Source organism: Octopus sinensis, linkage group LG9 (assembly GCF_006345805.1).
Source record: "Octopus sinensis linkage group LG9, ASM634580v1, whole genome shotgun sequence".
Lineage (NCBI taxonomy): Eukaryota > Metazoa > Mollusca > Cephalopoda > Octopoda > Octopodidae > Octopus > Octopus sinensis.
The window spans coordinates 74594575-74738753 of record NC_043005.1 but is presented as its reverse complement, the minus strand read 5'-3'; the positions used below and the strand labels follow the sequence as shown (position 1 = coordinate 74738753).

Genomic DNA, 144179 nt, shown 5'->3' with positions numbered 1-144179 from the left:
AATTAGGAATGACTTCAGGTTAAGTAATAACAACCAAAAATTATGTATTCATAAATTCACGTCTGTGATATGGCTATAGTATGACCAAACTCTTTCTCTTTACTCCTTTACTTGTTTCAGTCATTTGACCGTGGCCATGCTGGAGCACCGCCTTTAGTTGAGCAAATCAACCCCAGGACTTATTCTTTGTAAGCCTAGTACTTATTCTATCGGTCACTTTTGCCGAACCGCTAAGTTACGGGGACGTAAACACACCAGCATCGGTTGTCAAGCGAAGTTGGGGGGACAAACACAGACACACACACACAGACACTTGCCCAAGGTGCCAAGCAGTGGGAATGAACCTGGAACCATGTGGTTGGTAAGCAAGCTACTTACCACACAGCCACTCCTACGCTTATTGTATACAATAAGTTCGTTATTATTTTTACCTCATCTTCACACAACATTTAGGTTTCCAACAGAGATATAAAGCAAAACATCTGATTTAAACTTAAATCAATATCATTCAAACCTATTTAATTGAACCATAGACCTACAATTCGGCCAAAACTTTTCAACATCTTGTCAGTATAACTACAGTTTGGTGTCTGCCCAACTATAGTTCTTCATAACTTCCTTTAAAAATACGTATTTTTTAATAAGATTTTCTAGATATATTTTAGATGGTGCATATTGGCTCAGTGTTTAGAGCATTGGGTTCATGATCATGAGGTAGTGAGTTCAATTCTCAGACTGAGTTGTGTGTTGTGTTCTTGAGCTACACACTTTATTTCACGTTGCTCCAGTTCGTTCAGCTGTAGAAATGAGTTGCGACATCACTGGTGCCAAGCTGTATCGGCCTTTGCCTTTCTCTTGGATAACATCAGTGACGTGGAGAGGCAAGGCTGGTATTCCATAAACAACCTTGCCCAGACTTGAGCTTTGGAGGGTAACTTTCAAGGTGCAATCCCATGATCAATCATGACTGAAGGGGGTCTTTACCCTTTTACCCTTTATTTCGCTTATGTTGAGAAAAAGGGAAAAATTATTTCGGGATGAGGAGGGGGATTTTAAAAATTTCTTTAACATGAAAAATCTCCGCTGGGCTTTTTCAAATGCATATTTTTTAATAAAGTTTTCCAGAAATTTGTTTTGGGGTTGTAGATTACGATTATTTTGATAAAAATAACAAAAAAGTTTTCTTGGAAAATGAAACATGTGGAGCATATTTCTGTTCAGATGAGCAACACTGTTTCTACATAACTTTCTTCAAAATGAATATTTATAAAGGAAATTTTGCAAAAATACACTTGAGATTATGAATATTAGGATTAAGAGAAGAAAATGGGGCAAAAATTGTTTTTGGACGATCACTCTCTCGTTACTGGACTTATTAAATATATATATACGTATATTTTTCGATGAAATTTTCCAGTGATGTATTTTTCAGAGTGTATATTACGATAATTTTGATTAAATCTCAAAAAATGTTGGCAAAAAACAGAGTTAAAGGGGTACACTCCTGAAAAATTCTGGAAATTTTCATTGAAAAATTAGCATTTTTAAGAAATGAAGGTTAATTATCCGAAACTCTCCCTCCTTTAAAATTTTACACCAAATTTTATAGACATAATTGTATTCTATGCCATCAAAGATGTATCCTTGGAAATGTATCTCAGGAAAATTTCGTTAAAAAACAGGCATTTTTAAGAAACGAAGGTTAATTAGCCGAAACTCTTTTCCTTAAAATTTTCAACAAATTTTATAGACATAATTGTATTCTATGCCATCAAAAATGTATCTTCTGTACTTGGAAACATATCAATGGAAAATTTCATTCAAAATATATGCATTTTGAGAGGAAGTTATGAGGAAACGAAGTCGGTGGAGAGGGACATGACATAACAGCAACATTACGACTTCGTCAAAATCTTCATTCTTTAATTATTCTCAGAACATATATTCTCAGAACGACAAGTGTCTGAATAAGTTGAGTAGTGTAAAACTCATGTTTTGTTAACCAGTCGTAATTATTTCGCTTCATTTGGTATTATTAAAACTCGCGTGGAAAGGTATGAGTGTCTCCCCATCCTAATTAGTATACTTCTAAAAAGTTAACTCCTAAAATCTGTCACAAATTGCTGCATTATAAAAGTTAATAAGCTGAAGTTGATGACCATTTTGAATAAGTCCAACAAAATTCCAACACAACCATATACCATTTGAATTTAATTACGGATATAGAAAACCAAGGTCTTCTAATAATAATATAATAATAATAAAATTATTGTATACAATGCTCAGGTGCACCACAACTTGTCAAAAGTGCGTATAAAGTACATGCAGTAATGTACAAATGTCTGGAAAGTGAACAGTGTATGAGTCAGATACATGCTTGTGTGTGTATGGAGGGGAGAAAACCGGGTGTAGTGTTGGCGAATCTCGGGAAGCATGGAAGTTTTGAAGGATGCCGTGCTCCGACAACTAACAACTGATGCCAGCAGTTTGTTACATGCTTCAGCAACTCTCAGCGTGAAAAAAATATTTCCTAAAGTCATGGGAGCTGTGCTGTTTTCTGACTTTGTAAACATGTCCACGGGTGTTAGACAGGTGGAGTTTGAAAAGGTGCTGAGAGTTATTGTTTGTAAGATGGTTAATAATTTTACGGGTGTCTGCCAAGTCAGGTGCCAGACGTCGGAGTTTCAATGTGTCCATTATATTTATATAATTCATTAAAAACATATCGAAAATTAAACTTCTGATAGAGAGATGAACTATATATTTTCAGAACAGGATTTAAGAATACTTTCAGTGAAATATATACCGCCTATTATCTTTGTTACAAATATATTTTAATATATATTTAAACTGATATTCGATTTAAGTTGTATATTCATTTCTACAATGAGTGAGCATTAAATAAAACTACAAACTATTACAGTAAATATCTCTTACATATATATATCTATAAACATAAAGAAGTGTTTCATTTATAATTTTTGTTGAAATTATTCTTTGAGACTTACCAAAATATTTCTAAATCCCTTATTTTTTGCATATAAATTAAAAACGTAAAACTTTAAAATACAAGATGCATGGGAGATAACTGTGATTAACATCTGGTTGGTATAATCAGTTGTACTCTCTGCCTATGGAAGATTTCTCAAAAGCCAAGAAAATATATCTATTCTTTTATTCTTTTATTTGTTCCGGTCATTTGACTGCGGCTATGCTGGAGCACCGCCTTTAGTCGAGTAAATCGACCCCAGGACTTATTCTTTGTAAGCCTAGTACTTATTCTGTCGGTCTCTCTTGTGATGGGGACGTAAACACACGAGCATCGGTTGTCAAGCGATGTTGGGGGCACAAACACAGACACACAAACATATATATATATATATGACGGGCTTCTTTCAGTTTCCGTCTACCAAATCCACTCACAAGGTTTTAGTCGGCCCGAGGCTATAGTAGAAGACACTTACCCAAGGTGCCAATGGGACTGAACCCAGAACCATGTGGTTCGTAAGCAAGCTACTTACTACACACCCACTTCTGCGCCTGATAATTTTTTTTTTTTCTTTTTCTGTCATTGAATTTCGACCATACCAGAGCACCACCTTAAAGGGTTTTAGTCGAGCAAATCGATCCCTGCATTTGTTTATAAGTCTCGTACTTACTCTATCAATTACTTTTATCGAACCACTAAGTTATGGCGACGGAAACAAGCCAACGCTGGTTGCCAAGCGGCGAGGGGACCTTGGGCAAGTGTCTTCCACTATACTTTCGTACCGACCAAAGCCTTGTGAGTGAATTTGGTAGGTGGAAACTGGAAGAAGCCCGTCACCCCCTCTCTCTCTCTCTCTCTCTCTCTCACTCTCTCTCTCTATTTATATATATATATATATTGCGAAATTTGATTTAGTATTTCTAAATTGAATTTTTCCCTGTGAGTGGATTTGGTAGAGGGAAACTGAAAGACCGTCATGTAAATGTGTGTTTGTGTTTGTCCCCCCACCATCGCTTGACAACCAATTTTGATGCGTTTACATCCCCGTAACTTAGCGGTTCGGCAAAAGAGACAATAGAATAAGTACTAGGCTTACAAAGAATAAGTCCTTGTAACTTAGAGTTCGGCAAAAAGAGACAGATAGAATAAGTAGTAGGCTTTTAAAAAAATAAGCGGTCTTTGTCCCTGTAGTGGGAGAAGTCCCAAACGTGGTCTTTTGCTATTCGTAAGACCCGCAGAAGAGAAAGCAGGTCAATCCCCGACACCGAAAGCATCGATGGATGGATGAATGCGCATCCAGGCTCAGCGGTTGCGTAGGAAGTCGGGGACAAGAAAGAGGAAGAAAGAGTGAGAGAAAGTTGGAGCGAAAGATTACAACAGGGGTCACCACCACCCCCTGTCGTAGCCTCGTGGAGCTTTAGGTGTTTTCGCTCAATAAACAACACACACAACGCCCGGTCTGGGAATCGAAACCGCGATCCTCCGACCGCGATCTGCTGCTCTAACTACTGGGCCATTGCACCTCCACTGCTGTAGCTGCCTTTGAGGAGGATAGACGGCAATGCCTCGCATCCTCAGTCCTGATCACAGACTACCAGTGTCCGGCCCACGGGCGCCTGTGTGCTTCCGGCTTTAGGTTGCAGATCTACATGCGTTCCCAATGCTGACTGCTGAGACCACAGATTACGTCTTCATCAGAGATCGATAGACTACCAAGAAGAAGAAAAAAAATATATGTATGTATGTAAAATATATAAGTTTGACGCTCAAGAAAAATGAAAAAGTCTTTGACGTTTCAAGCCTACGCTCTTCTACAGAAAGGGATGAGAGGAAAAAAGGGAGAGAGAGGAGAGTAAGAGAGAGAGAGAAGGGAGAGAAAGAGAGAGAGGAGAAAGAGAGAGAGGAGAGAAAGAGAGAGAGGAGAGAGAGAGAGAGAGAGGAGAGAAAGAAAGAGAGAGGAGAGAGAGAGAGGAGAGAAAGAGAGAGGTGCCAGGATTAACAGTTTCACCAGCTGACAACGAGTTTCCACACAGCTTCTTCCTACCAGATTCACTCGCAAAGCTTTGGTCGACCTAAGGCTATAGTAGGACACTTGTCCAAGGTGCTGTGCAGTGGCAGTTGGATTGAACATGGAACCACGAGCTTCTTAATCACACACCCATACCTGCACACTAATTTATTTATTTAACTGTAATTACTTATAAAACTGCTAAAGAATATAATTTACAAAAAGCTAAGACACAGGCGCAGGTACGGTTGTGTAGTACGAAGTTTACTTCTCAAACACGTGGTTTGGGGTTCAGTCCCACTGCGTGGCACCTTGGGCAAGTATCTTTCTATTTTAGTCTCGGGCCAACTAAAGACTTGTGAATGAATTTAGTAGACGGAAACTAAAAGGAAAGGCCTATTGACCGGTTGAGAAAAATTGAACGACTAACAAAATTAATGCTACTTTCGTCAGAGTAATTTCTGGTTATAACAAAGGAGAGCTCCGAAAGAATGGTACAAGCAGGGGGTGGGGAGCGAAGAAAGGCAATAAGTATAAATACAAGGTAAGTGGAAGAGAGGTAACGAGGAGAGGGGAAGAGAAGTGGGGGTTATTTTGGAAAAGAAAGACTAAAGGGAAGAGAAGAAAAGTGCTTTTTACGTGGTGTCGCGGGTGCATTTTATGTGATGCCGGCACAGATGCTTTTTACGTGGCCCCGGCACAGGGCTCTTACATGCCAATCCTCGGATTTTTTCGGTTTGAACGCAGTTTTTAACATAATTTCTAGGTAACTAAAAAATTTTAAACTTCGTATACTGGTTGAATGTGTTTATAAAACATCTTTTTCTCTTAGCTTTATTGAGAAAATTCTATAGTTTGTAAGATATTTCTTGTTGTTTTTTCTTTAATTTCTGCAATTTCAACCAATCAATGACGTCCATTGAGGTAAAAAACATTCTGTGCCGTATGAATATGTCCCTCGTTTAAGAAACAGATTGGGTTTATTTACATTTGTGAAGAAAAAAAGATACCCTTCCCCCACCCCTAATCCTAACCCTAAAACAGATTGAAATGCAATAGATCGATACTACGGTCATAATTATGGGTGACAATTTCATATGACACAGCTAGAAAAAACTGCCGTTCAAACCGAAAAGATCCCAATCCTCTTCAGCAGGAAGAGCAACATCAACATTTTTGCTGTGAAAGTAGGGTCCTCTTTAGTGCAGCAAGGCGCCAAATATCTCGGTCCTTTGTCATCTCATCAATAAAGTTCAGTGCTCTAAGATCGTCCTTCAGTACCATGTCTTTCTGGATCTCCGTCTTCCACGAGTTCCATCCAGTTTGAATGATCGGTACTTCTTTATGGAGCTGTCTACATCCATCTACATCATCATTACTTTGGAAGAACACTATCGGTTGTCTAACATTCAAATATATTAACGGTTCGTGGTATATCAACCGGGAAAGATACAAGGCAAAGTTGGTTTCAATTCGTTACTTTGAGAGATTAGATGAATACTATAAGGTGTTCCATCCATAGTATTCACTCTCTTATTATCTTTTTTTTTTTATTAACTGTCTTTTCTTGACTCTGAAACGAAAAAGTCGTGAAAGAGTGTAAGATGATCCAATTTTATCTCAGCATATAGATGGTACTTAGTGTATCCAAAGCATAATAAAACCTTGCGAAAGCTGAAACCAGATAATAAACACGGAAAAACACGACCAAATGATACAGTATACAGTCCGACACTCTACCATTCCACGGCATTTATTATTTTGGCTAATACAGTTAGAAAGAAAGAAAGAAAGAAAGAAAGAAGGGAAAGAAGAACCTAGCTAAATTCATTAAGTGCTTGAGGCTGAGCAAGTAATGTAAGGGAGGCTACTTGGGCATGGGAGATAACTTTATTTTTCCAAATTGTAAAGTCAAATTGTTGGGGAGAAAAATCGAGAAGTTCAGCGATAACCTATGGAAATATTACTTAATTATTACAAATGAACGAAGAATTATCTGTGGTCGCCTAACTGTTAAAACGCTAAATCTTCCTTATGTCGTATTCTATTTCCTTGCATTTTACATTATAGCTGCAAAACAACAAAATAATTAATAAATAGAACATCAGACGTGATCGTCCAGCAAGTGTTTTTGATCAGGCGGCGGGCTGTCAGAAATGTTAGCACGCCAGGCGAAATGCTTAGCGGTATTTCGTCTGCCGTTACGTTAAGGCGGCGAGCTGGCAGAAACGTTAGCACGCCGGGCGAAATGCGTAGCTGTATTTCGTCTGCCGTTACGTTCTGAGTTCAAACTCCGCCGAGGTTGACTTTGCCTTTCATCCTTTCGGGGTCGATTAAATAAGTACCAGTTATGCACTGGGGTCGATATAATCGACTTAATCCGTCTGTCTGTCCTTGTTTGTCCTCTCTGTGTTTAGCCCCTTGTGGGTAGTAAAGAAATAGGTATTTCGTCTGCCGTTACGTTGTGAGTTCAAATTCCGCCGAGGTCGACTTTGCCTTTCATCCTTTCGGGGTCGATAAATTAAGCACCAGTTACGCACTGGAGTCGCTGTAATCGACTTAATCCGTGTGTCTGTCCTTGTTTGTCCCCTCTATGTTTATCCCCTTGTGGGGAATAAAGAAATAAAGAATGTTTTTGATCATATTGGTCTGCTCGACAAGGGTTAGACTACACCAGCAACGACACGTTACTACATTGTCTTACAAAGTTTCATGTAAAGGAGGATAATGTGTTGAAATATAATCCATTGCCAATTGTTTTTTAACAGTCGTTTTCCATGCTGGCAGGGTTTGGACAGATTGACGGGAACTAGCAAGCCGGAGGGCTACACCAGGTCCCATCTGTTTTGGCATAGTTTCTACAGTTGGATGCCCTGCCTAATGTCAACCACTTTACATAATGCAGTGGGTACTTTTACGTGGCGCCAACACATGTGCTTTATATGTACTAGTACGGGTGCTTTTTTTTACATCACGCCAGCAACATTATATGTTACATAATATATGAGAAGAAGCCTAGGCCGTGTGATAAAGAGAATACGTTTGAGAGTGATATATAAGTTAATAGAGCTGTTTGTTGAAGCCAAAGATGATATTAAGAACCAAATTATGTTGTCAGTATCTATTGATTTCAATTTTTGGCACAAGGACAGCAATTTGGTACTCACTTTATTGACCACTAAAGAATGAAAAGCAAAGAGTACCTTGGTGGAGTTTGAACTCAAAACATTAAGACAGACAAAATGCCACTCAGCATTTTGCCCATCATGCTAACAATTCTGCCAGCTTGCTGCTTTATATAGTAGTCAGTATATATTGAAATCAGAAATAAATTTAAAGAGTAGTTTATTAAATGGAAAGCTTACTTTGTGTTGAGAACAATTTTGAGATTTGAATACAATAATAAAAAGCCAAATTCACTCTCTTCAATTTTGTTTCCATGCCTGTCTTCACTTAGTCATGAGTGTTGGATAACGACTGAAAGAGTATTACTGTGAATCAGCAGCTGAAATCGAGTTCCTCTGAAGAATCTTGGGAGTAACATTACTCAACAGGGTAAGTAGCTCAAAGATCAGGAAGTCTCTTCAAACTGAGCTACTGCATCTTCACATGGAGAGGTCTTGGCTCCAGTGCTATGGACATGTAGTAATAATGTCACAGGGAAGAACCCCAGGAAAGATAAATTCTTCAAATCAAACCAACCAGCAGGAGATTCAGAGGGTAAGCTAAGAAAGGAATGGTTGGATAATATCCACAGCCTCAGTTGTTCACACCAGGGAATCCAGCCAGAGAGTGCAATGATGTTTGTTTCTGATAGGACCCTATGAAGGAAGTGCCTGTGGACTTTTCCTGATGATCCTCCCAGGAATAGTGAGTGGAGAAAATGGATGGATGGAGAAAAGACTCCTATTGAAAATTGCTTATTTGAATGTTTAGTGACCAACGTAGAACTCACTGGCAATGAAATTGTGCGAGCTGAAATAACCTTAAGCTGTATAAAAGTAAAAATGGATTTGATAAGGGAAGGTAAACTCGTAGGTATGTTGAAGCCATTTTGTTAAAGGTAGAGGCTGCAAGTAAACTACAAAGTGGAACATATTGACATTGAACTATGTGGAGGTGCATGGCTTAGTGGTTAGGGGTCTTGGACTCATGATTGTAAGATTGTGGTTTTGATTCCTGGACTAGGTGACATATTGTGTTCTTGAGCTAAACACTTCATCTCATATTGTTCTAGTCCACTCATCTGGCAAAAATGAATAATCCTGTGATGGATCTGTGTCCTATCCAGGTGGGGAATTTATATCATGAAACCAGGAACCCAGCCCTTATTAGACAGTATGACTCGAGAAAGTAACTACTTTTTTTTAATTTTTACACTTTATATTGACATATGTGGCCTGATCAATAAGTATCCGGACTGTTGCCATAATAACAAACCTAAAGCACACAGAGTGAAGCTGTTTTGCACAGATTGACCTTGAACTCTGCTGTACATGCGCACAAAGTTTTATCATTCTAGCTCACTTCTGCTGTTTACAGCAGTGCTAGGAAGGAACGTGTGTAGTGTGAGATTGTCACATTGACCATGACAGATAAATTTGAGCAGAGAATCTGCATCAAATTTTGCCAAAAGCTTGATGATACCTGCTCAGAGGCCTATACAAAGTTTTCATCGTTCTTGACACAATTGTGCAACTGCAACCCATGTGTCTTTTTTCGATCAGCTGAAAGCACTAACTTGGCAGACACACATCTCATATTCAAATCTTCAGTGATAATGGTCTGAATTGAACCATAACTAATCTGCAGATCCTCTGATAATTCATGGATGGAGATTCGACAATTTCCCCTCACAGCTGCATGCACATCTGTAATGTCTTTCTCAGTTCTGCTGGTTGTGGGTCATCTAGAACATTCATCACTATCAACATTTTTTTTACCATCTTCGAAACATCTGTACCACTTGTACACTTGTGTGCAGCTCATACACTCCTCTCCATACACTTTTTGCAACTTTGCGTAGGTCTCTGAGCAGTTATCACCATGACAACTTTCTCTGTCATGATTAATGTAACAATCACCTGCTACACATGTTCCTTCCAAGCACTACTGTAAACAGCAGAAGTGAGCTAAAATGTTAGAACTCAGTGTGCATGCACAGCCGAGTCCATAGTCAATCTGTGCTAAGTGGCTCCCCTCTGTGCTGTAGCTTTGTTACTATGGCAACGGTCTGGATACTTATTGATCAGACCTCGTATGTCAAAGCATGGAATGAACTACCCACATCAGTTAGTTGTTGGACATTGCATTTGTAAAAAATCTCCCTGCTTCCCAAAATTCACCAACTCTACACTTGACATGCTTATACACCCTTTTCTCTTTTACTTTCCATTTTCCTGTCATTTTTGTGTTTTATTCTATGTATGGTGCTACATTGCATGCAGTTTGGGATTTCATTTCCATGATTCTGTTCTCAACTTATTGATACTTTCTGTTCTTGCTTTTGCATTTTTGTGATGAGTTTTTTGTGCACATAAGTTCGGTATACATGAAGCTCATTATATTATATTATTAACATCATAAATAATTAAACAGAATTCTTGATTATTAAATTTAGCAACAATTTGGTGGATCCAAATAAGCAAAACAAGACTGTGTAACTATTGTTAATGTAGAAGTACCTTCATTGCCTGAAGTGATGAGTTATGCTCTCTCTCATTGTATCAATTGACATTGAACTAAAATGAAACAATGAGAATTTTCATATATCAGATGATGATGATGGTGGTGGTGGTGGCTGTGGTAATGGTGGTGGTAGTGGAGGCAGTGGCAGCAGAGAAGGAGTAGGAGGTTTGATTTTAACACTGAAAGGTTCTACTTTGGGATTTGGTAGACAGAAATTAAAAAGAATGGCTCATTGATTGGTTGAGAAAAAATGAATAACTTAGAAAATGAATGCTACAGTGAACCCTTGTTTATCGTGGTAGATTGAATTTCTGCAAAGTAGGGACACCATATTTACAGTATTTATTTAATGCGTATTTGGACTTTTAAAACCCTCCCTGTACTGTTAACAACCCACCCATTACAATAGTCTATTAATAACAAGGACGACTGTTAAGCAATAACACTTTAGATTTAAAAAAAAAAAGATTGTTACTGTTACACAGGCCAGATTACAAAATAGAAAGCTGAGATTTGTCGTCTCTCACCATTGCACCAATCACAGCCTGTCTTAACTTCAAATACCCCTGTATATGCTTTTTTGCTATTTTACACTTGTTTTGTTGTTCCTAGACTAGGAAATAATATTTATTATTAATATTTTAATGGATTTAATGAAAAATTTTAGGCGTTCATATATATATATATTTTTAAAATCCGCGAAGTCATGAATCTGCGAGTTGAATCGCGAAGTAGCGAGGGATCACTGTACTTTCATCAATGCAGCTTATCAAAGAGGAAAGGAATATTCAAGTATCGATTGGATCATCTTCAAATGAATAAACTATTTTTGTTTATCAGTCATTTTTGAAAGCTCATTTAATGTTTAAATAGTAAATCTAATCTATTCACAGACATTCATAGATAAGGTGTTACAAGGAAGGAAAACTTCAAATCTCAACAGATGTTCACCAGTTTTCTTCCTTATTGTGTCTTTTATATTTATAACTATGCTTAGATTTAGCATTTTGATATATCAGAAATATATATTTCCCAACCACGTGGTTTGGGGTTCAGTCTCACTGCTTGGCACCTCAGGCAAGTGTCTTCTATTCTAGCCCTAAGCTTACCAATGCCTCTGGAGTGAATTTGAAAGACAGAAACTGAAAGACCATCATTCATGCATGGATATCAATAGTTCGCTGTACACAATGCTGATGGGCCAAAATAATAGCAAAATATTGATATGCATCATTCTCATTCGTCTATGGAGTGGGTTGTTTTACCTGACTTGAGATATTCCGTCTTTTTTAACATTCATTGTCTTAGAGGTACTTTCCTCCTGATGTGATCTCACAGCTAATAAATGCATGAACAAAACATACATTTAGTATATGACACCATTAATGATTACTTTATTAGAGCTGCTGCTAATGATTCAAAAGTTAACATGTGTGTGTATTATATAATATATCTATAGTTATATGTGTGGAGGTGCAATGGCCCAGTGGTTAGGGCAGCCGACTCGCAGTTGTAGGATCACGGTTTCGATACCCAGACCGGGCATTTTGAGTGTTTATTGAGCAAAAACACCTAAAGTTCCATGAGGCTCCGGCAGGGGATGGTGGCGAACCCTGCTGTAGTCTTTCACCACAACTTACTCCCTTTCTTCCTGTTTCTGTTGTACCTGTATTTCAAAGGGCCAGCCTTGTCCCACTCTGTGTCACGCTACTTTAAGGGTACACGTGTCTGTGGAGTGCTCAGCCACTTGCACGTTAATTTCACGAGCAGGCTGTTCCGTTGATCGGAGCAACTGGAACCCTCATCGTCATAACTGACGGAGCGCCACTATATACAGATATATTCATACAAATGTGTAAACATACATATAAATGTATTTGTGTGTATACACACACACATACATACCCCACCACATACATACATGCCTGCATACATACATACATATCTACAAATACATATGTACACATACATACATGCATGTATACACACATATGTACATACATAGTAGCTGCTTTCTTGTAGAAAGTCATTGCTAGAAAGAATTATTGAAACAAGCCATTGATGAAGACAATGTGAGGCCCTTGTATGACTCTTGAGCTCGGCTAAAGATTTGCACACTCTATTGTATAATGCATGACTGCACTGGTTGGCAGAGGGAACAGGTGCCATAGTATGAAGTCTTTTGACATGCCTTTTCACATACATACATGCATGCACATACACATACACACATACATATATACATGCATACATGTATGTATTCAAATGTGTAATAACAACACAGACAGAAAATAACATGACAGAAATGTTGTATTTGTTTGACAGTGAATGGGAGGAGAAAAGAAATGTTTGACATTTCAGGCTTATTTGTTCTTTAGCAAAAAGAAAAGAAAAAACGAACAGTGAGTGAAGAGAGAAAACAAAAACAAAAAAAAGGAGACAAGTTAATCCATGTGTGTTTAGGAAAAGGCCATATTTTCAAGCAAGGTAGGAGAAGGGGAATGATGTGGTATTCAATGTTGAACAATTAACAGAACTAATGTTCATTGTGTGTGAGAGAGAGAGAGAGAGAAAGAGAGAGAGAGAGAGAGAGAGAGAGAGAGAGAGAGAGAGAGAGAAAGTGAGTGAGTGAAAGAGAGAGAAAGCTATTGTATATATGCATGTGTGTGATTTCAGAAGTGAGTGTGCATCTTTTGAATGCAGGCATGTGCATTAGTATGTATTTGTGTGACTGTTTTTAATTTGTGTATATTTGGTGTATGTGTCTATGTGTGGCTGTGTCAAGAGTAGATGCAAGTGTATGTATGTGTCCATTGAGTCACAGAAATCAACAGGCATGTGCGTGTGTGTGCATATATGACATTTGACATACATGTATGTGTGTGTGTGCACGTGTGTAAATGATAATCGCATACATAAATGATGACTCCTGTTGTGTGTCTAAGCCTGAAGCTTTCTCCAAAAACATCATCGTCTTTTCTTCTTCATTAGTCTTCTAAAAAAATGTTAATGTGGAAATTCTCCCAACCATATCTTCCAACTTGTAGAGGGCTGTGAGCACTTGACAACATTCCAGATGCCTAATTCCCAGGCCTGGTTTTCATTCAATGCAGGACTGTAGCCCAGTCAAATACACTGGTTGTAAGAAACAAAACTAGACAAAGGATGACCACACCTGTTAGCAGCATAGGAATCTCTGACAGTCTCTTAGTCTCAGTGCATGTAAATACATCATCAGTGGTGGCACACTGAGCCTTCTACACGGTGGACATAAATAGCTGATGGACTGCCTAAGTAGAAATGAAAGAGCAGGTACTCTAGTTTGGTCAGAAGAAAACCAAAGCAAGACACAGTGGTCAGCTAGTGATATATAACAGAGGGGATGTAAATATTCAGTACCAGTGCTCAAACTTTCAGCAATAGCTTCCTCTCAGTGCATTTCTGAGTGAAACTGGCTCCTCTGTTTACATACTGGTTCAAATTTAGAACCCATATAAATTGTAATGCAGTTAAGTATTAGTTGAACCCTTCTGATATTAACCCACACCTGAGACTGCTCTTGGTTCTATGATACAAACTTCTTCTTCAGCTCTTTAGCACCGAGATTATTCTGTCAAAAGTAATGCTTTTTTGTTCACATTGTTTTAAATTAATCATGTAAATTAATCTTGTAGCTAGGAGGTTTTGATGAAGCAACTGTTAAATTTTACAAAGATATTGTAAGGTTGATGTGAGAGGCCACATCTGACCAGTTTGAACATAAAACAGGTAGAGTATTTTGGCTGGATATGGTTCATTTGAATGCTGAAGGGTTCAAGTAATTTCAAATAAAACATTCCATTTTAATAATGGCAAAGTCATTTTATTAAATTCTTCATTATTTTCCAAAATTATTTAAAATTAAGGCAGTGCATTGAATCTGTGCATGTGTTATTATTACTATTGGTGTAATGACTTTCCTAAGACAGAATCATGCTCCTGAATTATTCCTCCAACACTAAGAGACACAAAGTTCACTCACACATACACATAAACAGACAGCACATACACATGCTATTACACCCATTTCCTTCTGGTCATTTCAAAATCTTTTTCCTCCATCTTCGTTTTCTCTTGGACTTTCTTGTCTCCTGTTTCTGAAGAAGAGCTTTGCTCGAAACGTAAAACCACCTTTCTTTCCTTCCCTGAGTATCTGCTAATACTTTGCATGTACCACATCCTCGCATTGTTTTTTCATGTATTTGTTCTTGTTTTTGGGGGGATTTACATATATATATATATAATTAAGTATATGCGAGTTAGAGGTTAGATAACCATCTAAGGGATAATAAATATCTAATATACTACGGGAGAGATACCTATTTATATTCAAAAGCTTACTGTTGCAAGGCAATAGTACAATTGAATAATATGTACAAGTGGAGGTAAACAAATTGCAATATGTGATCTCACAACTTCTGAATATGGCTTTGGACTTCACTTTTTACCTTGTATCCTTACCATTATGGACTTACCGACTCTCTGATGAAGCGTTGGAGTTCAGTTTTTGTATGACATGTCAACTTTAGCTGTAAGAGTGGAGTTGTAGTTATTTATTCCTATGATTATAATAAATAAATCTTACTGATGTTTGTCAATTGAATCTCTTCTCCATTTTTCTTTCATGCCTTATATATATATTATAGTTTCAGGTCAACCAAAGCCTTGTGAGTGGATTTCGTACATGGAAACTGAAGACTGTCATATATGTGTATATTTGTGTGCGTGTGTATGTTTGTACCCCCACCATCACCTGACAACCAATATTGCTATGTTTGCATCCCTGTGACTTAGTGGTTTGGCAAAAGACCCTGATAGAATAAGTACTAAGCTTACAAAGAATAAATCCTGGGGTCGATTTGTTTGACTAAAAGCGATGCTCCAGCATGGCCACAGTCACATCACTGAAACAAATAAAACAATAAAAAAAACTATGCCATTTTAATCCTGAGCAACACTGTGTATCTGCTAGTCATGATAGATCATTAGCCATTACACATTTTTTTCTCTCCTTGTTTTCTGTGTTCCTTTCTGTAGAAGAGCGTAGGCTCAAAATGTAAAAGACTTTTTCTATTCCTGAGTGTTATACTAATACATCTGTTTGTTATGTACACCACCTGTCTTCATCTTTTTTTTTTCGTAAACTCTCCCTATATATATATATATATATATATATATATATATACACATAAAATTCATTTTGGAACAGTGGATCTCAAAGTGGATAAAGCTATAAACAATAGTGTGTAAAAGAGAAAGAGAGAAAAAGTTGACATTATGTATATGCAGACAGACAGGCAGATACATATTTTTGTGTGTGTATCTTTCTCTGATGCATTATAGTGAAGATTATGAACAATGATGAAAAACCAAGAAACCGGTGACAACTCCTAGTTAGCTTGTGCAATTAACTTTGTATAATACATAATGATAATTATTAAATATCTTACAGATTTAAGGTGTTGAATTCCTTTAATTAAACTATGAACAAATGATAATTAGCTGCTGCTAAGAGGAAATATTTTTCTACTTCATGTTTGAAAATTGCTTCTTAAAAAACAAATCAAAGCCATCAAAAATAAACAAAATATATTGTTGATATTTGTATACACAAACACACATACATGTCTATTGACATTTATAATCTATTAAATATGCAACAAAATATTTACAAATAAATAAATCTTTTTCAGTATCTTCTAAAATACAGGATGAATCAATTCTTGAAGATTTTTCCATTTTTCTCCGTCAATTATATAATAGATTAAAAACATGAAATATCTCAATAGCTAATTAAAAGTAAACATAATCACTTATAAAACAAATGTAATTGTTTTCCTTCGGCTTAAACCAGATGAGAAATGTCCTTTTAATAATATTTCATCAGCAGATGAAAATGATAACAGGAGATTAATTATATTTATTCCAACTCAAAAATATTACAAAATAATTCTTTCTACTATAGTCACAAGACCTGAAATTTTGGGGAAGGGGATAGTCAATCACATCAACCCCAGTACTCACCTGCTACTTATTTTATTGACCCCAAAAGAAAGAAAGGCAAAGCAAACTTCAGTTTAGTTTGAACTCAGAACATAAGTCAAAAGTGTTACGAAGCATTTTGTCTGACATGCTAACAATTCAGCCAGCTCACTGTCTTAAAAATATTACTTAATAATATAAGAAATTAGAGATTTTTTTAGTGAATTTTACATTTAAAAAATTTTTTTGAAAAAATTCTATCAAATTTGGTTTAGAATTTGTAATTTGTAATATAAATTTATTTGATGAAAGCTGCAAAAACTGCTAATGTTAAATGTTTCTTTGTGAATATACCAAATACATACATACATGTGTGGGTGTTATATTGTCTCATTTTTGTATCACCTAACTGGGGCTGGCCAGATTGGAGCAATCTCAATTATAATCAGCCAAAATCGCAAAGGTAATCTGGTACTTGACTGAGGAAAGAAAACTTCAAATGACCCGTCCTTGGTTTCTTTGTATTGTCTGTCTGGATGTTTTGCATTCGTCCATGTTATATTTTATATATATATATGTATATAGAGAGAGATAAATATATAAATAAATTCTTTTCCTTGTTTGTCATTCTTTATAAGCCTAGTATTTATTCTATCAGTCTCTTTTGCTGAACTGCTAAGTTACGGGGACATAAACACACCAACATCAGTTGTCAACATGACGGTGGGGAAGTGGGGCAAACACAAATATATACGACAGTCTTCTTTCAGTTTCTATCTACCAAATCCACTCACAAAACTTTGGTCAGCCCAAGGCTATAGTAGAAGGCACTTGCAGAAGGTGCCACGCAGTTGAATGTATTGACCCCAGTGCATAACTGGTACCATGACAAAGTTGCCATGGTGATATCTGCTCAGAGGCCTGTGCAAAGTTGCAGAAAGTGTACGGAGAGGAGTGTATGAGCCACAAACAAGTGTATGAGTGGTTCAGATGTTTCCAAGATGGTCGAAAAAATGTCAATATTGACAAATGTTCTGGGAGACCTACAACCAGCAGAACTGAGAAAAACTGTGCAAATGTGTGTGCAGCTGTGAAGGAAAATTGCTGAATCACCATCTGTGAGGGGAAATCGTCAAATCACCATCTGTGAGTTATCAGAGAATGTGCAGATTAGATATGGTTCAGTTTAGTCCATTATCACTGAAGATTTGGGTATGAGATGTGTGTCTGCCAAAACTGCTTTCAGCTGACCAAAGAGGGATTTTAATAGCACAGGATCTCCTTGATTGTGACCAGAATGATGAAAACTCTTTGAAAACTTTGCATAAGCCTCTGAGCAGTATTGCCAAGCTTTTGGCAAAATTTGATGCAGATTCTCTGCTCAACTTTCTCCATCATGGTCAATGCGACGATCACATACTACACACCTTCCTTTCAAGCACTGCTGTAAACAGTGGAAGTGAGCTAGGATGAGACCATGTATATACATATATGAAGGCACAAGGCTCAATGGTTAGAGCATTGAGCTCACAATCAATTCCCAGACCAAGATGTATGTTGTGTTCTTGAGCAAGACACTTTATATCACGTTGCTCCAGTTCACTCAGCTGTAGAAATTAATTGTGTATCGGCCTTTGTCTTTCCCTTGGACAACATCAGTAGTATGGAGAAGGGAGGCTGGTATGCATGGGCAACTGCTGGTCTTTCATAAACAACCTTGCCCAGACTTGTGTCTTGGAGGGGAACTTTCTAGGTACATCCCATGATCATTCAACAAAGGGGCCTTTACCCTTTATATACACACACACATATATATAGATATACACACACACACACACACACATTAACATCATCATCATCATCATCATCATCGTTTAACGTCCGTTCTCCATGCTAGCATGGGTTGGACGGTTCGACCGGGGTTCTGGGAAGCCAGAAGGCTGCACCAGGCTCCAGTCTAATCTGGCAATATTTCTACAGCTGGATGCCCTTCCTAACGCCAACCACTCCGTGAGTGTAGTGGGTGCTTTTTACGTGCCACCTGCATATATTTTAATCTCTGTTAAATCACCAGAAATGATAAATTACAGGACTCAATACAAATGTAAGGTATTCTTTAATACATAATAACTGTGTTGCTCGTTTCTGATCCTCAGCTGGTAAATCGAGCCTGGTCTTCTCTTGAATATCCACTGTCTGAATAATTTTTGAAATTGGAAATGATTGTTTGAAGGAAAAGCTTATCCTTATCTTCTTTGGCGACATATGTGAAAATGGCTACTTCAAGCTCAGGCTTTCGATTTCATTTTTGCTTCTCATGTTTCTCAAACTCCACCCGTCTAACACCCGTGGACATGTTTACAAAGTCAGGAAACAGCACAGCTCCCATGACTTTCGGAAACATTTTTTCACGCTAAGAGTTGCTGAAGCATGGAACAAACTGCCAGCATCAGTTGTTAGTTGTCAGAGCACTGCATCCTTCAAAACTTCCATGCTTCCTGAAATTCACCAACACTACACCTGATTTTCTCCTCTCCATACACACGCAAGCATGTATCTGACTCATACACTGTTCACTTTCCAGACATTTGTACATTACTGCATATGCTTTATACGCACTTTTGACAAGTTGTGGTGCACCAGAGCACTTTATACAATAATTTTATTATTATTATATTATTGTGATAATATTATATACACATATGTAAACTTATACATAGGGTGCAGGCATATTTGTGTGGTTAAGAAGCTCACTTTTCAACCATGTGGCACTTTGAGCAAGTGTCTTCTGCTATAGCCTGAGGCCAAACAACTCTTTGTGAATGAATTTGGTAGATGAAGACCAGTGTGGAAGCTTACAATATGTGTGTATTGAGATACACACACACACATATATATATAATAACAACAATTCTAGGATGGAATTTATAAATGTTTATTACATCACTACAAGCATTTCCACAAATCACATGACTTTAACATCAGAGTCTTTATCCTTGGAGTGAGTACAGTAAAGTCCGTGTTATCTGTTGTCATCCAGTTGATTATCATCATTGATTCATTTCATCAGGCGATACTGCATAAGTGGATGAATCACAGAGGGATGTTTTATGGACTATACTGTACTCACTCCAAGGATAAAGACTCTGATATTAGTCATGTGATTTGTGGAAATGCTTGTAGTGGTGTAATAAACATTTATAAATTCCATCTTAGAATTATTGTTATTATCTTATTTATCCTACATTATATCAGTATAACCATGATGCAACCCTGAAAACTGATTCACTAGTCAGCATCATTAGAAAGTAGCCAGCATAATGAAATAGGAGCTTTATTTGCATTCTCTTAATGTTACCATAAATTAATTTAACCCTTTCATTACCAACCCGGCTGAAACCGGCTCTGGCTCTCAGTATAAATGTCTTGTTTTCATAAGGTTTGAATTAAAATCTTCCACCAAACCTTAGTCACAATTTATGTTCCTAACACTAGCTCAATGATAACTAAGTTATTTTACTAAATATTTTGTTATATTTAGAGTAATTAAAAGAAACACAGAGCATCTCATAAGAAATACAGTAACGAAAGGGTTAAAAGATATATATATATTAGATAGACGTAGGAGTGGCTGTGTGGTAAGTAGCTTGCTTATGAACCACATGGTTCCGCGTTCAGTCCTACTGTGTGGCACCTTGGGCAAGGGTCTTCTACTATAGCCTCGGGTCGACCAAAGCCTTGTGAGTAGATTTGGTAGACGGAAACTGAAAGAAGCCTGTCATATATACGTATATGTATATATATATGCATGTGTGTGTGTATATATTTGTGTGTCTGTGTCTGTCCACCAACATCGCTTGACAACCATAACTTAGCAGTTCGGCACAAGAGAATGAGAGAATAAGTACTAGGCTTACAAAGAATAAGTCCTGGGGTTGATTTGCTCAACTACAGGCAGTGCTCCAGCATGGCCACAGTCAAATGACTGAAACAAGTAAAAGAATATATATATATATATATATATATATATATATACATGCCTTTTGCAGGTGCCGGCATTGCATAAAACGTACTTGTGCCAGTTCCATGTAAGTTGCACTCATACTGGAACTGTGTAACCACACTTGTGCCGGTGGCACGTAAATGCACTCATGCCAGCTCCCCGACAGGCAAACTCCTGTCAAACTGTCCAACCCATGCTAGCAGTGAAAATGGATATTAAATAACAAAGATGATGATGATGATTTATATGTACGTATGCATATATATATATATTTTTCCCTGCATGTTGAATTAACACACCTGCTTTTGTTCCTACATCTGTCTTCGTCTTTTGTTTTTTTATAAATTTGAACTACATATATATATGTGTGTGTATGTTCTTGTCTGACTCTCTGTCCATCTATGTATGTATCTATTTTCTATGTATATACATGTGTGAGTGAGTGAGTGAGTGTATGCATGCGTGTATTAGATTTCAAGTAAAATGTATAATTTGGGCAACTTTTTAACGCAAATCTAGTACTTTTTAAACATTTTGTGCTACCTTTCTTTGAAATTCACCCTACAACTTTGTGTAGATTAACATGCAACAGATCAAAGCCTCAGCCACACAATAACTTACTGCTTCTTATTCAGACTGTCCTACCATTGTTACGAACATAAGCAATAACTGTCAGAATTTCTACATGCCCCTGCCTTACCTTGAGCTCCTTAACTTTTGCTTCAATCAGTCTGTAGCAGTAATTAGGTCACCTAGGTAATAGAAACTATCAACTATTGTAAAACACCACCTGCCAATGGCATCGACTTCACTTCAAGGGAACCTCTATTGTTTGCTACCCTTGGTTCTGTCAGCAAGTCATATATCTTCATACAGCTTTTGGTTGTGTGCATGTATTCCCTACACTTAGCATAGCTAAGCTGTTAAATGAGGCAACATGGTTCATTGATATACTAGAAATAGCAGCTATACCTCCTTTAGCTCATATAGTTTCCTTAAAAAAAGGGAACGATAGTGTGGATAATGTGTGTGTGTATGAATTAAAGATGCTATGGGCTTCCAGCCAGTATGTCTGATGGGTCATCTATTGCCAAACGAATTCAACAGTAGCCTTCTGACCAGTTATAAGCCATAACCAGAAATATACTACATACATATATTTATATTTACAAATGTATGTATGTATGTATGTATGTATGTATGTATGTATGTATGTATGATGTATGTATGTATGTATGTATGTATGTATGTATGTATATATATATATATATAGAGAGAGAGAGACAGAGAGAGAGAGATAGGAATATACAAATATACACATGTATATTGATATGTTGTGTGGTTAAGAATCTTGCTTCCCGACCATGTAGTCTTGGGTTCAATCTCACAGCATAGCACTTTCACTAAGTGTCTTCTACTATACCCCTCGGACCAAAGTCTTGTGAGCAGATTTGATAGATGGAAACTGAAAGAATCCCAGTATCTATGTATGTGTGTATGTGTGTGTGTGAGTGTGTGTGTGTGTGTGTGTGTGTGTTTATGTATGTATGTATGTATACCATCTTTGTTCATACATTTTGAGTAGGACTACTTTGAAAAAGACTATGAAATTTTTTCCTGTCTGTTGTTAAATAAAATGTTGGTCTTTGTCATATTAACCTTTAATGTTTGAGACATTGCATAATGCTTCTAGGTTTACAACATTTTCAAAAAATGTTCAAAATATTATGCTTCAAGAACCAGGCAATACAATCACAAATTTCAGCAAGAGAATGTAAATGAAACTAAACCAGCTCATAGGTTATTCAATCGTTTTCTTACTGGTTCACGGATCGTGTCTTGATAGAGACTATGTATTATATATTGAAAAGGGATGCATATAGGATTTGACTATTTAAAGATTTTGGATTCTCCAGAACTGTAACAGTTATTTTTGGCTGATTTAAGTAGTTACATGCGATCTTTGAACAAGAGTCATATTTTCTTTTAAAAACATCAAAAATGAAACTAAACAACCTGCTAGGATTTTTGTCCTTGGCTAGTAACTGTTATTTCCTATTTGCTTACCCCTAGAAAGTATGAAAAATGACTAATATTTCCTTCAAACTTTGTTACATTTATTCAAACCTCAAAGAATCCCTGTTAACACATGGCTATGATGCTCCCCCACCATTCCTGTTCATGATCAGAGATGCACATATTGTGTCAGCCACTAGGTGTGGTTATGGTCAAGCAACTGACCAGCAAATCTGTGGTACTGAGGAAAATATTTGTTATAACGATATTTCTGCTCCAGCAACTCAGCACTGAATCTGTCTGAAATGTAATGGAAAATAGATCAGTTTCAAAACATTGATGTCCGGGTCAGAAAAGCAAAGTTTGAAGGGAATAGTAGTCATTTCCTTTGATTTCTAGATAGAAGCAAATTGGAAATAACACTTACTGACAGCAAAGACAAAAAAAAAATTGTTACACATTGTTATTTGAATTGTTACTTTTAGCTAATTTACATTGCAGTTTTTAATGAAATCCTTATGGCGAGTATCATTAAATAAGTATATTGAATTCTAACACCAGGCTATAAATATTACTATGCCTAATCTGCTTGGGATTGTGCATGTTTGCATACCACCAATCAGTTCCTTGACAACAAGCACCAACCTCTTTGTTAATGCCTTGGCCAAAATTTTGAAGTCTATGTTCAGCAGCATTATGAGCCTAAAATTTTCTATTTGATCCCCTTTGTTAGAAGTGCCACCACTCCTCAACTTACAGAATTGGAAATTCTCCCATTCTGCTACCAATTGTGGTAGACATTTGCCAAACAAGTCTGGCATACAGCAGTAAAGCTCATAAGGCAGACCATCCAAGCAAGGCAATTAGCCCCCTATGCAACTCATCATTGTGTCTTGTATTTACTAAGCTGTTATTGGCTTTTTACAACACTCCAAGAGCACTTTCCAAGAGATGTGGTATGCTGTTGAGGTAGACACTGAAGTCCATCCTACGTCCCAGACTTTTGGGTGAAGTGCTGCTGAAATGCCGCACACACCTGCTTGGGCTCAAGTATCATGCACCCATTTTGGTCCACCAAAGACCAAATTGTGGTTTTGTTGCCATGATGCACCTGTCACCTGGGCCCTAATAAGTGGCTTACACTCCCTATTGTGTTAGAGCATACACTTTAGCTCTGACAATGCAACCTTTTTGAAGAATTGATCCAGGACCAATCTCACAGCCAGCATGTTGGTTGCAATGCATTTCTTAAGCACCTCTTCTGCTAAGTCTTTAACTAAATTCCCTTCTATTTTATTCCTTTCTATCGCTAATGCCTTACTAAATCTGATTCTACTCTAATTGCCCTTTTCAGGGTAAACCACCATTTGTTGTTAGCGATTGGCCCTGTCAACACCCTCTTAACTAATTCTCTAATCTGGTCTCAGTAAGCTTGGCACATTCAGAGTGACATGTTTAGCTTCTAGTAACAGGGTCCCTGCCTTCTAAACCTATGTAGGTCAACCGTACAGATCACAGATTTGTGGACTGAGTAGCCGACCAGTTTGAAAAGTGGGCAACTTATAGTTTCTTGGTCTACTGGCCTACAGAATACCCTATCTATATATGACCTGGATGACCCAGTGTGATTCATCCATATTCACATTGGCACATCCAGGAAATCCAGTTGATACCCATCAGACTGTTGGAAATGTCAGAGCAAGTTTGTTGGGCTTTTACCTCTCCATCATTGATTGGTTGAAATTGCCAAAATGCAAGAAATTAAACAACAAATAGCTTATAAACTACAGCATTTTCCGAAGAAAGCCACCAGAAAAAGATATTTTATGTAACACATTTTACCAGTATACGAAGTTTAAACGTGTTTAGTGACAAAGAAATTATTTTAAAAATCTGCCGGTCAAAGCGAGGAAACTTTTTTGTTGTTATTCAACAGCAGAAGGTGTGATACACAAAGCACAGAAGAGCTTATACTCTTCTGCAAAGACATTTTTGCACAAAATTTAAATCAAAAAGAGAAATTGAAAATTTTTAAATGAAAAATTTGCCCATAAAGGAACAAAGTCTTGCCTAACCACTAGGCTCAGCAAGAGCCCAGACGGCTTTGCCACTGAAATATCAAAAAAATTAACAGGTATAACAATATTATCTGTGAAAATGAAACAAAAACTCACAGCTCATGAAGACATGTCCTTCCACTTTAAAATGATAATAATAATTCTGGTTTTATTCGCCACAAGGGCTAATATACATCAAAAACATGTAAGGACAAAAAGTACAAAGGGTTTTGCGAAAAAGAAAGGTCCCTGTAAACATTCAAATAACAACGAAAAATATAACAATTACAAAGAATTCCCAATAGGGGGAGGCACTTTGAAAGGTTACAGAGTTGCAACCATGGATCAAACATCGTCCAGAAATTTGTCTTTTATTTTGATATCGTTGTCTCGTGAAATTTTCAGTGAGAGTATGTGTGCTGGTGGTGTGCTTTGTGTGGGTATGACGAAATTTGAAATGTTTGTGTCTGTATTGTTTTTCAAATGTCACTAGTTGTTCATTTTTTGTGTTAATTGCTGTAATGTTTGTATTGGTGGTGGTGTCTCTGTGTGTTGGTGTGTGCGGCGGTAGTGGTGGAGAAGGTGTTGTTAATTGTTGTGAGTGCATGTTGTTGTTGTTGATGTTGCAAAGCTCTATTTTCTCATGCCTCCCCAGTTTTCAGGTGTTTCTCCCTTTTCTCACTACCAGTACTCGCACTATCCGAGCTGATTTGGTCGGGAAAGGAGGTGTCTTTGGGGTCCGTTTCAAGTCTTTCAAAATGGTGTAATTTCTGTTGAAACTGGTGCTGCTATTGTTGGTGTTGGTGATGGTATTATTGTCCCTTTTGGTGTGATTGCCTTTGGTGTTGGTGTTGGCCTGGTAATGGATGGAGGTGGTGTTGCTTTTCGTGGTGGTGGTGATGGTGTTGGTGGTGCAGAAGCCTTTGGTGTTTACTTCTGCTGCATCACCTGTTATTGTTGTTGCTGCTGTAACTTCTTTTTCTCTGCCTTCATTCTTTCTTTGTAAATGGGGCAGTCGACTTTCAAATGTTTGTTGCTGCTGCAGAGGTAGCATTTTGGCTTTCGCCTCTCTACAGCAACATGCAGCCTTGTGCCGTCCGGCAAATTTATAGAGTTGGGTATGGAATTTATTGTTTCTTGGTCAATTTGTGCAAGAAGCTGCATTCCCATACCTGACCAGTTCTGGCGGTGCAACTTATGCACTTCCAAAATAGTGGCAGTGTCTTCTATGTTGTAGAGGACAGCTGCCACTAGCCAGTATATAAGCTCAGGCAGCACTTGGTCTATTCTGATTTTGGTTACACGCAGACCAAGATATGTCGGCACGAGTAGCAAATTTTCAGTTTGCAAGGTCGATGTTGAATGTTTCCTTGCTTTTTCTTCCGTTGGGAACCAAACTTCTACAGTTCCAAACCGCTTCCCTTTTGTTACAAAGGATTTTTTGCCCCATATGGGCTTGAGTGCTATCTCCAACTGCACTTTCCAATTTTTTGTATTTGGTGTTTAAAATTTTATATATTAATGTTCGTTTGTTTGTTTCTTGTATTAGTGACTGTGGAGTGTTAAGGAAGACATTGTTACCTTCTTTCCTTAACAACTCTTTTGCTGTTTTAATGTTGTCCATTGTAACATTGATTTCTTCCGAGCTTTGCTTTGCTGTGGAGGCAAAATTGTTACAATGGATTGTTGTTGGTCTTGGTGGTGTCATTGGTGTTGGATTCTTTGTTCATCTTGTCTATGTTCTTCTCTACTTCCTTCTCCAGTGTGGGAGCAATAGTGGTGGTGAGAGCTGGGAAATGCAGGTCAGAAAGGTGGTTGAAGGAACAACCTTCATTTACTTGAGTAGCGCTGCACATGGTGGAATGCTCTTCTATATTCTTTTCTTTGCCTTTTAAGGTGCGAAATGGGCAGTTTGAATCAACATTTGATGTTTGACTTGTCAAGTTGTCCGTCTGCAGCGGGTGTGGTGCACAAAGAAGGGAACAGCTTACTGCTCTCTTCAAAGACATTTTTACAAAATTTACAAATATTAAATTGAAAATTTGAAGTATTCAAATGAAAATTTCGCCCCTAAAAGGGCAAAATTCTGCCTAACCGACTAGCTCCACAATAACCTAGTTGGCTTGGCAACACAAATATACAAAGATATTTACACTTGAAACAAATTTTCCAATGAAATTGGCCAACAACTTACGGAGCTTCTGGAGACATGTCTGTCAGCTTTGAAAACAACAATAACAATAATAATAATAATTAATTCTTGTTTATTGGCCAGAAGTGCTAACAAAAATCAAAGAAAACATGTAAGGACTAATACAGGATGAAAATTACAAAGGGTTTTATCCAACAGAAAGGTCCGTGTAAAAATCAAGATAACAACGAAAATATATATAACAAAGTAAAACTCCCAATAGGGGGAGGTGCTTTGAAAGGTTATTCATGGAAAAACCCATAAAAACCACGGGAGCCTTGTCAAAAAGTGGGTAGAGAGCCCCTTTCTCCTTTTATATTTACCTTTTTTTTCACAGGTGTAACCTCAGAATTGGTCCGTTCATACTGGCCATTTTACCGACATTCACCCACTTTTCAATAAATTTGCTACGAGACAGCACTTCCCTCTCTACTCTCATCTTCTTTTACAAGTGGAACTTGAAAAAGTTGATGAGTCCTTGGCCAACGAGGAAAGTGTCTGACTTAAGCCCTTTCAAACGGGTCCACCATATCACCTCTTTCGCTACCCGAGGCCTCTCACATTTATGCTACTGATTCTGAGTTTTGCCATGTTTTAAAAGGTTAAGAAGGAGAAAAAGGCTCTACTTACTATTGTTGTTGTTGTTTGGTGGGGTGGCTCCCTTGTGCTTTTGCACGGGTGTTTCCACCAGGTTTTGTATAGTTTTTTTGAGAAATTTCTCCCTAGCGACCCAACATCGTTTCTGAATTTCTCTTTGATAATGTATTTATTTTCATTAATTTTTATTGTGAGAATGTATGCTGGTGGTGTGTTGTGTGTTGGTATAATAAAATCTGTAATTTTCATGTCTGTTTTCTTCCAGGTATGTAACAAGTTGTTCATTTTTTGTGTTTATTGCTGTAACGGTGTCTGTGCATGTGTTGATGTGTGTAGCAGTAGTGGAGAAAGTGTTGTTGATTGTTGTTGTGAGTGCTTGTTGTTGATGTTGGGAAGCTCTATTTGTTTGCGCCTCCCCAGTGTGTCATGTGATTCTTTGTGTTTTTTCTTTTCTTTTTCTTTGGTGGCACTGTCTCACTATCAGTGCTCGCACAATCTGAGCTGATTTGGTCTGGAAAGGGGACGTTTGTCGGGTCTGTTTCAACAGTTTGGTGAAATGCTGTTAATTCTGTTATAAACGGCGGTTATTATTGTTGGTGTTGGTGACGATGCCGGTGTTTCTTTCTGCATGCTCTTTCTTGGTGTTAGTTTGGTGGTGCCGCTCTTCGTGGTGGTGGTGCAGAAACCCTTGGTGTCACATGCTGTTGTTGCTGTTGCTTCTTTTTTTCTGCCTCCATTCTTTGCTTATAAATGGGGCAATCTTTTTTTAGGTGTTTTTCGCTGCTGCAGAGGCAGCATTTTGGTTTTCGCCCCTCTACAGCAACGTGTATTCTGGTGCTGTCCGGCAAATTTACCGAGTCAGGTATGGCATTTATATTTTCTTGCTGAATTTGTACATCAGCTGCACCCCCATACCTGACCAGTTCCTCTCTCGCAACCTGTGCACTTTTAGAATAATGGCAGTGTATTCTATGTCATAGAAGACAGCTTCCACTAGCCAAGATATACTTAGCTCGGGTGGCACCTGGTCAATTTTAATTTTTGTCACTCGCTAACCAAGGTATGTTGGTATGAGCAACAAATTTTCTGTCTGCAAGGGCGAAATGGCATGCTTCCTTGCCGCTTCCTCCATTGGGAATTGAACCTCCATGGCTCCAAACCGTTTTCCCTTGGTTACATAGCTCTTTTGACCCCATATGGGCTTTAGAGCTATCTCTAGTTGTTGTGGTGTGGCATTGCTCAACTTTTTATATTTTCTTTCGAAAACTCTGTATATTATTGTTTTTCTGCTTGTTTCATTAATTAGTTGTTGTGGTGTGTTGAGGAAAACAGTTTCCTTCTTTCCTCAACAAACTCTTTGCACTTTTAATTTCTTCCATCGTAACGTTTATTTCCTCCGAGCTCTGTTTTGCAGCGGAGGTGAAACCGTTACGATGGCTTTCACTTTTTGTGTCGTTGCTGGTGGTGGTGTCGGTGTCGTTGCTGGTCTTCTTTCCCCCATTCTCTGGTACTGGAGCAATGGTGGAGGGAAGAGCAGGGAAATCTTCGATGACTTCAAAAGTGACGCCTTCGTTACCATTTTCATTTGGAACGTTGCACGTGCCGGCACGTTCTTATGAATTTTCTTGTTTGCTTTTTAAGGCATGAAATGGGCGGTTTGGAGCCGTTTTCGAAATTGCTTGTTTGTGTGGAGGGTGTGATGTTTAAAGAAGGGAACAGCTAACTGCTCTCTTCAACGACATTTTTTGTAAAATGAAATGGAAATGTATGCAAAAATTTAAAAGTTCAAACGAAAATTTTACCCCTAATAGGGGTAAAATTCGTCTAACCAACTAGCTCTGCAAGAAGTTAGTCAGCTTGGCCACACAAATATCCAAAAATATTTACAAAATTTCAGGCAGAAATGGTCAACAACTTACGCAGCTTCAGGAAGTACGTCTGTCCGCTTCAAAAGCAATAATAATAATTAATAATAATAATAATTAATTCTTTTTATTGGCCACAAGGGCTGACACACATGATTAGAAAACATAAAGGGACAAAACAGGACGAAAGGTTACAAAGGGTTTTGTCCGTTTGTGAAAAAAATCGAGTAAAAACTGTATAACAATCAAATAATATGACAACGAAAAACTCCCAAAAGGGGGAGGCGTTACGAAAGGTTCCTGGTGGAAGAAACCCATAAAAGCCAACGGGAGCCTAGTCAAAAAAGGGGGGTAGAGGGCCCCTTTTCTCCTTTTATAGTACCTTGGAGAAACTTTTCCCTAGCGATCCCACATTGTTAGGGAAATTTTTGTTTGATTTCATTATATGTTGTTTTGCTTACTTTTATTGTGAGAATGTGTGCTGGTGGTGTGTTTTGTGTTGGTATAACGAAATCTGTTATACTTGTACTAGTTTTGTCTTTTAAGTACTCAACTAGTTTTTGGTTCTTTGTATTTATTGATGTAATTGTGTCTGTGTGTGTGGCAGTGGCAGTAGTGGTGTCGAAAGTGTTGTTGTTGTTTGTTGTTGTGAGTGTGTGTTGTTGTTGTTGATGTTGGGAAGCACTATTTGTTCGTGCTTCCCCTGTATGTCCTTTTGTTTTTTCCTCCTTTTCTTTTTTGGAGGTATTGTGTGCCATTCTCCTTTTTCGGTATCAGTGCTCGCACAATCCGAGCTATCGTGATCCGGCAAAGGAATTGTTGATGGGTCTGCTTCAGCAGCAGGACGAAAGATTTCTGTTGGTTCTTTTGGTAGCGGTGGTGTTGCTGTATCTGTTGTTGATGCTGACGATGTTGGTGTTTCTACTGGTTTTTTAGTTGTTTTTCTTGGTGCTGGGGTTGGTGTTGGTTTGCTGGTTGTTGTTGGAGGTGGTGTCGTTCGTCTTGGTGCTGGTGTTGGTGGTGTGGCAGCCTTTGGTGTTTCGTGCTGTTGTTGTTGTTGTTGCTGTTACTGCCTCTTGCCGTTTGCTTCCATTCTTTTTTTTTGAATGGGGCAGTCCCTCTTTAGGTGGCTTTCGCTACTGCAGAGGTAACATTTTGGCTTTCGCCCCTCTACAGTAACTTTTAGCCTGGTTCCATCCAGTAAAATGACTGAGTCAGGTATGGCATTAATGTTTTCCTGCTGGATTTGTACCAGCAGTTCAATACCCATACCTGACCAGTTCTTTTCTCTTACCCTCCGAACATTTAGAATAGTGGCAGTGTCCTCTATGTCATAGAGGATAGCCGCCACTAGCCATGATATGTTTAGTTCGGGTGGTATTGTGTTAATTTTTATTTTCTGGACCCTACGCCCGAGGTACATTGGAACGAGGAACAAATTTTCATTTTGCAAGGGCGAAATGGCATGTGCCCTTGCTTGCTCCTCTGTTGGGAAGCGAACCTCCACGGTTCTGAAACGCTTCCCTCTGGTCACATAGCTCTTTTTGCTCCATATAGGCTTCAGAGCCATTTCTAATTGTTGGGGTGTGGCGTTAACCAGTCTTTTATTTTTCTTATCGAAAACTTTATAAAAAATTGTTTTTTTTGTTAGTGTCATGTATGAGTTGTTGAGGTGTGTTGAGGAAGACACTGTTTCCCTCTTTTCTCAACAACTCCTTTGCCATTTTAATGTCTTCTACCCAAACTTTTACCTCATCCGAAATCTGCTTCGCAGCTGAAGCAAAACCTTTGGAAACTTCTTCACTTCTCCCTTCTTTACTTGTCTCTCTGTTATTCATATCTTTCCCTTCCTCCCCCTTCGGTACCATAGCATTGGTTGAGGGCAGAGGAGGGAAATCTAAAATGACGTCGAAAGTGACGTCTTCTCTTTTATTCTCATTTGGAACGTTTTGCTTTCCAGCACGTTCCATTGCAATATTTTCTTTGCCTTTTACGGCGTGAAATGGGCGGTTCGGAACCGCTAACGAAATTTTTTCTTCTTGTGGAGGGGGTGGTGTTAAAAGAAGGGAAGAGCCAGCTGCTCTTTTTAAAGACATTTTGGAAATGTTCAAATGAAATAAAATGTAAATGTCAATATTTTAAACAGTGATTTTACCCCCAAAGGGGTAAAATTTTGCCTAGCCAACTAGCTTCGCAAGAAGTTAATCGGCTTCGCCACACAAATATAAAAAAATATTACAACTTTTAGAAAAATTTTCAATAAAATTGGCACAAAACTCACAGAGCTGCTTCACATACATCCGTCGTGTCGGAAAGAAAGAATAATAATAATAATAATTTATTCTTTTTATTGGCCACAAGGGCTAACATACATGATTACATAAAGGGACAAAACAGGACGAAAGGTTACAAAGGGTTTTGTCCGTTTTTGAAAAATCCGAGTAAAAACTTTATAACATTTAAAACATTAACAATGAAAAACTCCCAAAAGGGAGAGGCGTTACGAAAGGTTCCTGGTGGAAAAAACCCTATAAAAGCCAACGGGAGCCTGGTCAAAAAAGGGGTGTAGAGAGTCCCTTTTTTCTCCTTTTATATTACCCTTTTGAAATCACAGGCGAAACCTGAGAACTGGTCCATTTATACTGGCCAGTCTCGCACAATTTACCCACCTTTCATAAAACTTGCTATCGGACAGCACTTTCCTCTCTAACCTCATCTTCCTTTTCAAGTGAAACTTGAAAAAGTTGATGAGGCCTTGACCAAAGAGGAAAGTGTCTGACTTTAGCCCTTTCAAACGAGTCCACCACACCACCTCTTTCGCCACAGCCACTAGGCACAAGAAAACGGCCTCGCCCTCCTTGTTAAAGGAGGTCGGCGGGGCAATCTTCACTATGGATTCGGCCGATAGTCGGATCTGTCCTACATGTGACAGTAGTTGTTCAACATAAACCCATATTTCAGCAATACTTGGGCACTGGATGAGTGCATGCAGAACGGTTTCGTCGTCCTGGCAACACCTCGGGCAGGCCCGGCCAACGGCACTTCCGTGCCGGTAGAATTTATCTCGAACAGGCAGAGCCCCTCGGTACCACTGCCAGGCGAGCGACCTCTGGAAATTATCCATCGGCCCCGGCCCGAAAGTCCTTCCGAACAGACCGCTCAGTTCGTTAAAGTCAACGCCTAGAGTTTCCCCAAGAACGTCGTCGCATTTTTCCTCCACTAACCCTCTATAGAACACTAGAGTGGAGCTGTAACCGATCGCATTGCCCGCCTGGTGGAAGGAGCTTGACGGCACTCGAGGTGTCAAGCGCCCTTTCTCGGTCTACGTTTGATCCAGGTCTGCAGCTCTGTCAAAGAGACTAGCTGCGGAAAATCGCGTCTGACAAAAGACGACCACACCTGTTCACCATCTAGGAAACGCTTGAGATGTCGCAGCCTGAGCGCATGTCTGCGCATCAGCAACCATGGCATTCCAAGGCCTCCGTTCAGCGGTCATTGACAGCAGATGGATCGCCTGACCAGTGGCACCTGACCCTTCCACAAAAAGTCGAAGAGCAGGCGTAACAGCTTGGCCAACCAGCAGTCGGGACAAGGGACGACGGTCAAGCGGTAATAGATGACGGATGCGATGTACGCATTCGCCACCTCCGCTCGACCTTTCAGGGACAGCTTCCTCTCGGCCCATTTCTGGGTGAGACGTGCCACCCTGCTCGTCACCTCTTCCCAGTTTTTATCCACCTGGAGGTCCGGACTGAACCAGACCCCGAGCAGTTTAACGGGTCCGTCTGTCCAGCGCCCTACGACGCTGTTGGACGGCATGGGTTTGCCTCTCCAGGTGCCCAGTTGCAAGCCCACAGACTTTTCCGCGTTAATCTTTGCCCCTGTCACCGCTTCGTACTCGTTTAGTGTCTCGCCAATCAGGCCAATGTGCCTGTGGCTAGACACCCTCACGGTGACGTCGTCGGCATAGGCAGACACGCTGTTTCCGTCTCCTAGATCGCGCGGGATACCCCTCAAAGCCTCCAACTTGCGCAGTAATGGCTCGAGAGTCAATATGTACAAGAGGGAGGAGAGAGGGCATCCTTGGCGGACTGAACGCGAGATGTCGAACGGTTCCGAAAAGTGACCGTTCACCCGTATCACCGAGCAGATGTTGCTGTATAAAGCAGCTATCCACCCGCGGAACACTGGACCGAAGCCGGCTGCCTTGAGAACAGCTGCCAGGTACCGATGGTCGACCCTATCAAAGGCTTTACTCTGATCTAAGTTGATCAAAGCCCCACCCGCGCCAGCGTCGTTACCCACCTTCTCTATGATGTAGCGCATGAGATGGAGGTTGTCGTGTATCGACCTGGTCGGCACGGCGCATGTCTGCATCCCGCCGACCAGCTTGTCCACGACAAGCGCCAATCTCTTGGCTAGCACCTTGGCCAAAATCTTCAACTCTGCATTGAGCAGAGTGATGGGCCGGAAATTCCCTATAACGTCCCCCTTGTTTGGGTCCTTCTTCAGCAAAGCCACCACCCCTCGACAGACAAAAGCAGGAATTCTCCCGTTTTGCTGCCAGTTGCAGTAGACGTTTGCCAACAGGCCCGCAAACAAGTCTGGCATTGAAACGTAAAGCTTGTAGGGCAGACCATCCAAACCCGGCGATCTACCTCTCGTGCAACTCTTCATCGCTTCCTCCACTTCCCAGGCAGATATTGGTCCTTTGCAGCACTCTGCCTTGCTGTCCGAGAGTTGCGGTAGGCTGTCCAGGTACACACCGAAGTCTGCACCGTTGTCCATTCCACCGCTCGTCTCAAACAGTTGAGCAAAGCGCCGCTGAAACACCGTACACATCTGCTTCGGTTCGGTAACCTCGCGCCCGTTCTAGTCCACCAAAGACCAAATGGTTGCTTTGTTGCCTCGCTTCGCCTCCGCCACGCGGGCCCATCAAGCGGCTCTAGTGCCCTCCCCGCTTAGCGAACGTGCCTTAGCTCTGACAACGCAGCCTTCGTGTTTGGCGTCGAAGTGTTGGTCGAGGGCCAACCTTGCCACCAATACGTCGGTCGCGATGCCAGTGTCAAGAGCCTCGTCTAGTTTCTTAACTAAATCCCGCTCTCTCTTCCTACGTTCAATAGCTAGAGTCTTACTATACCTAATCGACTCTACTCTAATTGCTCTCTTGAGGGCAAACCACCAGTTGTTGTTGATGATTGCCCCCGTGAGCGCCCGCTTAACTAGTAAACTAATCCGGTCTCTGTAAGCTTTGCACGTCGTTAACGACGCGTTCAGCTTCCAGTAGCCGGGTCTCTGTCTATGTAGCCTATCTAAGTCGACCGTACAGATCACTAATTTGTGGTCCGTATATTCGACTAGGTGGAATTGTGGACACCCTACGCTGTCCTTATCCGCTGGCCTACAAAACACTATCTAAGTACGATCTAGACGACCCGATGTGGTTGGTCCAAGTCCACATTGGCACATTCGGGTTGTCTAGTCGAAACCTGTCGGACAGCTGAAAGCGGCCGAGTAGGTTGGCGAGGATCTTGCACCCTCCCCCTATCCTATCAGACGCTCCCCTGCCCACCCGATCGAAACGTTCGTCTAAGGCACCGTTCCAATCCCCAACTAGCACTAGAGTGCGTGACGTTCCCAGGAAAACTTCCAGACGTTTTAAATAATCCGACTGCCCTGCTCTTGTCGGAGCGTAGGCAGCCAGCAGTCTGAAAGCACCGCCGTCACTACCGTCCACGTCGAGGACCACCAACTTACCTTCCGGATCCAAGAAGACTGTCCTTATTTTCAAGTCCAGGCCCTTCCGAAACAACACCGCCCGCTCCCGGCCGACACGGAGATAGAAATATCTCGTATCCGCCGAAAAGGGCTGCGAGTTCCTGCGGGTCGGAGAGCCTGGTTTCACTGATGGCTGCTACATCCACATCATGAAACCTCAGCTCGTTTAACAGGTGACCCTGTTTCCAAGGTGACCCGAGGCCTCTCACATTCAAGCAACCGATTCTAAGATTTGCCATGTTTCAAAAGTAAGGGAAAAAAAGGAGAAAAAAGGCTCTACTTACTGTTGTTGGTGGTGGGGGAAATTTTGTTTGATTTCATTATATGTTGTTTTGTTTATTTTTATTGTGAGAATGTGTGCTGGTGGTGTGTTTTGTGTTGGTATAACGAAATCCGTTATATTTGTGCTTGTTTTGTCTTTCAAATACTCAACCAGTTCTTGGTTTTTTTGTATTTATTGCTGTAATTGTGTCTGTGTGGGTTTGTGTCTGTGGCAGTGGCAATGGCAGTAGTGGTGTCGAAAGTGTTGTTGTTTGTTGTTGTGAATGTGTGTTGTCGTTGATGTTGTTGTTGATGTTTGGAAGCACTATTTGTTCGTGCTTCCCCTGTATATCTTTTTGTTTTTTCCTCCTTTTCTTTTTTGGAGGCACTGTGCTCCATTCTCCTTTGTTGGAATCAGAGCTCGCACAATCCGAGTACTCTTCATCCGGCAAAGGAATGGTTGAGCGGTCTGCTTCAGCAGCAGGACGAAAGGTTGTTGGTTTCGCCGGTATCGGTGGTGCCGCTGCTCCTGTTGCTGTTGATGTTGCTGCTGTCGACCTTCGAGGTACTGGTGTCGGTGTTGGTTTGGTGGTTGTTGTTGTTGGTGGTGTTGTTCGTCTTGGTGCTGGTGATGGTGTTGGTGGTGTGGCAGCTTTTGGTGTTTCGTGTTGTTTCTGTTGTTGTTGTTGCTGCCTCTTGCTGTAAGCCTCCATTCTCTTTTTTTGAATGGGGTAGTCCCTCTTTAAGTGGCTTTCGCTGCTGCAGAGGAAACATTTTGGCTTTCGCCACTCTACAGCAACGTTTAGCCTGGTGCCGTCCAGCAAACTCATGAAATCTGGGACCTTGCTGATATTTTCTTGCTGAATTTGAGCAAGAAGCAGCACTCCCATCCCCAACCAGTTTTTCTCCCTCACTCTCCTGACATCCACAATGGTGGTAGTGTCCTCTATATCATAGAGGACAGCTGCCACCAGCCATGACATATCTAGTTCAGAGGGGGCAAGGTCAATCTTTATTTTTGTCATTCTTCGCCCGAGGTGGGTTGGGACGAGTAACAAACTCTCAGTTTGCAAGGGCGAAATGGTGTTCGCCCTTGCTTGCTCCTCTGTTGGGAAGTGAACCTCCACGGTTCCGAAACGCTTCCCCTTGGTTACGTAGCTCTTTTGGGCCCAAATGGGCTTTAGAGCTATCTCTAACTGTTGGGGTGTGGCGTTTGTCATTTTTTTCAGTTTTCCATCGAAAACTCTGTATGTAATTGTTTTCCTGTTGGTGTTGTCAATTACATCTTGTGGAGTATTGAGGAAGATGCTGTTGCCATCCTTCCTCAATAATTCCTTCGCTTTTTTTATGTCTTCTAAAGTGATCTTAACTTCGTCCGAAATTTGCTTCGCAGCAGAAGCAAAATCGTTGGAAGTTTTTTCATTTTTCTCTGTGTTCATGTTTGTAATAATTTTGGTAATTGTTTTTCCTTCCTCCTCCTTCCGTACCAAAGCATTGGGTGAAGGCAGAGGGGGAAAATCGGGAATTACGTCGAACGCGATGTCCTGGCTTGTATTCTCCTTTTGAACGGAGCGCGTGCTCTCCGGTTCGGAAGGAGGATCTTTGTTGCCTTTTAAGGCGTGAAGTGGGTGTTTTAGACGAGTTGTGTGTGTTTGCGGAGGGAATGTATTTGGAAGGAAGGAACAGCCAACTGTTCGCTTCATAGCCATGTTTTTTTGTAATTTTCAAAATGTTTAAATGTTCAAATGTTCAAAATTTCAAAACGTAATTTCACCCCGAATGGGGCAAAATTTTGCCTAACCAACCAGCTCTGCAAAGAGCTAGTCGGCTTGGCTACAAAAATATTAAAAAATATTAAGACTTATCAATAAATTTCCAATGAAATTGGTGCAAAAATCACAGAGCCTCCGGATACACGTCCATCAGCGTTGGAAGAAATAATAATAATAATAATAATAATAATTAATTCTTTGTTAAAAATCATTATTGTTTGTGGGAAATGGTGCTGTTGCTGTAGTTGTTGGTGCTTCCTTCTGCGTGGTCCTTCTTGGTGTTGGTTTGGTGGTGGCTGGAGGTGGTGTTGCTCTTCGTGGTGGTGGTGATGGTGTTGTGGCAAATTTTGGTGTTTCCGGCTGTTGTTGTTGTTGCTGCTGCTGTTTCTTTTTTTCTGCCTCCATTCTTTGCTTGTAAATGGGGCAGTCTTTTTTTCAGATGGCTTTCGCTGCTGCAGAGGTAGCACTTTGGCCTTCGCCCCTCTACAGCAACGTGCAATCTGGTGCCGTCCAGCAAATTTATGGAATCGGGAATTGAATTTATATTTTCTTGCTGGATCTGTGCCAGCAGCTGTATTCCCATACCTGACCAGTTCTTCTCCCTTAATCTGCATACATCCAGAATAGTGGCAGTGTCCTCTATGTCATAGAGGACAGCTGCCACCAAACTTTAGGTTTGCAAGGGTGAAGAGGCATGCCTCCTTGCATCCTCCTCTGTTGGGAAACGAACCTCCACAGTTCCAAACCGCTTCCCCTTGGTTACATAGGTCTTTTGACCCCAAATGGGCTTCAGAGCTATTTCCAGTTGTTGTGGTGTGGCGTTAGTTATTCTTCTGTATTTTCTTTCGAAAATTTTGTAAATTATTGTTTTTCTGTTTGTCTATTTTATGAGTTCTTGTGGTGTATTGAGGTAAATTTGGTTGCCTTGTTTTTTCAATAAACATTTGGCCGTTTTGATTTCCTGCATCGTAACTTTTATTTCCTCCAAGACCTGCTTGGCAGCGGAGGCGAAATTGTTACGATGTTGTTCAGTGTTGTTGCTGGTGGTGGTGTCTTTGTTGGTCGTGTTGTTCATAGGTTGCCCTTCCTCCCTCTCTGGTACCGGAGCATTGGTGGAGGGAAGAGGAGGGAAATCCTCAATGACGCTAAAAGTGATGTCCTGTTTTGCATTTTCATTCTGAACGCTGCACATGCTGGCAGGTTCATTTGACGATTCTTTGTTGCCTTTTAAGACGCGAAATGGGCGGTTTGGAACCGTTCAGCCGACTGTTCGTTTCATAGCCTGTTTTTTGAAATAATGTGTATAAATTTAACAATTTTCAAAGTTCAAAAATGCAAATTTTACCCCATTAAGGGTAAAATTTTGCTGAGCCAACTAGCTCCGCTAGAAGTTAGTTGGCTTGGCCACACAAATATCGAAAAATATATAAACTTTCGCAGCTTTAGACATGTCCGTTCTCTCAAGAAGAAAGAATAATAATAATAATAATCCATAGAAATGAAAAAGAAATAAAGATAATACATGTTGCAATACCATGTGATTTGAGGGTGGAATGTAAGGAAACAAAAAGATTGAGAAATACCATCCACTGTGGAATGAGATAGGAAAGTAATGGTGATACCGGTGATAACTGGAGCATTAGGAGCAGTTCCAAGGGCTTTGAAAGACATATTAAGAATATTGGAGTTGTTGTCAGGCTCAAGGTGATCCAGAAGACAGCATTGTTGGGTACAGCTCACATTCTAAGGAGAAGGCACTACTCGAAACCATTGGTGATTTGCTGTTGCCTGCTTTCAAGGAAAGAATAACCGGTAATTAAGAACTATCCGAGAGGTTTTCATAATAAAAATGATGATTTCTTTATTAAACACAAGGGTTTACATTTAGAAAAACATTATGTACAGTATAGGACAAAACAAAGAACGCATGTGTGTGTTGTTATGGCTTTTGATCTGTAGGGAAAAATGACCGTATGTAAGGAGTTGGTGACAGAAATGCCTCGTTTAAAACGCTGTACGGTCGCCCTAACAAAAGAAGCCAGCCAAAATACATGGTATAAAGAATAAGTGCCAAAAGGAATAATGAGGACAACAAAACCGTTCTAGGTACTGCTAGCGAACAGTGGTCCCGATGCGCGCGTGCTAGCTAGTCGTAAGGAGTCGATCCTACGACTTTTTAACCCTAACCCTAATTTTGGCGATGCTTCGGTATAGGTACACACGTGACTTTGTTTACATTTCTGAAGATAACAGAAACCCTTTTCTCCCACCCCATATATAAAAAAAATACTTTTTTGAAATGTATCTGGTACTTACACCAGTACATACACCAAAGGTTCGCCCTAATTTTTTAACCCTAACCTTAGTTTGTTTATAAAAATAATTTACTTAGTTTAAAAAATTATCTAGGATCGACTACTTACGACTAGCTAGTGCGGATGCACATACCGGGACCACTGTTCGCTAGTAATACCCCATTCTACTGTTTGAGAGAGAAGAAAACTTTATTTACAGAAGTGTACAATAGGATAAAGTATGGGTGCTAGCAAAGTCTGTGTGCCTGCGACAAGTGTTTGTGTCTGTGTGTGCGACAGAAGGTGTATGCGTATGTGAAACAGAATACAATACAGAGCATAGTCTCAGGGTATTTGGGACAAGATGGAGTATAATTTACCAGTTCGTAGTAAGGTTACACAAGTAGTACCGGTTTGGTGTCTGCAGGGGAAGGGTGGGCCATAAAGGGTGTGGGTGGTGCTGGGGTGGGTTGGGGTTCAGTGTCACTTGCCTTTTTCCTTTTTCGCTTTTTTCTCTTTCCCATGGATTCTCATTGTTTCATCTTCCTCTTCTATCACTTGCCTCTCTTCCTATGCTGTCTCCTGCGGTGTTCCTGCTTCTTTATTTGGTTCCTTCGCTGGTGTAGGGCAATTTGCTCTTATGGGGCCCTTCAGGCCACATCTGAAGCATCGAAGGGCTCTGCCCTCCACCCATACTCTCATTGTTATGTCACCCATCGTAATTGTTTCTGATAAATTTTCCAAAACTTCCATGTCCGCTTATTTCCAGTGTCCCTCCTCTCCATCCTCCTTCCTCGGTTATAGATGCTTGAACTATTTCAACCTTCTCATTTTCAACAATAATCGCTGCTACTATCCATTCTCCATCAAAATCCGGTGGTACTCCATCTACCCTGATTCTTGTAGTTCTTCTCCCCAGATAAGCGGGTAAAAGCGTTACTTTATCTGTTCTCACTGTGCTTGCTGCCATTCTCCTTGCTGTTTCTTCATTTTTAAACTGCACCACCACTGTGCCATACTTGTTTCCTCTTGTGAGGAAGATTTTCTCTTCCTACATTGTTTTGAGGGCTTCCTCCACCGTTTCCATACGTATCAAATCCAATGTTCTTTTCTTATTCGCAAATACTCTATAGGTAATTTTTTTTTTCTATCCTGTTCCTTTTTCCCTTTGGCAGTTATAGCTCTGCGTCACTGTCTACTTTTTTAATCATTTCTTGGCCGTCTGGTAACTTCGCCAGGTCTATTTCTTTTTTCGTTGGTTTCCTGCATAGGTTCTTCCTTGTAAAACCCTGTCTAGTCTTCCTACTGCCTCTACCAACTTCTCCTCGGAAGTTGACAAGTCAGACTCACTTGAAAACATTCTTCGGACCTTTTCGGTTCGAACGGCAGTTTTTTCTAGCGGTGTCATATGAAATTGTCACCCACAATTATGGCCCTAGTATCAATCTATTGCATTTCAATCTGTTTTAGGGTTAGGGGCGGGGGGAAGGGTATCTTTTTTTCTTCACAAATGTAAATAAACCCAATCCGTTTCTTAAACGAGGGACATATTCATACGGCACAGAATGCTTTCACCTCAATAGACGTCATTGGTTGGTTGAAATTGCAGAAGAAAAACAACAAATATCTTACAAACTATACAATTTTCTAAATAAAGCCAAGAGAGAAAGATGTTTTATAAACACATTCTACCAAAATACGAAGTTTAAAAGTGTTTAGTTACATGGAAATTATGTTAAAAACTGCTGTTCAAACCGAAAAGATCCCTATTTCTTTTTTCGTTGGTTTTGTCGCTCTTGCATAGGTTTTTCCTTGTAAAACCATGTCTAGTCTTCCTACTGCCTCTACCAACTCCTCCTCAGAGGTTGACAAGTCAGACTCACTTGAAAACATTCTTCTCTCCGTTTCCTCCTCTTAAAGAGGGGAAACCCATTTTCTTCATCCGTCCCAAACAGACAAACAAACTTCAACAATCAAAATTTAACCAACAAACCTTACAACGAAAACCGTATTTTCAAAATTCACCAAACAAACCGATAGCATAACGTCTCCCCGAACATAAGTGCACTGAGCCTGGTTGGCTTACACACTGGCGCGAAATAAGACAAGAGACAAACTGCGCCACTGTCAACCAATCAGAGCAGTGGACACAACAAGGTCCAAATAGCCGAAGATGGTTGTTATCTAACACGAGATCATTTCTAATATATCTCTCAAACAGTGAGGATATCAGCTACGCTACAGATCTTAACACTCATACATTATATTATTACTATATATTACGCCAAAGTCAACTTAGCTTTTCATCTTATCGTAGGCGATAAAATAAGTACCAGCTGAGCAAAGGGTCAATGTTATCGACTAGTCTCCTACACCAGAAGACTTGATAGCCTTATGCCAAAATTTGAAACCATTATTACTATTATAGAGTGAGAAAGCAATGCATGTCATAAAAGTGACACTGGGGTACAAATATACGAAGCCCAATATACGGATTTTTTCCTTTTGAACGGCACATGTCAACACAATTTCTAGTTAACTAAACACTTTAAAACTTCGTATACTGGTAGAATGTGTCAAAATAAAACATTTTTTTCTCTTGGCTTTCTTGAGAAAATTGTAATTCGTTTGTTTAACGTAGTTTAATTTTTCGAATTTTAACCAATGAATCGCCTCTAATTGAACTAAAATCATTTGCTGCGTCTAAAACTGAGACAACACCCTCACCCTAACCCTAAATTTTTGCTTTTCGCTTTTTTTCTTAATTGTTAAATTAATTTAAGGATAACAATTAAGAAAAAAAATTTAGGGTTAGGGTGAGGGTGAGGTTTAGGGTTAGTGACAGGATGTCTCAGTTTTAGACGCAGCAAATGATTTTAGCTCACTAGAGGCGATTCATTGGTTAAAATTCGAAAAATTAAACTACGTTAAACAAACGAATTACAATTTTCTCAAGAAAGCCAAGAGAAAAAAATGTCGAAAGAGACTAAGAGGAAGCGATTTTACGACGATAAGGTTTCACTTTGAAGTCGGCCTGTGTGCGTTTGATGGGGTGTGGGAGACAGACAGTATGTTGTGTAAGTGAAGTGCTTCTGTTAGTGTGTGCGAAGAGACAGAGAGAGTAATGTGTGAAAGAGAGAGATAACTGATTTTTTTACTCGGTGTATGTGTATATGTATGTATGCATGTATGTGTGTGTGTGTGTGTATGTATCTATGTATGTGTGTGTGTTTATGTATGTATGTATGTATGTATGGCCGGCATAGACTTTTCACACAGAACATTACCAATCGGATTTTGTCACTTTTCCTTACACATTTTGTACTGTTCGTTCCTTTTGCTGCACAACACAATGTTTACACATGCATATATATGCATGCTTGCACCCAGTTTCTGTGCACCTCTATAGACTATTAACTTTTTTTTTCCTTTGAATGCAACTCTTTTCTCATGAGAAGAATATCTCCTCATTTTATAACTCTCCCATCTTTTTCTTACCATTTCACCATCGTCACATCAACAGAGACATTAAGGCTGCACAGTAGCAGTCGACAAGGCATGTATAACGATTAAATAAAAAAAATTTTGTCTATATCTTCGATCACTGTCATTATTCCATTGAGTCAACTCATTATTTTCTACATAGCAGACTGTTACATAAACAGGCGCCACAAGGTAATCTTTCGTTTTAATTCGAAATAATGTAAACACTGAATCGGCCATACATACATACATACATATACACACACACACACACGTACTTACACACACACACATACATGCAGACATACATATTCACATACACCGAGTAAAAAATTACGATGAATCGGCCATACATACATACATACATACATAAACACACACACATACATAGATACATACACACACACACACACATACATGCATACATACATATACACATACACCGAGTAAAAAATCAGTTATCTCTCTCTTTCACACATTACTCTCTCTGTCTCTTCACACACACTAACAGAAGCACTTCACTTACACAACATACTGTCTGTCTCCCACACCCCATCAAACGCACACAGGCCGACTTCAAAGTGAAACCTTATCGTCGTAAAATCGCTTCCTCTTAGTCTCTTTCGCTCTCATTACTTATGTAAAAAAATAAAAGTTTTTTACGGAAATCGACGGAAATCTGTGCTACTACAACCGAAACTATGCCAAAAATGTTTTATTTTGACACATTCTACCAGTATACGAAGTTTTAAAGTGTTTAGTTAACTAGAAATTGTGTTGACATGTGCCGTTCAAAAGGAAAAGATCCCAATATACTTATCATGGCTACCCGTCTGATACTGGTACACCAGGCACATGCATCAGAACCATATATGCGTTATCATGTACTTTGTCTTTGGACTACAGCAAATATTCTGCTCAGTACAACAGATTTGCTTGTCAGTTGTTTGACCATAACCACTTGAGTATGTCTCCTAGTGGCTGACGATGTGTGCAACTCTGATCATGATGCAGCCATTTGTTGAGAGGGATTCTTTGGGGTTTGAATAATTCACCAGGTGTTTCGTTTATTGTTCTTAAACAAACTTAATTCAGGTGTTTTTTGAGCGGGATAGGCTACTTAACCCGAAGAAAAGTCTAAGTGGGCTTCACCTGCAAGGTCATGCGGTGTTTATCTTGAGATGAGATTACCATGTTACGCATATATGGTTGTGATGCATGTGCCTGGTGTACCAGTATCAGACGGGTAGCCATGATGGGTATATTGGGTTTCGTATATTTGTACCCCAGTGTCACTTTTATGACATGCATTGCTCTCTCACTCAATAATAATAATGATGGTTTCAAATTTTGGCATAAGGCCATCAAGTCTGGTGTAGGGGACTAGTCGATAACATTGACCCTTTTCTCAGCTGGTACTTATTTTATTGATTACGATAAGATGAAAGGCTAAGTCGACTTCGGCGGAATATATAGTAATAATAATAATATATTGTATGTGTGTGTGAGGGGGTATTGCAATCCGTTATTACAGATAATTTATTGTAACCCTGGTTTCATGTCATATAATATTAATAAAACAAATGGCGGGAAGAAACAGTTTCATTGAAACTTTCTGTTATTAGCTGATGTATGAATTTTTGACTATCAAGATTGTCTGGACACATTTCAGGATGTTGTAAGTAGAGTAACAAGAGCTTCCCAAATACATAAGTAGTACTTTAATGAAGGCTGAGATTTTGCTATTTAGTGGATAATTGATCAGAATCAAAGTATGTTTTTGACTCTAAGTAGAAAGAAATCCTACCTTTGATATGCAGTTTTACCAATATTTGATATGCTATTGCTATGAAAGATCACTCTAACCACTAGGTCACACACTTTCATCATTATCACAAAACAAGTGTAAAATTTGTCGAGTGGTAAGAAATAAGTTACACTCTGTTATAATAACGACGGGAGGAAGTTAAAAATTAATTATTAGGGGCAAGATAAACAAAAGAAAATTCTCCACTTCTTTTTATTCAAGAGATAATGTTGTGAATTAATATCCTAGGAGATAAGTGAGTATACAGAAGTTTAAACAAAATCTTATTTTCTTCCTTCTGTTTGTGTGAGGTTTTGAGGTTTACGGGTGGCCAAGCACAAATATTACTGAGATGATATTTCGTACTTAGCAACTGGATAAACATTCATTAATAACGGCCCAGACTTATACAGAAATATTACTGTTGTTATTTAGAGCCAGGTCACTTTAGTTGGTGTGGTAAATGCAGACGGTAATAATAAATGAAAATTACCTTTTCAATAAAATAAACTTCCCTTTTTCTTCTTTCTTTTGATATACATCGATCTCAAGAGGGTTATGGCGCCGTTCACAATTTGAGTGGCGGCAAAGCCGACAGTTGTGTACGCGCGTGGCCCAGTGCTTAGGGTGTTGCGCTCACGATCGCAAAATCGTGGTTTCGATTCCCGGACTGGGCGGTGCGTTGCCTTCTTGTGCAAGACATTTCATTTCACGCTGCTCCAGTCCATTCGGCAGTAAATGAGTAATCCTGCAACGGACTTGCTACCCCTTCAGGTCACTTAGAAAACAAGCTATAAGTCTAATTGTAATTCTGGTTTCAATGGAAACCAGGCTTTAAGTCTTAGGACTCTAGCAATGTCCAAGGGTTAATGATGTGTTGTTGCTCGGCTTTCCACAGTGTACAAAAGTGACCTCGCCAGCGAACGAGTGGGCCGAATGCAGAGAGATTCAGAGTGGTCCAGACATAGGCATTTCCTTTTCAACATTGTTGATCTGCAAAGAAGAGCTGAACAATAAAATGGTACTTGTATCCAAAGTGGCTACAAGATTTGCTTAGAGATTGTCGAGCGAAGACTAGACTTCCATCGTAGCTCTATTCTGGATGATTAAGTTTACTCCCTTGTCTTTCTTTGTCTCTCAAGGCAGTTACTCACAACTAGGCAGGTATTAAAATCGTACCTGTTATAAACCCAAACTCAAACATCAAAGTTTAAAAGCTTATTATAAGGTTTCACATACAGTCCCTCCAGAGTTTGAATTGCTTCTGAGTAATTCTCACATTCACTTATGAGTTCGTAAACGTCAGCCGGAGATATATATATATGTCTGAAAAGGTCGTTACGTCTAGAAGCAGTGACAGATTACAGTCAATAACCCATAACAAACTAATTCAGCTTTAACTCTTTAAACGCAAAAAGCGTTGGCTAAAATTTATTACCATTTAAAAAAGAAGCTCTTAAACTGAGAAGCGGTGGAGACACCCTCAATAACACTTTACAAACGTCATTTTCCTAATTTTTTCGCATATTTCATTAAATATCTCTCTACAAAGCAAGAATCAAATACTTTCAATGTTGAATATAAAAACCATACTTAGAGGAGATACTGATTTTTTATTATATTATTAACCATAAAGGTTTTACATAGAGGGGACATTACAATACATTGGGGAATTAAGATTAGAATAAAAAGATAAGCGTATGATAGAGATGAAAAAAAGGGTGAAAATGAGAAATGAAAGTGATGTTAACTGCACTTACAGAAGATACTGAATAAGTATTGCAGAAGCCGAAAATATAAATTTTATTTTTTGGTTCATAATTAGCATAATTTTTGGAAGGACCGTAACATTTAATTACGTAGTTAGGTAACAAAAATTATTCAACCTCAAATTAAATACCCCATGCTATGTTTTTTCATATGTTACTTTAAATCTGGGCTCTATTTTACATTATATTCCTCTGGGGTTTATAAATTAAATACTTATTTAATCAGTTGTACGCTCCAACAAATTTTGTGACAATATTAGGAATCAAAATTAATGAACATATATATTTTGTGATGATATTACGAATCAAAATTAACGAACATATATATTTAATAAACAGGAAACTATTTTATGAATCTACGGTATATGATGTTAGAGTTACAATAGAAAAGAGATATTTGGCTGCTATTTCTAACAGGTCGCACGACCGCGTAGAGGCTCTATGGTTGGCTCATGTAAAATGTACAATACAAGTTGCTATAAATAGAATGGGTTTTGTATAAATTTTCTTTAAACTTAGCAGCAAGGCATGAGATTCATAGGTAGAAGATTAAGATTGTGTGACATTCATTCTCATCTTTTTTCTCAATAACATTATCTTAGTCATAGAAGTGAACACAGAATATCCCTATAAAGTTTTGGGAGAAGCTCACTTCGTGTAAGTTAGACATTAAAATATATATATAAAAAAAAAGAGAGGGATCTGTTATGTAATGGCTCAACCTGCTAAAAATAGCAGTCAAAATAACACCTTAAATCACGCCCTACTTTCTGAATTAAAGAAATGTAAAGAGACACTTGGTAAAGTGATCCTAAAAAATACCCCCAAAACAAAACGGCACACCTAACAAGTTTGTCCCCACACCGACTTTCTGGATTATTTTAAAATTAAATTTTCTATAAATTCGTCTTGGTGTAGGTTACGATTACATCGGAATTTGATGTGAAAAATAAAAGAAAAAAGAAATTGGTGGGTGCGCACACATACACATCAACACACAGCACTTATATGTCTGCAAAATGAAACTTGAAATAATTTTGAAAAAGATTTTGATGTATGTATGTGTTCACGCCCACCAAGTTTTTTAAACGTTAATTCCTATATAACTGTAATCTACATCTGAGAAGTATTTGTAGAAAGTTCCATGAAAACATTAATTTTTCTGAACATTATGAGGAAACAAAATTGGTGGGAGGACACATTCGTGTAGGTATGCCAACAAAACATTGCATAATAGTCATGAGCGATGGTCCCTGTTTTTTGTTGTGGTGCTTGTGTGCAAATTTAGTCTTTTTCTGCAAAGTATGTGCGTATCCATGCTCGAGTTTCTTCAACTAAAAGAAAAAAAAAATCAAATTTCAACTTGTAAACCTTATTTGTGCACATTTTTCCTTTCTTTAAAGTAAAACGTGCGCGCACAAGCGCAACGGCTTAGAGGAAATACTGATCATAGATGGAATACCTTGAGTTTAAATCGCGCTGAGGACAAATTCCCTTTCATCCCTCCGCGATCGATAAAATAAAGGGCGAACTTTCGGAATAGCTATCACTACTTCGTGAAGAAGGAAAAGGGTAAGGAATTGGCTGGTTGTTTACTTAGTTTTTATTTTATTTTAGCATGCAATTGGAATTACGAATGTGAAAATTTATTCCAAAAAATTCCCTTCTCATATTTTGACTTCCCAATCCCTTGCTTCTTCCCTTCGTTGGATAGCAGTAGCCGTTCCAAAAGTCCGCCAAACATTTCTTTCTAATTTTGGCACGATGTCATCAATTTTGAGGGGAAGTCGATCACACCCACCCCAGTACTCAACTGCTACTAAATTTTATCGACTCTGAAAGGATGAAAGGCAAAAGAGACCTCAGCGAAATTTGAACTCATACCGTAAAGACGGACGAAATGTCGCTAAGCATTTTGTCTGATGAGCTAACAGTTCTGCCAGTTCACAGTCCTAACACTAATTTCATATTTTGATACAAGGCCAGCAATTTCAGGGAAGGGAGTAAGTCGATTATATCGACCCCAGGGTTCAACTGGTACTTACTTTATCGACTTCGAAATGGTGAAAAGCAAAGTCGACCTCAGCAGAGAAGGGGAAAGTTGATTACACTCAATGGGTAAATTATTTCATCGAACCCCGAAAGGATGAAAGGCAAAGCCAACATCGTCAGAATTTGAACTCAGAACGTAAAGAGCCAGAAGAAATATCCTATTTCTTTACTACCCACAAGGGGCTAAACACAGAGAAGACAAACGGATTAAGTCGATTACATCGACCACAGTGCGTAACTGGTACTTAATTTATCGACTCCGAAAGGATGAAAGGCAAAGTCGACCTCGGCGGAATTTGAACTCAGAAGGTAGCGGCAGAAGAAATATCCGCTAAGCTTTTCGCTCGGCGTGATAATATTTGCTTATTATAATCCACAGGGGGCTAAACATAGAGGGGACAAACAAAGACAGACAAACGGATTAAGTCGATTACATCGACCCCAGTGCGTAACTGGTACTTAATTTATCGACCCCGAAACGATGAAAGGCAAAGTCGACCTCGGCGGAATTTGAACTCAGAACGTAGCGGCAGAAGAAATATCCGCTAAGCATTTCGCCCAGGGTGATAATATATATTTCTTTACTGCCCACAAGGGGCTAAACATAGAGGGGACAAACAAGACCTCAGTGCGAAACTGGTACTTTATTTATCGACCCCGAAAGGATGAAAGGCAAAGTCGACCTCGGTGGAATTTGAACTCAGAACGTAGCGGCAGAAGAAATATCCGCTAAGCATTTCGCCCAGGGTGATAATATATATTCTTTACTGCCCACAAGGGGCTAAACATAGAGGGGACAAACAAGACCTCAGTGCGAAACTGGTACTTTATTTATCGACCCCGAAAGGATGAAAGGCAAAGTCGACCTCGGTGGAATTTGAACTCAGAACGTAGCGGCAGAAGAAATATCCGCTAAGCATTTCGCCCAGGGTGATAATATATATTTCTTTACTGTCTACAGGGGGCTAAACATACAGGGGACAAACAAGGACAGACAAGACCTCAGTGCGAAACTGGTACTTTATTTATCGACCCCGAAAGGATGAAAGGCAAAGTCGACCTCGGTGGAATTTGAACTCAGAAGGTAGCGGCAGAAGAAATATCCGCTAAGCTTTTCGCTCGGCGTGATAATATTTGCTTATTATAATCCACAGGGGGCTAAACATAGAGGGGACAAACAAAGACAGACAAACGGATTAAGTCGATTACATCGACCCCAGTGCGTAACTGGTACTTTATTTATCGACCCCGAAAGGATGAAAGGCAAAGTCGACCTCGGTGGAATTTGAACTCAGAACGTAGCGGCAGAAGAAATATCCGCTAAGCATTTCGCCCAGGGTGATAATATATATTTCTTTACTGTCTACAGGGGGCTAAACATAGAGGGGACAAACAAGGACAGACAAGACCTCAGTGCGAAACTGGTACTTTATTTATCGACCCCGAAAGGATGAAAGGCAAAGTCGACCTCGGTGGAATTTGAACTCAGAACGTAGCGGCAGAAGAAATATCCGGCTAAGCATTTCGCCCGGCGTCATAATATAACATCAGTCAGGTAATGAAGTCTGTGACATCGACTCTCTCTCTCTCCTTCCCTAGTGCTACTTATAAATACAGAAACAATTATAGGTCAACCAGCTCAATGCGCGCGGTCAAGGAAATGAAAAAGCGATAAAAATACTTAAAAGCTGTTTGTATTAAATAGTAAGAAAAAAAGTGGTGGAAGGGGTGCTATAACAGAAAGAGAGAGGAAGGTGGGACGAATATTATGACACAACTTCCTGTTTGTAATGCATGCTGGAACGGAGCGAAATTCAAATAACATCCGTTTGTGTCTAATGGCTTATTTTACCAGATTAACTCAACTTGCTGGACAAATTTACAGGTATTTATGTATTTATGCGTTAATACTTTTAGAAACTAAATTTATATATGTCCAGAAGATATCGCATATTGTTCTGTCATTGTGTCCTTGTTTTATTTTGTACAAAGGTGAATTACGAAAGCTTGGTTTTTCTTCCTGCTTGTAACTTGTTTATTATTATTAATCCACTAACCTAAGGCGCGCCGGGCGAAATGCTTAGCGGTATTTCGTCCCCTCTGTGTTTAGCCCCTTGTGGGTAATAAAGAAATAGGTATTTCGTCTGTCGTTACGTTCTGAGGTCAAATTCTGCCGAGGTCGACTTTGCCTTTCATCCTTTCGGGGGTCGATAAAGTACCAGTTTCGCTGTAATCGTCTCAATCCGTTTGTCTATCCTTGTTTGTCCCCTCTATGTTTAGCCCCTTGTTGGCAGTAAAGAAATATATTAAGCTAGTAACCTATTCTGCATAAGCCATAATGGCTTGCATATATATATATATATATATATATATATATATATATATATATATATTGAGAAAACGGTAAGATAACAAAAGAAAGAAAGAGACCTCAATATTATGTAAATAGAGGAAATGTATCTATACAATAATATGTTACATTACTCGATAGTCAAGATAAAACTCTGAGTTTCATATGCCGAAGTGGAAATCCACAACACCATCTCTTCGGTTATCTGGCTATATATATATATATATATATATATATATATATACATACATACATACACATACACACGAGTGGAAAACGAAAGAAAATGGCACTCCGACACTATGCAGCTAAGTTAAACTGTTATATGTTAGAAAACTTAAGGTTTCCACATTCATGACATCCGAGCTGTTAGTTGAATGTAAAAACAATTGATAACATCGTTTAGTTTTTAAATTATATTTGTGTGCCTGCAAAATTGTCCTTTAACTGTTGCATTGCAAGTCACTTAAAACTTCAAGTGGGGTTCCACTGATATTGAACGGGACGACGTGTTAGAGTAACATTTTCACCACTAATCACACCATGTACAAACAGTGCTAGCTTCCTTCTAATAAAGAACACACCTGGATTTCACTAATTATTTTAGTGTTGTTAATTTCTAATATGTATCTTGCACACTTAAACGTGATTTCATATTTGGATTTAATTGTATTCTTTTAATTTTTAAACAACGTAATTAGTTTTTTTCTTTTTTATGAAGTTAAACCATGAAATGTTTTTATTCCTCTCGTCGAAATATGATTTTCTGTTATAATTCAGTAACTGAATACCTTTTTTTAATGTGCATGCACGAATGAACGTGTATATTTCCTCTCTGTAGTTATTGGGGTGTATTACAATTTTATAACATATATTATGATAACCCATATATTTACAAACCATTTAATATCTTGCCTACATATTTTCTGTTTAGTGTTCGTAATGAGAAAACAATTTTTGTATAGTGTGTTTTGTTTGAAGGCATGTACACAAACGGCCTCACAGATTTAGGGGCCCAGTGTGTTGATTTGTCCAGAGACCCATGATGTTGCTAATACGGGCTTGTGTATAGTTACGAACGTTTACTTTATATAAATATATTCTATTTACCATTAGATTTCAGTCTTAGCAAAATGTATAAATCTTTTACTTCTCTTGTCCCAACTTACCATTGCTTTTTTTTTTTTGTTTTTCTTCAGATTTTAACCCGATGTAAAAATCATGCTTAACGCATAGGCTTTATAGCTTGCTAGCCAGACATGATGGATAGAACATTCTAAAATTTTTTAAGGAAAAGTTTTACTTTCATTGAATAGGTTTTTTTTTTTTTCACCAAAGTATATTTTGAGTTATCGTGTTTACTGTTATGTCTCATTTTTAGATATTGTTTAGTCCTAGGTGGGTCTTGATTGAACTAATCTATGATCAAATGCTTCCCACCTTTGCTTTATTGTATGTGCATAGTCTACCTACACTATGTTATAGAGTGCTGTCTTAAATCGATTTTAAAGACGCTAGTGTGTGATTTGTGGAGTATTTGGCTGCTATTTCTAGCGAATCAAACGACCATGTAAGGCCTTCTCTCCGTCTTGTAAGTTTATCATGTTTATCAGCGTGGAATCAATCCTGGTTATCATGTCAACAGTATTTCAACGATTCCAGCTGATAAACCGACATCGTATGGAAAGCATTTAGTTTTCCTTATCTATTTGTGTACGGTGATGCTACGGTGACATACGATAGACAGCTGAAAGTATTATGTATGTATGTATGTATGAATGCGTGTATATAAGCGATTAATCTTAACGCCAAAAAACGACACCTGGAATTGTCTGCTATATTTTTATACCAAAGCGAGAAAATAAAGTACTAGTCAAGTACTGGGTCGAAATTGCTGATTAAAGAAGATATTCCGTATTAATTAATGTTAACATCTAGTCAGTATCTCAGCTAAATCGTGCTTAAATCATACGAACTCAAAAAATTTTTTTCATACTACAATGAATTCCTCTGTGTAGAACAAATTCGCAAAAATTTCCCGAAAATTCCAAAAATTAAAAAAAAGTTTCGAGGGGTTGTATGGGGTGCTCTTAAACCAGAATTCCACCCAATGGAAATTTGATACCATTGTTATGCTAATTTTGTTGTGACGTTGAATGTATTTTGCATGCTTGCACGTGGTTAGTACTTTTTTTTTAGCGACGACGAGCAACAGTTTTATGGTTGTGCCGTACCGCTTGGATAACGTTGGTGAAATATGATACTCAGTTTATAACAGATGTCTCAAGTTTTGAATTTTCTGTTGCGGCTCTGTGATTATTATAAACATTTTTTTTTTACCTTTCACTTGCTCGACTTGGGTTCAACGTAAGTAGTGTCTGTGTTTCTTTTCCTTAGAATTAAGATTTTATTTTGTAAAATACCCAACGAATAGTGGAGAAATGAAGCAAGAACTGGATATTGTGGTGAAGCTGGGAAATTGTTAGTTTGTTGAATCTGAGCGTGTGTGTATACATACGAGTAGGTATATATATATATATAAAACTTAGATATGTTTTGACCAAAGATTGGTCCAGGCCATGTCTGACTTAATAACACCACCTGGTAGGATTATCTAAATCCTTTTAAGTCAAGTTTTGATTATGGTCCATGGATCTTTTCGGTTTGAACGGCAGTTTTTAACATAATTTCTAGGTAACTAAAAAATTTTTAATATTTTTTAGTTACCTAGAAATTATGTTGAAAACTGCCGTTCAAACCGAAAAGATCCTGGTCCATTCAGGTAGTGAGTTCTTGTTGAGTGAGTTGTATCCAGGTATGGGTGGCTTATCTGGTATTCCTTGAAGAAACTTCTCCAGACTCTGTTTAAAGGTGATGGGATCCTTTTCCTCTTTAATCAGTTTTGGGACAATGTCAAACAGGGCAGGGCCTGTTGAGGAAAAGAAATTATGTCGCAGTGTACCTATATATTTTTATCTTGAATTGGTCAGGGGACGTATGTCCCGTGGTCCCAGCTTTGGATGAACCTTGAAACTAATGTTCAGGTCATTTGGGCAATGTTGGCGGTATATTCTCCACATCGTACAAATGATGTACTGTTCGCAGCGGCTCTGGAGAGAGTAGAGTTTCAAGGCTTTAAGGCGGTCCCAGTAAGCGAGATCAGTCATGCCTTCAATTCGTTTAGTGAGTACCCTCTGGGGTGATTCAATCCTCGAGATGTTTTGTTTTGTATGGGGAGACCATAAGGGGCAGCAGTATTCAAGGTGTGGCCATAGAAAGGAGAAGAGTGGAATGATGATACCTTGTTCTCTGGACCGGAAGGTTCTTAAGATCCAGGAGCTCATCCTACGAGCTATATCGACCTTATTGTTGATGTGGGCACTCCAACTGAGATTGTTATCAACAATTACATCCAGGTCTCTGATATCATAAATTTGAATTGAGAGCTGGAGTCACAATGAATCTTTCATTAGCTGATTGTGCAACCATGGACACCACCCTTATGGATGCAATGCAGTTACTCTCTTGACAGAATTTGGTGATCCTGACTGTTGATCTTCTAGAATTCCTCTGCATCAATGTAAGAAATACCGTCAGCTCAGTTGAGCTCTTTCGCTACTTCTTCACAATCCACCATGCTTCAATCCCATGATTTTGCTGTGTGACTAAACAGCTACCATCCCTTGCCAAAAGGCAGCCCATAACTATGCAGAGCACACTCATCACTATGTTAGGTATTTTCAATGTAAGAAATACCGTCAGCTCAGTTGAGCTCTTTCGCTACTTCTTCACAATCCACCATGCTTCAATCCCATGATTTTGCTGTGTGACTAAACAGCTACCATCCCTTGCCAAAAGGCAGCCCATAACTATGCAGAGCACACTCATCACTATGTTAGGTATTTTCAATGTAAGAAATACCGTCAGCTCAGTTGAGCTCTTTCGCTACTTCTTCACAATCCACCATGCTTCAATCCCATGATTTTGCTGTGTCCCTGGCAGTGTGACTGAACAGCTACCATCCCTTGCCAAAGGGCAGCCCATAACTATGCAGAGCACACTCATCACTATGTGAGGTATTTTCATACCCTAGTGGGATATCTAAAGATGTTTTAATATCCTTCAACAATTCAAAATTGTTAATTTGAATGGTTTACATGCTTTGAAGACATGAGTGTACTCCAAAAAGATCATATTAAACAGGTTAAAATATTTAGTCTTAAACTAAGGAGAACCAGCTAATGATTCCGTGTTAAGGTTTAGTATGCATGCATCATCATCATTGTTTTAATGTCCACTTTCTCATGCCTGCATGGGTCAGAAGGAATTTTGTTGAGCAGATTTTCTACAGTTGGACATACTTCCTCTCACCAATCCTCTCTTGTTTCCAAGTAAGGTAATATTTCCATATGACTGGACATGTTTTCATGGAAAATTGGATATGAAGGATAAATGCATATGTTGGTGACACTCGTTTACATCAATCATATGATGTCAAAGCAAGTCACAGTAACGTATACTTATACACACACACACACATGATATGATGGGTTTCTTTTAGTTACTATCTACCAGATTCACTCATAAGAGTCTCTCTTTCACACCAATGTCTTTTGGTTAAGAATCTTGATGTTCCCAGGTGACTTTCTCAGTGGATTGCTAGACAAGCCCTCATACCATTGCAGTATGATTTCAAAATCATTCACATTCCTTGGTAAAACCATCAGTCATATTGATGCTCTTAGTAGATTGCAGTATGACTCAGAATTTATTCAATTAAAAGACTACTTAACCCTTTAGCATTCAGATTAGTTCAGTCAGTTCTGATGTTTGTTTATTTCACATTGTTTTGAATTCATCATGCAGCATTTCATAGCTTCAAGATTTTGATGATGCAAAGGTTTGTTTTTAGAGTGACATTGTAGGGTAGGTTTGATAGGCAAGTTTTGGTCAGTTTAATCATAAAACAGAATATTTGGCTAAGATTTGGCCAAGTTAAATGCTAAAGGGTTAAACTAACCACATTGCAAAGAAATTGTACGACCCATAGTCTAAAAGTCTAATGTTGCAGCAGAAAGAATTGAGCAAACAATCAATTCTGCATTATAGAAGCCTGACATTGCCTTTCATCCTTCCGAGGTCGATGAAGTAAGTACCAGTTATGCACTGGGGTCGATATAATCGACTTAATCCCTTTATCTGTCCTTGTTTGTTCCCTCTATGTTTAGCCCCTTTTGGGCGATAAAGAAATAATTTTGAGGGGTTTTTGAACTTTTGCAGTGCATCAAATGCATGCAAGTTATTTCCAACTGAAAAATTACTTGGCAGACAATTAAGAGTAATGGTAAACCCACTCTTTTATGGGGTTGACCAAATAGTACATTACAAGAAATTTACTGTGAATGTAGCATATCTGACTTGTTTTGGAAAGCACTTCCTAGATTAAAACTGAATGCCGAGAAGCTCTACATAAGCTAAACAGATAACTCCTAAATATCGTTCCCCGTGTACATCTGCTCATTGTGATAATGTTATCAGTGGTTTGATATCACCAACTTCTCCATCTCCTGTTGAGTTACTACTTAATCATATGATCTGCTGTAGTAATCTAATGAGTCACTGTTGTTATCAGTTTTCTCAAACTGCTACTAATATTTAAATTTTAATAACCTTCCATATTACTAACACAAGCAAATCTTCTCAGTAACTTAACCCTTTTGTTACCGTATTTATTTAGAGATGCTCTGTGTTTCTTTTGATTAATTTTAGATATAACAAAGAATTTAGTAAAATAACTTAGTTATCATTAAGCTGGTGTTAGGAATACAAATTGTGACTAAGGTTGGTTGAATGATTTTAATTCAGAACTTTTAAAAACAAGGCATTTGTACTACAGAGCCAGAGGCGGTTTCGGACGGGTTGGTATCAAAAGGGTTAATGACTAGGACATTACTACTACACAGGTACTGCTGAATCTCAAATGAAATTTGAAAGTTATAAAGGTATGGTTTATCTTTCATAGTTAAAGTGTTATATTTATAGTATTATTAGCATGTAAATGTATCCGGTCCATATCTGTACATTACATGATCTATTGCTTGTACTTTGGTGGCCATAGTTTTATAGTGTGCCGTTAGGATAATTTTGGTGTCTTATGATATTCAATTATAACTGATGTCTAAAATTTCGGACTTACATAATTTTAAGTATGGTTTATAAATATGAACGACTGAAATACTCTTTTCCAGTTGATCTTGTTTGTAAATTCAAACTTAATAACCCCTTTGTTAATACCTTTAGTGAAATAGTGGGGCTGACAAAGGGAATATTATCACAGAATTCATTTTTTTAAACTACCTCTTTTTCTTCTTTCTATTAATAACTACTTCAACTTGAATCCTTTTTTTTTTACCTGTGATATTTACCTTTGGGCTACTGGATTACACACTTAGGTGAAATGAACTCTAATTCATTACATGTGGAAGACAGTTTTTTGTAAAACTCTTCACCAGCTTTTGTTCCCTTTTAAATCAACCATTTAGGATTATTTTTTTAAAAGCACTAAATAAATAATAACACTATTCCTAATCTTTTATCTCTCTGCCTCAAACACACACACACACACACACACGCACATAGTGAAACTGAGACATTTAAACGGATTAATGTTGTTTGATAAGAGCTTCTGTTGTGCTTCTGAACAAGTTTTGATTAAAACACTTTACATCGTTTAGAGTTTGTTAGTTTTGAAATGACTGGAAGTAATTGTGTCAAGTTCAGGAAGAATTCAGACCTAGGAATTTAGGACTGAAAAGAAATTTGAAGAATAACATTATGAAAGAATAATTTAACTGCTTCTTTAACCCTTTCGTTACCAACCCGGCCAAAACAGGCTCTGCCTCTGTAGTACAAATGTCTTGTTTTCATAAGTTTTGATTTAAAATATGCCACCAAACCTTAGTCGCAATTCATGTTCCTAACACTAGCTTAATGATAACTAAGCTATTTTACTAAATTCTTTGTTATATTTAAAACTATTGAAAGAAACACAGCATCTCAAAATAAATACAGTAACAAAAGGGTTAAGGTTATAATAGTGTATGTGTTAAATCTATAAAAACGTGTTTGATATGAGGTGGTATCAAAAAGTTCCCGGACTAGTTCTGTAGTGTGCCAACAGATGGCAGCACATGGTTGCGTGTGCAGTAAGAGCTAGCAGTGTGCTGAGTGACAACACTATGTTTACTTCGCAAGTTGTGAAATTTGTGTTTTTGTGATCACAGGAACAAATAGCCAATGTGAAATTTTGTGTTAAACTTGGGAAGTCTGCTAGAGACATTGAGCATGCTTCAGCAGGCTTGTGATGACAAGGCAATGGGTCGTGTGGTATGGGCATTTCAAAGATGCCATGAGCATCACTCTTGAAAATGTGGTATTGTGCATCGAGAGTTTGTCCTCCAGGGCCAGACCATCAGTTGAGAGTTGTACTGCGATGTTCTGAAACATTTGAGTGAGGATGTTTGGCAAAAGTGACCGGATCTGTAGAGTGTGAAGAACTGGATTATTCACAACGACAATGCTGCTTTAACATGGTTGTTGGGATCCAGAGCAAATCATAGAAAGTCCTCGACTCACTTATGGAAACTAACTTCCAAGCTGGATTCCAAAAGTGACAGGAACACTGAGGCCAGAAGGTGACTATTTGGAAGGAGATGTTAAAACTTAGGTAAATAAGTTATTTTTTATCAAACATAAGGAGTGGCTGTGTGGTAAGTAGCTTGTTTACCAACCACATGGTTCCAGGTTCAGTCCCACTGCGTGGCGCCTTGGGCAAGTGACCTCTACTATAGCCTTGGGCTGACCAAAACTTTGTGAGTGGATTTGGTAGATGGAAACTGAAAGAAGACCATCGTATATATGTATATATATATGTGTATGTATATGTTTGTGTGTCTGTGTTTGTCCCCCCCCCCCAACATTGCTTGACACCCAATGCTGGTGTGTTTATGTTCCCATAACTTAGCGGTTTGGCAAAAGAGACCTATAGAATAAGTACTAGGCTTACAAAGAATATGTCCTGGGGGCGATTTGCTCAACTATAGGTGGTGCTTCAGCATGGCCACAGTCAAATGACTGAAACAAATAGAGTAAGAGTATAACTAGTATGGGAGCTCTTTGATACCACTTCATATTTATGTAGAGATGTAATGCTTGTTTACTCACATTGTTCTGAATCTATTTTGCATAATCTCATAGCTTTACTATTTCGATGATTGTCTATTTTGAGAATGATATTGTAGGGTAGGTGAGAGAGACTGGATCTGGCTGCTTTGAACACAAAATAGGTAAAATATTTGAGCCTGATATGCCCAGTTTAACCTTTTCATTACCAACCTGGCTGAAACTGGCTCTGTAGTACAAATGTCTTGTTCTCATAAGTTTTGAATTAAAATCTTCCACCAAACCTTAGTCACAATTTATGTTCCTAACACTAGATGAATGATAACTAAGTTATTTTACTAAATTCTTTGTTATATTTAAAGTAATTGAAAGAAACCAAGAGCATCAAAATAAATACAGTAACAAAAGGGTTAAATGGTTAATGCAGTGATTCCCAACGTGGAGCATACACCCTATTAGTGCAGCCTGGGAGAATTGTGGTGAGGTGTAGGATCCAATTTTTATTTTTAATGGGATATGGAATTGTGAGAATCCTTTTTTTTCCCCTCCTGTCAAAATGTTTTGGTACTACAGAGGATGGAATTTTCAACTCAACTAATTGTTACTTACATAAAGCTGATAGGATCGGTAGTTTGTGTTCATCGCAATATTTAATTCTTGATGGCTCAGTCTGTCTAGCTGTAGGTGGATACAACTGGTTGGAATAATTATGTAGATTACATTAAGAAAACTCTTTCTCTTCTACCTTTATGTGTGTATTGCTTGTTTGTGTATATGTGTATATATATGTGTGTGGGTGTGTGTGTATCACCGTGACCGACCGGGTAATCAGATGTTGCTACACATCACTGGTCACAATGCGGTTCGCATTGGTTTAGACTTCAAATGACGACACCCCGCTGGCTAAGTGAGCAGGCCAAGAGCGAGAGAAAGTTGTGGCGAAAGAGTACATCAGGGATTGCCACCACCCCTTACCGGAGCCTCATGGAGCTTTAGGTGTTTTCACTTAATAAACACTCAAAACGCCCAGCTTGGGAATCAAAACCGATCCTACAACCGCGAGTCCTCTGCCCTAACCGCTGGGCCATTGCGCCTCCACATGTGTGTATATACACACACACATGTTAAAATTAACAACAGAGTATAATGAACTTACTGTGCAGAGTGGAAAATTTAATGTTTTGGTTTGAGCCCTTCTGGGAAAAGTTGACAGAGAAATTTAAGAGATGAAAAACCCTGCTGTGTCTCTTCAAATTCTTTTCTGTCAACTTTTCCCTGATGAAGGACTCTGTGTAAAATGTGGGATTACCCCCACTCCACTCTCATATACTCATTTTGTCAGTTTTACTAAATAAGGTAAGTCTTGTCAATGTAGACCAATACCAGTCTCTTTGGAATCTGATTGTGTGTACACTTTGGGCAATTTCTTCTACTATAGCTTCAGGCTGACCAAAAGCCTTGTGAAAGGATTTGGTTGATGGAAACTGTAAGAAGCTTGTCATGATGATCATCACTTAATGTGATGCATATATGTGTGTGTCTGTGTTTGTCCCCAACCAGTGTTAGTTTGTTTACATCCCTGTAACAGCAGTTTAGCGAAAGAAACCGATAAAATAAATACCAAGCTTAAAAAAATAAGTACTGGATTGAATTGATTCGACTAAAAATTCAAGGCAGTGCCCCAGTATGGCCACAGTCTAATGACTGAAACAAGTAAAAGATAAAGTGTGTGGGTGTGTGTGTGTGTGTATATTTGTTCATAGAGTTAATGTGTGTATAATTTATATATCATCTCAACTGGAGATGCTATATTTTCCGGCATTCAAGTTGAAATTTTCAACCAATAAAGGTAGGTCAGCTTCTACACCAAAATGGCTTTGGCGGACCAAAACTTTCATGTAAAATTTAAATGCAGCAAGATTTGGAATGACAGTGAATGTTTACACTACATACTGCATCAATTTATATGCTGGAAAATATGGTCGGTATCATTGTGAGCAGACCTTGTTTAGCTTTGCAAAGGAAGTTGAAACTTGATGCTGCTAGTGTCTGGTTGAAGTAATATAGAAGTAGCCAAACAATTAACTCTACGAATAAGTTATGTAAATCTATCTCTTATAGTACACAGAACACTTTATTGAAAGTGGTTGTCAACACACACACTGCATAATATCCTTTAAAAATAACAGGTTTATTTATGCCTCTTTTCAGTAATTCTTAGTTTTTACTTGAATTATCATCTTCTCGATGCTGGTCTATCTCCACCTTTCCTCTTCATTTCTCAGAGGAATCCCTCTCTTGCATTTCTCTCTGTTCTGTCATTGCCTCTGTCTACACCTCTGCTATCACATTATTTTCTCTAATTTTCTCTCTCTGTTGTCCAGCTTTATTGCCATTCTTTTCACCACTCTTTGTCATAGTCTTGCTCATGCTTTCCTTCTTAATATCTTCCACCCCTTCTTCTGTGTTTGTGTTTATAAATTTAAATATTAGAAAGCCTAGCTGTGAGAGAATATATAACAAATGTGAACACATTTGTCCTATGTTTTTGCTGTCTGGAAAAAAGAGTGCTGGGAGAGTCTCTTGATGGACTGTTTTGTAGTTTGACTGCTTCTTCCTCAATCCTATGCATCAGTTAACATTGTCAGGCTCTTTTTTTTTTCCTCTCTGAATAATGCTTTCTGTTTTTTGTTATATTTTTTGTGTGTAATGTATCATAGTTAGGCTTTGTAGTTGTATTTAAAAATTGTAAATGAGGGAACAAAATGTATTTATATGACTAATAAATCCTTTTTCTATTGCAGGAAATGAACAAAACAGAAAGAATTATTTTCCAGAACATCATCTAAAATATGTAATAACTTGTATTATACACTTGGTTTCTATCACTTTAATGCCATGGAGGAAGTGATTGGAAAATATGACAGCGGCATTGATGCCAGTACTTTAACATATGATATAAGTTCTATGACCCTGAACTCCTTTGATTCAAGTTTTAGTTCGATTGATGTACTGAACAGAGCGCGGATTGATAGTATAGATGATGATCCCAGCATAAAAGATGATTTGAATGAAGCTCAATTTCTTGATACCACCGGCTTATCTCTTGATGACAGCAACTTTCATGAGACACACATTAATTTTTCAGTCACATTAACAAACACACCGATACATAACAAAGAAAACATTTACAATAATCAGCCTGTAACATCAGTGATTGTAGCAGATGTTCAGAACATACAGAGGAGTCTAAATGGAAGAAAACCTCATACCGGTCACAAGAATGAAGTTCCTCAAGCTGACAGGGAACGTAAGGCCAAGGCCAAACCTTTATCTCCAAGTAAAGATATCCAGAATTCATCGTCTAACGCAAATCATGTTTGCAACAGACCAAAGAAAGGTTCTTACAGAAAGCAAAATGCTTGTAATGCTAAGGCATCACCTCCAAAATCACAGAAAATGGCATGTAAAGATTACTGTCAATCTCAATTTAATTCACCCAAAAAATCCAAACAGCTTCCACAAAATAAAACACAGAATAAAAACTTGAAGAATAGCTTCCAAAGTTCAACTGCTTCGAGTAAGTCTAAACCAAACCAAAAATCTGTGAAGTCAAAGATGAACAATGAATGTATAGTTTACTCAAACAGTGAACAAGATGACACTTTGGAAGAGTCAGATACTTCAATCTATGTTACACCATTACAAACCCCTTCTAAACTTCACACAGAAACTTTCAGTCCATGTTCTAGGTTGTCTGATGAAGAGATATTGAATAGCCCTAACATCACTGTCAGGTCTCCATCTCCCTACAAAACGCTAAGTCCAAATATTACAGTTCGATCATATAGGCATACCTGCTCTCCCTTGGTGGCCGCGAGCAGTTCAAGTGATGTAGATGGATCGGAGTATCCGCTTCCCCACCCACACCATTCTAAGACTTATTTTTCACCTATATTAGATGATTCAGCAATAGTTGAGGCTTCCTGTTCTGGAAGAAAATATAGAAGCCCACCCAAATACTTGAATTTAGAGACTTCATTAGAGGCTGACTGTCAAGCAGATGATACTTGTTATAAGAAGGAGACAGTCAGACATTTGTTTGCAGATGCCAAGGAGGCCAAAGATTGGGATTCTATAGCAGTATACGACCACTCACCTCTTGCTAATATGCTTGAGAACCTCTTTGAACATTCTGGTAAGTTTAATCTTCTTTTACTCGTTAGTTTTTACATCCACTTTTTCTATGTTAGCATGGGTACATGAATATATTAATGAGTAGGTCTAAGGTGGCGAACACACAGAATTGTTAACTTAGGGGCATTTCGTCCGTTTTTACATTCTGAGTTCAAATTCTGCTGAGGTTGACTTTGCCTGTCATCCTTTTGGGCTTGATTAAATAAGTGCCAGTTGAGAACAGGGGTTGATGTAATTGACTATCCCACTTCCCCTGAAATTGCTGGCCTTGTGCCAAAATTTGAAACCATTATTAATGAAACTTTGGTTTATAGCTGATTGCCTTAAGTCACTAAAACTTATCTTTCTTTCACGTCTTCAGAAGTACAAAGCTAGGCGATGATTGACAAGTAAATTGATACTTGTAGCCCAGGAATTTTCAGAGATCTGCACACACACACACACACACACAATGTGCACAAGCACACTTAATTGTAACTGTGTGTACATATATATATACACACACACACACACGGTTATATATATATATATATATATATATGTACATACATAATACATGTGCATGTATGTATATATAATGAACATCTTTGGTCACTCTGGTGCTATGGGAGAAGACACCTGAGATGCCAAGCAGTTGGACCGACCTTTTGATCTTGAAACCACATGGTTGGGAAGTGGTGTGTGCATAGACAATTATGCTTGTGTTAACATCTCATTACTGTTTGATCAATATTACAGTAAATGCTACTTTGCTGATATATTCTACTAATCAACAAAATTAGTGTGTTATTGATTTTATAATTATCATTTTAATTTCAACACCACATAAAAAGCACCCAGTACACTCTGTAAAGTGGTTGGCATTAGGAAGGGCATCCAGCCATAGAAACCTTGCCCCGACAGACAATTGTGGTCTGGACAGCTGACCGGCTCCAAATCAAACTGTCCAACCCATGCCAGCAGGGAAAGTGAACGTTAAACAATGATGATGATGTCAGCCATAATGACTCACCATATTACTTAAAGAATTATAGCCGCCATATTGTCATAAGACAAATTCTTGGTTTCACACAAATGGTTGATTTTTACATTGTGTCAGCCTGGTGAAGGCATTGACAGTGTCCAAGACTTTGGAGGTCAATTAACTATTCATGGGTTTTGAGAAGTGAATAAGTTATGTATGAGGGTGTTTAAAGCAATGTCTAGACAGTAACTTCAGTTAGGAATTTAACTCCTACCTCCCACTCTCTCTCTCATGTGTCATCATCATCATCATCATTTTAACATCCAATTTTCAATGCTTGCATGGGTCACATGTAGTTTATTGAGGCAGATTCTCTATGGCTTGATGCTCTCTCTGTCACCAACTCTCGTTTGTTTCTAAGCATACCCAGACATGTTTTTGCAAACTGGAAATGAACAACACTGTTTGTATGAGTGACATTCTTACAACTATCATGTGATGTCAACACACTCACATGCACAATGGTTTTTCAGTTTGTCTACTACAATCACTCACGAATCTTTGGTTGTTCTGGTAGAAGACACTTGCCCAAGGTGCCATGCAGTTGGACTGAAGTTGCAACAGTGTGGTTTTGGATGCAAAACTTCTTAATCACCCACCCACACCTGTCTGTATAAATATATATACTGTCTGGTAATAGAAATAGCATCCATCTGAAGAAAATCTGGCTCACCAAATATTGTCTGTCCCATGCAAGCATGGAAAAGTGAACATTAAAGTGATGATGATGATCAAATTTGATGACTGGCATCCGTGCTAATGGAGTGCTAAGAACACCATCTGAGTGTGATTGTTGCCAGAGCAGCTAACTGACTTCTGTGCCGGTGGCATGTAAAAAGCACCATTTGAGCATGGCTGTTGCCAGTACCACATGACTGGCCCATGTGGTAGTGGCATGTAAAAGCACCCACTACATTCTCAGAGTGGTTGGCATTAGGAAGGGCATTCAGCTGTAGAAGCTCTGCCAGATCAAATTAGTTCACCAGTCCTCAGTCAAATTGTCCAACCCATGCTAGCATGGAAAGTGGACGTTAAATGATGATGATCATCATCATTTAACATTTGCTTTCCATATTGGCTTGCATTGGACAGGTTGTCATAGTTTTAGTCAGTTCTTACAGGTGTTTGTACATTTCATTTTTGCCCTGATTTCTGTGGTTGAATACCCTTCCTATCACTAACCACCTAACCCTTTAGCATTTAAACTGGCCTTATCCAGCCCAAATATCCTACCTGTTTTTTTTGTTTAAACTATCTAAATCTGGTCTGTGATACCTGTCCTACAATGTCATTCTGAAAATAAACAATCAGTCATCAAAATCTCAAAAACAACAGATAAATACACAAGTGATTCAAAACAATTCAAATAAATAAGCATTACATTTGATAGAGTAACTTGAATGCTAAAGGGTTAAAGAGAGTACTGGGTGCATTTTATCATGCCACTAGCATTAGACACATTGTCAAATCCCTGGCAGAACATGTCAGAATACACTTGGTGAACTCTGGAAAGTGGTTGGCAAGTGACCTTTCATTACTGTATTTATTTTGAGAAGCTTTGTGTTTCTTTCAATTACTTTAAATATCACAAAGAATTTAGTAAAATAACATTAAGCTAGTGTTAGGAACATAAATTTTGACTAAGGTTTGGTAGAAGATTTTAATTCAAAACTTATGGAAGCAAGACATTTGTACTCAGAGCCAGAGCCAGTTTCAGCCGGGTTGGTAACGAAAGGGTTAAGAGCTCCCTTTGGTCCTGTCACATTGAGAATATGACAGTTTCTCTAGTGTTAGTGCCATGATAAAATGCATACAGTGTACTTTGTAAAATAGTTGGTAAAAATGGAGAGAAAGAATAGATTTGAGAGGACCTTTTAGTCCTGTTCTGCCAGGGATTTGATAATGTGTACCACTGCTTTGTACACTGTAAGAGTAAAGAGTATAAACTGCTCTAAGGCATAGGGGTTCACTCTAAGCAATGATGTGATTGAGAAGGTGGAGTTGGAGAGAGTGGTGCCAGAAGAACCAGAATGGGTGTAGGTGAAGAGGGCAAGAGTATAATGACAGAAATGGAATGATTGGAGTGAAGGGAAAATGGAGAAATGAGTTATAGCTGAGGTGGACAAAGCTAAGCAGGGCTGGATTAAGCCCCATAGAGGTCCTACATACTTTAAGAATTTTGGTGCTCCCATTTTTATGTAATTCAAAATATAACCAATAATAAACCATAAAATAATTTTTTTATTTCTCAAAATAAAACAAAACTAACTGTAAGATGGAAAATAATGTTTATTTTTGTATATTTCCACTTCATTTATATTTGCAAAGTTTTTCTTCCGTTTTTTTTTTTTTAAAGCAAAGTTTTTGATCAAATCCTCAAAATTAATCTTATGCAACACATCTGCTTCTATACTTAGTAGAGATAAAACATCCTGAATATTATTTTATTAAGTTCAAGGTGATTTCTTTTGTACTGTAAACCATTTACCATTTCTGTGGTGCCTTGCTTTCCTTGATGCTCCAAGCATGTGCTTACTTTGTTTAATGGTTAATCCAACACTGAAGCTAAGCATTAAGTGATGGATGATAATAGCAATGGCTCAGCAGGGAGAGAGATGGGAAGAGGCTTGCAGTGTAGAATGGCTGGCAGTTGAGTACAAACAAGTTTGATATAACCTGTTTTTATGAAGGTCTAGTGATGAGTGACAAAGGAATTGAATGCTTCTAGATCCTGTACTATATGTTATTGAGTGGATCAGGCAATAGGGAAATAATTGATGGAAAGAGATGAGAGAATGCAGAGGAAGCAGCTAGTATAGACTTGGCAGGATATGAATGGACGGATGGACACAGACATTCACTCAGAAACGCACACACCGAACTATAGCTCCCAGTCTCTCTTACTATCCACATTTTCACATGTCTCACTGTATTTGCATGTGGTCAGGTCCTCTGCAATACAGCATATCACCAATCAGGACTATTTTTTATTATCTTGCAAGATGCAACACCCACACACAGCTTCTTTTAGCCTCTGTCTACCAAATCCATTCAAAAAGTTTTGGTTGGCTTGGGGGTGGGGGGTGGAACTTGCCCAAGATATCATGCATAATGGACAAACAACACAATGTTAGATCATTACATTTCTCCATGTCAACGAAAGCCAAGTACAGAGGTTTATTGTTGGCTAGGCATTTCTCCAGAAATGTAGCATCAGTGGTGCTTCTCCTTGGCACAAAACCAAATTGCATCTCATCTAAACTAACTCTCCCCCTAATTAGTTGGGCTATGACCCTCACTGTGACTTTCATCACCTGAGCCAACAACTTGATAACCTCTGTAATTATTCGTATCTGATGCATCACCTTTACCTTTGTAGCAGTTGACTATGGTGCTGCTATACCAGTCATTGGGTATGACTCCTTCATGTATCACCTGGTTTACTATACGGGTGACTAGACTATAGCCTACACCGCCAGATATTATATATATATATATATATATATATATATATATACACGCATGCACGCACACACACACATACACTTGAAAGACCCCTTTCGGTCGTGAATGACCATGGGGTTGCACCTAGAAAGTTGCCCTTCAAGGCACACATCTGGACAAGGTTGTTTATGGAAGACCAAGAGTTGCTCTTACATACCAGCCTCCCCTCTCCATGCCACCAATGTCATTCAAAAGAAAGGCAAACACCAATACAACTTGGCACAATTTCTACAGCTGAGTGAACTGGAGCAACATGAAATAAAGTGTCTTGCTCAAGAACACAACACACAGCCTGGTCTACGAATTGACCTCACTACCTCATGATTGTGAGCCTGACACTCTAACCACTGAGCTATGTGCATTCCTTTTTGATAAACTTCCTTAGTATCCTTTCTACCAAATTTCATTAACAAGACTTTTATTGAAGACAAAGTACATGTGTGGCTGTGTGATAAGAAATTGCTTCTCAGTCATATGGTTCCAGGTTCAGTCTGATCGTGTGGCACCTTGAGCAACTGTCTTTTAGTATAGCCTTGGACTGAGCAAATCTTTGTGAATTTGAAAAAGGTCATAACAGGTATACAGAAGCTGAAAGAAGCACATCTGTGTCTGTGTCCTACCACTTAATGAATTGGTGTTGGTGTGTTTACGTTCTGTAATTTACAAGTTCAGCAAAAGAGACTGATTAAGTACCAGGTTTAAAAAAAATAAAAACTCATGCAAGCATAGAGAAATGGACTTTAAAACAGTGATGATTGTTCCCTGCCCCAGCTCTGAATCTTTAGAGAAAACTGCTATAGGCATTAACGAACCAGGGATGATAATGGTGAATTAACCCTTTAGCATTCAGATTAGTCTGTCAATCATCATCATCATTGTTTAACGTCCGCTTTCCATGCTAACATGGGTTGGACGATTTGACTGAGGTCTAGCGAACCAGACTCCAATCTGATCTGGCAGAGTTTCTACAGCTGGATGCCCTTCGTAACGCCAACCACTCCGAGAGTGTAGTGAGTGATTTTACATGCCTCCGGCACAAGGGCCAGTTTGGTGGTGCTGGCAGCAGCCACGCTTAAATGGTGCTTTTTATGTGCCACCTGCACAGGAGCCAGTCCAGCGGCACTGGCAACGACCTCACTCAATTTTTTTTTTTTAATTCACATTGTTTTGAATTAATCCTGCATTATCTTGAAACTTGACATTGTAGGGTAGGTGTGAGAAGCCAGATTCGACCAATTTGAACATAAAAAAGAATATTTGGGCTGGATATGACAAGTCTAAATGCTAAAGGGTTAAACTAAATATGTTAAATCTCTTGGAAAATGGATACCACTTTCATTTAGTTGAATTAAAAAATGACATCTGACTCGGATAATTCTCATAAAAAAAAATGTTGGAATTGTTAAAACTCTTGCTGAAACGGACAGAAAATTGAAGTGTAATGTAAATTTTAAGAGTCTATGAAGTGTCATGTATAAAAGCACCCAGCACACACTGTAAAGTTGTTGCCATTAGGAAGGGAATCTAGCTGTAGAAACCGAACCAAATCTGACTGGAATCTGGTGCAGCTCTCTGGCTTGCCAGCTCTTGTCAAATCATCCCACCCATGCCAACATGGAAAATGGACATTAAAGGAAGACAATGATTATATGTGTGTGTCTTTGTGTCTGTCCACCACCACTTGACAATCAGTGTTGGTGTGTTTACATCCCTGTAGCTTAGTAGTTCAGCAAAAGAGAATAAAGCACTAGACTTATAATATAAGTACTTGGGTTGATTCTGTCAACTAAAAATTCTTCAAGGCCACAGTCTATTGACTGAAATAAATATAAGACTTCAAAAAATGAAAAAAAAACTTGCTGTAATATTTAATATGATGTAGGCATCAACTATAACATGATAGTAATTTTCTGTAAATCTTTAAGTAAATTTTATCTTGATGAATAATTAAATAACTCATTCACATATATCCTTTTTTTTTTATATTCTTATTTATTTATTGAAAATTGTTTGTTGTAGGCTCCTCATATTTGCTATCACCAAAATATGAATCAAGTGAGCATACTTATGCTGAATTTCAGGACTTTCTGAGGAAGCTTGAAGGTACAAATAAGATCAGTAGTAAAAAGGTAAGTTTGCTTTGGTTTGAACTCATAATGTATTACTAAATCACCAGTGAAAGCTTTGTTGGTATTGTATACACCCTATATCAACTTTGATTGAGCAGACCTATGATCTGTTCATTCATTTCATTTTTACATGTTTTTTTTTCCCCTTGGGAATACATACTCGACACTGTATTCTTATGTCCTGACACTCTTCTGGTAATTAAATCTTACTTCATTTCTATATTTAAGAGATGAGGAATTACTTACATTTGACAGATATTTGTTCTCATCTTGTTTGTTGTTAACACGTTTCGGCTGATATGCCCTCCAGCCTTCATCAGGTGTCTTGGGGAAATTTCAAACCAGGATTCTCATACCTAAGGTATTTTTCGATGTTGTTGTTGTTATCATTATTATTCAAGTCACTGCTTGGAATCGAACTTGGAATCTTGGGATTAGTAGCCCACGCTCTTAACCATTACACCATATGCTGAAATGTTATGTTAAGGACAAATATCCGTCAAATTTAAATAATGTAAATGTTATTTTACAAGTAAGGGATCTTTTTTTTTTTTTTTTTTTTTTTTTTTTTAAGATCTCTCTATGCTTTGAAAGCACAGAGCTAGGGTACATATTGTTCTTAGGGAATGTGAACATGTTTAATTCTGCTACATCTCCAGACTAGCCAATCTCATGTATGTGAATTTGGTAGGTGGAATACTCCCAGTACACTGTAAAAGTGCTTGGCATTAGGAAGAATATATAGCTGTAGAAAGCAAGCTAGAAATGAAAGTCATGCTGTCCATCAACTTGATTACACATACTGACTTAAACCATGGCACCCATCCAACCCATCTCAGCATGGAAAGTGGGGGCAAAATGATGATGTTGATGGTATATAATTATGTGTGTGTAATCTTTTGTTATGACATTTGCTCGCCAATGAGTGTGTGTGTGTATATATATATGTAAGTGTATATACAATATGTGTGTGTACATGTACAGGGTGTGAGAAGTATTTGAGGATATATTTGGTAATATGATAACGCAGCCCTAATCTGGCAAACATCAAATGTATTTTAATAATGGTAATTTGTGCACATGTTCTTGACAAGCTTTCCTATAAGATTAGTCTACGGATCTAACTTCAGTTTTGATGACACCGTCAGAGCTTGCACTAAATGGTCTTCATTCATTTTGGACCATCACCTTCATGATGGCAGTTGTAGTCAATAGGATTTAAAGTTAGCGAGTTTGGAGCTTACAATTTTGGTGTTGACTGATTGTAAAGATTGTCTGACATCCAATCTTGGGCTGTGGAGGCTTTGTGAAAAGGTACTGAGCCTTGTTGAAATGTATAAGCCTTCCTCTGCTTATATCATTCATCTAGGGCTTGAATGTTTCCAGTAGTGGGGAAAGCTGTGATGTGGCATGACCTGACCTTCGTTCCTCACCACTCCCAAAACCTTCACAGTTGCTGCAAACTTAGTGTGCATTGCTATAAGGACCTCAGAAATATTTGCACAGAACCCTCTGTCATCATTTCTCCTCTTTTTGCTCTTGGTTCAAGTTTTCCTTTGTAGAGATGACCCAAAGTAGGCTGTTCATGCTGGTTTAACTTTAAGTAACCACTTGGCTTTGATCAAAAGGTTTTCCTGTGTCTTTGCAGACATGTATCAGCCTCTTGTCAATACATACAACTTGTATGGGATGTCCTCGAGCACCATAGTTCCGGTAGTCCACTTTGACATCAGAAATACTTGGCAATGACCCTTATTGATTTTATGAAATCTGATAATGTTTTAAATCTGTTGGATGAATTGTGGTGTCCTTATAGTGTTTAAACATTAAAATTCTTTTTTTATTCAATTGAAACCTTCCTGCCAGAGGCATCCAATCCACAACTGAACTTTATGTATAAAAGATCTTACATTTAGAAAGTTGTCAATTTCTAAATCATTGCGTTTCTCACATATGACAACAGATAACTGCTAATCTTTCCATTTTTGTCTTAGGATTTTATCTACCATGGGGGATCTGAAAGAAATAAAAACCTTATTGTTTTAAAGAGAGTAATATACTGATAATTGTTTCCAAATACCCCTCATATCCTCTGTATGTGTATAGATATAAAGTATTTAATTTTCATACTTTGTTGATGTGTTAATTCTTACTTGTCACTTGAATTTTATCTTGAGAGGCCCCTCTGTTTCAGTCAAAGATATGTAATAGTCTTAAAAACATAGTCCATTTGGATACCTACCCTCAAATAGCATGGTTCAACTCTGTAAGTTGCAGATTGCCATTGTAATTGATGAATATCTGATTAACAACTTTTTTTACCCCCCACTTCCTTAAAATCTATCAGTGTTGAATAATGATTTGTCTTATTTTAACCTTTGTTTTGTCGTATCTTTGTAACTCATATATTTTTCTCATATTGCAGTCGGTCTGCGATGAACATTCTTCTCCAAGAAGTAGTCCACTGTTGTCACCATTGTGCTGTGATTCTCGGCCACCTGATCAGCTGGTAATAATTTTAACTTTGTAGCTTTATTGTGGAATCATAACAGATCTGTTAAATGGAGAGGGGGTGGTTACTTATAAATTGTACATGTATAACAGTTAACAACTTTTTATTTGATCACAATGGAATTGAATGTCATCATCATCATCGTTTAACGTCCGTTTTCCATGCTAGCATGGGTTGGACGGTTCGACTGGGGTCTGGGAAGCCAGGAGGCTGCACCAGGCCCAGCCTGATCTGGCAGTGTTTCTACAGCTGGATGCCCTTCCTAACGCCAACCACTCCATGAGTATAGTGAGTGCTTTTTACGTGCCAGGTGAGGCTGGCAACGACCACGATCGGTTGGTGCTTTTTACATGCCACTAGCACAGAGGCCAATCGAGGCGGTGCTGGCAACGGCCACGTTCGGATGGTGCTTTTATGTGCCACCGGCACTGGTATCACAACTACAATTTCCATTGATTTTTTTTTTTTTAGATTTCGATTTCACTTGCCTCAACAGGTCTTCGCAAGCAGATCTCTACAAATATTTTAGATGATCTGCGGCACAAGTGTTGCCTGTGTGGTTAAGAAATTTGCTTCCCAGTTTCATGCTTTTGGATTCAGCCCCACTGCATGGCATCATGAGTAAATGTCTTCTATTCTATCCCCAAGCCAACCAAAGCCTTATGAGTGGATTTGGTAGATAGAAACTGAAAGAAGCCCAGTGTGTGTGTGTGTCCTTGTCTTGGCATCGTGCTTGTTGTAAATGAACGAAATTCATTTCCAATATTTTGTTGAAAACGTGTCTGGCCATGGAGAAAATATTACTTTGCTTGGCAACAAGAAAGGCATCCAACTATAGAAAATCTGCCTCAAATTCCATTCAACCCATGCAAGAATGGAAAAGTGGATGTAAAAATTATGTAAGATGTTGATGAATATTAGATATTTTGTTGTACCTTGGGTGAGCCATTATGCCAATACTAAACACACATTGGTTCTATTTCACTTCTTCATGATTTATTTGTCATTTGGATGACTATTCCATCAATCTTTGTCAAAGTCCTTTTCATACCATTGACAATTTCAGCAATATATGATCTTACTACTACAAGTCGTTTTGTTACTTGGTTAAATAGTTAACCAATTGACAAACAAATAATGAAGCAGTGAAATACAATCAGTGTGTGTGTGTGTGTGTTATTGGCATAATGACCCTACCAAGATACAGCAAAATATGTCTCAACATACTAGCTCACACCAAGAATCTAGCAAACCAAGCACAAAAATTAAATAATCAGGTTGTGTAGTTCCCAACCACATGGTTCTGGGGTCAATCCCACTCTGTGGCATCTTGGGTACATGCCTTCTACTATAGCCTTGGGTCAACCAAGATCTTGTTGGTGGATTTGGTGGACAGAAACTGAAAGAAGCTTGTTGTATGTATGTATATGTGTGTATATATATATATATGTGTGTGTGTGTGCATGTGTCTCCTTGTGTTGGTTTGCTTACATCCCCATAACTTAGCAGTTTATCAAAAGAGGCTGATAAAATAAGTATTAGTCTTGAAAACAAAAAAAGATGTATTGGTGTTGATTCATTTGATTAAGAAAAAAATTCTCCAAGATGATTCTCCAGTATGGTCCAACCTGACTGAAACAAAATATAAAAGAGAATAAAAATGATTTTGCTAAATTTTTGCCTTCTCATTTCACTTTGAAGTAAAATTTACGAAAGTACTTCATGGAACTGTGAAAGAATTATTCCCAGTAATGTTTGTCAATTCGATAGCAATCCAGTCTTTACTAGCATAATAGAATAAACAGTATAGAGAACAACACACAGCAAATGAATGATTGCTTGTTGCTTTAGGGCAACTCTGATTGAGAGTATTCCTATGGTAATTGTTTAGTCTTAGTGTGATAGAATTTCTGAGATGAATACTCGAGATAGCATAAGAATTTAACTTCATTGCAGTTGAGGTAATAAGTGTTGAAATCTCAATTCTCTGATTGTTGATCTTATCTTCTTAGATCTCTCTTAAATGAAAATTCTTTAACCCTTTCGAAACCACACCACCCAAGACTCCTTAGGTCTATGATATTCACTTTCTGTTTTAAAAAAGTGATTTAAATTAAAAGCTTCTGTCAAAATTTTATCTTGGTTTATGTTTCAAATCCTGACTTATTAATGACAAAGTTATTTTACTTGAATACATCATCATTTAACGTCTGTTTTCTGTGCTAGCACGGGTTGGACGGTTCGACCGGGGTCTGGGAAACCAGGAGGCTGCACCAGGTTCCAGTCTGATATGGCAGTGTTTCTACAGCTGGATGCCCTTCCTAATGCCAACCACTCTGTGAGTGTAGTGAATGCTTTTTACGTGCCACCGGCACAGGGGCCAGGGGAGGCTGGCAGCGGCCATGATCGGTTGGTGCTTTTTACGTGCCACCGGTACAGAGGCTGGCAATGGCCACGTTCGGATGGTGCTTTTTACATGTATCACAACTACAATTTCCGTTTGATATTTATTTTGATGTTGATGTACTTGACTCAATAAGTCTCCTCAAGCACAGTCTCCAAACAAATGCAGTGCATTTAGACAAAAATTTGGTAACAAAAGTATTAAGTTGTGAATGCTTTAATATTTATTAAGACAGAATTACTAGAACTGCTGTGTGCAATAATTTTTTCCTGTTTCAATCTATTTTCCAGTCAGAAGCTGAGCTAGATGAAATTACCTGGATTCATACAACATGCAATGGGCAACAGGTGGCCCCTCGTGTTCAGATTGGCCAATCATGTGAAGAATTTACTGTCTTTCCTCGTGAGTAAAGAATAAAAATCTGTTACCTTCATACAACTTTAACCATTTTTGATGCATGTTAGTTACTATTATGAATTGATAGCAAATGAGAAATTGCTATAAACCCAAACATTTATAGTAATAATGTCTCAACATACTAGCTCACACCAAGATCTAGTTAACCAAACACAAACCCTAACTGATGTCTTTATTATAAATTAAATGATATTTTTTCAAAAAATCTGTTGACTGACCGGGCGGCTGGTTATTGACAGATTTTTTCCACTTTGTAAAGGTAATTTACTCAATATTTTTAATGTTCTAATAGCAATTCTACATTCGAAAAAAATATTGTCTAATTTGTATTCTTCAATACACATTTTGACACTTATAAAAACAAATGTTAACCTTTTTTATATATATATATATATATATATATACGCATATACATACATATGATGACCAAATCCACACCAAGGCCAGTGAATATAAATTATATACTGTATGCATGTTTCTTTACTGGGTCATGTCGCAATGGGAGTTTAATGTGGATAACTATCCAGATCTGCAATGCTATATATTAATTTGTTACGCATCTCCTTCCATTATTTAGAATGTATTGAGAAAAAACAATAAAATAGAAATAAATCAGTCAATGGATCAATCTTAGAACGTATCAATTATTATATCCTGTAATTTGTGATGAAATTAATTTTATTAAATCGTCAATATGTGATTAGTGCCACTGATTTGAATAGTTTGTCTTTCAAAGTATGAGATATTTGAATTCCATATTTCAAATGAGGAAAAGAAACAAAACATCAGTATACAGGCACAGGTATGGCCGTGTGGTAAGAACCTTGCTTCCCAACCACATGGTTCCAGGTTCAGTCCCACTACATTGTGCCTTGGGCAAGTGTCTTCTACTGTATCCTCAGGCCAACCAAAGCCTTGTGATTGGATTTGGTAGATGGAATCTGAAAAAAGCCTTGTCATATATATGTGTGTGTGTGTGCTTGTTCCACTTATCACTGCTTCACAACCAGTGTTGGTGTGTTTATGTCCCCATAACTTGGCTGTTTGGCAAAAGAGATCGATAGAATAAGTACTAGGCTTACAAAGAATAAATCATGGGGTCGATTTGTTCGACTAAGATCCTTCAAGTTGGTGCTCCAGCATGGTCAGAATCAGATGACTGAAACAAATAAAAGAATAAAAGAAATATTGATACAATAGTACAAATTTTTAACAGGAATATGAAGGTATTTAAATTTTCAATCTTGGATGGATGAAAGTTACATGATTTGTGGGAAATATTCATATTTATATACAGGTCGCTGAAAATAAGAAAAAAAAAATTGAATAGACGGAGTTGAGAGGCATCTATTTTTAATTTGTAACTTTTGTACTTAGTTGCTTAGTTTAGTAGCAAACTTTAGTGTTCTTGATGATTGAATGGATGTGGGATTAAAACAAGTGCTAACATTGTTTTCGTTACGGTGTTGTAGCCTCAAGCAAGGTACATAACTCTGCTTAAGTTTGCATAACTTATGAAATGAATTCTTTTGGTTCATGATTGTGTGCTTGGCTAAAAGATAGCTATGCAGTTATCTAACATTCGCTCCAGCATGACCTAACGTGGATGGATGAATTAGAAAAGCATAAAGTTTTGACATTTTTAGAAATATAGAATGTAATTAGATTGTTTTGAACTGGAAATTAGGTTGACTTTATTAGAAAAGAATTTGTTTTAAGATTTAAATTCCTAATTGTCAGAACGTTGATAAAAACCACCTTTTTGCTGAAATTTTTGTGTTTTCAGTTGTCGGTATTTTGTTGAATATACAATTTATTTTATTCCATATTTTGTATTATTTTAATAGCTCCCAGAACACCTCGTCATCTGAAATGGAACATGCATCTTGAACAAGACTGTGATTCTGTTGAGAAACAGCAACCGAATTGCAGCACACCTTTAAAACCAATTTTACGGAAAGTAAGACTTAAATTTCATTACATATTTTTATGGACAAATTCAATTTCTTTTGACAAAGTATCAAATTTCTAGAAGATGTGTTGGTAGTATACTGATCCTAGTATTTAGCAATTCTTGTATACCTTGAACTCAGTGAATAGTGGAAAGTGTTGCATCATTCAGTCTGGTACTTTGCTGCCTTTCATCATCACCATCATTTAACGTCTGTTATCTACGCTGGCATGGGTTGGGTGGTTTGACCAGGGCTGTTAAGTTTGAAGGCTGCATCAGACTCCAGTCTGATTTGGCATGGTTTGTCTACAGTTGGATGCCCTTCCTAATGTCAACCATTCTGAGTGTGTAATAGGTGCTTTTATGTGCCATTTGCATGATCAATTATATAATTGAAGATTTTTGAATTTGATTAAAATTTTAAAAATTAAATTAAAAATTTTGTTAGACCATCTTCATAGAAAATCACAAAACTAGAATCATCATCATTTAACATCCATGTCTCAAGCTGGTGTGTGTTGGACAGTTTGAGAAGACCCATTATGTCCAAGTACCCCAAAGTCTGTTTTGGTATGATTTCTACAGCTGGATACCTTCCCTAATGTCATCCAGTTTACAGGGTGTACTGTATGCTTTTTTTCCATGCCACTGGCATGAGTGAGGTTGCCATGTGGTTTGCAAGGCTATGAAATCTGAGAAGGTAAGTGTCTTTATGTTAGGAGATAAGTCAAGGTATGAAAGAAGTGAGTGGAGCAAAGCAAGTTTTTGCTGTGTCCAAGTGGCTCCCGCCTCAAAGTATACGGGTGAGTAAAAGTGGGTTGGGACAGAGTAACTAGGAGTGTGGATGAGTAGGGGTTTATACGAGAGGCACATGGCCTTGTGGTTAGAGCGGTTAAGGGATCACGAGTTCGAATCTCAGACCGGGCGATGTGTATATTTATGAACGAAACACCTAAGCTCCACGCGGCTCCGGCAGAAGGTAATGGCAAACTTCTGCTGACTCTTCCACCACAACTTTCTCCCACTCTTTCCTCCTGCATCTTGCAGCTCACCTGTGACGGACCAGCGTCCTGTCCAGGTGGGGAACCTATACGCCAAGCAAACTGGGAAACTGGCCCTTATGAGCCAGGCATGGCTCGAGAAGGAACAAACAAAACAAAAATACATGAGATAGGGGAAATAGGAAAAGGGAGTGAAGGTAGGCAACCACTATAAAGATTGAGTAGGGTTATCAGTTTTAAAATCCACACATTTTATGCATCTATGTACTCACACACACACACACATTTATATTAATTTTTTTTTCTTATTTTCAGCGACCTGAGAATCATGTTTTCCCTTATAATGGAGATAATCCTTCTCCGTACATAATTACAAAGACCAGGCAAGTCAATTCATTGGTGTAAGAAGAGGAAGAAGAAATATAGAGATCAAGTATTGCTATGTTCCTGTGATATACTGGACCATGTTAAATTTCTATGCTAAATCAGGTCAAAGTGAAAAGAAGCACTTGGATTAATACTGGAGTAACACTATTTTCCTACAAAAACCGCAGTTGGTTGAGGGAAAAAAAAATGCTTTTACATACATTTAGAAATTATTTTCTCAAATGTTACACAAAAACAAGAATAACTCTGACATTTTCCCTTTAATTTTTATTTATTTATTATTTTGCATTCAAATTACTTTAAGTTTTAAGATAACTATTTAAGACAATGAAGTAAATACTTGTAGCTTTTAGGTTTTTTTTCTTACTATTTCTTTCAATAATTCCTCGAGTTATTCTTATTTTCAAGGCTAGCAATTTCTCTAAAGTAAATAACTCTGAGTTTATTCAATGTTCCTTCTGTGATCTGACTTTCCTGGTTTTGTCTCGGTGTCTTTGGTGATTATATAACATTTCTCTTACCTGGAAATATGTAACTGCACAAAATGTTCTGTTTTGTTAGTAGAAAATAAACAACTTTTGTTTCTCTGTTTTTGCAAATACTTTTCTGAATTAAGATAAAAAATACATTCCAAATTATTTAATTTCATTATTTCTCAGATTAAAGGTGGTGAGCTGGCAGAATCGTCAGCATGTCAGACGAAGCTCTTAGTGGCATTCTTTCGGCTCTTTAAGTTCTGTATTCAAATGCTGCCAAGGTTGACTTAGCTTGTCTTCCTTTTGAGATTGATAAAATAAATATCAGTTGAGCACTAGGATTGATGTAATCAACCAGCTCTCTCCCTCAAAGTTTCAGGTCATGTGCCTATTGGGGAAAGAAATATTATTTCTAATATTTTATAGATTTATATATTTATTTTCAAAACAGTCTTTCTTTTTTGTTTGTTTTTGCTAATCACAGTTTATGAAAATTTTAGCTTAAAAATGATATTTTGTAGATAAAATTAAAGATTTATTTTCAACTTTTAGAATTTTTATTTATCATAAATGTTTTTGTTCATATTTAGTCTTTTGTCTCTTTTGAATGTGAAGCAAAGTAATTTAATTTAAAAATCAAATGAAAATATTAGTTAAGATTCTTAAAAAAAGTTTCAAAAATAAAAAAAAGTGAAAATTCATGTTCCCATCTCTTATTTCTCCAGAAGCAAGTTATGGTATTGCATAAGTGACATTTTGAAAGTAATTCCATCTCCCCACACCAAATTGTTTTGTTGGAATAACATCCTTGGCTGATTCCCAAGTTTGACATTTTTTAAAAATCCACTAAAACAGTATAGTTATTAAGTTTCTTTAATAACTTCTCTTTGTATAGATGCTAGTGTCTGAAATTAATTGGAACCTGTCTTCTTTAAGAAAGAAAAAAATTAAAGAAAGTGGGTTTGATTGATTCGAAATGTTTGAAGCTGTGTCCTTTTACAGTTTCTGAAGATGGTTTTATGAGTGCTATTTTAGGCTGTAAAACAGTTCATTCACCAGAAATTTTAAGTTAGCTTCTTGTGAATTTGTGAAACCTATTTAAGTTGCTGTTATCTTAGAAGTGAAATGCTGTAACTGAGTTTTTCAGTTGTGAGTAAATTAAACTTTGATTAAATGATATCATGTTGCAGCCACCTCAGCAGTTAAACAGCATCTAACATTGTGTTAATGCTTAAAATGTCATTATACTTATGTGACTAATGATGTAGTTGCTTATTTATTTATTTGGTTTTGCAAACTTAAGTACAATGTTGGGAGCCTACTTGTTGCAGATTAGCTTGTTTATTTCTAGTCAGCTTCCAGTTTCATACTCTATTTATCAGTGTTTGTGTTCTTTAATCATTGTTATTGCATAGAAGTTTTATGGTGCTTGGAAAGTGACTGGTTATTGTATTCATTTGTCAGTGGTACTCTTTGAGATGTCGATGTCTTCAATATGTATTGTGTATGGACAATCATTGACTCCCATTTGTTTTCAAGAAGATTAAGTAGGTTTAGCCTTATGTAATTATCAATGTAATTCAGAAAAAAAAAAAGAAAATTGCCGTAGGAGTTAACTTCTCACTTCTACAAACCTCAAGTCTCCCCTATATATACAGCTTTATTGAAATGTTGGTGTCTTCTTTCTTTGTCTTATCACACACACGCACATGTATATGCATGCACATACACACAAAATATTGGTTTGGGAAGTCTAACCCTTTTTTTCTTTTTGAAAGATAGTGTTGTCTTTTTCACTGTAATATTAAGTGCATTTTTTATGCCTTCTTTAAGATTAATATAAATCTCAAACCACTGATGCTTATTTATGTTAATGAATGGTTGAATATCAGTCAATACAAACAGTAGTTTGCTAGTTTAATTAATGATGGCACTATCTTTTTTTTTTAACCATTTGCAATCCAACATTTGTACATACTTTGTTTGAGAAATGGTAAAAGAAGTAAAAAGGAAATTTACTTGACTAGTAGGTTGTTTGGATTTTGAAGTAGAGAAAATCCAAAGTCTCTAGTTAAAACATTTTCAATCTGTGAGAAGAGCTAAAGTCTCAAAAATTAATAAAAATTATTTTAAAAAAAATTAAATTTTATAAAATTATGTGTAATTCTGTTATTCTGGTCTTGGATTAGTAGTGACAGAGGAGGCTTGTTGAACAAGGTTCAGGTATTAAATTCTTAACTTTTTTTAAGGTAGTGAACAAGCAGAATTGTTAGCCTCTCAGACAAAATGTCTAGTGACCTTTCATCTGGCTCTTTGTTCTCTATTAAAAATTTTACTGAGGCTGACTATGCCTTTCATCCTTTTAAGAGTTGATAAAATACCAGTTGAGTACTGGGATTAATGTAATTCACTTACCCTTTGCTCCTAGAATTGGTGAAACAATTACGGAAATTTGAAACCATTACCTTCTTCAACATGTTATTTTGTATCTAAAAGCTGGTGCTTTTTTTAGGTACCATTTGTAAATAAGTCTTTGTTATATAAGTTTTGTTCATTTTTTTTTGTTTATTACTGGCTACAACAGGATCATGTTAAATTTTTGTACCATTTATGAAATATATGTAAATGTATATATATATGACTGTTATTTCCTTTCCAAACACATTGGTTGTGATTCTCTTTTGCACATGAAAGAAAAAACTGTCACTAAAAAAAAAGTGATGATTTTTGCTGTTTTTCTTAAAAAATTCTTTATTTCATGGGACTTTATTGAATTGTTAGAATTTCACACTTTTTGTATTAAAATAATTTTGACAGTGTAATATCTAAACATTCTTCAATATCCCCCCCCCCTTACTTTTGAACTAATTTTTATTATTTTTCTTAGTATAACTATCAATACTATTTTTTTTTCCATCGCTACATTATAAATGACCCCACAAAATAGTTACTTGTATTCCCCACTGATATTGTTATTCCATTTCTTTATCACTTGAAAAGAACTAATCTTAAAAGCCATCCTGTTGTGTTCAGCTTCAGTTTCTTCTATACGATAGTTTAATTCTCACAGAAGGTTGTTCATAGGGATATAGTATAGATCAGTTTTGGAGTTATTTTCCCCCATACCAGAATGCTTCAATTAACCTTTGTGTTGCCATATTTCACTGCTTTGTTTCAATGAATTTTGAAAACAGTGAAGTACCTTGTATAAGACATTAGTCCTTTAATAGTGTTTAGGACCACCTTGTCATTATGATGGAAGGTTTTCAGATCACGCTTAATCAGGAAGTTTGTGTCATAGAACAGGTGGTTTTAGGCTAATTGGTATTAAGAGGGTTAGAATAATCTTGACAGAAGGCCTTTGTTTACACACACAAAACTTAGGTTGTTTGGCTTCTGTTTGAACCCTGGTAAATAGTCCTTGAGATCTGCCTTGACCATCTCATTTCATTTTTAGACATAGTGTATCTATATCAAGAACTATATTACATAATGTATTTTTATTTATTTTTTGAAGATGGTTATGTGTGATTTTAAGGAAATTTGCCTGCTGTTTCTAGCAAGCCATGCTGATGCAAACGAGCTATGTTGTTAGCTCTTACATAATACTGTATAACCCGATTTTTGCCCTTAGGTAGCCAATGTTATTTCCTATTTGCTTGCCTTTAGAAAGTATGGAAATGGTTTATATTTCCTTTAAACTTTGCTTTTGTTTCAAACCCCAAAGAATCTTTCTCAGTACACAGCTATGATGTCCCGCTCCCCCCACTATTCCTGACACACACATTGTCAGTCACTGAGGGACATGCTCAACTGGTTATGGTCAAGCAGACCAGTGGTATTGAGCAGAACATTTGCTATAACATTATTTCTGCCTCAGCAACTCAATGTTGAATCTGTTTGAAATGTAATGGAAAATAGGTCAGTTTCAAAACATTGACGTCCAAGTTAGGAAAGCAAAGGTTGAAGGAAATAGCAGCAATTTCCTTTGAGTTCTAGATAGAAACAAGTACAAAATAACACTTACTGACCAAAGACAAAAACAAAAAATTGTTACACAATGTAAGCTAACATCTAGTTGTAATACTGTACTATAAAGATAGGGTGTTGGCTGTTAGTGAGCCAGAGTTTACATCTTAGTTCTGATTCTTGGCTGTGGCTACTTCTATTTTACTTCTGTCACTAAGTGGCCTTGGGAAATGCACAATATATCACACATTTTGTATCTTATATAGGGCTTGCTAATATATACTTTTTATATACAAAATTTCAAACAATTAGGGTCTTAAATATATTTTTGCCTTATAGTTTAAAGATTATATCAAAAGTGTACTTAGAATAGTCTTTGAATTGGATGTCTTTATTTACAGCTTTAGGTTAATTAGGTGAAGTTCTGTTTACTTAAATATGTATCAATTCTGTTTTCCTGATCAGTGTCAAAAGCAGGACCAAATTCTAAACATTTAAAAATTTTTTTGTTTCCCTTCAACTTTAATTTCTCAAATTGTGAATTTAACTATAATGTTTTCTTCCCTCTTCAAGTTGCTTGGAACTCTTCAGACAAAATATTTAGCTACATTCTTCTGGCTTGATGATCTGAGTTCAGATGCTGCCATGGTTGACTTTTCCTTTCATCCTTCCAGGGTTGGTGAAATGAGCACCAGGCGAGCACTTGCGGGGTCGATGTAATTGACTAGCCCCCCTTTCCCTGGATTACAGGCCTTGTGCCTATAGAAAGGAACAAGATAGGCAACAAACTCATAGAATTGTTATTGTGCCATACAAAATACTTACCAGTATTTCTCTCAGCTTTACATTTCGAGCTCAAATTTTGTCATGGTTGATAAAATCAGTATCGGTTTGATGCTGGGTTGATGTAATCAGCAACCCCATTCTCCCAAATTTCAGGTCTTGTGCCAATGGTAGAAAGAATAATTATTATTAGATGTAGAACCAACATAAATCTGTTATTAATACCCAAGTAAATCTTTGCTATATTATACAGTTTTGTTATCAATAACTTTCTAATCAGAGTATACAGTTATAATCTTGAAGGCTGTTAAATTATGAACAAAATCTAGCAGCATTTAAATTTATCTTCATAATCCTGTCAAATTGTGATAAATATGTCACCATTAATTTATTGATTTTTGTTATTTATTTTTTTTTCTACCCTGCACATTCACTTTGATGATTTTTCAATAACTATTTTAATAAAAAGGATAATAATTTTACTTTTGTTTGTGTATTTATTTTGAAAATTGATGAACAATATTTTTTTTCTTATTTCCTCCACTTTCTCTTCTCCAAACAGATATAGACAGGTTTCTAGCTCTTTAGCCTTTCTCGGTATGAAATACCAAACAGAGGTGTGGTGAATCTCCATCGTTCCATGAAAGAACTGAGGTTATCCGCTTTTGAATTAACGTGTAAGTGGTTGAGCATTCCATAGACACCCATGTACCTTTAACGTAATTCTCAGGTAGAACCAGCGTGACGAGGCTGTGTATTTCAAATTACAGGTACAATAGGACTTACAGGTTTCTATTCTGTTTCCAATTTCACTTACAAGCTATAGATAGACCCAAGGCAACAGAAAATTATATTTGGCCAATGTCTCACACAGTGGAATTGAACCTGTTATGTCATGGTTGTGAAACAAATTTCTTAACTATTCAACCACACTGTAACCACCCCTGCACATATACACACGTGCATTTGTGAAATACATAGTTCAAGACAGTGAGCTAGCAGAAATGTTAGCATGCTGGATGAAATTCTTAGTAGTATTTCTTCTATCTTTATTCTCTGAGTTCAAATTCTGTCAAGGTTCACCTTGCCTTTCATCCTTTCAGGGTCAATAAATTAAGTACCAGCTGCGTACTGGGATTGATTTAATTGACTAGCCCCCACCACAAAAATTTCGGGCCTTGTGCCTAGAGTAGAAAAGAAATACATATAGTTGAAATGTACAGAAAACGAGACAAAGACAGGTGAGGGAACAATAAGCAGATGTACTAGTTTGATGCTCAGGAAGAATGGAAAAGTCTTTGACAATTCGAGTCTATGCTCTTCGGCAGAAAGGGATGAGAGGAAAAAATGGAGAAAGAGAAAAAAATATATTGGGATAAATGGTTTAACATAAAATGACAGGAAGAAAGAGGCTGAGTGAAGGGGAGATAATAAGGGTGACCTGGGTGAAATGGGGCGTGCAAGCGCTGTGTGCGTGAGCTTAGGATTATGTGAACCTGTATGGGAGCATGTATGGGTATAAGTAAACCAGTGTGAAGTGATGTGTGTTCTGTGTATTTATGCATGTGTATATGTGTGAGAGTGCGAAAGGATATGTATTGTATATGTGTGTGAAGTTGTATATAGTACGAGCCTATATTGTGTGTGTATGTGTGAAGCTATCAGGTGTCTGTAGTAGTTAATGTGTGCTTGCTTGAGTAGTATGTACACGTGTGTGTGACCCTATGGTGTGTACAGTATATGTTTATGTGCAGAAGTTGCGTGTGTTTTTGTGTTGTACACGAATACTGTGTGTTTATTGTATTATGGGGGTGAGATAGGGCAGAGGAAAGTTAGGGTTTGAGAGGTATATATATTTATACTTACTAAATATTATATAATATTGTAGACGTAATCGAATATCAATGCAGGCTTACTAAATACATATCAAAAGAACTAAACTGAATGTAAAAAGTCTTATTGCCTTCCTGTATTAACGATAATGAAATATTGCCAAAGTGATATACATTCAATGTGTAGTTTATAATTTCTGTGGTGTTCAGGGAAATATATAAAGTAGAAACTTGGGAAGTGTGTTGATATTAGGGCATGCCTACAGAAGTGTGCCCTTCCACTTTGTTTCCTCTTAAAATTCAGGGATATTGTTCAGTGAAATTTTCTATAAAAGCTTTAAGGTGGTGTAGATTCTGATTATATGGGAATTTAATGTGAAAAACTTTTTGGCGAGGTGTTTCAGATAATCCACACAAATAGACTTTGTTTCCTCATAGCATTTAAAAATTTGAGGGTTTTTTTTCCTAATGAAATTTTCTACAAATACCTTTTGAGCGAAGGTGCATGGCCCAGTGGTTAGTGCTTACAATCAGGAGATTATAAGTTTGATTCCTGAACTGGGATGTGTGTTGTGTTCTTGAGAAGTGCTCCCAAACCGGTATGCTATGGCACACTGGTGTGCCATGAGACTATGCTAGGCATGCCGCAGTGTAACTAGAATATAAGTTTTTCCCCTATATTTTTAGTTCAGGTGTGTCACCGAATTTTGAAAGAAATACCAGTGTTTATAAAAGAGCTTTATTTCATTTATAGAGGAGCATCTACGTGGTTGCTCAACTTGCGAACGACAATGGAAAAAAATGTCCTCGATTAATCACCTATGTTTGCATAAGTTCTCCTCCAGTGTTCTTGATTGGTTGCATATAGTTTTTCTGTTTTCCCATCGTCTGTTAAGAGCCTTCAGATCTTCCCGAAAGATTCGCTACCCTATAAGCTTTGATCTTCTTCGTTTTCTGTGATCTCCTATTGGTGTCCTCCACCATATGGTTTTTGCACATCGATGATTTGGCTGCCACAAAACTTGACAAGCCAGTTGCATTCTTCCTTTGATCTCTAAGTCCTAGAAAATTTCCATTTCTTTTTGATAGGGGAGATATTCAAGAAATCTGAAGATTTTAATAGAACGTTATGCATACATAAATTATCAACCTTACACTGGTTATAAGAATAGTATGTAAGAATTGATTTAACTGCATGTTTGGCCACTTGCTATCTGGAAGGTGAAAGACAAATGATATGAGTCCATCGCAAATTGTTATGGGTTTTTTCCCCTTAGTTTGTTGTGTGAAAGCGAAGATCTGACCCGCTTGACTACCAACACCACCCTGCTGTTACGTAGGCGGCAAACTGCTTAACTAGGGAAAAAGGTGAGAATTTCAAGAACATTCGAAATACTGTTCAAGGTATAGCTTTTGAATGATTGGTTGTTTTTTTAGACTGTTCACGCGAAATTCGTATTATTCAAATCCCTAGAAGATCCTGTCATTTTAAATCCGGATTACAACAGCAGTAGCAGCAAAGTTAGTGGGGAGTGCATACTTGTGTAGTTAAACGCTAATGGTATAAGGAGAGGCATGAGTATTGTATAATTACATTTATTCTCTCTTATAAATCGGAAGTCTTCTACGTGCTCTACATAAAAATCGATATTATTTTATTTTTGCTTTTTTATGTCTGATATTTGCTTTACCGCTCAAATATCCAGATGTTCAGGATTTTTTCTGTTTATTGATGTATAATGAATGTTTTTTTTTTACTTTTCTGCAAAATTTCTGACAGTGCATAATCTATTCAATGTTCACATATCGCAATTAGACTTCATTTTATGGAGCTTTATAATATAAAGCAAAAATTATTTTTTCGTTTTTGGATTTGGTTTACAAGATTCTATATATGAGTTCGTGTGTCAAGACTATTGAAAAGGTTGCAAGATGCAACGAAAATTTTAGGAAAATAAAAATAAGAAATAAGGGGAAATTTTACTGGTGAGTGTGTTACATTATAAGACACTAAAAGAAAATGACTCTCCCCAGACACAACAGAATATGTTTAGTTATTGTTTTTCAATCAATCATAGTATTCCCTTAATTCTCAGTCAACCATAACGATATTGATTTGTAACATTGCTGCTAATCCTCACGGATAGGGTATAGATAATTAAAGAGACAGAATAAATATCAGGTTTAAAGAATTTGTTCGACTAAACCCTTCGAGAAGGTGCTTCTTCATGGCCGCAGTCCAAAGACTAACACAAGTGAAAGATAAAAGATCAAATCTTGTTTCTGCAAAAATCTGGATTCTCTTGCATCTAAGGAGATAACAGCTTAATCTCCCGCTTGATGAAACACTGGGCTATCATCAGTTGGTAGGAGAAAAGAGAATAAACATATTCCCGGTGTCAAGGACAATATTTCTTCCTTTAAATCAGTCTGGAAAACTTAATCATGCTTCCTAGAAGATGAGGGTTATAGGTGCTCCTTTGGCGTGTGATCTACAAGGGAGACTACTTTAGGTTAATCTTTAATTTACTTTTCAATTTCTAAAAACTGGTAAGATGTTGGCTAAAGATTGTTACAAAGTGAACAGCAACGAGACGAAGGCAGTTGCATTTTTACAAGAAGCCAGAAGACAGTTGCATTTTTACAAGAAACCAGCACTAAATCCACATAATTACCTAAGAAAAGAAGTGTGCCACCTTGCCATGTGCTCTACAATTTAAAGGGAGGTTACTTTAGGTTACTTTTTAGTTTACTTTGTGTTATTGATAATTTCCGTGTGATCTACGTGAGCAAATTTACTTTGGTGGGTGATCTACGCGCTTATTTTAATTATTATATGGTTTTCTTAATATCAAAATAGTAAGAATTAAAAAAAAAAAACATTTACAATGCTAAGTATGTACAAAATAATTTAAAAAGTAACCTATAGTAATCTCTCTTGTAGATCGCACACCAAAGGAGCACCGGATTATATTTCCCATTCACGAATTTCAAACCTTGGGGAGGATTATCTATGTTAAACTTACCGCGTTTCTGTATTGCAAAAGAAAAAAATGTAGCGAGTAACAGGATCAAAACGTTATTAAGATTCAAAATTCCAAATTGTAGCGAGGCCTAGAATGGAAACCTCATAGCTTTGATAGCTGAGCTTAGTCCACACTAGAGTTAAGCGGTGTACACCGGTTACCGATTAATCGGCTTGTAGAAACATCACCCTACGTTATTGAATGTTCTGCGAAGTTTCCATGCTTTTGTCGTTGTATGAGCAAATTAGAGAGCAGTAGACTTCGATAGCACACAAGCTACAAGCCCTTACCTCGACAAGTTTTCCTTGACTGAAGTTCAATTCCGTGTTAAAAGGAATTCTTCAACTAGGAAGGACAATCGTTATGCCCGCCTCTCATTCGAAGCTAATCTCTATTGTTAACTATTTAATTAGAGTTACGTTCGGTACCAACGCACTATATAATGCTCCTGGCAAGCGGTGATGTCATTATGTAATTATCGTAATTTACTTCGATATAATAAAAAATGTTATTTCAACAATTTTCATAATTGATTTATTATGGGACAACACGCAGCTAAATTTAATAGCAGCCAAATAATAGCCATACAGCCAGCGTAACAAAATTAAGGTGTTTATCTAAGGTGTAAGCGTTCTCGACGCCCTCATAAAATTATTAGTTATGTTTTGAATATTTTTACACATGCGAGATTTATCAGTTGGGTAATAAATGTCTTCTATCCATTAATGCAGCTTCACATTAAGAAAAACAAAAGACAGTTAGAAGGACGTACAAGATGAATTCTCCTTCGCGGCTTTTGTTTTATCATAATAAATTTTCTCAAAAATTATGAGTGTCTAACATAACAGGCGACGAGTATGAACAAAGGGGAACATTTGAAACAAACTGGAAGAAGCCAATACTTGACTCTCTCTTTTACTTGTTTCAGTCATTTGACTGCGGCCATGCTGGAGCACCGCCTTTAATCGAGCAAATCGACCCCGGGACTTATTCTTTGTAAGCCCAGTACTTATTCTATCGGTCTCATTTGCCGAAGCGCTAGGTTACGGGGACGTAAACACACCAGCATCGGTTGTCAAGCAATGCTAGGGGACAAACACAGACACACAATCACACACACACATATATATATATGAATATATACGACAGGCTTCTTTCAGTTTCCGTCTACCAAATCCACTCACAAGGCATTGGTCGGCCCGGGACTATAGCAGAAGACACTTGCCCAAGATGCCACGCAGTGGGACTGAACCCGGAACCATGTGGCTGGTTAGCAAGCTACTTACCACACAGCCACTCCTGCGACTAATATATATTTCTTTATTGCCCGCAGGCAGTTTCATTTTTGGACTGATTGAAGAAAATATTATTAAAGACAGTTGATTATATTTTAATTTAAAAATTAATACCTCACCAGAAATGAATGGTTTTGTACGAGGGCTGCTGAAAAAGTTCCTGGCTTTGGGTACATGAAAATATGAGGATCAGTTAATTATGATTTTATTCAACATATTCCCCTATCAGATTCACACACTTATTGCAGTAATCCTTGAGTTTTTCTAAGGGATCTTTTCCTTTTGAGGGACATATTCATACAGCACGGAATGTTTTCATCCCAAATGGAGGTGGTTAAAATTGCCGAAATGCTCGATTTTTAAAGTGGAAATATGTTACAAACTATAGAATTTTCTCAATAAAGCCAAGAAAAAAATGATGTTTTATAAACACATTCTACCAGTATACGAAGTTTAAAAGTGTTTAGTTAACTAGAAATAGTGTTGACATGTGCCGTTCAAAAGGAAAAGATCCTTTCTAAGCCCTGTAATAGAACTCGGAAGGTCAGGCCTCCAACCAAGCCTTTCGCAACACCCTAAAAGTTAGCAAGTTTTTAGCACCTCCTCGTATTTATATTAACTGTTATGTTGCAAGTTGTAGTGTGATTTGTTCAGTCAGACGAGTTCCATTTTAGGAAGTTAACGATGTGTTGTAAAGATTAGAAATAATTAGCATTATTATACTGTCAGATTCCTTTAGAGTCAGACATGCTTTAAATGTAGTCCGGATAAGAAAGAGAGAGAGAGAGATGCCGCTTGGCATGTGGGATGATTACAAGGCGCATTTAAATACATATATTGGCACATAGTAACACATATTCATGGCGATCTTTCGTCTCTAGTAGACCTTTCCGTCGATTTCCGTAAAAAAATTTTTTTTTTACATATGGGCTTGCGGGAACTTTTAAAGTAATATACATACATATACACATACACCGAGTAAAAAAATTCAGTTATCTCTTTCTTTCACACATTACTCTGTCTCTTCACACACACTAACAGAAGCACTTCACTTACACAACATACTGTCTGTCTCCCACACTCCATCAAACACACACACGCACACACATGTACATCAATGCTTGCCATGCACGGTAACTTCAAAAGAACTTCCCTCGTCATAAAATCGCTTTCTCTTAGTCTCTTTCGCTCTCATTACTTCAAAAGTTCCCGCAAGCCCATATGTAAAAAAAAATATTTTTTTACGGAAATCGACGGAAAGGTCTACTAGAGACGAAAGATTGCCATATTCATTTCCTGTACCATCAGTTGATTCAAGTTTCCGTGGTATAACAAACGCAAATTTCTTTTTCTCTACGCTACATTTAAAGTACAGTGACGTCTTGTTCTAGACGCCATTGTTGAACATTCATCCACGCATGCACATAGAATTAGAGCTTTCCGGAGATCTGACGGAAGCCCCTTATGCGCATGCGCAATCATCATCAGCAGCAAGGCTTGACCACCCATTCATCCTCTTCGGCCCCGAATTCTGACCAGACAGGACACAACTTAGACCAGCTCCGTGGAGCTGGAATTCTGACGGCGAGCGACGTTGCGAGTCTGTGAAAATGCCTTCGTGTTTTTGTGTCTAACTACCAACCCTACTGCTTCTCGCACACCAAGACATCCAGGCTACCGATGTCCAGAGATGAAATTTTTATTCAGGCGAAATAAACTATTATTGTTATTTGTTCGGAGAGACCTTGTCCTCGCCTTTTCCTTCCATGAACTATGTATGGAATTGTGAAGCACCCATCCAGTGCCAACTCATTTCTTACAAAAGCATGTACATTAACAAATAACTTTATCTGACGATACACAGCATATCTGTGATATTAATACAACAAATGACCTATACTTAGAGTACAGAATCAAATAGGTGTTCAGGATTCAAGTGGTGTTTTTCAGAATAAATGGAAACTACTAAAAGTGATTGAAGAGGAAGCTAGAATGCATCGAGGCGGTGCCCTTATCTATGCTAGCACTTAATCAAGTTAGTGAGTAGAGAGAATGTAACAGTTGCTAGATTAACTAAGGCACAATTATCTCTCAACAGTAAAAACAAGTCTGACGTTTCTGACAAAGAATATATTTCTGAAAAGGGGGCTTCTCTTATCTCAGGAGCTAGTAGCGAAACTAACGTTATGTATATGTGTGTGAGTAGCCACTTCGAAATCAAAAGAGGACATCAAAAAGATATCAGGTTTAAAGTATTAAAGAAGATTTATTGCGGCATAGATATAATTTAAATCTAAAGAATTCAAATTGGATAAAGAGCAGGAGAAAGTATTTAAAACACTTATCACTCATCTTATAGAAGCTCCAATTTTGCAGCAGCAAAAGGCAAGAGAAAAATACGAACACATATTGTAGATGCCTGGAGGACACCTTTTAATTTTTATAAGTCACACTTCTACCCAATCACAACAGAATTGGTTGAACAGTGAAGGGGAAGCTTATGTAATTGTACAGTGTGTAGAAAGGTGGCATCACTTTGTCTTACGAAAGCGATTCTGTCAGAAACTAACCATCTGCCTTTAAAGACACTTTTCAAAAAGGATCTAGATGTGCCTCGAAGGGTTAAAAAAAAAAGAAGTTAGATGAGGCTTAATTCTTTTACAGTATGATTTCGTCATCTAGTGTATTTCTAGCCAGAGAATTACAAACCTCGATGCTTTATCATGCATATCGTATAACTACAATAATGATCCATTTATTTATTTTTATCGTCCACAATTCCCGGAAAAATCGTGGGAATAGAGTTCTCATTCATTTCTTCCATAAGATTCGATCAAAATCAATCGTCATTTAACTTTTCTGTTTGATTCCCAAGCGCGACCAAATGAGTGAGACCGTGGATATTATCCAACCATCTCACTCTTGGTTAGCTTCTAGGACTCCTACCAATTGGATTGGCTTGAAGAATCTGTATTGCGATTCTTTCCTGCGACGTCCTAATCACATATCCAGAAAACCGGAGCTGTGACCTTTCAGTGCGAAGGAGTAACGGCTCAACCAAGAGAAACTTCCCAATTTCCTACCTATGCACCTTATCAAGTAATATTACCCCCCAAATCCTTCGGAGGAACCCTATTTCAGTCACTTATATTCTCGATCATACTCTTTCGGTTACAATAGTAACAATTTTCTTTATCAATATCTTAAAATTTTAATCTCTTAATGATTGAAAACTTTCGTAAACAAATCGATATTAATACCCTTGTAACGAGACTGTTGTCATAAAATGTTTCATCGTTTGGGCCTAAATAGTTGGAAATCGGCTCAGCCTGCATGTTCCTAACTTAAACCGGTCGTGTGATGACGTAATACTTGACCGAATCTTTTTCTTGGATTGGTCTAGTTTTATGCAGGATACAGTTTTGTATCCGACCAGCGCGGCAAAATCAACTGCCACTGTGATCCTCAGTTCATCTTCAAATAGAATTTTTACTGTTTTTCGCCAGCGAGGTGAGGATTTTTTTGGAAGCATGTCACACCATTTTGTTCCTGTTGTAATCAAATTCCGACTGAATTGAAAAACTGACTATGTATGATTTCTACAGACAATTATCTTCATGATGTATCACGTTGAACCTCCCTGAGAACTACGTTAAGCAAACGTTAATTTCACGAGCAGGCTGTTCCGTTGATCGGATCAACTGGAACACTCGTCGTCGCAACTGACGGAGTGCCAGTTACTGTTAAATCTCTAGAGTCACTATAGTTTGTGCAGTCCACGACAGGCATTTAGCAAACATTAGTTTAGTCCATCTTGCTGTAAGTAGTTAACATACGATAGTATAGGCCATCGTTGTAAGCGATAAGACGGGGAAATCGGCAAAGTTAACGTTAACTTGCCGGCCAGAATCGGTGAGATGCCTCATTCATCTTTTGTAAATATGCCTAAAAACACTGTGACAATAAGCATAGTTTCCAACGATTAATGTAATAATCAAAATATTATTTCTAAAAGAATAAAAAGTTTAGAATGCACTATAATACAAACAACGAGCTATTTACCTGTTACAATTTAATCATCCATAGTTTGATAATATTTCGGAATAAAATTCCTTCTTCTGGATGCGTGTAGGTTCATTTGTGATAATATGTTCATCTATTGTTTATAAGAAAAACAAAAAAGAAGAAAGAGAAGAGAAAAAGAAGAGAAGGGAAAAAAAGAAAGCTGCATGTCATCAGGATACAATTTTGTATCCGACCAGCGCGGCAAAATCAACTGCCACTGTGATCCTCAGTTCATCTTCAAATAAGAGAACTTTTACTGTTTTTCGCCAGCGAGGTGAGAATTTTTTTGGAAGCATGTCACACCATTTTGTTCCTGTTGTAATCAAATTCCGACTGAATTGAAAAACTGACTATGTATGATTTCTACAGACAATTATCTTCATGATGTATCACGTTGAACCTCCCTGAGAACTACGTTAAGCAAACGTGTGCCTGTTGAGTAGTGATTGGGTAGAAGTGTGACTTATAAAATTACAAGGAGAGAATGCGCGCCGTTTCGAGGTAGGCCCCGAAACGGCGCGCATTCTCTCCTGATGACCCCATACACTTGCTAGCTTCCGGTATACGGAGCTTTTAACTGGTAGCACTTGCATGTGCAAGTTGTTTGCAAGACATATAATACATAACTTAGAAGCAGCGCTGCAGATGTACCAGCACACACGAGATTGAGACATGGCTGACCTCACGTGCTTCTCATGAGGAATTCCGGAAGGAGCTTTGTGAGATCACTGTTGAGACGCTTCCGAAAAAAAAAAAAAAAAAGCCGTTGGAAAACCGATTATAGCAGCGACCCAATCTAAGAATATCTGAAGAAGGAATTTTATTCCGAAATATTATCAGACCTATGGATGATTAAATTTACAACAGGCATTATAGTGCATTGTTGTACCATTCAAAACTTTTAATCTTTACAAACGATACACAATGCTTCAAGCGAACTACAATACTCTCCTATTATTTCTAAAGTTTTCAATTTTGGAAAACATTATAAGCGATGGCTTTGAATCCAAAGTAGACTGGTACTTATTTGAGCGAATCTAGAAGGATTAAATGCAAAATCGACTTCAGTGGTATTTGAACTCTGAATATGAAAATACGCGACTAAATACTGCCAGGAATTTTTGTCCATTGTTCTACCGATTCTTGTCTGAATTAATCTAAGTACAATGATAATCCGTTTTTTATATTCTTTTTTGTTACGATTGTATTTAGCAGAGATAATGGATGTTAATTTCTAAGATTACCCAACTCTCGCTAAGCTGTTACTGTTCAAGCTGTTACTCAAGAAGACAATAAAGATATTTTTGTCTAATTACATTAAATGAAAGATGTTTTAAAATAAATAGACTAATCGTCTTTTGCGTTCCTATTTCTTTCAAGTGGCACGACTTAGCTGTTTAACATTCATTCATGTAGCATTCGTCCTATTTCTTTTGCTTTGAATATATCTTTTATTGAACTACATCCAAAAATGATTTCAAAACAGCTTAGTTTCTCTTTGAGAAGGGGATAAGTTTCACATTTAAATCTAAAAAAAGAAATTTTATTTAAATTAAAAAATGTTTCATATTTAAATTTAGAAAGAGTTTCAAATTTAAATCTAAAAAAGTTTCATATGTTTTAAAATGGTTTTAAATTTAAATATAAAAAGTTTCATATTTAAGTCTAAAAATAGTTTTAAATTTAATTCTAAAAATAAAATCTACGATATTTTTTTAAGAACATATTTTACAGTACATTATTGAAGCTATATTGTTCTATCAGTGAATTAAAATGAGTCGCAGCCACGTCTATTCTGTAGCATTTATCACAAAACACGTTATGTAAGGAAATGTATTGGTGTCTGTCTCTGGAGTTCTTAGTACATAATGACGAAAGTTAAGAAAATATAATCCTATTCTGTGGTGAATAAAGCATATGTTTCACTACAAGGCCCCATCCTTGTTGCAATGAGGTAGCTTGTGTACCTCAATGACCCCGTGAGCTATGCCAGGAGAGCGCAGGCTCTTGGTAAAGCCTCTAATGCTGGACAGTTCATAGGATGGAGACCAGTATGAGAGGCGAGATCTTCTCACAAATACTTAACCAATATTTGTTTCATCGAAAATGAAATCAAAATGAACGAGGTGGTATGTAGACTCAGAACATACAGAAAAATGACTAAATGCCTCTTTAACGGTGTTGAGTTGAGGTTGATGGATAAAGCTGGTTTGATTTCCAATATACGTGTGCGTGTAGATAAAGGAAAAAAACAGAAAAACCAGGAGCACAAAATGCGACAATTTATTCAAATGAATCTGTAGTCTTTGAATTAGCTTTCTCCTTTCTGGTTTTAAGAAGCCTAATTTTTCAAGATTGGTATTTAGGGCTCCAATAATTACAGGTATAAACCCGAACTTGTAATCTGGATAGAGTAACTGCAGATTTCTCAATAGTTTAACATAGGTGTCCTCTTTTTCACTGATCTTCAGCTTTATGTTAACATCCACTGGGCAGCTAATTTCTTATTGTAAAATGTATTTTATTTGTTTCATTCAATAGGCGCAGGAGTGGCTGTGTGGTAAGTAGCTTGCTAACCAACCTCATGGTTCCGGGTTCAATCCCACTGCGTGGCATCTTGGGCTATAGCCCCGGGCCGACCAATGCCTTGTGAGTGGATTTGGTAGACGGAAACTGAAAGAAGCCTGTCGTATATATGTATATATATGTATATGTGTGTGTGTGTGTGTTTGTGCGTCTGTGTTCGTCACCCTAGCATTGCTTGACAACCGATGCTGGTGAGTTTACGTCCCCGTCACTTAGCGGTTCGGCAAAAGCGACCGATAGAATAAGTACTGGGCTTACAAAGAATAAGTCCCGGGGTCGATTTGCTCGACTAAAGGCGGTGCTCCAGCATGGCCGCAGTCAAATGACTGAAACAAGTAAAAGAGAAAAAGAGAGGTGTTCTCTTTTTCACTGATCTTCAGCTTTATATTAACATCCACTGGGCAGCTGATTTCTTATTGTAAAATGTATTTTATTTGTTTCATTCATAAGACAGCGGACATGTTGGGACACTGCTTCGAGGCTTTTAGTCGAACGAATTGATTCCAGTATTTTGAAAGCCTGGAATTTATTCTATCTTCCGAACCCCTATGTTACGGGGACGTTAACAAACCAATACCAGTTGTCAACCGTTAGGGAAGGGGATAACATGGATAAAGATACACACGCATACAAAAATGCGTGCACACACTCACAATTTCTTTCACATACCCACATATACGATGGGTTATGGAGGGCAATGGCCCAGTGGTTAGGGCAGCGGACTCGCGGTCATAGGATCGCGGTTTCGATTCCCAGACCGGGCGTTGTGAGTGTTTATTGAGCGAAAACACCTAAAGCTCCACGAGGCTCCGGCAGAGGATGGTGGTGATCCCTGCTGTACTCTTTCACCACAACTTTCTCTCACTCTTACTTCCTGTTTCTGTTGTACCTGTATTTCAAGGGGCCGGCCTTGTCACTCTCTGTGTCACGCTGAATATCCCCGAGAACTACGTTAAGGGTACACGTGTCTGTGGAGTGCTCAGCCACTTACACGTTAATTTCACGAGCAGGCTGTTCCGTTGATTCGGATCAAGCGGAACCCTCGTCGTCGTAACCGACGGAGTGCTTCCAAGATACGATGGGCTTCGAAAGTTTTCGTCTGCTAAATCCACTAATATATTGGGCTGTTCGGAGTTATAGCTGAAGGCACATGCCCAAAATACAGAACAGTGGGATTGAAAACGAAACTAAGCTGTTGCAAAAGAGCTGAAGAAGAGGGAGCTAACTATATTGGCTTCAAATTTTAGCACAAAGCCAGCAAATTCGGGTGGTGGCAAGTCGATTACATTGCCTAGTGCTGTACTGGTACACGGCGGCGAGCTGGCAGAAACGTTAGCACGCCGGGCGAAATGCGTAGCCGTATTTCGTCTGCCGTTACGTTCTGAGTTCAAATTCCGCCGAGGTCGACTTTGCCTTTCATCCTTTCGGGGTCAATTAAATAAGTACCAGTTACGCACTGGGGTCGATATAATCGACTTAATCCGTTTGTCTGTCCTTGTTTGTCCTCTCTGTGTTTAGCTCCTTGTGGGTAGTAAAGAAATAGGTACTTATTTTATTAACTCCGAAAGGATGAAAGGCAGAGTCGACATTGGCGGAATTTGAACTCAGAACGTGAAGCCGGACGAAATGGCTGCTAAGCGTTTTGCTCGTCGTGCAAACGATTCTGCCAGCTCGCCGCCTAAGAAGGAGCGAGCTATATCGAGTGATAGAAAAGCGGCAAGGAGGCAAGTTTTGGTAACATGATGATGGGTGATGGCTTAGTCAGTTTCAATACTCATTTTTATCAGCTGAGTAAAATGCCTTGCCAAAAAAGCAATGTCTTCCGGGGGAAGAATCGAACTCAGGACCTTATGATCAAGAGCCCTGTTGCTTAACCACTTGGCCACGTATTCCTTCTCCATTAATAAGGAGAGACCCCACCCAAAAGTTTTACTAGGTTTGTAATGTGGGATGGGTAGGAGGTGGTGATTGTCGATTTGGGTTATTGTCAGTTGGGGGTCAATCGAGGCTAAACAAGAGCAAGAACAAAATCATCAACGCACACACACATACATACACTCTCTCTGCCTCTCACATACACACACTCACTCGTCCACGACACACTCTCACACATACATATACGCGAACGTACACTCATTTAACCTACACACACACACACAACGTCGTACACAGACACATGCACTATACATCTACATAGATCCCGCCATATTGTTTTCCTTACTGCAGAAGCAATAGAAACTTATTTGTAAGTCAATAATCACCGAATATATTGCCGTGATCTATTTGAGTTTGGATTAGTAGCTTAGTTATTTTCATGTCTGTTTAGTTACTAACCGTGTACAGTTTAATCGAAAGAATCAATGGGGAACATATGCTTGCAGAAATATACTTTCGTGTTTGCAGACTATTCTTAATGTTTACGAATATATGCTGAAATCAATCGGCGATCTTAAATGAAGAGGAGAAGAAAACGACTTACATAGCACGTTAGTCAAATTCCTAGCTGTCATATGTCACTATCGATAATCATTAATCACAGCCAAGATTTATTTATTTATGTATATATTTATTTATTTATTTATTTATTTATTTTAGCTCAAGTCACTTTCCTTCTTTTGGATTGAACTGCGTCACAACAATCGTTCTTTGAAAACAAGCGATACGGTTCTAGTATATATATATATATATATATATATATATATATATATATATATATCATATATATATATATATATATATATATATATATATATATATATATACATATTATATATATATTATATATATATTATATACATATTTATATATATTTATATACATATTTATATATATATATTTATATATATATTTATATACATATTTATATATATATTTATATATTTATATATATATTTATATTTATATATATATTTATATTTATATATATATATATATATATATATATATATATATATATATCAAAGCAATTAAGATTCAAGTAACTTCCAATGAATTTACTTGAATGTGGTACTTAACTTAGATGCACCAGAAAAACTATATGGTGTTATCCATACAGTAATGTGGGGTGATTATAAACGAGAAAGAAGCAACAAGAATGGATTGGTTTTTAGTACAATTGTTTCATACAAAGACAGGCTTTATTACAAGTTGCAAAAATTGCAGCAGATAAAAGCGTCCCGTACTCATCAGCTAAAATACATTTGAGTTCTCTAGACATCTTAGTGGGTGAGGTTATACTCATGAGATATTGGAGATAGTTCCATTAGAGGCAGATATAGGTTGTAAACAGTTTTCCAAAGTTCCTTAATGATGATGCACAGTCTTATCACAGATTTTTAAAAAAACTTATTAGTTTCGAAGAGAATCTTCTCTTCGAAACTAATAAGTTTTTTTTAAAAATCTGTGATAAGACTGTGCATCATCATTAAGGAACTTTGGAAAACTGTTTACAACCTATATCTGCCTCTAATGGAACTATCTCCAATATCTCATGAGTATAACCTCACCCACTAAGATGTCTAGAGAACTCAAATGTATTTTAGCTGATGAGTACGGGACGCTTTTATCTGCTGCAATTTTTGCAACTTGTAATAAAGCCTGTCTTTGTATGAAACAATTGTACTAAAAACCAATCCATTCTTGTTGCTTCTTTCTCGTATATATATATATATATATATATATATATATATATATATAAACACACGTACACGCAACCTCCCTCTCTCAACCACTATCTGACGCTTCGTTATTAATATGAATTTTAAAATTCTTGCATTTTTCTATGGTAATTTTAGAGTTAAATCTATAAGATCGGCAAAATATTTTCTCCCCATTCATAAATTAGCATTTCAAAGCATGTTGTTGTTTAGACCCAGATCAACCATAAACTCTCCTAGCTTTCTCATTGAACATTTATTGTCTAACATAAGCGCAGGAGTGGCTATGTGTGTATATATGTTTGTGTGTCTGTGTTTGTCCCTCCAATTACTTGACAACCGACGGTGGTGTGTTTACGTCCCCGTAAATTAGCGGCTCGGCAAAAGAGACCGATAGAATAAGTAGTAGGCTTACAAAGAATAAGTCCTGGTGTTGATTTAGTTAGTTAGTTAATTTTTTGGCTCAAAAAGCAAGAAGCAAGGCCATGCAGGGGGACATGGAGTTATGTACAGGGTGGTGTTCATGTAAAAAGTTCAGGCCACTTGAGGTCAAGGGAAACTTTGAACAAAGCGGTCATCGGCATCTTCACCATCTCGTCTGGCAGCTTGTTCCACGGATCGGAGAAAGCCTCTCTCCTTCGATTGAGATGAAATCGTCGCAGATAGAGCTTTTCGGAATGACCCCGCAGCCGACGCTCCGGAGCAGGAGTGAAGAACAGCTCTTTCGAGAGGTTACACTTTCCGCTTATGATGTTGTGAGCGAGAATGAGATCACCACGGCGGCGGCGTTTTTCTAGAGAATAAAGGTTGAGCGTCTTCAGCCTTTCTTCATAAGACAAATTCTTGAGACCATGAACCATGCGGGTAGCCAGCTTCTGGACTCTTTCGAGATGCTGTATATCTATGAGGAGATAAGGAGAAGAGGCTTGAATCCCGTACTCCAATATGGGTCTCCAATATGGCAGCATGGACGCACTGGGCCGAAGACGAAAAGGAGGAATCCACCAAGATACCCAGGTCCTTTACCTGATCGGTCCTCTCCAGCAGCAGACGACCCCGCTCGAAATCAAGTTGAGTTGCAGGAGGAGAGCCAACAGGCAGATGACAGCACTTTGACACGTTCAGACACAGGTCCCATTCGTTAGAACACCTCCAAATTTGGTAGAGTCATCGACGAAGATCCTCTATATCACCGCGAGGAGCGACCAGTTTGACATCGTCGGCAAATAGAAGGGTGTGTTGCGTGAGGTCGTCGGGCAAGTCATTTATGAAGACTAAGAACAACAAGGGCCCAAGCACTGAACCTTGAGGCACGCCACTGCTCGCACTGGAGACGTCGGACCGCGAACCATTAACTTGGACTTGGAAGGAGCGATCTGAGAGGAAGGCACCAACCCATCGTACAATATCCGGATGGAAACTATATGCTTGAAGCTTGACAAGTAATAGGCGGTGGTTTACCGAGTCAAAAGCTTTGGCAAAGTCCAATAAAACGATGTCAACAGCATCACTATCATCGAGGATGCGCGTCACCAATTCTTCCATTACCAGTAAGTTGGTCAAGCATGATCTCTTCGGCACGAAGCCGTGTTGGGAATCAGAGATAGAGGCTGTGTTTTGGAGGCGGAGCATCATACTTTTCTTAAGGATGGTTTCGAACATCTTGCTGATTATTGATGTAAGGGAAACCGGTCGGTAGTTAAGCGGGTCTTCGCGGCTCCCTTTCTTGAAAATTGGGCAGATTATCGCTGTTCTCCAGTCCGCAGGTATAACACCCGTCGCCAATGACATATTGAATAGACGTGTTAAGGGCTGAAAGGCGGTGCTCCAGCATGGCTGCAGTCAAATGATTGAAACAAGTATAAGAGAATAGACAACAGCGTGTGGTTGTCATGGTAAGAAGCTGCTAATGCCACGTTATCTGTTGATTGGCTAAAGTTACCCAAATTTCCGAACTTTAATTCTAAATAACATGAGATTCTTTGATTTACGAGATAAAGTAATTGGTTGGTCGAAATCAAAATTCAGAGTTGCGTCGATACACCAAGATTGAAAGCAATCCGAACAAAATTAAATGAGGCTCATTTGGCGGATGAGAAAGACTAGATACGGAGTGGCTTTCGACTCCTTTAAGAGTACCCAAGGATGAGATGATGGTGTTAAACCGAGCGACAGACTAAATGTACACGTTAGCACTTGCGCCATCGCTGTCGGCGTCTCTGTTACTGTCGCCGCTGCTGCCCTCCACCTTACATCTCGGCAGCGTCTCTGTTCCCGCCCAGTTCCATTCGCGTCGCTCGGCTGACAGCATCAACTCATTCGTTTTCGCTCGTACTCCTCCTCGCTTGTCACTCTATTTTTGTTGCAACCAAACTTATACACTCGCCGCATCCGCCGCACCTCATTCCTTGCATCGCGCGCCGACAGTCACGACACTACCTATTTCTTTATTACCCACAAGGGGCTAAACACAGAAGGGACAAACAAGGACAGACATAGGTATTAAGTCGATTACATCGACCCCAGGGCGTAGCTGGTACTTAATTTATTGACCCCGAAAGGATGAAAGGCAAAGTCGTCCTCGGCGGAATTTGAACTCACAACGTAACGACAGACGAAATACGGCTACGCATTTCGCCCGGCGTGCTAACGTTTCTGCCAGCTCCAACTCAATTCACATACTTCCGCACCACACATCATTTCTGCCCGCCGACACCACAGCAGTAACCTCATCCTCTATCGTTATCCTGAACCGGAATAAGTATCGCAAATCGACCCCAGGACTTATTCTTTGTAAGCCTAGTACTTATTCTATCGGTCTCTTTTGCCGAACCGCTAAGTTACGGGGGCGTAAACACACCAGCATCGGTTGTCAAGCGATGTTGGGGGGACAAACACAGAAACACACACACACACACATATGTGACGTGCTTCTTTCAATTTCCGTCTACCAAACTCACTCATGAGGCTTTGGTCGGCCCGGGACTATAGTAGAAGGCACTCTTTAAAGTATAGAGTTGACTTTCGTGTAGCCACCTGTTGGCAACTTTTCTCTCTCGCCCATTTTGTAGGGAGTATTACCCATTTTTTAGTTTTTCTATAAAAAAAAAAAAAGAAGACGGAAGCGGACCTGTTTGTAGTTTGTAGAGAAAACGTTAAACGTGCCTGAAGAAAAGAAAAAAAGAACATGGTCTTTCCCCACCAACTAAAAGACATGAAGAACTATGAAACAAGGCGAATAAGTACCGAATAAGAGAGAACTAACACTCAGTCGTTCTAGAACTCCCAGAATAAAAACGTAAACACCTGAAAGATTTTCCCTCTCTTCGTTACTAAAGGTCTTTCCATATTCTTCATTATTAAAAATAAAGAAACTAGAAAAGATCGATCGTATTTCAGTATAAATGACTGATGCTTTCCTTTCTCTATCTCTATCGTTTCATTCCTTTTCTCTACGGTTAAGAGAGTGAAAATGCGTAGCTCAGTGATTAGGGGTATTCGGCCTACGATCGTAAAGTCATGAGTACGATTCCCTGCGGCGCGCTGTGTTCTTGCGTAAAGTACTCTACTTCACCTTGCTGCAGTCTACTCAACTGGCAAAAATGAGTTGTAGCTGTAATTCAAAGGGGCCAGCCTTGTCACATTCTGTGTGAGGCTGAATCTCCCTGAGAACAACCTTATGGTATGCATGTCTGAAGAGTACTCAGTCACTTGCGCAATAATTTTATGAGCAGATTGTTCCGTTGATCAGATAAACAGGTTCCTCGTGGTTATAACCAACGGCGTGCTCTTTTTTTAAAAAGAGTGAAAGAAAAGGAAATGTTCCATATCGTAAGACAAAAATGTCATGTGTTTAGTATAAGCAGTGAAAGCTAAGACGAAATGATTGCTATTCCGTCGTGTATTCGCCCTCGACTCACGCTCAGTTTGATAACAACAGCCTGCGCATCAGTGTTTATTTGGGGGGCTTGGCCTCGAGATCTGTGAGACCTACAAATGCCGCTGTTAGGACCGGATTAACACCCATAGTGACCCTAATGACTAAAAAGATTTTCCTGTTCCAATATAGGATCTCTTTCGTGTTCTTCCAACCGCTTGAAGGTTTATCTTGCTCCAGTCCACTAAGCTGGCTAAAATGAGTCGTAGCTGTAATTCAAAGAGGTCAGCCTTGTCATATTCTATATGAGGCTGAATCTTCATGAGAACTACATTAATGGTATGCATGTCTGTGGAGTACTCAGCCACTTGCGAGTTAGTTTTATCCTCGTGTGGTAATGAAAAGTGAAAGTGACATCCAATATTTGTTGTAGTTGTCTTTGATCTAACAATGTGTCTATGTATCTATGTATCAATCTTTTTTCGAGCTATATATCTACTGTCTCTCTCACTTTCTTTCTCTCTTATTTCCTCTGTGTCCCTACTCCCTCCCGCTTTTTATTTAACAATGTATGTAAGTATTTATGTATCAACTTTCTTTCGATCTATGTATCTACTGTCTCTCTCGCTTTTTCTCTTACTTCCTGTGTACCTCCTCTCTCCCGCTTTTTATTTAACAATGTATGTATGTATCTATGTATAAACTTTTCTTGCGATGTAATAAAGATTTAAAAACACAAAACGAATGCCGTCACCATTCACTGTCTCTCTTTCTCTTGCACTTCCTCTCTGTCCTCCTCTCTCCCGCTTTACCACTCACTTCTTCCTTTGAGGTAAGTGTGACACACAACACAGGTACGGAGGTACAAAAACAACAAGTTGGCGTATTAATATTATTGATTAGTACTAACTTCATTAATTAGATTAATTGCTTTCCGGCTTGTATTGAAGTAATTTACATGTCTGAGATCACATTTGATTTTAATCCATCCACTGAGCTGCTGTAATAGAAATTTAATGTCCTTTACAAAGTAAGATATCGAGTTCAAGAACAACATCAATATTTTGATAGCGACGAGCTGGCAGAATCGTTAGCACACTGGGCAAAACGCTAAGAAGCATTTCATCCGTTTTTACGTTCTGAGTTCAAATTCTGCCTTTCATCCTTTCGGAGTCGATTAAAATAAATACCAATTTGAGCAGTGTGGTCAATGTAATCGACTTATTCCCTTCCCTTGAAATTGTTGGCCTTATACCAAAATTTGAAATTAATATTTTAATAGAGGCATGACAATACGGTAGCGGTATCTCTATATGGCAATATCTTACTGATTACAGCTAGTAAAAAAAATAACAAACCAATATGTATCTAGAACAATTAAATGTTCTGATAAGGTTAGTCCTATTTCTGTCAAAAGCAATGGATCTCAGTCGGTTTCCACGAGGAATGGTCAGTAGTTCGATCACATGAGCTACTTGCTCATTGAACTAATGTATAAGTAGCCGAGTATTCCACGTACAGGTGTAGCCTTAGCTTAATTCTCAGACAGAGAAAGTGTGACGTTGTCTTTGACGAAGTCGGTTCTTTGAATTACATGTACAATCACACCAGAAGGGCTCTCACAAGTTTCTGTTCGCCAAGTCACAAGTCTTGGGTTGACTCAAGAATGTAACACACAGAAACCAAACTCAGGACCTAACGATTGTAAAGTAAAATTCTTGTGAATGTGTGTGTGCGTGTGTTTGTGTGTGTGTGTGTGTGTGTGTGTGTGTGTGTGTGTGTGTGTGTGTGTACGTGCGTGTGTGTGTAACCAATACTTCAAACTCGGATACGAACTAGGGAACTAACTGCTAACATTTTCAACAAAGAATGGTTTATGATGTCAGCACAAGGGTAGCAATTTTAAAAGGAAGGACTAGTCAACACCATTCACCCCGGTACTTGACTAGTACTATTTTGTCGATACCAAAAGGGTGACAGGTAACGATTATCTCGTTGGGTTTTAAATTCGGAACATAAAGAGACGGAATATACGTAAAGAATTTTTACCAACGATCTAACGATTCTGCCATCTTGCCGACCCAAACCCTTTATTTTCCCAACGTATATACATTACAAGACATTCTTCTTTCTTCAAGATTCCTTAACTAATGCAACCGGTTGTTGGGGTTCCACTCTAGACACTCTCATAGCCAGCCGTATTTTGTCTTTGATAGTAATCAATATTATACGCAACAAGACGGAGAGCTGGTAGAATCGTTAGCACGACGGGAAAAATGTTTAGCACCGTTTTGTCCGTCTTTACGTTCAAATTCCGCCGAGTTTGACTTTACCTTTCAACCCTTCGAGGTCGATAAAATATGTATCAGTTGAGCAGTGGAGTCGATGTAATCGACTTACCCACTGTCTCAAAATTGCTGGCCTTGTGCCAAAATTTAAAACCAATTTTATACGCAGCAAACTGAAACGGAAAATCTGTTGCTCTTTGCTGCTTAAAAAATATTATTCATTAAAAGTAATAATTAAATGAAATTTAACTTACGCAACTCCATCATCGTAGGCGTATACTTCATTGACCAATTAGCTACAACTAATACAAACGTATCTTGGAATGTTTAAGTTTCATTGTTCCATTTTCCTTTGTAATGATTTCTTCTTACGTAAAAGAAAATAAAATAGGGGCAAACAAACAAACCACATTTTGTATTCCCAGGTTTAATAAAACGAAGAAAAATAAAATCAATGCCAAGACAAAATTCTTCAAAGCTGTTTTTGAAAATTACATTGATTTACTCCGGACAAATATGAAGACACCTTCACATCTGTATTGGACAAATTGTTTACTTCAGCTGTAATTATCTCTGGAATGTGTTCCTGTCGTAGTATATAAAGCCTTCGATCGTCCTTTCTCGTTGGTTCAAACTCGCTTTCCCAAGTAGCGAGACCAAAGACCCATCTGATTGAAATATTTTTTACAAGAAAATATCAGTTGGAACTTAAGGAACAAAGAAACCAAATTTACAACATTAAACAATCAGGATGGTTCCAAGTGCACCATCACTGTTCTCTGTTTTCTTGCTATTTCTTTTGGGATGTTTCAACCAAACCAACGCCCAGGAAAATAGGTAAAATTTTAATATAATTTGATTCCTTGCATTGTATTTTTATTAGTATGCATCATACACATGTACAGAGGCAGGAACAAACACCTCTCTCTATTTCTCTTACGAATACACCTCACGTATACTCTTTTACTGGTTTCAGTCATTTGACTGTGGCCATGCTGGAGCACCGCCTTTAGTCGAGCAAATCGACCCCAGGACTTATTCTTTGGAAGCCTAGCACTTATTCTACCGGTCTCTTTTGCCGAACTGCTAAGTGACGGGGACATAAACACACCAGCATCGGTTGTCTAGCAATGCTAGGGCGACAAACACAGACACACAACCATACATACACACACACACATATATATATACATATATACGACGGTCTTCTTTCAGTTTCCGTCTACCAAATCCACTAACAAGGCTTTGGTTGGCCTGAGGCTATGGTAGAATACACTTGCCCAAGATGCCACGCAGTGGGACTGAACTCGGAACCATGTGGCTGGTAAGCAAGCTACTTACCACACAGCCACTCCTGCGCCTATTACGTACATATATATATATGCATACACATATTCAAAATAGATACACTGTATACAGAATATTATTACGATTATTCATTTATTTATTCAAACTGCAGTGTGAATAAACAGAATCAAAAAGTTTAAAATGTTGCTATTTGACTAGGCTGAAAGGCCTTATATAAGAGAAGTGCCAGAGAGAATGTGATATCTATGGTCTTCGCAATGATTTTAGCAGCAGAAGTAATGTGAAATGGTTCAACTGGAGTTTGAAACCGTGTAATGATTTCATTTTGCTTAGAGTTTACTATTTGCTCCGTGACATTATGCAGGAGAACAATTGCGGGTTTGTGTTATCTCCGGACATCATTTTTAGTGGGTTACCCAGTAAACAACAATTTCAAATTACGGGGTGGCATCGCTAAGCAGTAAGGTGTATAAATACAAGGTTATTACCAGTTCAAATATGTTCGGGGCATAGTTGAGCAATTTCAAACAGACAAATTTACAGTTCTATATTTAAGAGATGAGGAATTATGTACATTATTCACATTATTTACATTCGACGTATATTTGTCCTCATCTTGTTTGTTGTTAACACAACGTTTCGGCTGATATACCCTCCAGCCTTCTTCAGGTGTCTTGGGGAAATAATAATAATAATAATAATAATAATAATAATATCGAAAAATACTTTAGGAATGAGAACCCAGGTTCGAAATTTCCCCAAGACACCTGAAGAAGGCTGGAGGGCATATCAGCCGTAACGGTGTTAACAACAAACAAAACGAGGACAAATATCTGTCGAATGTAAATAATGTAGACAAATTTACGTTTTGTATGCCATTAAAATTAAAGGACTGAATTACAATTTCAACTCAGTTAAACAATGACGATCTCAAAAGGGACACATGTTTCCGAGAAAATGTTAATATTTAAACGATTCTTTCCACCAAGGTCGACTTTGGCTTTCGTCCTTTTCGGGGATCGATAAAATAAGTACCAGTTGAGTACTGGAGTTGATGTAATCGGTTTATCCACTTCGCCAAACCTGCTGGCCTTGTGTCAAAACCTGAAACCAATATTTAAATGATTCTGAAGATGGCGAGCTGATAGAATCGTTAGTACGTCGGACGAGATGCTTAGCGGTATTTTGTCCGTCTTTACGTTCTGAGTTCAAATTCCGCCGAGGTCGACTTTGCCTTTCATCCTTTCGGGGTCGATAAATTAAGTACTAGTTGCGTGCTGGGGTCGATGTAATCGACTAAATACCTATGTCTGTCCTTGTTTGTCCCCTCTATGTTTAGCCCCTTGTGCATTTCGTCTGCCGCTACGTTCTGAGTTCAAATTAAGCCGAGGTCAACTTTGCCTTTCACCCCTTCGGGGTCGAGTAAATAAGTACCAGTTACGCACTGGGGTCGATATAATCGACTTAATCCGTTTGTTTGTCCTCTCTGTGTTTAGCCCCCTTGTGGATAGTAAAGAAATAGGTATTTTGTCCGTCTTTACGTTCTGAGTACAAATTCCGCCGAGGTCGATTTTACCTTTCATTCCCTTTGAGGATCGATAAGATAAGTACCAGTTGAATACTGGGGTCGACGTAATTGATTTACCCGTCCCCGATGTTACTGGCCTTGTGTCACAATTTGAAACCGATATTTAAATGATTCTGAAGTTTGAGTTGATTGTCCGATCGGAACATATTTCTTGTCATTTGCTTTCAAACGATGATCTACAGTCATGTAAGATCCCAATCCATTGTAAGGTTGCTCATTTATAAGTGAATGGCCTGGAGCAACGCAATTCCTGCGAACTGCTTGTGTAAACACACCAGCATCGGTTGTGAAGCGATGTTGGGGGGACAAACAGACACACAAACATATATACACACATACATATATATATATACATATATACGACGGGCTTCTTTCAGTTTCCGTCTACCAAATCCACTCACAAGGCTTTGGTCGGCCCGAGGCTATAGTGGAAGACACTTGCCCAAGGTGCCACGCAGTGGGACTGAACCCAGAACCATGTGGCTGGTAAGCAAGCTACTTACCACACAGCCACTCCTGCGCCTTGATGTAAATGATATATTAAGTTTTCAACAAACTGGACGAAAAACACGCATTTCTCTGAAGAAGATAGACGCACACACACACATACAAGCATGCACACACACACACACACACACACACATGTATAACCCTTATGGTATGCAATTTGGTAGTCCCAGTTCTTTGTAGTAGATTTGTTTTTGTTGAGAATTTAAACAGACAGGCTATTTCTCTGGGATTAGTCAAATGATGTAGATACCGCTGATTAGAACCCAATATGGTTCGAAAATCGATGAGTATAAGTCTATGAAAATGAGAAATTTTATATATATAAATACACACAATTTCTCATTTAATACATTTATAATCATTATAAACACACCAACATTTAGACATAAACTGCTTGTAAATGTGGTCGTTGTCCTCTTCATTTTAAAGTATACAACATCATATGTGTTTGTTTAAACTAACCATCAATTAAAAAAAAAAAACGCCATTTTAATATTCTTTTCTACTCTAGGCACAAGGTCCGAAATTTTTGGGGAGGGAGACCAGTCGATTAGATCGATCTCAGTATGCAACTGGTACTTAATTTATCAACTCCGAAAGGATGAAAGGCAAAGTCGACATCGTCAGAATTTGAATTCAGAGAGTAAAGACAGACGAAGCACCATTTTAAAATTATCATTTTCGTTATCTCAAAAGTTACTCAATTTGCTATGTAGACTATTTTAATTTGATATCAAAAAGCAAACTTGAATATTGGGTTCAATGCAATCGACTTACTCCCTTCCTAAGATATTACTGGCCGTTTGCACCAAAATTTGAACCCATTACTTATTTTTCTAATAGAAATAAGCAACATATTTTCTGAAATAAATTCCCTCACTAATTTGTGGTTGACGAGAGATTATGCTATTATCGTTATTGCTAACGCTGGTTGAGCAGACCGATGATCAAAGGCAGTCTAAACATAACTATCCAATTATTTTTATAAATAACACCCCACCATCCCGGCAAAACTACATTACTTTGCCCCTTTCTATTTTAAGACAGTAAGGTGTGATGTGAAGAAAATATAGTTGCTATTTCTAGTAAGTCGAATGGCGGCCTCCTTGGTTCATTGACGAGAGATATATAATGAATGGAGAGCAAATTTCTAAAACTTGAAAACATTATTAAATTTGAAAAAAACAAGAGCAATAGAAATACAGGCGAAACATATTTAATATAATTTTTATAAGATAAATTGTTAATATGACTAAAACTAAATCGTCTATTATCGGATTAATGAAGCAGCAAGTAAATTCCCTTTAAAACTATCATTAAAGAATAAAACTCTAAGGTACGTTAGCCTAAAATTAGGTTAACCGTTAGTAAGGAGAGAACACAAACACACAGCCCGGTCAGGGAATCGAACTTACTACTTCATGATTGTGAGTACGACGCTCTAACCCCTGAGCGATGCGTCTTCGCGAGCACACACACACACACCACACACACACACACATGTATAACCCTTATGGTATGCAATTTGGTAGTCCCAGTTCTTTGTAGTAGATTTGTTTTTGTTGAGAATTTAAACAGACAGGCTATTTCTCTGGGATTAGTCAAATGATGTAGATACCGCTGATTAGAACCCAATATGGTTCGAAAATCGATGAGTATAAGTCTATGAAAATGAGAAATTTTATATATATAAATACACACAATTTCTCATTTAATACATTTATAATCATTATAAACACACCAACATTTAGACATAAACTGCTTGTAAATGTGGTCGTTGTCCTCTTCATTTTAAAGTATACAACATCATATGTGTTTGTTTAAACTAACCATCAATTAAAAAAAAAAAACGCCATTTTAATATTCTTTTCTACTCTAGGCACAAGGTCCGAAATTTTTGGGGAGGGAGACCAGTCGATTAGATCGATCTCAGTATGCAACTGGTACTTAATTTATCAACTCCGAAAGGATGAAAGGCAAAGTCGACATCGTCAGAATTTGAATTCAGAGAGTAAAGACAGACGAAGCACCATTTTAAAATTATCATTTTCGTTATCTCAAAAGTTACTCAATTTGCTATGTAGACTATTTTAATTTGATATCAAAAAGCAAACTTGAATATTGGGTTCAATGCAATCGACTTACTCCCTTCCTAAGATATTACTGGCCGTTTGCACCAAAATTTGAACCCATTACTTATTTTTCTAATAGAAATAAGCAACATATTTTCTGAAATAAATTCCCTCACTAATTTGTGGTTGACGAGAGATTATGCTATTATCGTTATTGCTAACGCTGGTTGAGCAGACCGATGATCAAAGGCAGTCTAAACATAACTATCCAATTATTTTTATAAATAACACCCCACCATCCCGGCAAAACTACATTACTTTGCCCCTTTCTATTTTAAGACAGTAAGGTGTGATGTGAAGAAAATATAGTTGCTATTTCTAGTAAGTCGAATGGCGGCCTCCTTGGTTCATTGACGAGAGATATATAATGAATGGAGAAGCAAATTTCTAAAACTTGAAAACATTATTAAATTTGAAAAAAACAAGAGCAATAGAAATACAGGCGAAACATATTTAATATAATTTTTATAAGATAAATTGTTAATATGACTAAAACTAAATCGTCTATTATCGGATTAATGAAGCAGCAAGTAAATTCCCTTTAAAACTATCATTAAAGAATAAAACTCTAAGGTACGTTAGCCTAAAATTAGGTTAACCGTTAGTAAGGAGAGAACACAAACACACAGCCCGGTCAGGGAATCGAACTTACTACTTCATGATTGTGAGTACGACGCTCTAACCCCTGAGCGATGCGTCTTCGCGAGCACACACACACACACACACACATACACACACAAGACGGGCTTCTTTCAGTTTCCGTCTCCAAAATCCAAATCTACTGACAATGCTTTGGTCAACTCGACGCTGTAGTAGAATATATTTGCCCAAGGTGCCACGCATTGGGGGCCCAAACCCGAAACCGTGTGGTTGGGAAGCAAATTTCTTACCACACAGCCATGCCGGCATTTTTATAAAAACTTTCATTCAGCCAATGAATAACTCATTTATCGAGTTTTTTTTTCTAATCCTACTTCCCAACACACTGTAAATAATCGAAGAATAATTGAATGCTGAAACTTTAACTCTGTAACCTCTCTTAAACAATGGCCATCAATTGGTCATTGCTAGTTGCAAAAAAAAAAAAAAAAATCTACAACCCGCCTTATCTTCAAGGCTTCTGTCTCCACAATGGAAAATTTAGATCCAATAGATCTAATAGAATTGCTACATGGTGCTCCCAGGTCAAATGCCTAGTTAATATTGCAAACAATTTCCGCTGCTTTGCGTTTTATTTTGAATTCCTACAATAAAATTTGCGGCGATCTTTCGTCTCAAGTAGACCTTTCCGTCGATTACACAACATACTGTCTGTCTCCCACACCCCATCAAACACACACACACACATGTACATCAATGCTCCCATGCACGGTAACTTCAAAAGAACTTCCCTCGTCATACAATCGCTTTCTCTTAGTCTCTTTCGCTCTCATTACTTCAAAAGTTCCCGCAAGCCCATATGTAAAAAAAAAAATTTTTTTTACGGAAATCGACGGAAAGGTCTACTAGAGACGAAAGATTGCCAAATTTGCTTTTCCCCACCGTCTTTGATTTAATTTGGCACTTAAAAAAAAAAAAATACGCAGGGCGAAAAGTCATTAACATAAGTCCATATATCGAAATTTACGTTTCAAAATGGTGTATTACATGAACATAGTTTTGTTCTAAAATAAGCATAAAATTCTAAACTAATTACAAGCGCAATTATTTTGGTACTAACCCAATGTCTTTCATTGACACAAGAATAAAATTTTATCGGGAATAGGGTTAAATTGATTCGTTCGGCTTCACTTTATGACTAGAGATTACGTTTTAAAGAGATTTTGAAATCAGAACATGACACAGAATAGTATAGCTACACATGTACAGATCCATAATCTGAGACAGGTAAACTCAAGTCCTAGATAACTTTCTGCTTTTTAAGACAATAAGGTGTTATTGGAGAGTAATCTGGCTGCTATTTCTAGCTGGCTGAGTGACAACATAGCGATTCCCTCGCGGATTTGCAGAATATCTATTTATAATACAAGGTATTTTTCGTGATTCTTAGTTTGAAGCCAGCAAAGGGATATGTTCAAGGGATATGAAGAGCAAACTAGAAGACTATCGTAATGATAAATTGAAAACTATGTGAAATATTATAAAAAATAAACGGAAAGATGAATGTCCAAGTTTAGGAAAATGAAACTAAATCGATACTTTTCTTGTTTTTGATTTCTTTAAGAGAAATTAAACGCGTAATTACAGAAACGAATTTCTAAAGACTTGTATTTTCTTTTCCTCCAGCCATTTTTGCAAGGATACAATCCAGACTTTGGTAAACACAACAAGAAGAGTCATAGAAACAGAAATACTTGATTTCGAACGATGTACCAGAGTGAACGAAGATCGAAACATGGAAATTTTGGAATACAAGGCCGAAAAAGGTTTCTGCAAAATTAAATGGTGAGTGAATTTAATAAGACTGCAGTGTGTACCATATTCGATTGCATATAAGATGCATATAAACCCCACCACCACTAAAAAAGAAATTATGTCTCTAAAATTTCTCTACGCGAAATTTGGCCGTCCATAAGCTTTAAAGAACTAAATACTTTTTCCTGAATATGTCCTCCTGAAATTTAGGATGCGTCTAATATGCCCGAGTGTCTTTTATGCCATAAAATTTGTGTATGTATATATATATATATATATATATATATATATATATATATATATATATATGTATGTATAGACCGTAACTCCTCGAGTATAGTCCGCCCTTGAGTATAATATGCAGGGGATTTTTAGGGGGCTGTACCTCTGAAAAACCTAAACCTTGTGTATAATACGCACCCCTTCTCTAACTTGAGTCAAGGAGGTCTATATAACGTCCAGGGTTTGTAAAACTGTATACGGTAACGTCCTTTATTTTTATTGTATATATAACATAATGCAAACGTGTGCAATTTTGTGCATTTTGTTTGCAGAAAATAAAGAAATAACAGTAATAACGTTTAATAAATGTTGCTTACTGCAAGTTATGGATGATTCTTTTATGACTTCATTGCTTTCAGGCTTAGCTTAAGGTATTTTCGCGCCCGACATCACAAAATGCGTCTGAATGAACATAGCCAGACAGCAAATAGAGACTCAGACATTGCTTAGAAATTTATTTTCATTTTTAACTTCGTATATAGTACGCACTAGGGATTTTGACCTTTAAATTTTGGGGAAAAAATGCGGATTATATTCGAGGATTTACGGTATCTAAACTGGCACTGTCGGTTATGACGGTCAACAGGACAGCCTACTCTTGAAATTAATATACAAGTGGCTGAGCACTTCACAAACGTAGCTCTCAAGGGATATTCAGCTTGACACAGAATGTGACAAGGTTGGCCATTTGAATTACGGGTACACCTCATTTTTACCAGCTGAGTGAATTGGAGCAACGTGAAATAAAGTGTCTTGCTTAAGGACACAACACGTTACAAGGAACGAACTCACGAGTTTACAATCGTGAGCTTTCACACACGCACACATTTATTATTGAACCCCAAATACTAACTTCAAGTCTATATTTTATTTCTTTCAGGAACCACATAGTTCAAAAGCCAACCAGAGAACTTCGCAATATCACAGTTGATGTGTGTTGCAGGGGTTGGTCAGGAGAAAACTGTGACCAAGGTAATTAAGATTATTAGAATTCAGACAGCTTTGTTTTGATGTGAACCATATTACAAAAGTAGCCTATTAAATAATTTACATTTCGACACACATCTTGCGCTGACCTTGTACTGTTGTTTGTGCTATCGCTGAAATATTTGGCTGTTACATTCACCAGATTGAATAACAACAAAAATTCCCCTATCACTTTCTGTTTCATTTCTCTGCCTACGTACATTTAGACTTCCAAAAAGAAACACACGCACACACACAGCTATTTCTTTCTTATCAAAGTTTCAAACGAATGTAGTTTAACTGACATGATTTAATTTTTTGTTACAATCCTTCAACTGACATTGTGTAAATCTGGTTACCGTATGGGTGCTACTTAAGAAGAGTGGTCCCGGTCCGCGCACTCGTGCGCTCGCGTAGTCGCACTAGCTAGTCGTGACTAGTCGATTATACAACGACGACCTAGTAATGTAAATAGAGCACAAAATAAATAATTTTTTTTACACAAAGTAAATAATTTTTTTAAAACAAAGTAAATAAAACAAAAACACAAATAATTTTTCAAAACAAAGTAAATAAAATACAAAAACACAAAGTAAGGATCGACTAGTCACGACTAGCTAGCGCGGATGCTCTTCTTAAGTAGTACCTAAATCTGGTTACCGTATGTTGCGTTAGAGACAATGCATCCCGATTTTGGATATGTAATTAAAAAAAAGAAAAGTTTCTATACTACTCTACTCTAGGCGGTGCTCCAGCATGGCCGCAGTCAAATGACTGAAACAAGTCAAAAAAAAAAAATACTCACCAGAGCCCTGTTCACAAAATCGAGAAGTGCTTGGTGGGCAATCAGACAAAATTAGCAGGTATACCAGTGGAGTACTCACTCATACTCGTTGAATGAAATAAACAATCCCTGGCTATCTGATGGTTTGCTGTTCTGCAGTTCTCAACTAGTATTGTGTAAGATCAGAGTAATTATGAAGTTTTTTTAAAACATAAAACGTGTGTCATTCATGCCGGAAAATATGACACCATACTTTGAATAGGGTATGTAAACAGTGGCGTTCGACTTGCTTAAATTCAGTAAGAATTTAACTAGGTACGGCTGTGGGACTGAGAAGTTTCTCAACCATGCAATTTTGGGTTCGGTTCTGCTGTGTGTCACGTTGGGCAAGAAGCTTCTAATATAGCCCTGAGAGTGAATTTAGTTGACAGAAACAGAAAGACGACTGCATGCTTGTAATTACATCTTCACATAAAATTGTGCTTGCACAAAAGTGCAGTAGACGGTGTTGCTGTTAGAAACTACGAATCTTTTCGGTTTGAACGGCAGTTTTTTCTAGCGGTGTCATATGAAATTGTCACCCATAATTATGACCCTAGTATCGATCTATTGTATTTCAATCTATTTTAGGGTTAGGAGTGGGGGGAAGGGTATCTTTTTTTTCCTCAGAAATGTATTTTAACCTAATCTGTTTCTTAAACGAGGGACATATTCATACGGCACAGAATGTTTTCACCTCAATAGACGGTCATTGATTGGTTGAAATTGTAGAAATTGAAAAAAAACAACAAATATCTTACAAACTATAGAATTTTCTCAAGAGAAAAAGATGTTTTATAAACACATTCTACCAGTATACGAAGTTTAAAAGTGTTTAGTTACGTGGAAATTATTTTAAAAAACTGCCATTCAAACCGAAAAGATCCGAAACTACTGTCAGCAAATTGACCTAGCACATCATTGCTTTCAAGCCGTGTAAGATAAGTAATCCCTTATTTGAAAAACAGGTAAGAATTACTGTCAGAAAGTGGATCTGGCTGAGGGTCAGTAGTTTTTTAAGGGAAGAGTAAAGTCGATTACATCTATCCTAGTACCTGACTGGTATTTATTTTGTCAACCCTGTAAGAATGAAAAGCAAAGCCAACCTTGGGAGAATTCGAACTCAGAATGTAAAGATGGATGGAATACTGCTAAGCATTTTTGCTCGGCATCCTAACGGTTCAGCCAGCTTGCCACCTTAAGGGGCTTTATAATAACCATTTCTACAACAGGCACAAGGCCTGACATTTTGGGGAGTGGGTTAGTCAATTACATTGTTCTCAGTGCTTAGGTGTTAGTTTATTGACCCCAAAAGGATGAAAGGCAAAGTTGATCTCAGCAGAATTTGAACTCAGACCATAAAGATGGACGAAAGGCCACAAGGCCCTTTGTTTTGCATGTTAATGGTTCTCCCAGCTTGCTGCCTTAAGTTAGCTGGAAAATAATATCTCAAATTATTTTTGCCAATTGATGCAAGCATACAAAAATGGATGTAAAACTAGCAAATACATGTGCATGCATCCATCCTACATGCAATATTTTACAAGTTGGTTCACAATGCAAGTTAAAGAGTGCTAATTACATATGTAGATTATATTTATTAATTAATAAATTGTAATTAAAGATCACCCTTTTGCTTGTAGATTACATTGTGGGTGCTGGTGCCATGTAAAAAATACTGGCGCTGGTGCCACATGAAATGCACCCAGTACACTCTCTGGAGTGGTTGGCATTAGGAAGGGCGACCAGCCATAGAAATCAAGCCAAAAACAGACTGGGATATGGAGTGGCCCATGGCCTTGCCACTTCCTGTCAAGCCACCCAACCCATGCCAGAATGGAAAACAGACACTAAATCTTAATGATATATGTTGAAGATGAATTGCAGTGTCCTTATAATGCTCAAACATTTAAATTGTCCCCCACCATAGAAAGCAACCAGTACTAAAATTTGGTTTCCTTGTATAAAAGACAAGCATTAATTCATAAAGGACATGCATTATTTTATTAAACAGTTTAAGTGCACCAAAAAGAAATTATAATCATAATTTGCACTTTTTAAGAGGTCATTAATGAAAATTAAGATGACTCTGAAATATGTAACTTCAGTTAGTTTCCTTGCATGTGTGCCCACTTAATGTAATATATCTAATTGAAGCTTAAAATGTGCTTATCTCTCATGTTACTATAATGCTGCCATATTTTCCATTTCAAATGAATAGATTTTTCCTTATGTTACTGCTTCTGTTTCAATTAATTTTGAAAGTTATGAAAAATTTAGTAAAATAACTTATTATTAAGCTGTTTGTGGGCTATGGTTGATGTGTCACAGATGGACAGGATGAGGAATGAGGCGGTGTGAAGGTGAGCAGGAATGAGAGAAAATCTAACAACCAAAATGGATAGATGAATGTTGAGGTGGTTTGGCCATATGGAGAGGATGGATGAGGAGCAGATGGTAAGGAGGGTGATGAAGGCAGAGGTGGTAGGCAACAGAACCAGAGGTAGATCTTAGTTTGTATGGATGGATAGATGGAGTGAGGAAAGCTTTGATGGTTAGAGGTGTTGGAATGAGAGAGGCAAGAGTTTATAAGTGATAGGAAAGCTTGGAGAGTGATGAAGGCAGAAGTGGTAGGCAGCAAAACCAAAAGCAGATCTCAGTTTGTGTGGATGGATGGATGGATGGAGTGAGGAAAGCTTTGGTGGTTAGAGGTGTTGGAATGAGAGAGGCAAGAGTTTATAAGTGATAGGAAAGCTTGGAGAGTGATGAAGGCAGAAGTGGTAGGCAGCAAAACCAAAAGCAGATCTCAGTTTGTGTGGATGGATGGATGGAGTGAGGAAAGCTTTGATGGTTAGAGATGTTGGCATGATAGAGGCAAGAGAGTTTATTAATGATAGGAAAGCTTGGAGAGTATTTGTGGATGGATGAGTGAATTGATGTTGCTCAAAGGGGTATGGAAACAGCATGATGCGGCAAAGGTAAACCAACATATGCTGTCAGGCCTTGCTGCTGACATTGAAGGTTTCTTTCTATGTTGTGACCCAAGCATAGAATGGGGCTAACCTCTTTGAGCTGGAAAATGAATGGAATATCTGGTGTGTGTTTTGTTGTGGCTACCCTCCTCTATGAGGAATTTAGGCCTTGGTATATATATAAAAAAAAAAGAAGACTGCGAGCTGGCACAATTGCTGCTGCACTGGAAAAAATTATTTGCTGCATTCCTTCCAACGTTATGTTCTGGGTTCAAATGCCACCAGGACTGCCTTTGCCATTCATCTTTTTGGGGTTGATAAAATAAGTACCAACTGAACCTTGGGTTTGATGTAATTGACTTACTCCTTCCCTTCAAACTGCTGGTCTTGTGCCAAAATTTGAAACCATTATTAAGCTGTAGTTTGGGACATAAATGAACATGAAAGCTTTAATTTAGATCACTCTAAAATTCATACTTAGTAGCATAGAATCAATTGTGCTCTTGAGGGGTTTGGTGTCAAAAGGTTTAAGAAGTTTCTTCATTGGTTTTATTGTATAAATTCTGTATATTCATTCTGTGTTTATATATCTAGCTATTCACCTTCATATGAAGTGAGGTAACCATGTATTTCCTCAACATGTTACCTGAGCTTGTCTCTCTCTCTATCATACTTTAGCCTTCAACATCTGACATAAAACCCACCTTGTCCTATCGCAAATACACATCTGCTTGTTTCTTTCTTTTGTCTTGTAACTTAGTTGGTGACCTCATTAATGCTTGTTTCATGAAAAAAGCAGCCAGTATACACTGTAAAGGAGAGAGAGCACCCAACGATAGAAACCATGCCAACATTGGAACCCAACATAGCCCTGTGTCTCATTTGATCCTGTCAAACCGTCCAATACATGGCAGCATGAAAATGGACACTAAATGATGATGTTGATGTTATATGTATATATTTGTCTTGGTATGACTAATTTCATTTTTTCTAATTTTAGCTGTTTGCAGCCGACCTTGTCAACATGGCAGTAAATGTATTGGTGACAACAAATGTGACTGCTCTAATACTGGATACCAAGGAGATGATTGCTCTGAGGGTAAAGAAATATATTTACAAACATATTCACTAAATGGAATAAATTAGTAAATTAGTAAACTAAAATACTTGTGGTAGCAAACCAAGAAATTATAGTTTAAAACATTGAAAGTACAAAAATCCCATTATTTTAATGATTGTTAAAAAAATACAAGGAAAATAACATCAAAGTTTACATTGATTAAATTTAATTAAAATAAAATAGAATACATTGAGAAGTGAATATGATATTTGGCAATACAGTGAAAATTCAAGATTTGTCTTGGTGTTATTGGACTGAGTTTGCCATGAGAGAGAGGAAACCCTTTCCTACTCTTCAAACAGTGCTTTCTCTGGACAGAATATCCTAATACACCAAAGTTATGATAGTCCACTTCAACGCCTGATGTTCTTAGGTGATGGTCATCATTAATTTTCCAGGATCATCACTGATAATGTTCTCAACCACAACAACCACAAGAGAATTGAGATCCTAAAACCAAAGTCCCAGGTAAAAAGCATTGGTGTGGGTGCTGGTACCATGTAAAAAAATATTGGTGCTGGTGCCACATGAAAAACACCCAGTACACACTCTGGAGTGGTTGGCATTAGGAAGGGCATCCAGCCATAGAAACCAAGCCAAAAACAGACTGGGATCTGGAGTGGCCCATGCCCTTGATACTTCCTATCAAGACACCCAACCCATGCCAGAATGGAAAACAGACACTAAATGTTGATGATATATGTTGAAGATGAATTGCAGTGTCCTTATAATGCCCAAACATTTAAATTGTCCCCTACCTACTTGATGCAGTTGAAACCAGTTCCATCTGAATTTTATGTACAAAAGATATTGCTACATTTAGAACGTTAGCAAATTCTAAATTGCTGGTTTTCACATATATGGCAACAATGACTTCATATCTTTTCATTTCTTATATTAGCATTTTATTTTCAATTAGGGATTTGCAAGAAATAAAAAAAAAACCTTTTAATTGGTTTGAAAGAGTGATATACTGATAATTAAGTTTCCCCAAATACTCCTATCACCCTGATACAGTATATAAACATATACATACATACATACATACATATATATATATATATATATATATATATATATATATATTAGAAAAAATAAGCTACTCAGAAATCAGGATGATTTTATATTTACAGATAGCACTAATATATGATATATGATATATGATGTATAAAAACATGTAACATACTAATAAATATCTGTAAATATAAAACCATCCGGATTTCTGAGTACCACATTTCTTCTAATATATAATACCTGTACATCATCTCCAAACTTTCTAATCTCTCTCTCTCTCTCTCTCTCTATATATATATATATTATATATATAAAATATTATTTGAGACAAAACCACTATTTTGCAAAACAAACAAGGAAAGACTTAATCAATACTAAAATTAATAAATAGTCAAAAAAACCGCCACTACAATCGTTTCTTGTCTTGATCGACAATCTTCAGGTGGACTTCCAATAATTCAGTTACAATTTGTAACTGAATTATTGGAAGTCCACCTGAAGATTGTCGATCAAGACAAGAAACGATTGTAGTGGCGGTTTTTTTGACTATTATTAAATTTTATGTATTGATTAAGTCTTTCCTTGTTTGTTTTGCAAAATAGTGGTTTTGTCTCAATAATATTTTATAATATTTTACTATAAAATTGGATTTAATCCTAATCTGGTTTTTTTTCCCTGTAAATTTGGATATATTCCCTAATATTTATATATATATTATATATATATATATAGTAGAATAATAAAGAAAAATTCCTGGTACAGTATTATATATATTTGAATGAATGAGTAGAGATCGCTTTTTTGAGGGGGATTATTTTATTTTAATGTTAATAATAATGTTTAAATAAAAATTATCCCCTCAAAAAAAGCCATCACTACTCATTCCTTCAAATATATATATATATATATCTTTTCATATATTTATTTGTATAACCATTTGCATAAAAAGATAAACACCCATTGTAAAATTAGAGCAATTGAGTAAAATTTAGCGAAATACATTATGATAAATACTAGACTCTTCATACTTTGAGTCATTATAATGTTTCATTTAAGATTGTTTTGATAAAAATCATATTTCATGTCTCTATAAAGAATCTGGTTTTGTTTTGCAGCTATTTGTGTTAGGCCTTGTCGGAATGGAGGTCATTGCACCGAACCGAATGTATGCCAGTGTTCCAAAGAATACAGTGGAAAATATTGTGAAATTCCTGTCTGTGAACCTGCCTGTATACATGGTTATTGCATTGAACCAAACAAATGCAAATGCTTCCAAAGTTATACTGGACCAACCTGTGCTGAAGGTTTAGTAACATTGTTTTTATAATACTTCCATCTTACTTTCTTTTAGTGGCTGTGTGGCAAGAAGTTTGTTTATTAACCTCATGGTTCTGGATTCAGTCTCACTGCTATAGTCCTAGGCCAATCAAAGCCCTATAAGTGGATTTGGTTAAATGGAAACTGAAAGAAGCTCATTGTGTGTGTGTGTGTGTATCTTTGTATTTATGTTTGTCTCCTCATCATCACTTAACAGCTGGTGTTAGCTTGTTTATGTTCCTGTAACTTAGCAGTTTGGCAAAAAAGACCAATAGAATAAGAACCAGGCTTCAGAAAAACAAATGGTGAGGTCGATTTGTTTGACTAAAAATTCTTCAAGGCAGTGTCCCAACATGGCCACATTGTAATGACTGAAACAAGTAGAAGATAAAAGATTGTTCATTGTTGTACATTAATAGTTTAATTAATTTAATGATTATTAAAAAAAAATGATTTAGCAGATGAAAGTTAGTAAAGGTCATGGCCTTGGAGATAACTTCTACCAGATCTCCAAGACTTAGTTGTAGTGGGTGGTGCTGCCAGTGGCATAGTTAGTGGGGTGGCAGGGGAAGGCAGTTCATCCTGGGAAAAATTTTGATGGGAGCAGAACTTTCAGGTCTGCTCCCATAAATCCATATAAGCTTGGGGGCCAATGTTGATGGCAAATCAAAGGCTGCTGTAGGCAGTCTACATTCAAGCTACACCACAGCACACAGTTTGAAGAAGAGAAAGAAACTGCTATTAAAAGGAATCCAGAGCACTCAATGGCCAGGCAGTGATGTGGCATCAAATGACAGATTAAGTCTACTATTATACACAAGTTTTCTATGAGTTGCTGTTGTTATTGTTTCTGCTTAGTTACAGAAGAACTTTTAATAAAAACAAAAATTACACAGGCATTGCATTTGCTGCAGTTTACCAGAAAGTGCTGTGGTATGTTGGAGATAATGCTGCTTTGAAAGCTGCACATCTTTCTCAGTTTGGTTGTCACAGGTTATTCTAAAAAGATGATAGAAGATTGAGTACCCACACTGCTTTATGTAGTGAGTTGCTTCTACTGAAAATCCCTATTTAGAATTTGGTTGGGTTGTTGAGAGTTAAATGGAATGAGATCAAATGACTGTGATAGAATTTGAACTCTTGATCTATTCTACCCATCAATTTACATGTTATCAACCCATAAAGCTGTAAGAATAATAGACCAAGGAGTTAATACTCACCTATGTAAATTTTTATTCATCACTGGTAATTGTATAGTTATTATTATAAAAATATGAACGGCTGTGTGGTAAGTAGCTTGCTAACCAACCACATGGTTCTGGGTTCAGTCCCACTGCGTGGCACCTTGGGCAAGTGTCTTCTGCTATAGCCCCGGGCCGACCAATGCCTTGTGAGTGGATTTGGTAGACGGAAACTGAAAGAAGCCTGTCGTATATATGTATATATATATATATATGTGCGTGTATGTGTGTGTGTTTGTGTGTGTGTGTTTGTCTCCCTAGCATTGCTTGACAACCGATGCTGGTGTGTTTATGTCCCCGTCACTTAGCGGTTCGGCAAAAGAGACCGATAGAATAAGTACTGGGCTTACAAAGAATAAGTCCCGGGGTCGATTTGCTCGATTAAAGGCGGTGCTCCAGCATGGCCGCAGTCAAATGACTGAAACAAGTAAAAGAGTAAAGAGTAAGCAATACTTCATCTACCTCAAGTTAATCAATGTAAGAAACAATCAATTTTTTAACCTAATTTAATAAGATACATAGGTGAATAATCCTACCTTATCTTTCCAAATAAAAATTTGAGCTTGTAGTTACCATTTACAGCAGTGGTTCCCAAAGTAGGCAGTATTGCCCCCAACCCTAGGGTCAGTGGAAAGTTCCAAGGGGTCATTGAAGAAAAGTAGGGTGATAATGGGGTTGCGATTCATGTAAAGACAACAAAATAATGAGTTCATTAGTTTAAGTTTTATTTGTGAAATATAGTTGCTTTGAATTTGCTTCAGAAAGAGGTCTATGTTTATGATGGTTAGTTGGGGTAGGGACACTAAGAATGTGGCCTGGGTGTCAAGGGGGCGGCAGCCCCCAAAAGTTTGGGTACCACTGATTTACAGAGTTTTCTACTGCCTACAAACATTTCCACATAACTTTATTTACAACTGAAAAGATTGGATTATTATGATTTTCATTTATTTCACTCAGGCACAGGCATAGCTGTTGTGGCTAAGAAGCTCACTTTGCAAACATGTGGGTTTGGGTTCAGTTCCACTACACTTCTCCTAGGGTATTTGTCTTCTACTATAGCCCTAGGCTGACCAATACCTAGTGAGTACATACATATGTATGCAAGTATGTATTCATGTTTGTCCCTTCATCACTTGACTGCTGATGTTGGTTTGTTTACATTCACATTACTTAGCAGTTTGACAAAAAAGTGGCATACAGAATGAGTACTAGACTTAAAAAAAAAACAACAATAAAATAACTGTTATTAAACCCATCAAGATGGTGCCCCAACATGGCCACAGTCCTGTGACTGAAACAAGTAAAAGATAAAAGATAAATCTATCATCGATAGGGTATGAACTGTCAACTTTTTAGCTTGTTAGCATTGGCTAGAAAAGGCCAATTAGTTAATCAGTGTCTGAAAAGCAGAGTGTGACATGAATTTGTCTTAAAATTTAAATGAATGTTACAAAAGACAGGATGGGGATAAATAAATAAATTAATTGTTTTAAATATTTCTATGGATTTCATGTTAGAACTGTATTTCCCCATTAGTTTCCATTTACAAATGTCAAATGTGGGTGGTTGATGAATCTATTTCTATGTTCTGCAACTATTACTGACTTTCAATGGTGTCAAGATTTCTAAGTATAGTTGGTAATGTAATTACTAACGATATTAATAGTGGAAAATGAAAGTAATGTACAGAATTAAATGAAAAGTAAAACTGAAACAAATGTACAGGTTTTGATGAATGGTTAATTGCTGGAATCATTTCTACTTGCGAGGAAAACTGAATGTGTCTAAATCAGTTTGTTTGAGGAGAAATGAATCTGGAAAGTTTCTAATTACCAAAGATCATCAATATAAAACATAATGAGAATAAATGAAGAAGTTAATGTAGCAAGAACTAATGAAGTAAACGAAAATTTTTATATCTGTTATGGTTTACTTTAAGAAAGTAGGAAGTTTTTTGCTTTTAAGCCTCCAAAGTTTATTAGTACCATTTTTGGAATTGTGGATCTCGAAGCAGATAATGGTTTGAAATTTTGGCATTAGGCCAGCAAGTTCAGAGAAGGGTTAAGTTGATTACATTGACCCTAGTTTTTAACTGGCATTTATTTTATCAACTCTGAAAAAATGAAAGGCAAAGTTGACCTTGATGGAGTTTGAACTTAGAATGTAAAGATGAACAAAATGCCATGAAGCTGTAAATAACAGCATATAATTTTGACTTAAAAACCCTTTGGACAGAAAGAGTTGAAGGCTGCCTATAGGGTTTGAACCCACAATTTCTGTAAACATGACAGACTTTCTACCATTTGACTAAAGCAATTCTTTGAATTTGCCTGTGCATTTTAGAAACTTTATCCTTACTAGTGGGAATTGTATGTTGTTGATATCATAAGGATTTATAAACTTTGAGAGAATGTTAAATAAATCTCTTTCAGAATGATAGATCTTGAAGCAGATAAAGAAGTTATAACTAATAGCAGGCAAATATTGGGTTTAACACTCCTTGGATAGAAAAAGCTGGAAACTGTTTGAGATATGCCATTCTATAAAAGAAATATTTAATGCTCTCATGAAGTTTATAGATTCTTATGACTCCAAAAGTTTGTCTTTTAGGATTTAATTTTTTCATCTTTAACAAATTCTGTTTCAGAGGATTGCGGTGGAGAATGTATGAATGGAGGCAGTTGTAATCAGTATGGCCAATGTACTTGTCGGTATGGTTTTACAGGAGAATTTTGTCAACGCCGTGAGTATTTTTTTACTCTTTCTGAAATATGTGACTTTTCAATTATTAAAACACATTAATTTCTCAATAGCTTAGTGGAGTCACAGACAAATATATTGAGATAAATCCTTCTTTAAATGTTATGTTCTTTGATAATGGCTATTTTCCAGACTTAATAGATTCAATTACCCATACTTTTAACCCTTTAACATTTAGATTACTTAGTCAAACATTATTCTTAATTATTCTAATTAGTTTGAATCATACATTATCTCATAGCTTTAAGTTTTCAATGATGTGATTGTATATTTTTAGAGTGACATTATAGGGTAGGTGTGAGAGGTTGAGTCTGGCCAGTTTGAACTTAAAATGTGTAGAATATATGGGCCTGATATGATCAGTTTAAATGCTAAAGGGTTATCGATCTTTTATTTGGTGGAAATCTTTGAGTGGAGATGAAGGATTGTGAATTTTGGATGTTATGGTTTAAAGTTTATAAAGCACCATTAAGTGCATCAACACAACCAGGACAAGATATGCTGGTGTTTTGAGTACATTGGTGTTCAGAGTATAAGAAATTTGGTGACACTAGCATGGAAAAGGAAAATGTAAGCCCGATAAAGATATGCATGAGGTTGTTAATGCTGTTGTGTTATTCTTGAATTAATCTTAGTTTTGTAAACATAACATTCTTTTCTTATTCGTCCAAATTCTTTAGAAATCCTTTGCTTTTGTTGTCACTTGTTTCCTTAAGAAATACAGAGCTCAGATACAGAAAGGACACATATAGATAAAAAATTCAGAATTCTCAGCAACTCTACCATCACTTACTGTTCATGTATACATATTAAGAGGTTCAGCCAAACATCTGCTTGCTTAGATATATGCGTGTAGTAATACCAGGAAAGCTTCAGGCAATCTACTTCTGACATTCAGCTAAAGCCATACATTCAGGATCCAAATTGACTGGTGCAAGCTCTCCATCAAATCTAATTTTTAAATTGTGGTTACTTTGCAGTATACAAAGTAAAATGACTGCATCACTTCATGGATTAGAACCATGATGTAAATGTATAGAGTGATGAGGCCTTCATAGTGCTTTAGCTCAATAATCTTGTCAAAGTTTCTATTTGCAAACACAGTTGTGTAGATCTTGACATGGATGATATTGCCTCATGATTATTCAGTGCCTCTTAGGGTTTTATACTGCTGACTCCAGATCTATAGAATAGTTTGAAAAGCTAATCTAAACAATAGTTAAGTGTGCATGAACATAACTAATGTAGAGTGCATTAAAAACTAAGTAAACATACAATAATAAATCTTGGAACGAGATATAAACAGTAGCTGCACGACAATATGAAGTATATTTGCCACTTAAATGTGGCTAACCACTTAGAGTGGATGCTACTGTAGCTTGTAGCCCCAGAACATCTTCTCCAGCTGGCTATTGACACACTTTCTGTGTCCTATCAGTATTTGCAAAGGGCAGCCATCCTTTCTGTCTTCAACCTATCATACACACGGACTCGAGTTTCTGGATATTGACTCGTCATCAGCATGTGATAATCATGAGTTTCGATGAAAAGTAGGTTCCCTTTGCAAATATATATCCTTTTTCCAGTGACAAAAAGTCACTGATATTGAAAAAATGTAAACCAGCAATAATAAATCTCTGAGCGAGGTATAAGCAGTAGCTGCACGACATTGTGAAGTATATTTGCCACTTAAATGTGGCTAACCCGTAAGGGTGGATGCTACTATAGCTTGTAGCCCCAGGAGGACATCTTCTCCAGCTGGCTATTGATACACTTTCTGTGCCCTATCAGTCTTGGCAAATATACTTCACATTGTTGTGCAGCTACTGTTTATACCTTGTTCAGAGATTTATTATTGCTTGTTTACACTTTTTCGAGATCAGTGACTTTTCGTCACTGGAAAAAGGATATATGTATTTGCATTGGGACCCCTTCGCATCAAAGACCGGTGATTGTCGTGCGCTGACGACGGGTAAATACCCAGAAACCTGGATCCATACGTATCACGTCAGGTCGACGATGGGAAGGATGGCTTCCTTTTGCAAATACTGATAGGGCACATAAAGTGTGTCAATAGCCAGCTGGAGATGTTCTCCTGGAGCTACAAGCTACAGTAGCATCCACCCTTAGTGGTTAGCCACATTTAAGTGGCAAATATACTTCACATAAGTAAACATAATTATGCAGTTATTGATTAATATTATCACATCATTTACCAGTAGGCACAAGATATAACTCTGGACATATTTCCGTTCTAGTCTAACCTCATCAGGGAAGTATAGTCTTCAATGCAATTGTGAAAGTAGGGATGAAAGACTCATTAACCCTTTTGCATTCAGATTACTTTATCAAATGTAATACTTATTTATTCATATTGTTTTGAATTTATCATGCATTATCTTGTAGCTTTGTGATTTCGATGATGTGACTGTATCTTTTTAGAATGACTTTGTAGGGCAGGTGTGAAAGGCAAAATCTGGCCAGTTTGAATGTAAAACAAGTAGAATATTTTGGCCAGATATGGCTGGTTAAATGCTAAAGGGTTTAGTAGTTGTTTGAAATCGTGCATCAGTTAGTGTGTGGAAATATGATTCAAAGAACAGTTAACTCAAATGCCATCTGTATAAAAAAAAAACAATAGATAAGATATGAGTCTTTTTCTTTATCACTCTGGTCTAAAGGGAGGGCTTGTGCCCATGATCTTTGCAGGTCTTCTTCAACTGCAAAATTAATGTTCCTCTTGAATAGCTGCAAGTTGATAGCTACAGGATAAACATGGGCAGAGAAGTAATTCCACAGACCATTAGACCATTGCTCTGGATAGAAAGGACCAGTCATAAGTGGAACCTTGTTGAAGGATACATGAAAGAAGTTGAGTGAGTTAAGAATGTCTGGCTAGTGGTTACTTAAGACTATCCAGCTCCAAGGAAAAGCAGAAACTGCAGTAGTGACAGAAAGGGTTGAAAGAGGTGACTATACGTTTGTGGACCAAAGGTTGAAATATGTTAGGGTGTGGCTTCATGCCAAATCAATCTGATGGTCATTATTTTAGCTGTGGCCTTAGATACCTGTTTGGGCAGTGAGAGAAGCAGAATACTATTGTAGGTTCCATCAGCATTTTGTAGAGATTTAGTAGTTGGATTTAGTAGTTGTTGAGATTTAGAAGTAGGTTTCTAACCTTTGAGATGAAGGCCTGTCTTAGTAATGGAGTCTTTGCTAATCTTGGGATTATGTATTTGCAAGATAAGATTCTCAGTAATAGTGAGATGTAGCATTTGTAGTGAGCTCGAGGATTCTAGCTTATGGTGAATGGGGTATGATATTGGGTTTTTGACATGTGTGATGACTGTGTGTTAGTGTTGTTGAAGGGGTTAAGATTGGTATGACTTTTTGGTGGTTATTTTTGTGGTGTCTATTCATGGGACCAGTGCAGGTTTGGTATGAGATATCTGTTGTGTGTGGTGATATCTTCAGTGTGAACTCCACAAAGTCTGTATCGGTTGTCACATTTTATGGCTTTTCCTGCATCTCTATCCCTTTTGTACATCAGGTTGATATTTCCTGTTCCTGGATTGCAAATGCATACTCTTCAAAGTGGAAGTTAGTAATCAGGCTGTTGGTCCAATATATATGTAAATGGATAATAAAACAAATGGTTTACACCTGGTAGCTTACTGGTAAAGCACAGTCACTGTCACAGTGATCGTTAGGTATATGGCAAATGAAAGAGGAACACCTGTATGTATGTATGTATGTTTCTAGGCATGCATGCATGCATGAATGAAGAAAAAAATTAATGATTTTTTTGTCTTTTTCACTCTCTAGCTGTCTGTGATGTGCCATGCTTAAATGGTGGTACATGTTTCGCACCAAACCAATGTACTTGCCCACCTGGTTTCACTGGAGCTACCTGTGCTATCAGTAAGTATAACTGCTTCTCTCTGGACTTTTTCTTCTTTCCTGTTCCTGACAAAGAGCCATGCTCGAAATGTTACATCTCTTCTTTTTTCCATCCTAAACAACTTTCTCTGAACATCAATCTAATATATTCACTGTGTATGTTCTTTTGACTTTTGTTGTTTTACCTGTTTATGTTTTTAATTCTGATCCCCCGCCTTATATATATGTGTGTGTGTATATATAAATAAGCACTTAAACATTTACTTTTGTGGTCTTGGATCAAATTTGAAAGAGAATATTGTTTTTAATGCTAAGTTTTTAATCAGTTTTATGTTTTTGAGAAATTATATGGAGACGTAAACAGTGGAAACTATATTTTTAAAAATTGTTTGAAACCAATTAGTTGATTAAAGATAGTTTTCAAAAATCTAACAGAATTTAAGAAGCATCTACTGATTTCATAATTATAGAAATAAATTTAAAATCAGGAATCAAATCATGTATCTTCCTTTGTTATAACACATGGCAGGCAGGTCAATGAACTGATAGCCTTGTAGTACATGTTCCACTCTTTATATTCTGATTGCAAATTGTGTTGAGGCAAACTTTGGGTTTTAGCCTTCTGGGGCTTAATAAAATAAAGCATTTGTCTTGTAGTGAGAAGTTCATATAATTGACTTTTCTGTTCCCTAACATTTGACACTGTGTCCCTCTATGAAAAATAATTATTCAGTATGCCCGTTTAATTTCAAATCTTGTGGATGTTATTCTTATGGTCAATAAAACAGTTTATGTTCATTTAATTCACCACACTCCATCATCATCATCATCATCACCACCACCACTGCCATGTAAAACTGTTGATGTTGTTAAGCTTCACATCGCTTCTGACAGAGCAGCCGTATCTACCATGAACATAGCACATTTTATTCAGATTTAGTGTATAAAAGACTATATAATCTTCAATGTTCTTCTTGTAGAGTTTGTGTTGTTGAAGATTTGCTTTCTGTTTTTCGCAGGCTGTGTAACTATATAGTGTGGCCTTTGTTAGTTCTATGGTTGTTTTATCTCCTTGGCCAGTTCTGGTCTAGCTGACTTATGGTCAAAGATATTTCTCCTTATTTTTTCAGCAGGAGTGGCTGTATGGTAAGTAGCTTGCTTATGAACCACATGGTTCTGGGTTCAGTCCCACTGCGTGGCACTTTGGGCAAGTGTCTACTACTATAGCCTCAGGCTGACCAAAGCCTTGTGAGTGGATTTGGTAGACAGAAACTGAAAGAAGCCTGTTGTATATATATATATATATATATATATATATATATATGTGTATATATATGTGTGTGTGTGTGTGAGTGTGTGTGTTTGTGTGTCTGTGTTTGTTTCCCCAACATCACTTGACAACCGATGCTGGTGTGTTTATATCCCTTTAACTTAGCAGTTCGGCAAAAGAGATCAATAGAATAAGTACTAGGCTTACAAAGAATAAGTCCTGGAGTCGATTTGCTTGACTAAAGGCAGTGCTCCAGCATAGCCACAGTCAAATGACTGAAACAAGTAAAAGAGTGTATCCAGGGATTACATTATCCGATGTATTGTAATCTTTTTTGAGGGAGATTTAGCTTCTATTTCTAGCAGGGTGATTAACTGTGTTAAGGTCGTTTTATTTGTCCAAACCAGTGTTGGTATTGTTCAAATAAATCTTTGTTTTTAGAACTTAATTAATCTTGACTTTCTTGTCATTGTAAGCATGGATTAGGAAGAAATTAATATTGAAATAAAATAAAAATCAGTATTATGATATCAGTATTATGATATAATAATCTGAAACAAGAAATATGTGTGTGTGTATATATATGTATGTAAATAGCTATATTAAATATCTGAGTGAGATTTATATATCTGTACTTTAGTTTTTCCTTTAATGTTTTCTCTTTGTATTAAGTATCAGATATCTTTAATAAATTTTAATATCACTGTAACTTTTATTGTATAGATTTCATGCTCACACAATCACACATGTACATGTATACACGCACACACAGATGTGTGTATGTGCGTGTATATATATATATATATATGTATATATGACTGTGCGTGTGTGTGTATATCTATATTCTATATATATATATATATATATATCACCCACTACACTCTCGGAGTGGTTGGCGTTAGGAAGAGCACCCAGCTGTAGAAACTCTGCCAGATCAAGATTGGAGACTGGTGCAGCTATCTGGTTCGCCAGACCTCAGTCAAATCGTCCAACCCATGCTAGCATGGAAAGCAGACGTTAAACGATGATGATGATGAGGATTATATATATATATATTTATATATATGTCTCTCTTTCTCTCCCTCTCTATGTGTGTTTGTGTGTGTCTGTGTGTGTATGTGTGTGTGTGTGTGTGTGTGTGTGTGTATAACTTTGAAAAACATCAGCAGTGTGAAAAACAATCATCAGTTATTTTTCTTAGGTAGCTTTCCAAAATTCAGTAATATTTAGTTTTTGAATATTAGAGTAGTAATAATATATTGAATATGAAAATATGAAGCAAATTAAAAAATCAGGGAAACCTCCATCACCTCAATAAATATATATGTGTGGCAAGAAGTTTGCTTCTCAACCACATTCTTCTGGGTTCAGAACCTCTTTGTGGCACCTTGGGCAAGTGCCTTCTACTATAACCTCAGGCTGACCAAATCCTTGTGAGTGGATTTGATAGACAGAAACTGGAAGACGCCTTTGTGAGTGTGTGTTCCTTCGTGTCTGTCTTTGTCACCCCACCATTTGACAACTAGCATATTGGTTTGACCAGGCTTTAAGAAATAAGTATTAGGGTTGTTTCATTTGACTAACTTTCAAGGCTGTGCCCCAGCATGGCCACAGTCTGATAACTGAAACAAGTAAAAGATATAAAAGACACATACACACTGTCACATGTATGTATCATATGTATGATAGATCGTTAGCTCCTACATGCATTTTTTTTCTCTCCTTGTTTCTCTCCTTGTTTTTTTCTGTGTATCTTTCTGTTGAAGAGCGTAGGCTTGAAACGTAAAAGACTTGTTCTATTTCTATTCCTGAGCACCATACTAATACATTTATTTGTTTGTACTCCACCTGCCTTCGTCTTTTGTTTATTTTCGTAAACCTTCCTGTTATATATATATATATATATATATATATATATATAGGATCTGTTCTGTTTGGCTCACATCATCATCATCATCATTGTTTAATGTCCATCTTCCAGGCATGCATAGGTAGGATGGTTGACAAGAGCTGGCCAGGTAGAAAAACACCAACCACTCCATACATATATATATATATATATATATATATATATATATATATATATACATATAAATGTAATAAATCTGAAATGAAGAATATTGTGCGTGTGCTTATTTGACAAGGAGGAAAAAAAATGGTCATCTTGAAATATAACAATATTTGTTTCAACACATGGTTTCATATCAGGAATCTTGCAAAACAAATACATAAACGTATACATATATATTTCATAACTTTAATTATGTATCTTTTTGAAATTTCTTTCAGATAACATAATGTTGCAAAACCAAACATCAAAAGCCAAGCCTGGTGAATGTAAGTCTCAAATTTCTAAACTCCTTCTGCTGCTGCTGCGTCGCCTCTCCTCCTCCTCCTCCTCCTCCTACTACTACTACTACTACTTAGTAGTAGTAGTAGTAGTAGTAGTAGAAATGGAAAGGACTCATCTGATAAAATGAAAAGAACTGGGCAAGAAATGACAATCAGTAATAAATAATGGTGGGGGGTCATATATTTGTCTGTCACCTCTACCCAATGTATTAGGGATAGTTTCCTTTCAGCCCATTTCTGAGCAAGACTGTCCAAGATGCTCATATAACCCTGATCCATTTCCTATCTTCACAGAGGCTTGGCCTGAACCAAGCACCATGACATTACTGTCAGTCCCAGTGATCCATGGTACATTCTTGGAATAGATTTGTTTCTTCAAGTTTTGAGTCCATCAACCTTTCTTGGTTATTATGTACTCCTGTTGCTTCTTTATAGTTTTCACTGTAGAGCTGATCCTTTTGAACTTTGGTTTATGCTGTGTCTGACACAATCAGTGACATCCTCCGCCTATGTTGACATGGCTCCTTTGCATCTCATTTTAAGTGGAAAGTATCTGAGGGCCAGTCAGGCAGTACTGGCAATGGCAATGCTCAAATGGTGCTTTTTATGTGCCACCTGCACAGGAGCCAGTCCAGCAGCACTGGCAATGACCTCACTTGAATGCTTTTTCATGTGCTACCAGCACAAGTGCCAGTAAGGTGACGCAGGTAATGATCACAATCAAATGGTGCTTTTTACGTGCTCTGGCAACGATCACACTTGTATGGTAATCTTAGCGTTCCACTAGCACAGATGCCAGACATCGAATTTGATTTCGATTTCACTTGTCTCAACAGGTATTCGCAAGCAGAGTTTAGTGTCCAGTGAAAGAAAGGTACGCATAAGTGGGCTGGTTACACTCCTGGCATAGGCCACAAGGTTATGGTCACACTTGAGCTTTCCGAGTCTTCTCAAGCACAGCATATATCCATATACACACACCCTCATGTCCACACGCGATTACACACACACACACACATATACATAATGTACTTCAAAACAGTGTTCAAGAAGCTCCTGTTATGCAATGCATCAGAAATCTACAAACACATGCTGAAGAACTCTTTCAATACATCAAACAGAGCATCATAACAATCAGTTATATTTTTTATCCCAGTCCAGTAGGGTCCAAAAATAGTATAAAAATCTCACTCCCTACAATAATTAATTATAAAATATGAAAAAAGCCACAGTTTATTTAATTTGATATTGCTAAAAATATTTTCCTATTGCAGTTGAATCAATATTTGATGCTGAAGGTTACTCTATGTGTACCTCCTGGGGTGATCGACATATTGTCACTTTCGATAATGTATACTACTATTTCCCTGGTAAAGGAACTTACACGCTTTTCCAAGAATGTCAAAATTCTGAGCCAAGTTTTCGGGTACACATCAATCATACATACAACTGTGAACCAGGTCGACATTGCCATGTTGAACTGAAAGTGAGTCTTTATATTCTCTCTCTCTCTGTCTCTTTTGCTCTCTCTTTCTCTCTATCTTTCTTTCTTTCTCTTGCTCTCTCTCTCTCTCTCCTGCTCTCACTTTCTCTTGCTCTCTTTCTCTTTCTCTTGCTCTCTCTCTCTCTCTCTCTCGTTCTTTTGCTTTCTCTTGCTCTTTTGCTTTCTCTCTCTCTCTTACTCTCTCTCTTTCTTTCTCTTGCTTTCTCTATCTCTCTTGCTCTCTCTTTTGCTCTCTCTCACTCTCTTGCTCTCTTTCTCTCTTTATTGCTCTCTCTCTCTCTTGCTCTTTCTTGCCCTCCCTTTTGTGCTCGCTCACTCTCTTACTCTCTTTCTCTCTCTCTCTTTTGCTCTATTTCTCTCTATCTTTTGCATTCTCTTTCTCTTGCTCTCTCTCGCTCTTTTGCTCTTGCTTTCTCTTGCTCTCTTTCTCTTCTCTTGCTCTTGCTTTCTCTTGCTCTCTTTCTCTTGCTCTTGCTTTCTCTTGCTCTCTTTCTCTTGCTCTCTCTCTCTCTTGTTCTCTCTCTCTTGCTCTCTCTCACTCTCTTTCTTTCTCTCTTGCTCTCTTTCTTTCTCTCTTGCTCTCTTTCGCTCTTTTGCTCTCTCTTACTCTCTCACTCTCTCTTGCTCTTTCTATTTCTCTTGCTCTCTCTCTCTTGTTCTCTTGCTTTCTCTTGCTCTCTTTCTCTCTCTTTCTTTCTTTCTCTCTCTCTCTCTCTCTCTCTATTTTGATCTCTCTTACTCTCTTACTCTCTCTTAACCATATAGTCATGATCAAAACTTTTCATTACTGACATTGTAATTAACTAACCACAAACAGCATACACAATATGTAGGCTGGTGCCAGTATATGCTTATACTTTATGTAATAAAGAAAATCAGAGAAGTCACTGAGGTCATGACCAGTGATGGAAGAACATTGACTAACAATCAACCTATTGATTGTTTCATCAGCACATTAAACAAACGATCAATCAGTTAGTTGGTTAGATTTTTAACCAATCCACTAACAATGAAGAAGTGATATTGTGCATGTGTTATTATTGACACAATGACCCTCCCAAGACATAATAATGAAGAAAATGTTTGTTCATAAATTCTCTCACCTGGTTAATTAAATTGTTTGCTTGTTATAGATTACTAATTTTGACACAATGATCAGTGTGCGACCGGACGGTAAAGTTTACAGCAATGGCTCAATCATCTCACTTCCACATCAAGTCGGAGATTTGGAACTTAGTGAAATTGCCAACTATACAGTTGTGAAAGGAATCGATGGTTAGTATCATATGAATCTTTCATTTGGCAGGAAAATATTAGATAGAATTGTGCCCAATATATAACCCTGACTTGTATATATCTTTCCCCAGTTATCTTATTCAGTATATTTTTTACTTTTGTTTTATCATATTTTTCATTTTAAATCTCTATATCATGATATCACTGACAGTATCATATGTATTTTATTGTCTTTTAGTATGATAACATTAACACATTCTGTTGTGTCTGGGGAGAGTCATTTTCTTTTTGAGCCTTATAATGTAACACACTCACCGGTAAAATTTCCACATTTTTCTTATTTTTATTTTCCTAAAATTTTCGTTGCATCTTGCAACCTTTTCAATAGTCTTGACTATTTAGGAAAATAAAAATAAGAAGGAAATTTTACCGGTGAGTGTGTTACATTATAAGGCACAAAAAGAAAATGACTCTCCCCAAACACAACAGAATATACTTCAACACACGAACTCATATAAAAAATCTTGCAAACCAAATCCAAAAACGAAATATTAACACATTCATTCAACATTATCTTCTTATTCAACACTATCTTCTCATACAACACTATCTTCTTATTCAACACTATCTTCTTATTCAACACTATCTTCTTATTCAACAATATCTTCTCATTCAACACTATTTTCTCATTCAACATTAACTTCTCATTAAGCTTATCCTCTCATTCAACACCATTTTATCACTTCAACACTATCATATCACATCGTAGTTATCTTAGCAATCTACATTGTATTGCCCCCTCGAAATATCACAAACATTATAATCCCATTTCAGGCTTAATTTTGTGTAGAAAGTTATTACATCGTTTGTATTGCAATATTACTATATTACATGAAGGCAACAAGTTGGCAAAATATTATTATTGCAATATTATCATATCACATGGCAGAATATCATTATTGCAATAGTATTATATTACATGAAGGCAGCAAGCTGGTAAAAATCATTATTATGCTTTGTGGCACATATTTTGGCTTTACGTTCTGAGTTCAAATTTTGCCATGGTCAACTTTACTTAAGGCAGTGAGCTGGAAAAATTGTTAGCATGCTGGACAAAAAGCTTCGTAGCATTTCTTCTGACTTGTTACATTCTGTGTTCCAATTCTGCTGAGGCTGACTTTGTTTTTTATCATTTTGGAGTTGATAAAATCAGAACTAGTTGAACCCTGGGGTTGTAATTGACTTATCTACTCTTGTGAAATTGCTGGCCTTGTGCCAAAATTTGAAATTAATATTATTATATTACATTATTTGTATTATAACTGCCATTCAAGCTTATACTTACATCACCATCCTGTTTAGTAACTTTTTTATTCCATCTATATTCCTGTATTATAATTTACATAGTTATTTGTTTACACTGTTATTTAGGAAATAGATATTATTTTCTAATTTAATCTATTTTGGGTCCCTCTACTTCAGTTTCTGGGTCTTCATGATTGCAATATAACATTAGTTCACTGCATCTAGGACAACTGGAACAAATTAAGATCTATAGCCTGGATATATGAGCTTTAGACTTCTCATCAGTTCTCTATAAATGTTCTCCTTCCCTCAGTTTTTTAAGAAGTTCACATTTTCTGGGCGACTGATTTTCTACAATGGCACACAACTTTTGATACTTGTCCCATACAACTATATCTGGTTTATAATGTTTACACTATGTTACTGTTCTTTTTGGAATATCCATTAATATTCTTATATATATAAATGATCAGGTGATTTTCTCCAAGAAAGTTCACTAACGAAACCTGGTAATAAGGTGATACAATGTAAATGTAGAATGAAGTATTATATCTAAGACTATAACTTAACATCTATAATTGGTTTGCATTTCTCATTATCTGTAAATTGACAGTACACATCTTAAACTATTTTGCCATGTAACTTCTAAATGAGGTTTAGCTGCTATTTCTACCAGTTGAAGGGACTATGTTGTGTCTTCTACATTAGTTCATTGTTTACTGATGTATAATGTTATATACAGATGCCATGATAGATCGTTAGCCACTACACACATTTTTTTCTCTCCTTCTTTCTCTCCTTGTTTTCTGTGTCTCTTTCTGTAGAAGAGCGTAGGCTCGAAACGTAAAGGACTTTTTCTATTCCTGAGCGTTATACTAATACATCTGTTTGTTTTGTACACTACCTGTCTTCGTCTTTTGTTTTTTTTCGTAAACTCTCCCTATAATGTTATATATATATATTTGATTTATTTCAGTAATTTCTGTTTTTAATTAAATAACTAACTGATTAATTGTTTATTTTCCCCAGATCTTATAATATTATATGATGGACTAAGCAGTGTTTATGCCTTTGCTCCGCCACAAATGTTGGGTAAACTGTGTGGTTTATGTGGCCAATTTGATGGAAATAAAACCAACGAATTTGTAAACTATGTAAGGAAGCCAGTTGCCACTAAAGCAGATTTCAGCAATGTCTGGCTTGACCCAATGGAACAACGAACAATTCCAGCTGTGAAAGAAGATTCAGTCCATCCTTGTGTCAGACTGCGGAATAAGTTTTCAAAAGCAGTAAGTTTTATCAGCAATCATTTTTAGGTTTTCACATTTAATAGTTTGTATGTGTAAAAATTACTGGTGATGTAACATTGTTGATATGTTCCCAGCAAATTGAACATCTGAAGCTCAGACCAAGCTTTGATCTTGGCCAAGCTATTTCACATACCTCACTAATAAAAGCAGCCTTTTCATGAGCAGATTCCCCAAATATTCATTTCAAATTTTAGCACAAGACCAGCAATGTCAGGGGAGGACATAAATAAGTTAATTAAATAAATAAGTTTATTTTACGTGCAGGTGGCACGTAAAAAGCACCCACTACACTCATGGAGTGGTTGGCATTAGGAAGGGCATCCAGTTGTAGAAATACTGCCAGATCAGACTGGGCCTGGCGCAGCCTTCTGGCTTCCCAGACCCCAGTTGAACCATCCAACCCATGCTAGCATGGAAATCGGACGTTAAACGATGATGATGATGATGATGATGATAAAGTTATATACATTGATTGTACTCATTTTATTGACCCTGAAAGGATGAAAGGCAAAGTTGACCGTGGCAGAATTTGAACTCAGAATGTAAGGACAGATGAAATGCTGCTGAGCATTTTGCCCAACATGCTAATGACTCTGCTAGCTTGCCACCTTAGATTGCTCAAATATTGAACTCTGTGTTCAGTTGAGTTATGGGCAGGTGTGCCTTTAGCAGAACTCATCATGATGCAAACGTTTCACCAAGTCTTCATTATGAGGAGATCTTGCTTCCTTCTTCCCCATAAATCTCAGAAACCTTATCATCCTCTGATTAAGCCATAAAAAAATTCATTTAACTAAAAATTTTTCAAAGCAGTGCTCCAGCATGACTGCAGTCTAATGACCGAAACAAGTAAAAGGTGAAGAGTAAATATTTTCACCTTTTTGAATAATAATGGAGCCTGGTGCAGCCATCTGGTTCACCAGACCTCAGTCAAATCGTCCAACCCATGCTAGCATGGAAAGCGGATGTTAAACGATGATGATGATGATGAATGCATTTTTTGATGATGATTATATTTAAATTCTGTAATTTTTGTTTCCTAATATTTTTCATAACAGGCAGACAACGTTGAAGCCTTTTGTTCGGTTTTTAGTCTTGACTACGTGGTTTTCAAAAAATGTCATAGTACCGTTCCACCTGATGAATATATTGCAATGTGCAGTCGTGAAATGTGCACTTGTTTGCTGAAGAATAGTCTTCAAGAATGCAGCCATAAGCGATGTGAGGTAGCCACGCAGTATGCTAGAGCTTGTAGTCATCATGGTAAAATCATGAAATGGAGATCAAATACATTTTGCCGTGAGTAATTTTTATTGAAATACCTTGTTTAGTTTACAGCCCTAGGTAGCTCTGATTGAGTATAGACTTACAACCATTGGAATCACAGCTGTGACCATAACTATTTCTTTACTACCCACAAGGGGCTAAACACAAAGGGGACAAACAATGACAGACAAATGGATTAAGTTGATTACATCGACCCCAGTGCATAACTGGTACTTAATTTATCGACTCCGAAAGGATGAAAGGCAAAGTCAACCTTGGTGGAATTTGAACTCAGAACGTAATGGCAGACGAAATATGGCTACGCATTTCGCCCGGCGTGCTAACGATTCTGCCAGCTTGCCACCTTCTCAGCTGTGACCATACCACCTTGATCCCAATATAGTACATTGCCTGAAAATATGGACAGCAGCATCCTTTGTTTTAAAACAGGTGATTTGAGGGGGATTTGCTTGCTATTTCTAATTGGTTGATCAACCACATAAAGCCTTCCTTCTTGGTTCATTTAATAAACCATATTAGAGAGTGGTGGGAAGTTGTGATGTTCGTATCTTTCCCTAAATTATTAGTAGTATTAATGAACTGGCTTCAATTTGGAACTGAAGCAGAGTGAGAACAGGAGTGGGACTGGGAGTGGGAGCAGGAGTGAAACCAGGAGTGGGACCAGGAACTGAAGCAGAGGCAGGATATAAACTAAAGCAGAGTAAGAGATAATGAAAGGAAGAAAGATGGATGTATTTGATAGATATGAGTTGAGGTGGTGTGCAGCTTCATAGATCTGAAGGAGAGAAGTCGTTGTTGAAGGGGAGACAAGAACATGTCTGTGGGTCAGCAGTTTGGGTGTTTTGAGTGGGGAGCTGGCATCATTGCAAATGTGGGTGCAATAATTCAGTGGGAATTTTATCTGAACCTTGTAGGGGTCAAAAACAGAATAGAGCTGAAATTAATTCTGACTTTATGAGAAAGACTAATCTTTGGAATGCGCTGTTTGCAATGTTATTTATGTAAGTAGGGGTTATCAGGACTGATTGTAAAAGATTGAGGCCTCACAATTGTAGGAACTTTTCGGGTTTTCATTGCAGATTGTACAATGCCAGAAAGGGTGAAGTATAAGATTGTTTCCTTGCTATAAGCACCGATTGTATCTTTGTGCTAATGAAGGAATAAATTGTTTGGGTTTTCAAATCTTAACCAGGAAAGAGATAGTTGTTAAATATTTACATAAAGAAATCTATTGATTAAAGCATTAATTTAATTAAAATTTTTTAAATCTACAGTATTTTGTATTTCTTATTTCAGCTCCTCATGCCTGTCCAAAGAACATGGTTTTCAAAGAATGCAGTAAGAACTGTCGTCAGTCTTGTGGTAGTGAAGGCTTTGAAGCAGAATGTGAAGAATTTTGTGTTGATGGCTGTTTCTGCAAAGAAGGTGATTTTAACAAATAGGTTTTTTTGATTAACAAAGGACAGTGGTTAAAAAAAAAAAAAAATCCCAACAGAATTTTATTGCTGCAGAATGTTGCAGTACTTTACTAAGACTATGGCACTTTAGCTAAAGTCATTTTATAAAGTATAATTGATGGTAACTAGAGAAATTACTTCTTGTTTCATCCATTGGACTGTGGCCATGCTGGAGCCACACTTTGAACACTTTAGTCAAACAAATTGATCTCAGCACTTATTCTAATAATGTCTGCTACTTGTTTTATCAGTCTTCTAGCAAACCACTAAGTTACAGAGACAGACCTGTAAACAAACCGAGATTGGTTGTCAAGAGATATGAGGACAAGCACAAAGGCATGTACACACACACACACACCCTCTCTCTCTCTCATAGACAGACACACATACATATATTTGACTGGCATCCATACAGCTTTCATCTACCAAATTGAACCTAGGTTTGCACCCACTAAGCATATTTCATTACTGCACTTATGGCTCAATAAACTTAACTTTTATTCACACATACATATATATAGGCACAGGCATGGCTGTGCGGTAAGAAGTTCGCTTTCCAACTTGGTTCTAAGTTCAATCCCACTGTGGGGAACCTTGGGCAAGTGCCTTCTTCTATATCCACAGGCTGACCAAAACTGAAAGAAGCCTATTGTATGTATATCATCATCATCATTGTCATCATTTAACGTCTGTTTTCCATGCTGGTATGGGTTGGACGGTTTGTTTCAGGTCTGGAGAGCCAGCAGCTGTACTAGGTTCCAATCTGATCTGGCAATGTTTCTACAGCTGTTAATAATGTAGTTGATTACAGCATAAAGCTTGTCCTGGTGCTATCCAGTAGTAGTATTATATGTACTGTCAGGTTTGCATTGGGGCATCTGTAGTGTGTGAATAGATAACTGAATAAGTGTCCGACTGTATGCCTCTTTGTTGACTCCAAGTTGTTTAGTTATATACATATATATATATGTGTGTGTGTTTGTGTCTCTGTGTTTGCTCCTCACCACTGCTTGACAACTGGTGTTCGTTTGTTTATCTCTCCTTAGCTTTAAAAAAAAGGTCCTGTAGTTGACGTGTTTGACTAAAATTCTTCAAAGCAGTGCTGCAACATTGCCACAGTCTTATGACTGAAACAAGTAAAAGAATACATATATACCTGCATATATTATATGAATATTTGTCTTATTTTATTAAAGGCACACTTTGGGATACGTCAACATCATCTTGTGTCCATAGAGGAGACTGTCCTTGCTACAGAGGAAATGATCAACGAGCCTATCCAATTGGTACCTTGGAGAAAAGTGGATGTGAAAGTTGGTAAGTATGTTTTATATTCTCTTTATTTCAAGTTCAAGAAAGTGTTTTACTTAACCCCTAAAGCTTAATACCAAATGATGCATCTTTTATCTCTTATTTGTTTCAGTCTTTGGACTGTAGTCATACTGGGGTACCTCATTGAAGGGTTTAGTTGAATAATTTGATCCCTGTGCTCATTTTAAGCTTGTTATTTATTCTGTTGGTCTCTTTTGCTGAACCATTCTATACATTA

The 144179-nt window shown here is 37.5% G+C and overlaps 3 protein-coding genes across 3 annotated transcripts in view; 2 read left to right on the top strand and 1 right to left on the bottom strand.

The window, feature by feature from the left end:
* LOC115215446 (mutS protein homolog 4-like) overlaps window positions 1–3044 on the bottom strand; it is an 85836-nt gene extending 82792 nt beyond the window's left edge. The window contains exon 1 of the mRNA XM_029784609.2: window positions 3009–3044. The gene's annotated coding sequence lies outside the window, so the exon portion shown is untranslated. The remainder of the gene's footprint in view (window positions 1–3008) is intronic.
* Window positions 3045–50450: 47406 nt separating this feature from the next.
* On the top strand, window positions 50451–81314 carry LOC115215825. The gene is made up of 7 exons (XM_029785142.2): window positions 50451–50536; window positions 61987–63380; window positions 69927–70036; window positions 72462–72545; window positions 75243–75354; window positions 77217–77329; window positions 78637–81314. The coding sequence occupies exons 2-7, from the start codon at window positions 62081–62083 to the stop codon at window positions 78724–78726; spliced, it is 1809 nt and encodes a 602-aa protein (XP_029641002.1). The 5' UTR covers window positions 50451–50536; window positions 61987–62080; the 3' UTR covers window positions 78727–81314.
* Window positions 81315–107201: 25887 nt separating this feature from the next.
* Window positions 107202–144179, top strand: part of LOC115215365 (mucin-2) — a 510799-nt gene continuing 473821 nt past the window's right edge. The window contains exons 1-14 of the mRNA XM_029784514.2: window positions 107202–107398; window positions 114386–114544; window positions 115677–115768; window positions 120558–120656; window positions 122807–122995; window positions 126897–126992; window positions 130835–130930; window positions 134469–134516; window positions 135806–136017; window positions 137169–137310; window positions 139606–139865; window positions 140945–141185; window positions 142470–142598; window positions 143827–143947. Of these exons, the coding sequence (XP_029640374.1) occupies window positions 107313–107398; window positions 114386–114544; window positions 115677–115768; window positions 120558–120656; window positions 122807–122995; window positions 126897–126992; window positions 130835–130930; window positions 134469–134516; window positions 135806–136017; window positions 137169–137310; window positions 139606–139865; window positions 140945–141185; window positions 142470–142598; window positions 143827–143947 (1970 nt within the window). The 5' untranslated portion in view covers window positions 107202–107312. The remainder of the gene's footprint in view (window positions 107399–114385; window positions 114545–115676; window positions 115769–120557; window positions 120657–122806; window positions 122996–126896; window positions 126993–130834; window positions 130931–134468; window positions 134517–135805; window positions 136018–137168; window positions 137311–139605; window positions 139866–140944; window positions 141186–142469; window positions 142599–143826; window positions 143948–144179) is intronic.

Excerpts from the sequence above, each read along its gene's own strand:
- LOC115215825 (XM_029785142.2), top strand. The coding sequence starts at position 62,081 with ATGGAGGAAGTGATTGGAAAATATGACAGCGGCATTGATGCCAGTACT. Across the intron at positions 70,037-72,461 it reads ATAAGATCAGTAGTAAAAAG|TCGGTCTGCGATGAACATTC; the intron begins GTAAGTTTGCTT and ends CTCATATTGCAG. Across the intron at positions 75,355-77,216 it reads AGAATTTACTGTCTTTCCTC|CTCCCAGAACACCTCGTCAT; the intron begins GTGAGTAAAGAA and ends TTATTTTAATAG.